At 39.3% G+C, this 144,179-nt stretch overlaps 3 protein-coding genes across 6 annotated transcripts; 1 reads left to right on the plus strand and 2 right to left on the minus strand.

Moving 5' to 3' along the window:
* The first annotated feature begins 9,025 nt into the window (after positions 1 to 9,025).
* On the plus strand, positions 9,026 to 47,841 carry ITGA4 (integrin subunit alpha 4). The gene is made up of 28 exons (XM_042783905.1): positions 9,026 to 9,255; positions 9,347 to 9,468; positions 16,151 to 16,257; positions 16,349 to 16,478; positions 17,823 to 17,890; positions 18,452 to 18,581; positions 21,645 to 21,730; positions 22,049 to 22,108; positions 22,202 to 22,339; positions 23,357 to 23,468; positions 26,454 to 26,548; positions 26,909 to 26,999; positions 28,354 to 28,399; positions 28,776 to 28,930; positions 30,919 to 31,073; positions 34,286 to 34,435; positions 35,692 to 35,768; positions 38,459 to 38,609; positions 39,328 to 39,426; positions 39,852 to 39,931; positions 40,277 to 40,363; positions 40,936 to 41,026; positions 41,718 to 41,825; positions 42,096 to 42,215; positions 43,670 to 43,789; positions 44,291 to 44,389; positions 44,597 to 44,716; positions 45,579 to 47,841. Exons 1-28 carry the CDS (start codon positions 9,071 to 9,073, stop codon positions 45,669 to 45,671), a joined length of 3,075 nt encoding a protein of 1,024 aa, XP_042639839.1. The 5' UTR covers positions 9,026 to 9,070; the 3' UTR covers positions 45,672 to 47,841.
* Positions 47,842 to 48,662: 821 nt separating this feature from the next.
* Positions 48,663 to 104,531, minus strand: CERKL (ceramide kinase like). 4 transcript variants are annotated; one of them, XM_042783906.1, is made up of 13 exons: positions 104,156 to 104,530; positions 79,544 to 79,786; positions 73,653 to 73,784; positions 67,770 to 67,833; positions 63,362 to 63,504; positions 57,589 to 57,663; positions 55,960 to 56,137; positions 55,620 to 55,688; positions 55,266 to 55,294; positions 55,076 to 55,184; positions 51,959 to 52,055; positions 50,542 to 50,717; positions 48,663 to 49,743 (listed from the first exon to the last, which is right to left on the minus strand). In XM_042783906.1, the coding sequence occupies exons 1-13, from the start codon at positions 104,466 to 104,468 to the stop codon at positions 49,662 to 49,664; spliced, it is 1,710 nt and encodes a 569-aa protein (XP_042639840.1). In that variant the 5' UTR covers positions 104,469 to 104,530; the 3' UTR covers positions 48,663 to 49,661. The 4 variants fall into 4 exon arrangements, with proteins under 4 accessions (XP_042639840.1, XP_032866673.2, XP_042639841.1 ...); XM_033010782.2 differs by having other exon boundaries at positions 104,159 to 104,529; XM_042783907.1 differs by lacking the exon at positions 55,620 to 55,688 and having other exon boundaries at positions 104,156 to 104,531.
* Positions 104,532 to 113,479: 8,948 nt separating this feature from the next.
* Positions 113,480 to 117,535, minus strand: NEUROD1 (neuronal differentiation 1). The gene is made up of 2 exons (XM_042784398.1): positions 117,256 to 117,535; positions 113,480 to 116,057 (listed from the first exon to the last, which is right to left on the minus strand). Exon 2 carries the CDS (start codon positions 116,046 to 116,048, stop codon positions 114,942 to 114,944), a length of 1,107 nt encoding a protein of 368 aa, XP_042640332.1. The 5' UTR covers positions 116,049 to 116,057; positions 117,256 to 117,535; the 3' UTR covers positions 113,480 to 114,941.
* Between the last annotated feature and the right edge of the window lie 26,644 nt (positions 117,536 to 144,179).

Raw genomic sequence — 144,179 nt, forward strand, 5'->3', positions numbered from 1 at the left:
TAGTGCTGTTTCTCACTCTTTTTCCCCTCACTCCTCATTGCCTGTGCAGCATTTTGCCCTTTGTCAGATATTTTCAGAGGCACCACCAGCTCTGCTGACTGGCCCAGTCTGCAGGGAGCCTACTGAGGAGCTGGTTGGAACGGGCTGTGTCCAGCACTGGGCAGCCCCTGGCCTCCTCCCACAGAGGCCGCCCTACAGCTGCCCCGCTGCCAGCACCTTGCCACCAACACCCAAAACGACCTTTCAGTAAGTGTTCACTAACAGCATAACAGCTTCCGTGCAAGGAGTTAGGAATTAGGCCAAGCCTCTCCAGCCTGGGGAAGAGATGGGGGAGCAGAGCGGGAGGAACATGCAAAGGACCGCGCTACCCCCCTGAGCCTTCTGGTACAAGAGTTGGGGAAAACAAATACAGCTGGGGGAGGCAGCTTCAAAACAAAAGCTAGCAGCTGGTACAGATTCCATCACTGAGTCTCTAATTAGGATATTCATGTATGAACTGAACTTTAAATTCACTAAAATTTAAGGCTGTGCTACAGCTGAACACATACTTGCATGGTCCATGAGCGATTTTCTGAATCGTTTGTGCTATTGGAGTTATTAAATAATCGGGTTCAGTGTACATTTTGCTCCTATATAAACATTTATGCATTTGGAATAAAATAACTGATACATGTGTCTTTATGGTTTTCCTCCACAAAGAAAAAGATTAGCATGCTTACTTGGAGGCAAACCACAGCTATGTGGAAGACAGACATATGGCCTTTCCTTGACTTTTGGAAGTACTGTCTCATTAAAAGGAAAAAACATGGTAAATCTTACTCCTTCCTTAGGAAATCACTGATGTCTTCGAATGATATAATAATGTTTTTATAAGAAGGCTCTTGCTGAAGCTTTTGTTTGTTAAAGCATCTTGCTTATTGTGTTGCTGTAACACACAATTGTTTTGGGAGTGATGTATTTTAGCAACAAGGAGCTGAATATCAGTATTCTTTGATAACAGGAGGAGCAATGCTGTCAGGGTATTCTCTTCTCAGTACAGACTATACTGTAGAGCATCTGCTTAGGTATGATAAGTACTCACTAAAAAAGGATAATAACTTTTTCCAGACCTGATCCCTACGTATATAGGATGTGTAAATTTTTAGAATAAGTTAACAAAGGAGATTAAGAGTATATTATAAATGCTCCAGGTCCATTTTGCAACTGAAGACATACTCATGGGAATATGAGGTTAAAATACATATGTACATAGCTCATACATGTATATTGGGTGTTGAGTTTGTAGAGTTTGCAAGTGCACAAAAGGCTACATACATTTCAAATACATCCAGCTATGATTACATTTCAGAAAGAAATTGAGAATTAGGATGTGTCAAAATCAAAACCTAAAAAAAGAAAATATTAAACCTACTACATGTAGTACTCTAAAACCGAGCCAAGACAACTCAGAGAAACTTCTCTAAGTAGGACAGCAACTCATTGTTTCATTTCATGACATTTATAGCAACAACTAGTAACACTGTTTATGGTGCCTATTAGGTAGATCACTATACAGAAAAAAAAAAAAAAAAAAAAAAAACGAACAAAAAAACCAACAAAACAAAACAAACAGGTAAATAGAAACAGCCTACTTCAGCAAAAAGCAGGAACCATAAGCGGATGAACTCTTAGTACTATATTCTCTACAGACTTCATTTTCTACCTAGTCTCAATACTCCTACGTTTTCCTTAAATATGAGACTGTAACTTTATAAAAAACTATCTTGCAGACTACACGACAATGATACTTAGATTGGTCTTGCTCCTGCAAGCCAACAGAAATTGTTTACATTTAAAATGTAAGGGTCTAAACTTTAATTGGACCTGATAAATATGAAATCATAGATGCACAGCTAGCAAATAACTACTTATGAAGGTAATGACAGTACCAAGGACATTTTAAGTCAACATTTTAACAACTAGAGCTCTGATAGCTTGCCAGAAAGTTTTTGGTTTTCCTTATTTTTAAAGAGATTAATAAATCCATGAAGATGCATTATGGAGAATGTATGGTTTTGTAATCATACTAACAATATCCATGGAAGGAGTGCTAGAACAATATTAATATATGTACATAACAAGCTAGAACAATCTCTTTTTTTTTCATCTCCTCTGAAAAATTCCAGAAGTATCACATTGCATATGGCTATGCAAAATTACTGAATTTTCACTGCCTTCTACCGTAATTCCTTCTTATCGTAATTTTGTCCTGATATAGCTGTGACTTGTCTTAGGATTTTTTCTGCAACTGTTGACATCTCAGGGCTGGCTCCTGGTTAGAGATGCCTGCTTCCATCCTCACATAGATTTGGAGTTTGTGAAATAATCATTTTGGTGTATATCTAGCATTCCATGCTAGCACCAAATAAATTACCAGTGGTAGGAAATATTTGTAATATGCTCTCTCAGGAAGCAGAATCAGACATAATGATTATCATGCTTCATAAAGGTGGCCTGGAGTCCATATTCAGAGGTATGATCTCATTGTGATGTTGTCTGATGAAGCACAGTATCACATCCTGGAAAAATGTAAGTTATGGTATCCTGAAGACAAGATTGAAATTGGACTGGCATTTCCTCCAGATGTTTCCTTTCAATGGTTTTTTTCCAACAACTGTTTTGGTTTGGGGTTTTGCTTTTTGGCTTGGTTTTGGTTTTGTTTTTTCTTTTTTTTTTTCCCAAGAAGTAAGGGGGTCTTCTGAATTTGTCTCCTATCCAAAGCATAGCCATTGTCACTGCTGAAAGAACATGCTCCACACACAACCAAAACCTTCATAATTTGGGAGCTGTTTTCAAAGTGCTCACTCTTCCTATAAAGCCAAAGGCTTTCAGCCTCAGCATCATTTGACTCACAGATTCTAAACTAATTGTCCAACTTTCACCAGTCATTTAGCATGCTTTTTTTTTCCTACAAATTATTAAAAAAAAAAAAAAAAAAAGAAACCAAACATTAAAAAGAAAAAAGAGAGCAAAGAACACCCTCACTCCTCTCAAAATATTCAGTAATTCAAGTATCCCTGAATGGACACCTTTGGAAAATAACAACTATTAAGCCAGTCCTGTGTAATATTAACAGTCTTATTGTATTGACATATGCACATATTCAAAGGCTGATACAAATTGAAACTATTGTATGCCCAAGTGATTTTGGTCTAGTGATGAGAAGTGCTGTATAAAGTCATACCTGAGTACAAAACCAGTGCTTCTTGTCAGCAAAATTAATATCTACATTGGTCTACATTGGTTAAAAAACCAAAGCTTGTGCTTTTAGCTTGTTCTCTCGTTTGCCTTGCCTAGCAGAAGCAACAGACCAATGTTTAATGTAAAGCTGCTTTGCAGCTAAGAAATAAATCTAGGCAATGTTCTTATAGATTCTGTTCCATTCCCATGACACTCAATATCTTCAGCAGACATGTGGAACCTATGTAAGAATAGAAATATGGAAAAACTAGAAACTCTCAAAATTAAGAGATGGTCAGGAATTTTTCTGTGGAGAGATGAGTATGTTGTAATGGAAATTAATTGCAGGAAATGGTCATTTTAAATAAATTATTCATTTTAAAGAAAATTAAATAATTTCTAATGTTGAAATTCTCTGAATGCACGTATTTGCTTTTCATTTTTAAATAATTGTATCAAACCTAAAATATTTGTTTTAAAAGGTGAAAATAATGAAAAATGCTACAGCTGTGGTGATCCAGACTTTTCCAATGGAAGACACAGAGATGGCACATGAAAACACTCTTTGTTTGAATTTGAGATGGGAAAGTTTCAAAAGCTCAGCAATTCCTTTGGGATCGGAAAAGAGGTTACTGCTCAGCTCCACTCAAAGCTAATTATTTATGGTCGGATCTGATCCTGCGACTCGAAAATCTTAGACAAAATTGTAAGGAAAAAAAAAAAGGATATGCAATGCATTAACCACACACACACATATAATGATTTATTTCCAGTCTTACCTATCTGTAAATCAGAATGCAGTCATTAGTTAAGCTGTTGTTAACTATAATGATCTATTGTTTGCTTCTCATAGTCAGGTTGCCATAGCCATTGTCTGTATGACACCATTATAAGCTTAAATATCAGAAAGCTCTTTTGCGAAGCCTGTCTTTACTTCATCAGCACAAGTGTTTAAAGGAAGAAAAAACTTTAAAGTACCTCCTAAAAAAACATCATGTGAGCATGAAGACATTATTTGTTGATTAAATTAAAAGCTTCTTCCTCTTATACTGATTCTAAATGAAATTCAGATCTCTTAAGAGAACATAAGCAAAATAATAAAAATTAAGACCCTTGCTATTATTAGCTGCTTTTTGGTGCCTCAGACATCTGTGCTTAATTATACTTGTCAGTGGACCACATATCCTCTTTGTGCAAGCTCACATGTATCTTACAGCAGAGGGAAGATGAAGTTTCTTGAAGAGAATCTTTGCGGTAAGTGTAACAGTATATTTGCCTTCTGCAGTTTCTCAAATGACAGCACATGAATAACAGACAGGCCACTGCCATTGTTGAAGGGCGAGCGGGGGACCAACTTACAGAAAAACAAGACGTAGTTCTCATCTGACCAAAACCCCAGATTTCCCATGTTTCAGTGAATTAGAATGGTTTAGAAAATTTCAACTTGAAATACCAGTATTTAAGTACTTAGACAATTTCAAAATGAAACTCAACTTTTCTAATTAGGAGCAGGAATCAACCACTGATCATTTTTATTTCGAATTGAGAGTAGATTTGGAGACACTATTCCATAAGCAGTGGTAGGCTTACATGACACAAAGGAGACCAAGGACAGACACAGCTGAAAGCAGGCATATGCATGAAGAGTTTTAGGAACATGTGCTTTCCCTGGTATTTGCAAAACAGTGAAAGCACTCATGTGATCAGTTACCCAATGTCAGCCCATTCACAGGACTTAATTTAATACAAATGCCTTCCAAGTTAGGGAATCAAAAAGGGAGTAGTACAGGTCGCACAGAAGAAAGCTAAAGACAGACATTCAGAATGAGTTCTTCCTACAGTGATTTTCTTCTCACCAGCAGTGGGATATATTACAGGTAACCAGTGTTGACAGAGTGATTAGAGACCCACACCATTGCTTTTCCCAAACTGAACAGCTATGGGGAAGGCAAGTGTTCTGTTTTTTGTTTTGTTTTGTTTTGTTTTTTTTTCCCAGTGACTTCCTTTCATATCACTTCCAAATGCAAAAACTAACATAAGAAAATTTCAGCAGTAGTTACTATCTCGTAATTGCATTTGAAATACTAAATCGTGAAGGACCGTACATGATCCTATATAAAGCTGTGTCGTCACCTTGTTCACATAATGTTGTGTGTTGACAATTATGGCACCAATAAATCTGGTTTACTTTAATACAGTTTTTTTTAAGATGGACCCCTCAGGACTTAAGCAGAAGAGTATTTGGATCGAGATCCCTGAACTCCAGCAGGCAATCAGTGCTGAGGAAATGGATTTCTGCTTCCATTTTAAGGTAGATGTATAGGATTTATCTTTGCAGACTCTTGCCACTTCTAGAAAGTTAAGGCTATCGCCTGAGATAGCTCCTAAAGCTGCAGCAGCAGCTTAAACCACCCTACTATTACAACCGATAGAAATAGCCAGCCACACAACCTATGCGCTGCAAATCTGATCTAGGTTTCGGGGGTTTGCTGGGTTATTTTTAACCCAGATCACTTCTCTGACCTGGTTCACTGCTCAGACACAGAACAGTACCAGTGTAACAGAGGCAGCAGTATGATTCAAGAATGAGCAGCAAGAGATGAGGACAGTCAGATGAAGTGCGTGCACGCATCTGCTATAAAAAGATGCTTGCCAAACTGTAGACTAATACACTTTCTCACTTAACAAACCATCACAACAGCTCCTCTGAAATTGCCTTAGATGGTCAACCATTGTCAAGTAGAAGAGCAAATCACTGTGATATTTTGCTTCTAGTGTTAATAATTCACAGAGGACTATGAGAGATGTGCTGTCCAGATTGCATAATGGCAAGATATTTGGGGAAGAATTTCTTTTCATTATTTCAGGATAGCTTTACATATATAAATAGATATTTTATTTGTAAATACAGATATTGGGCTTCCAGAGTTGGTTCCACCTTTTCTGCAAGTTCTCCTAATTCCTAATAAAACACAAGTTTTCTCTGTGTTACACCATTTTGTCAGTTTTGCATTGATTTTGCTCTCTGCCTAGGCCTGTACCCGATCAGTACTAAAAACCTCAGGTATTTCTCAAAATACGGTTTTCTCACACTCCAGTAGATTTGTGCTCCACTGATTTCATTGATGTCTGGTGGATGATGATCACACCTACTCTAGCACAATCTAGGAGACAACAGGCACGCTTCCTCCTGACAGGTGAGGTACGATACATTTCTCGTCTGCATCACATAAGCACCTATTTATGTGCCAGTAACTGAATCCCACAGCTTTATGATCTACCTTTTCCTGTCAGCTAGGATCCCTGCCACCAGCTTGATGCCCTCTTTAACAATCCAGGGACCGCTACACTGGAGGTTCTACAAAGTCCCTGTAACTTTCAGCAACGTCTCTCTTTCCCCAGACTCTCCCAGCAATACTGGTATCACGAGACTGTAACTTGTCTCTGAGTACCATAAGCAGCTTGCACACGTTTACCCCTTGCCTATATGATGCTCATTGATAAGCTCCATGGCCAAGTCTGAGGAATAAGTCATCTAATCAAGGGCTAGGGCGGGGTTCCCCAAATGGTTAGAAATACAGCTGCCAAGAGGTTGCTCAGATGCAGTTGTATGCTTCCTCCATGAGATATTTGCAAAATGATAGACTCAAGGATGGTCTTGAGAGCAAGCAGAGAGAACAAAGATGTTTAGGACATAAACTTGCAAGGGAAAAGGAGCCTGCGAAACTGTTCCCTTCTCCATCATTCAAGGGCTAGAGCTTTGTGTCGATTTTTGTGAATAAGAAATGAACCCAGGAATTACAATGATCTCTTGGAGAAAAGCCTGAAAGTCCCCCAAAACTGGCAAATTGGTCAGGGTAGTGGTGAAACAATGCTATGATTTCCCACCAACTAAACCACAATTTAGCATTTCAGTTTTGAATCATGCTTGTTTTGCTGCTTTCAGAATGACAGTGAAAATTTCTTGACTGGTAGAAATGCAGATTCACAGCTGCTGTTGATTGCTCTAACTCCTTTGATGTCAGTAGTTAGAAGGAAGATGAATAGCAGCTGAGGAGCTGTTTAACTCCTTTACACAAACCAGTCACTGCTCCACATCAGTGTGATCCAGGGAAGCCCTCTGATGGTTCTAGAGATGAGTACTTTAAAAAAGATACACTGCTGGCTGACTGACAAACTGTCAGAACTTGCAGCATGCTGATCTCATTCCAGGAGCTATACATCTGCATCTGCTTAGGATGACAAGATGTACCACTCCTGCGTTGCCTTAGTGTCCTGCTCTGGTCATTGATGAGCATTTTGCAGAAGTGTTAAACTTTCCACATTTCCACAAACTGAATGGTAATGAAAGGGGGTTTTATTCCAAGCTTAAAATGATGTGTTCTAAAATTCCATTGGGGATGGTACTCTACCATCTCACAGTTATTTCTAATGTGTATAATATTTAATAGTTGAAATGATACTGGATTTGTCTTCCAGATACAGTAAGTAATCTTTGTAACTAAACTTTTCATTGTAAGAAGTGCTTATATTCTTGTTCCTCTGGCTCAAAATACCGCTATGTATGTGTTATCTGTATACACAGATTATTATAGCAGCAGGAAAGTCCTGGTATTTAAGGGACCCTAGCAAGGCTAGGTTTATAGGTAGAAGCTACAGCCTTGATTTCAATATGCACACAGTTGAGCTAAATCAAGAATCAGTGACTGACTCCTGAAAACACACACAGTAAAGCCCCTTGGTAAGATCAAGGGAGCCTTTTCAAGGCCTGCTAAATAGCAGATCTCTTGTGTGATGCTCAGGTTTTTATTCCTCTGCTGTCTGGAGGAATGGCTCTGGTAACTTTGTCAGCAGCTGAAGAACTGAACAGAAAAAAGTTACTCTAAAATATAAAGAGTGATGGTGTGTGTGTTCTGATTTCATCCCATGCAGAAGGAAGAAGTTGATCAACAGTGAGCAGTCCTGCGCAGCATGGCTAAGCCGGACTCAGGACTGTTCTCTGCTGCTAGGGCACTAGCTTCAGGACTCAAGTACTCCCCTGCCAGGGTGGGCAAGGAACACCCCCTCAGTGCAGTGGCTGTGGGATGGGTTACAGCACAGGGCTACGGGGATTTTTACTGCATATCTGAAACAAAAAGGCAAGCCTCGCCACACAGCTTCCCTCCCAGAAGACGGGCCTGCAACTGGGCTGGAGCTCCCCAGTGGGTGCTCTGGGGAGATGGACTCCGGGAGCAGGAAACCGGACTGGGCCCGGGCGCTTCAAGGGCAGCTGGGGACGGGGAGCGGTCGGGGAGTTTTTTGGAAGAAGCTGCTGGCTCTCCATTCCCCCTCTGCCGCCAAAACCCGCTCCACGTCCTCCAAGCCGCCCGCCGGCCTGGCCCACGGGCAGCGCTCCCCTGCCGCCCTCCGGGCAGGTGTCCCGGGGCCGAGGCGGGGGGGCGGTACAGCAACCCCCGCCGTCCCGGGGTCCTACCCTCCTGCCCCACGGCTTGTGGGCCGAGTCCCCCTGCCGCAGCACACCCGTGGGCGCGGACGGGGCGGGGAGAAACCCGACCCCCGCCGGCGGGGCAGGGAGAGGGGCTGCCGCTGCGCGGGAGGAGGCGGCGCGGCCGAGCGACTCCCCCATCCGGAGTGGACACCCCCACCCCGGGCTGTGGCGAGACCGCCCGGCCCGGCCCGGCGGTGGCAGAGGCTGAGGCAGAGACAGTGCAGGGCGCAGGCTGCCGCCCGCCCGGGACGGGACTGGGCGGGGCGGGGCGGGGGCGCGTCGCTGCCCTCTCGCCGGGCGGGGCGGGGGAGCGAGGCGGGAAAGCGGCGCCGGGCGCCCGTCTGCCTCCGGCCGGCCGGAGCCATGCGGAGCGGCGGGAGGGCGAGGGGGGCCGCGGGCTGGGCCGCCCCGCTGCTCCTGCTGTGGCAGTGCCTGCCGACGGTGCGGCCCTACAACCTGGACACCCAGCACCCGCTGCTCTTCCGGGGGGGCAACGGGACCTTCTTCGGGTACTCGGTCCTCCTGCACCGCCACGGCGGGGAGAGATGGTGAGTCCCCGGCCGGGCCGCCCCCCGCGGGCACCCGTTCCGCCCGTCGCGCCTTCTCCCGGCCCCTCACGCTGCCGTCTCTGCCCCGCAGGCTCCTGGCGGGCGCCCCTCGGGCCAGCTGGCCCGCCAACACCTCGGTGGCCAACCCTGGGGCCATTTTCCGGTGCCGGATCGGGAGCAACCCCCGCGGGGAGTGCGAGCAGCTCCAGCTGGGTGAGTCGGCGGCGGGGGGCGGGCGGGGGGAGCCCGGCGCTGGGCGGCGGCGGGGCCGGGCCGGGCCGGTTCGGTCCGTGCCTGCGCGCCCCGCGGCTCCTCTGCCGCCGCCTTCGAGGCGACCGGCTGCGGGCGGTTCCCCCGGGGTCCTTCCCGGATCGAACCGGCGTTTAAATCGCGCTGACGGGCAACACGGGCCTAAGAGCAGCGACGGTGGCACCTTTTTTTTTTTTTTTTTTTTTTTTTTTCTTCTCTCTCCTGTAGACGGAAAGAAACGCACCGAAACTTCATTTAGAGAAGTCGTGTGTGACAGCTCCCCTTCCCGCAGCTTTCGTTCGCACCTCTCAGCACCCAGTTCAAAAGCTTCGTGAGAGTTTCGGTCCGTCTCGTAATTCTCAGCAGAAAGCTAACTCAGCTCTCAGAGCAGAGAGCGAGTGTAATCAGCTCGGAGATGGGGGAGTGGAAATACATGACTAAGCCGGCTTTTTCTCTCTAAAGCCTTCTCTTCGTAGAAGCCACCCTAAAGTAACACAGAACCCCAGACATCATGCAGCCAGGTTCTCTCTGCTTGCAGATTTGTTGAAAAATTGAGTTTTAGGGGAACAAAGCTATTTTTTACCCAACCAATTTTTCCAGCTCCTGCATTTAACCTAACGCCTCCCTATCTCCCCAGTTCCTATGCTTGGCCGATGTAACTGAATGCACTTATCCAACTTCCAAGTGTTAAAAAGGAGAACACTTTGCAGTGGGTTATTGTGTGAATTGCTTTGGGCTCTGTTCTTGCCCCCCTTGCATACTGTGCCGTACATTCTATCCCTACGCAATGCATAGGAAGCTTCCTGAACTTTCCATCCTGCTGTGACCGAGACCATCCGATCCGTTAAAACTATGAACTTGCCGCCCAGTAAGGATAAGAAGCGCGGGAAAATGTTTTCAAAATATTTGAAACCAATGAAAGTGATAGCGCACCATGAACTGGTGGGCTTTCAGGACAGAACACAGCATTCTGTGACAAAACTGTTAATTATTTCTCTACACATCTATGCATAACACTTAGAACTGTCAGATTCTATCTATTTTTTTCCTACAGATAAAGAGTTACTGTTTGTAACTAAGCTACAAAAAGCTAGGATACTTCAGTGGTGCTTTACTTGTAGCCACGTAAGGAAAAGGCAAAAGAAAAAGCAGTTGCTTATAGAAAGAACTGCAATTAAACTTCCAGCCCCGGTAGTTTGGTTTGTTTGTTTGTTTGTTTTTTTTTTCTTTTAGTAGTTTCATTCCAATATTAGACATATTGAAAAATGGGATATAACATAGAGCTTATTTCTCCAACTGCTCGTTTGTAAGAGGAGGCTTGCAAAAGTTAAAGTAGTTAACTAAAGTGGTGAAATAACATATGCTAAGAGTCAATAAACCCCTACTCCTGGATTGGAGGCAAAAATAGTCCTTCACTGCGTGGGGGAAGGAAAGGAGGAGAAGGGTAGAAAGTTTCAGGTTCTTTGAAAAATACATAGCTCTGCAGTACTTCTTGACTTACTCATTTAGCCAGTGAGAAACAAAAGCTCTAATGAAGTAACTTGATGGGCTTTCCCTCAGTAGCTTAGGGGATTCTAAACAAAATGATGCGACATGTGAATGAAAATGTTTATGTGGTTCCAAACACTTAATTTAACACAGCTTCTATTCCTGTGTTTAGAGGCCACAGGTTACACAGTGGTTTACTATCCTGTCCTGCACTTTTATAAACAGAGATAGCACAAGAGATTTTTGCAAAATATTGGTTTCCCTTAGTGCTAGATGTCATCTTTATGTCACGAAGGTATCTCTACAGTATTTCTGAAGTTAAATAGATACAGAAAAGAAGTGCTCTGTTGTAAAACAGGTCAATGAGGTCAGTGAAGAAGCCAAAGGCGGTTGTGTTGCATGGGATGTAAATGAAGAAGGATAGTATCTGAGGTTTGTTAAGCCTCTGCCATCCTGCTGAGCGGTCACGGAAATACACAAGGGAACTTGCAATTGCAAAGCTGAACTTAATTATCTCTTGTCTAACTCATTCAGGCTGTCAGCAACTTTTGGACATAATGGTTTTATCAATGCTGCGTCTTTCAGTCAATGACCTCCTCGTTCTTCTGCTTGGATACTTGCCAGTGACAAGTTTGGGTTCTGATTTCATAGAATAGGGTAATTTCCTTTGAAAAATGTGCCCGGATATATTACAGTGCTGGGGCAGGCAACTTGAAAAATAGCTATTTCTATCTTCCTCTTAAATACTTCAATTTACTCTTCTTTCTGTAAAAAAGTCTTTGAGGTAGTAAGTTTCTAATTATGAGTCATAGAAATGTAGAGGTGACAACAGGCAATAGAAGTGAATTTTTCCAAAGGTTGGGCCTCTGTAATAAATGGATATGATTTACTTAGAAATATAAATATGTTAAAACACTTTGTTGCTGTTTTTCACTAAAGTAGCCTTGCAACTAGCATAACTAATTAATGAAGGATTCATGCACAATTAGGAAGCATTTGATCACAGAGAAATGCTGTTGTATTTTTTATGTCACATGTTCCTATCTGCTTCCTCAGTAGAGAAAGAGTTTCTGGGAAGAGTCGTGTGCTGCAGTCATCCCAGCATCTGGAAATAACTCATCCAGGCATACTTTAGAGAATGTTAATGTTGTTCAAGGTGTTGCAGGGACCTGGGCTGGTTTAAGAGCCAAGAGGAGCCATGAGATACACTAGCAAATCTTTGTCTTCCCAGCCCCTCACCGGCACTTGTGTATCTCTCTCTGATTGCTGAATAGAGGAGTAATGCTTTGGGAGTTTCTTTTCTAGTTCTAGTAATTCTGCCAATGATGTCAATATTTTAGACTGCTGATTTATTTGTATTTGGAGTATTTTTGAACAATGACTTCTGTTAGATGCAGAGGCTTGTAATCAAGCTTTAGACACAAATACAAAATATATGTTTGTTATTTGGAGCACTAAGTGTCCATCTTCTAGTCTTCCAGTCTTTTGAATTTCAGAATTTTGCCTATGTCAATTTGAGGTAGTCATATATTGTTGCAGAGGAACTTGCATAAAGTTCTTTAGACCTGTTGTTTGGACTTGCAAAACATTACAGAAATTCTTCAGCAAAATTGTTCTCAGGTTTGAAATAATGATTCATTGTCAAAAAATACAGGAAACAATTTACAAAAGTTGCCATCCAGTCTAAAAAAAAAAGAAGTTTTAGCTGTGAATTTACACAGTAAATTCAGTGCATATTGTTTAACATAAAGCCAGAAAGCCCTCCACCCTTGAAGTCCCTGCTACAATTAACCTATGAACAAATTGCCCTCTAGCTCCCCCAGCTGAATCATTACAATGGAAGAGTGAGCAGTTAATGGTTTTCCCCAAAAGGCTGACCTGTGTTTCTTCAACTTTGTTTTCAGTAAGTTTTGCCTTTCGTAGTTTGACTTTTTGATCTCACTTGCATTGCTCGTACAATGCCATTGATCTCCTTTGAAATAGCCATACTATTCCAAGGAAGACAGGATCTTTCTGGACCTGGGTTGGTTACAGAGTTACAGAAACAGCTGGCACTTAGCTAAAACGTTTTGGGTAGAAGTCATTTGAGGGATAAGAACTATCAAATTGTGAAAAGATAAAAGATTGCCCTGGATTAATGAAAAGAGTCTGATGAGGCCCTGACATCTAGGAGCAGGGTATCAGAAGGCTGCTTGTCTTTGTGGTAGACTTCATGGTTTTAATCAATTAGCAATAGGACCGGAGGAGTTCTGGGAAGATAGAAAGGATCATGGGGGGCTGCTGGGCATGGAAAGCACTGGAGCAAGTTGTACAAAACTGGTTTCTCAGATGACATTGCAAACATCTGTATTAGAGTCTTCAAGGCCAAAGCTAGAGGTGGCTTTATAAGTTGTGACCTTATTTATATGCGATTGTGCTGTTTCTGTAGATGCGTGCAGCGGGGATTATAGCAAAAGTGTATCTTCCAGCTGTGTAATGTACACAGGCTGGGCAATTACTTATCTCTCAGTGACTTTATGACAGCGTGTGCTCCTTTTCCCTGAGGCAACCAAGCTGCCGTGTCCTCTTGAGTTTATGCAGTGCTGCTCTGTTGCTTGTGCAGAATGTAGCATTTTCTCTTCTCATTTGATAAAGCTTTTATAATGTCATACCCTGAGCAGGGGCTTATCGTGGTGTCTGGGTTGTTAAGCTCACCTTTCTTTCGCCCACAAAGGCCTATCATTTTTGAGGTGGTTGAATACTTGCCAGTCAGAGAAAGAGAGGAGACATAAGACAGCAGGTCAGCAGGGGGCCAGAGAGAGCCTGCATCAAGAACATAGGCTGGAGCCAAGGAAAAGGGGAATACAGTCCAATGAGCATAAAGGAATGGCAGTGTTTTTTCTTGTTATAGACCTCTGAAATAGTCACAGGAATGAAGCACTGAGACGAGTGAAACTTCCTCTTAACTCTCATGTCATCATTATCTGGTCTTGTTTGTCTTACTGATATAAAGTCTCAGAAAGCCTCTTGAGATCTAAATTTATGACACTGGTCTTTTTCCATTTCCTTCAAAAATCCACATACGCTATAAAGCAAGTCCCAGGTAAGTCATCGTCATAAGAGGACAGAAAGCATCACTAGACAGGAGTTACCAAAAGTGTCTTTTGTGATTTAAAGGAGGAATAATTCTTATATGCGGGAGTGTAATGGAATTTTGCTTTCTGAGGAGATTTCAATCAGATTAATACTCTCTGTAATTCATGCAAACTATGGAAATGTCTCCCTTAGGAAGTAAGGAGTTCTGTGTGACATAACTGCAAAAGTAAATTCCAAAACTAGATTCCAAACTCGTCTCTGAAAAATATTCAGTACGTGGAAGTTCATGTTGCTGACATTAGCCAAGTAGGAGAATTTGGAAGCTTATTCGTTCAATCTCAGTAACTGACACCCTGCAGAAAAATTAACTTATTTTTAGTAGATTTTTAAAGTAACACATTTTACTTTGTGCTTGTCTTGTAATAAGAGCCCACATTGCTAATTATTGTTCCTCAGGTGACTCATAGGAGTTATTAAATTACAGTAACATGAAATCTCTTGGCAAAGAGAATTGAATGTGATATTACTGTGAGTGCTAAGGTCAGTTTCTGTTTATTTGGATTTTGCATACTATTTCCTTGATGTTTGAGGGAAAGGCACATAGGGAAGGAAGTGGTAAAGAAGAGATGAAGGAGGGTCAGATGCCTATTGACCCTGTGAAGGGTGTTATTTTTGGAAGAAGGTAGAGGACAGTTGTGGTGCGCAGGGTGTGATGACTACTCTGCAGTATGGTGAGGGGTTCCAGACTGCACTACTCTGATCTCTACGTTGGAGCAGGGAGAAAGCATGATATTTGGAAAAAGAAATGGAGAGGTAGTACAAAAGTAGAAGAAATCAAGGCTAGGCCTGTCACAAACAGTAGGGAACAAGCTCTGAAGTAAGGATGGTGGTTGGGTTTTATTCCTACAAATGCCTCTTCATACTTAATCAATATTGTACAGTTGTATGTCTTGTAAAAGGAATTCAACAAGTTCACTAAATTAGGAGTGTATTTACTTAAACTCGCTAATGCCTTGGATAGTAATAAATTTCAGCTCTGGTGTGAGTGCGGTTTGGGGTGGGGGGTTCATTTTTTTTTTTCCCCTGTCAGACAGTGTCCCCATCAGCACTGGTATTCTGCCATCCCCATTGGCGCCCTCTCCTGGGTAACTAAACCCCTTAAACCTCCAAAGTTTTGGGTTCACCAGTAACTGCATTGAATCTGGGAAAGTCTTAAAAATTATGCGGAAGAGCTTGTTCAAATTACATGATGTGTTTCCTTATTTGATAAGAAGTTTTTTCATAAACTGTGTCATGTCGATGCATATAAAATACTGGTTCAGTAATTTGGCTAATGCTTATTCATACAAACATCTTACAAAGCTTGCTTTATATAACTTGGAATACTTCTAAATGTGTAGCTTCTCCTTACCATGGTACCACTACTACTTTCTAGAAGGAAGCAAATATTTGCTAACTTTTCTCCTTTGGGGGGAGGGGTTAGAATAAATTTCACTGTTCTCTAAGGTTTTAAAAATTAACTCTCCTGAAGAACAAAACCCAAAGAGCTAGTGCTAAATAATTGCAACAATGCAAGGAGTACACAGGACATGCATACACAGTGATCTGACATCCCCGGTAGAGATTGCCGTTACACACCCTTTGTTTAATAACCATTTGCAGTAGAAACCATTTTAAGGTTTGCTACCAATAGACACGTAGTGGGAGACATGCTTGCTAAAGTTTTGGTAGCACTCACGGGTATTACTTTACGAAGTTTTAGGCTGAAGAACGCTTGCAAAGACAGCCCTTCATCAGATTGAGTGTAATGTCACTTTCTATCTTAATAACGATGGCAAAGCCAGTCCTCACTGCCAACCTATCCTGTTCAGAACCAGTATGCTCCCTTGGGCTACGTGCAATCGTACCTTTGTTCGGGAAGAAAGCGAGAAGTCTACGCAGCCTGTGTGAGACAGAGACGGAGGTCAGAGCCACCAAACCTGAGTTACTGCAGTCTCCCTGCAGCGTTCTTGGGTGCGCCTGTTACCCACCACGGAGCCCTTCAGCTTTTCCCCTGCTCAGAGTGTTGGTCTTTGTGTCCTAGGCAACCCCAGAGGAGAGCCCTGTGGGAAGACTTGTTTGGAAGAGCGTGATAATCAGTGGCTGGGTGTCAGCTTATCGAGGCAGCCAAAAGAAAACGGATCTATCGTTGTATGTATTAACCACTGGAGCTGCGTGTCTGTTTGTCAGACTCCTTTCTTACGCTTCTGTGTCAAACATCATGTTTGTCTTTTATCTGTAGGCCTGTGGACATAGATGGAAAAATATCTTTTACATGAAAAATGAACACAAACTCCCATATGGTATTTGTTTTGCCATCTCTTCTGATTTACGAACTGAACTGAGCAGGAGAATATGCCCATGCTATATAGGTAAGCAGAATGCTTGGGTCCCTTGTAGGGAAGGGTAAGATGTGTAATTGCATGGTGCAGAGTTTGTGAAGAGCCTGTGTTGCTCTGAGCAGGCCTTCTCAGCCAAAGGTTTGAAGATTGAGTGCTGATGATAAGAGCCTAACTTACGATGTAAATTAGTTAACAAGGTGCTCATCGCTACAAAGAAAAGCTGGTTTCAACAGGCAGAAAAAAAATAGTTTAAAAAGGGCATCGGAATACCTGCTCCTTGGACTGGACCGGAAGGATGTGTGGTTCTCAGAAATAAGCTAGTAGAGGACATCCTCCCTTCCTTCTTTTACACTGTCATTTGCTTGCTCTGCTCAGGAGAGTGCCGAGCAGCAGTAATACCTGCAAGTGATTGTTGCCACCTGCTCCTTTGCCTCTGATACAGATCTGCTGTGGTTCCCTGACACAGTGTGTGTCCCTGTTCTTTACTTGCCTCCTGCAAGGCCGCTGCTCTGGCGTGAGACCTTCAGTGGTCCTTCCTCAGAGGACTTCAGGAACAGAGTAAGAGTCAAGACCTGAAGCTGTCAGACAAGTCCATCCCTGCCTTCCCTTCCATACCTACCTCCCATCCAGGAGAACAGTCTCGTGACCCTGCCCCTTGCCAGTGCAAGGAGGAGCTGACAATCTGGCCTTTCTGTGCAGGCCGATAGAGTAGTGCCATCAAATATCCCAGTGCTGGCTTCTAAGACTGTCACAAGCATTTGGTGAAGTTAAGCTTTTCTCTTCAGTGACTTTTTAAGTGAACAAATCTATGATTGGATGAGATGAAGGGAACCTTGATGGGAGCAATTAGCAAAGGAAAGCAGAAAAACAGAGCTGAGGCAGTTGGATGTAAAGACAACTGCTAAGGATGATAGATACCAGTATGTCTAAGATAGCTTAACATAAGCCCTTCAGAGCATCAGTGGAGCATCAGGGCAACTCCTATCAAGATACATAAGCCTGTCAATCAGATTATGCCTCAGTTATACAGAGTGGAAGAGAAGAGCGAAGCTTATGTAGCTCTGCTGCTCAAACTATTTGTGTTATTTCATTCATGGAACAATTTAAAAATGCAAGTATGAGCTTTAACGTCACAAGATTTTGAAGGCAGCTCTGATCAAGTCATACATGCTGCTTTGAGTCTGTTACAATACTATATTGAAGCTAAAGGCTATATGGTGGAAACCGGTGGTTTTAGTTTTATTACAGAACTGAAAACTAACGTTGTTTTAGGTGTTTTTTTTTTAACTTGTCTCAACTTCAGTTGAAAACCCAGTAACGAATTCTTAAACTACATGCTGCTTATCCTTTTTAATATTTCTTGCCCATTCCCAGATCACGTGCGAAAGTTTGGAGAAAACCATGGCTCATGCCAGGCTGGAATGTCTAGTTTTTACATTGGGGTGTGTATCCTCTCTCTCTCTCTCTGTACACACTTAGTTATATGTATACATACGTAAAAGTATATATATAAATGCAAACATTAACAGTGTCTTTTATTGTGGGAGGGAAAAAACAGACTTTTCTCATTTCTTTTTAATTGAATCTTGATAAGACTTGCATGATAATTCCCAACTAATACTTTTACTTTTTATTCCCAAGAATACTTTTACGCCTTACTAAATCCAAACAGTTTGTGTTATTTAATCTCCATTTCACCCTAAGATTATGATTTCTAAAAAACTCTTTTGAGAAGAGACTATACTGTTCATTGCTCTCTTAAGTTGTTCACAGCTCAGTTTTTAATAACCGTATTTTTAGAAAGTCTGAAAATGTTGTCTGTGATGTAGTAGTAATCCCCCAGTACTGAGCCGGATGCTTCTCCAGTAGCATTTCATTGAATTCACAGGAGATCTAAAGAAAAGCATTTCACTTGTTTCGCTTATTTTCATGAATATCATAATATGAATACTGTATACATATCATAATATGAATAACATGGCTTTGTTTTATTTTTCTTCTAGGACTTAATTATAATGGGAGCCCCTGGATCATTTTATTGGACTGGTTCTGTTTTTGTATACAATACAACTGCAAATACAATCCATGCTTATACCGATTCAAATAACCAAGTGAAATTTGGCAGTTATCTAGGTACTTAAAAATATTTAATACTTCACAAAAATGTAAACCAAAGAATTAGCTAAGCAGGTGTTCTTGAAGTGAGTGCACAGTGTTTTTCAGTGCTTCCTTTGTTAATCCCAGAAGTGATGGTTCTAACGATGTGTTCTGATTTTGTTAAATACTATTTAATTATAAGGTTTCCTCTCTTTTCTTTTTACATGGAAACTTCTCGAACATTGGATTTCTGTTTCTAGCATCTCTCCACTGAGTTTCTATCATTCCTTGATTTAGAAGGTAGAGATATGCTTCTGATTAGCAATGGTTTGCACTTCACTGTTAAGTCTGAAATGGTGCCAAGGGCTTTCATAGCAAAAGACATAATGGTTTCACATATAACAGAAATATGAAAGTTTGTTACAGTGAAAGCTGCAAGGAAACAAGTCTTAACTCCATTGTCAATAAGGGGAAGTATGCTGTGACCTTAAGAGACAGACTTCACTCCAATCATGATTTTTTTTATTCCAACCATATCTTGGTCTGGATACATGGGAAGGCAAACCTTGTCTACAAATGTCAGATATCCAGATCACTGTGGTAAGCCAGTAACATTTCTGACCTTTCATATGACAAATTAAAAACTTCAGGGAATATTTGCTCCAGCTTTCCAGTTACAATCAGCAGAAATAATACTGCACCTGCTTGAGGAAAAAAAGCTCATTCCAGATTTCTGCTCCCACAAGTATAAGCATGAGAATTTCTGTAACAAATGAGTCAAATCATTGATAGTCAAAAACTAGATACAGAGAAACGGGTAAAAGCTTGCATGGGGAGGGTGCAGGGAAGGCCTTCTCACACATGTGTGGTCTCTCCTAGTTCCCTTGGCCACCCAGGACCTGAAATCAGCTGGAGTTTGCTTCACAAATACATCTCCAGTGACCTGGTACAACTGTCACAGCCAGCATGCTGGCTTGGCAGAGCCATGTGTCCTCTAAACTTGCCCTTTCTACAGGAAAGTGAAGAGAGGGACCATTACCTCATCTGTGTGTCTCTACAGTAGTGGCTGTGACAAACCTTGTATTTTGCATTGTTCCATGCTACTTAAGCCTCCACTTCGTTCCCTCATAATAGCACATAATGTGGTTGAAAGAGTGTAGAGGTACCTTCCTTCCCTCTGCCTCTGTTCTGTCACTTCTTTAAATCTTTTAAGGTTAATTCTGCTACCAAAGATTTATTTTTTTAAGTCTGAGTTTGCTTCTCCCTTAAATAATAAACAAAAATATCCTTACTAAGTGGTAGAAGTATATTGTGACCAGAGTGTAATTCAAGCACGTGACTGGACATAACTATCTACTTATACTATCTCCTTCTGGCAGGGACTGAGAAGTTGGCTTCTTTCTTTACATTCTTCATTAAACTGTCAAAGAGTAACAATTAACAAATTAGAGATTGCAGGAAGAGTGTGTAAAAGTATTGTAATATTTTCAGTAAGTTAGAATTAAAAAAGCTGTTTAAGTACCAGACAATTAAAAGAAAGAAGGAAGTAAGAATCTGGTAATTAATAACTTTTGGTAGTATTTCCTTGACTACTTCAGAATATCTTGGAGATTAATAACTGACATCTTTAAAAAGAATAAGATAAGTCAGTGTTTCAAATCAGCTGGGCCTAAAGAAAGAATAACCTTAGACACTTAAGCTGCCTTAAAGAAATCACAAAGTAATAGTTTCTTTTAGGAATCTGAGAATGGCAAATGACATTTCAGAAAACTGAAAAACTGTAGTAATGGTAAAAAGCAGAGGATTCTGGGATTAGAAAGAAAATTTCATTTGACTGTGCCTTTTAATTTGAAGGGTCAATTATGTGGTGTGTTCTGTCCCATCCCCCCCAACCATTGTATTACCACAATAAAAATGGGGACTGATTACTGTACTACCTTTGGGTGTGTTTGGCTTTTGGGGTTTTTTGTTGTTTTGTGTTTGCTTGGGGGTTTTTGTGTTTGTTTTGGTTTGTTTTTTTTTTTTTAAATTCATTAGAATTACCAATGTTTACACTTCAGCAAAACCAAAATAACTAGAAAATAAAGGTCAGAGGAGGTAAATGAAGGTTCATCCACTTAAGCTTAATTTTTTGTTGAATAAGTAAAAACTAGGTGTTGACCTTTAAATGATAAATTGCCTTGTTCACCTCTTGGCTTAAAATAAGAAAAGAAAAAGCTGGCTTAATGAGAATTTGAATTCTAGGCAGTTATCTTCACACATGAAGGACTTAAGGCTTCTCATCTGATCCAAGATGATTTTTCCATTTTTTCTGCATGCTGTGAAAATCAGCAGTCATCCAGTAAATGCAAGAGTAGAAGAATATGTTAACTGTCTTCCCTGTTTTAATTTAGCCATAAAGTATTCTGGAAGGAGTACGAATGACACGTGTAGTTACAGATTAAGGTGTTAGCCTTCAGTTTGCAATTCTGTAGCTGGATGTCTGCACCAAAATGTGGTCCTATTTGTTAAAATCTGTCTCCACATAAAGCAGTGCTTTGTTACATAGATTCATTTGCAAAAGCTGATGCAATGTTTTCTTGTTACCTAATCAAGCTTTTGCTCCAGTTTGTTCCCGGTATTTTCATACATGTATATCCACAGTGCTCTATCTGTGTGTATGTATATGTGCACATGCATGTAATTAGCACTACATTTAATTTTTCTGCAGTCCAGTTACAATAGTGAAAGAGTAACAACTGAATCAAGTGTTTCCACATTGCACTGCATGGACTCACTGAACAATTGCAGAGTGTGCTTTAACAGAAGGTGTTTGCAATTTATTTTATTGGCTTTTAAAGTGTGGCAGATAATTGAGTTCCTGGGAAGAAATTAGTGTTTCTGACACTTCTTTCTGCTCGCTGGAACTTACTGTTTGTATTGACCTTTTGCTTACATTTCAAAAACTTTCTTTTCTGTTTTCATTGCTGACTTGCATGAAGTCTGAATGTCAGACTCACAATAATTTGTGGTGTTGACAGCTTTTATACGTCATGCTCCCATTTTTCTTTTTCTTTATATAGCATTTCCATAATTGAGTAGTGTGTTTCTAATTTACAGGATACTCTGTTGGAGCTGGACATTTTCTGACATCAGCCAGTACAGAAGTAATTGGAGGGGCACCCCAACAGGAGCAGACTGGTAAAGTAAGAGATTGTCTGTACTATTGGTCTGAAGAATATACCCCCACATACCCACCCATAATTTTCCATTAAAGACAAGTATCAGATACGATTTCTCATGGGGAGAAAAGACAAAGAAGGAATGAGGGAAGATAGTCTAGATAACATTGTTGTGCACTATGGTGTTAAAGAAAGGTACAGCTAGGAAATAGTAAATAACTGTACCTTTTAATAGTGTATGTTGCTTTGCTGATTCTCTAGCATGTGCTGTAGAGAAAGCACAGGGGAAGTATTTCAGATTGCTGTTTCCTGAACTCCACTTATATTTTCTTTTCGTTTTAGGCATACATTTTTAGCATTGAGCAGCAACTAAATATTCTATTTGAACTAAGGGGTAAAAAGGTAAATCCTTCATACTACTTTTCTGCACCTTGTAACTTCTAGCATGTCTTCATCAGAATTAAAAAATAATGTGATTTTTTTGTTTGCACACAGCTTGGTTCTTACTTTGGAGCTGCAGTTTGTGCTGTGGACCTGAATTCAGATGGCCTCTCAGACTTGCTAGTTGGTGCTCCAATGCAAAGTACCATCAGAGAAGAAGGAAGAGTTTATGTCTATATCAATTCAGGTTCTGTAAGTATTTTCTCTTAAAAACACATGGTAACACAGTTGTTCTAGTATAACAAGCTAAGAACAGGAGACTGCCTCTCTCTTATCATACAATATTCCAGGATATAAGAAAAACAACTCTAGAACCGTGAGGACAATCCCAGCAGGACTGTACAGCACACCTGCAAAGGCTGTATGAACTGTAACATGTTGTTACTTACACTGGTGTTAGAACTGAGGATGGACTGGTGGTGTTTCCTGGTAACTTCAGGTGGTGACAGCCTGCCACTGACAGCCTCTTTGCAAGCTCTGCTTCATTACTGTGCTTACTGCTGAGCTGGCACGTGAAGAGCAACTTACTTAGCACTTCAGAAACAGACAATGACTGAAAAATTTGTGTGGAGTTAGTGGTACCAGTTGGGAAAGAGACTGGTAGTCCTCAGTTTGACAAATAAAGTAACTGTATAGATCATGCATTAGAATTAGCTTCCTTTTATTCTATTAAAGATCAGGAGTGAAAGTATAATCACTGTTTTTTGTGTGCTTTTGAATTTGTCTGGCTTTGTAAATTTTATCTTTGTATCTTATTTCCCTTTCTTCCTCTCCACACTAATACATATTTATTCTCTTATGCTTGCAATTAACATTTTCTTAACGTGTTTTCCTCACAGAACTGTCACTCCAGGATACCTACAACTAAGGCACACACAGTAGCTCTGAAGCAGCTACTGTTTACTACTTTTTTAGCAAACACAGTTTTCTCAGAGCAGTAAGCCCCTGTATTCTGATATAAGCTTGCTGCTGTTTACAGGTGTCTTCTATGGGAACACATTGCTGTTTTCTTTCTTAAAGAATAACTTTCTTGTTCTTTATTATTCTTACACTAAATACTGTTAAATATCTTTTATAATGCTTACTTCTGCACCAAGGAGATTGTAGGATTATATATTGGCTTCCAAGGCAGTTTTAACATTTTGAATAATATTCCAGGCCACCTGGAAGATTCTCTGTTAATGTGCCATTGACTCTCTTTTCCTTCAGGAGGCCAAGATGGTAGAACTGAACATAGAGCTCAGCGGGAGTGACTCATATGCAGCCAGGTTTGGAGAGTCCATAGCCAATCTAGGAGACATAGATAATGATGGTTTTGAAGGTAAGTATATAAAGAAAAACCCTTGGATTTAATTCTCTCTGAGCAGAGGACTGTCATAATAAACAGGAGGATTGTGGAAGTCTGGGAAGACTTTCAGTTGGCGACTTGCCCTTTCTCTTCTAGGCCACTGATTTGAAATATAGCCGTTTCACAGTCATTGATGTGTAATACCAAGAAATTAGGTTCTGTTGCTTTAATAAAGCATGAGGTGATAACATAGTCTGTAACTTTGGGTGATGGATCTCAAGTGAAATCCCTAATCCTGTTTTAGACATCTGAGAAAACAGTTGGGGAACAATTTGGCGATTTTGTAACATCATAAATAAAAATTAGACATTGAGTAAAGATCTGCTTCTGTGTCACCAATAGGAAGTACTAAACATGGTGATATTGAGAACAACCCTTTTGATAAGAGGTGGGAGCAAGATGGGAGACTGTTGTGGGACTACTTCCCAGTCAGGCTCTAAGGTGAGTCATGAATTGCCTAGCATGGCTCCCAGTGGACAGAGAACACAAGGAAGGACTTTGATGGCCACGCCCCAGTAGTGAATTCAAAATGTGAATGGGTCTTGGAGGGAGCTTTTTCTTCCTGGTGGCTGTACAGGAGCTTCTGTTTCAGGAACATAAAGTTAGATGCCTAAACAGAAACTGAAAATACCCTCCCTTTCTTCCCTACCACCCAGCCTGAAACACCATCTCTAAATATATGTGCTGAAATTTCCATTGATGTTCAGGTTGAACTTGCTCAGAGGGAAGAGGCATTCAGTCTACAGACTTGTGTCTAACTTCTGTAATAATCATAAAAGTAATAGACCTTGAAAAGAGAATGCCATGTGAAAATTACAGATAAAAGGTATTTTAGTTATAGAAAACAGGTGAAATGATGTAAGATGTGTTGTAACATCTAGACCGACTCTCATGGCCTTCTACTTCCCTTCTGTGTCCAGTCTGGTGGCTTAAAATGTACTTGCTATGGAAGGCCCCACAGCCTGCTGCTCTCAGCTTCCTCCCTCCAAGACCATTCACTAGCTGATTAGGTAGCCTGCGAAAAACACAGCTGACTGAGAAGCCTCCAGTGAGACCGAAGACAAGCAGAGAGGACCTGGCCCACTGGTTTCATTCACCTTGTCATGGTTTCAAACAGCGAAGGGGACAGGCACAAGAGGCTGCATAGGGACAGGATAAAAATACAACAGGTGTTTTCTGCTGTTGAAAAATTAATAAACGATTTCAGTTTTTCCATCATCAAAACTTGGACTGTATGCAGGGAGCTAATTTCCTATTTGAAAAAACCATCAGCTTTTTCTGCACTGTATCTTTACCACATCTTTCCTTCATGCTTCTGAGTTACCCTTTTTGTTTGCAGCTACGTTCCAGGGTTCTCCTTTCATTGTTTCTTTTGTCTTGTATTCTTGGTCCTGTTCTGTAACCTGCAAAGCTTGGAACAGTCATTCTCTTCTTATCTGGTCTCCTTTTCCCTAAAGTAGTCTTAAGTAGTCTTTTTTTTTTTTAACTCCTTTGGTATCTGTTCCTTGAACTCTTGCTTAATTTATTTTCTCTTGTTTGCATTACCTTCACAATTCTATACACAACTTTCAGGTTTTGCCCCAAAACATTTGCAAACTGCAGTGGAAAACTGTATCTAAATGTAGTGCTGGGGAACAGAGAAGTAAAATCAAATTAATAGCAGCATATCAAAGTAGATGTATGACACAGAATTTAATGTAAAATGGGCTTCCTAGAACTGCAGGTGGATTAGCTTTTGAAGTGAGCAAAAACAGTGAAAAGAAAAAGTGGGGGCGATATTGAGAGCGACAATAGGAAGAGCAACTTTGTAAGAAAAACAGCTGGAAACAAAATATAAAGAGAAATTGGGTGTTAGAAACCATTTGTTTGTAGTAAGTAATAAGAAAAGCACAGCAGAGCCAACTTCTTCAATGATCTAAACCATCAGTATCAGCCCTGTGAAGATAATGGCATGGGTGTTGGTATAGAATCTGACCTCCTCAAGAACATATGTGTAATTTTAATTAGCACAGCTTGGCTGTCCTATTTTCATATCACCAGTAGAGACACATAACACATTTTGGGTGTTTTAGTCACCAAAGTATGGATTGTTAATATAGATTCAATCAGAGAATTGTTCAGTAAAACCAAATTATCAGAGCTTTGCTTTTCTTGTGATTTTGGTTAGGTGCAGCATACAGTATTTCTGATTTGCAGATAATTCAGTTTGTGAACTAAAGGTCACAGTTATTAATTTATGTTACTGACTTTCAAAATGATGTAATTCATCTCCCCCTCTATCCCGCTGCTTTTTGTTTAACAACCTCTGGCTATTTGAACCATGAGGCTTTTTGGTAAAGGCTGTTGAGGGTGAGTGGGTTGGTTGCTTTGTTATGTGTCACCAGACCCCTCTGGGATTAAATCATTGGGGCATAAATCACACGCTTTGTACAAACCAGCTACCTTCATTTCCTTGTTAAATGCCTGTTCAAGCCTGTTACCAGCTGTTAAGGACATTTCGTAAAAGAAGAAATGGTTCGTTTCAGGTGGTGTAATAAGAGTACTTCTTGTGTCTTAGTGATTTAATCCATGTGGGAATAGTGAAGTGCAGGAAGATCATTGTGGTTCCATGAATATAAGGCTTTTTTAAAAAGACTGATAATTTTGGCTATTCTCCATGATAACCTCTTAACTTCTGCAGGGTAAAATTCAGTATTGGTAGGAACAGACTTTGTCTCGAATGAAATGGCTGTATTTGGCCCTTGTTTTCCAGAAACATAGTACTTAAGGCAAAGTCAGATTACTGAGCTGGTCTGTATTGTTTCCATTTGCTTTATATCTATCTCCATCACTTCTTTTGAATTCAGTCAGACAAATTTGGTCTGGCATTGCATGCGTGCATCATTATTTGGATTTCTTTAATTCTTTCTTGGTCATGTTTCCTGGTGAATTGATTATTGTTAAATTGTTTTTCCACAGATGTAGCAATTGGGGCTCCACAAGAAAATAATCTAAAAGGGGTTATTTATATATACAATGGCAGGGAAGATGGAATAACACCATCATTTTCACAGGTATGCTCTTTCAGTGAAAAATAATCAATCCAGAAAAACCCTAGGTTTAAATTTGAGAGGGTTTTTCCTTCATTTAACACTCAGACCATCTGAGGTACTTTAAAAGACTTCAGAAATTTTTGCATAGTCTGTGTTCCAGTCATAACATAACCTGTAACAGAAAAATAGTTTCAGACAGCGTTTACGGGATATAACATATGCAGCAATTGAGGAATGATACTTTCAGAGGTGTACTTTCACCTGTAAGCATATAACTGCTTTGAGCAGCAGGATGGGTTTGCTAACATTTTTCATTGGAAATTGTAACTCAAAGATTATTTTTCCAAGAATAATTTTCTCTTCTGATTTTTTCCTCCTCAGAGAATACAAGGACATCAAGTCAGTAATTCTTTAAGCATGTTTGGACAATCCATAGCAAGTGGCATTGATGCAGATAACAATGGTTATCAAGGTGAATTAAACAATTTTGTTTATTTTTCATTTTTAAAAGAGATTCATAGGGAACAACCCTACTGTGCTACTTGTTAATTTTAACAGAAGCAAAATCTGTTATTAAGATGACATGTCACATCTTGTATTTTGGGAAGAAAAAAAAAAAGAGGTGACGCTAAGGCCAAGCCATCAATTTTCACAGTCATCTAACTATTATTTAAGGACTGAGAACAATATAATAATAAGATCATAGTTTGTAAGAGGAAGAACAATGGAATTTTTATTTTTATGGCAGCCATCTCATCTGCTGATGTCACAAAGAGCTAGTTTGGGCACTGGAATCACGTTTGCTGTCCAGGCTAGCGTGCTAACCTAAAAATCTACTGCTCTTCACATAGTCTGGATTTTGCCAGAGTCACAGAGCTGCTTGACTCTCAGTCTGTGTGAGCAATACATTAACCTGACTCAAGGCTCACGGCATTGAATTAGGGCTGTTGCAGAGTTCTTGGGGGCATGACACAGAAGTGCTAATTTGGTGTAAAACAACCTAGCTGGTTCCAATTATATCTCATTGTTTTATACATGTTGTCAAAATATTTTGACATTTTGCAGATAAGCATTGTCAGGTATTGCCTGTCCTGCCCCTGGGTGTGAAAGCATACAGTTGTCATGAACTACATGTTGTATGACCTTCTATGCCAACAGAAAAGTCATCCAGGTTAATTTGTAATGCTGGGCTGAGGGGTAGTGTACAAGTAGTGTGTTGTCAGGTCACCTGTTGTTTAATGATTTGGGAGTCACATCCTCAGACCCTTAATATCATTTAGACTTGTCTGAAAATTCACTTTTGCTAGCTCATTTGAGAGGTATATACACTGTGTATATTTCTTTCCTTATTGTATGAATAGTTTTCAGTTAGTTTGGAATAAATCATGTAATTTTTTTCTAACTCCAAATATGTGTAATTTCATATATATAATATATATAGTAATATATATAGAACTGAATTGTTTGTGTATATGTGTATATAGTAATATTGAATATTTGAGTTAAAAAGGAGGCAAGTACCTCCTATTTAGCTGACTTGTCCTTCAGTATCAGCCTCTTAAACATGGAATAGAAATCAAATCATCACATAACCAATATTTGCAAGCCCAGGAAATTAGCACGCAGCGTTAATGGACAGTGGACAAGTATTTGAAGAATCATCTTCTAGACAGAGAAGACCACCTTTGAATATTAGTTTATGCCTTCTAATAAATACAGGGCAAATGGTGGTTTAATGCTGACCAGAAGTTGAATATGCTACAAAATGCGTGTACGTAGTATTTCCTTTTGACAAATTATGCTTACTGATCTATTTTTTTGTACAGATGTAGCAGTTGGTGCATTTCTCTCCAATTCTGCTGTGGTGCTGAGGTGAGATTGCTACATTTCAGTGCTTTTTAATACCATACAATTCAACTGCATTTTTTAATGCAATGTAATAAAACTCAGGAGTATATTTTAATCTCGTGATATTCTTCTTGGTGTCTTGAACTTCAGTTACTAGGCTCTAGAATGCTCTAAGACTGAAACATTTAAGTAAACACCTTGAAGAAAAAGAAAATATCATTCTGAAAATTCTTGAGGCCACAGATAATACGCATACAACTATTTGGATTCTGAAAAATGCAGATAGCTTAAAAAATTGTACTTATAAAAATAGATACTGTCAGAGATTGTTAGATTCTGCAATGATTCCATAAACTATTTCTGAAGTGTTTTGTGAACAATAAGTCTCTCCTATTCTTAGAACAAAACCAGTGATAATTGTTGAAGCTTCTTTAAAGCATCTTAATTCAATAAATCGAACTAATTTCAACTGCCTGGAAAATGACCAGCCTGCCATTTGTATGAATTTGAAGATATGCTTTACCTACACAGGACGGGAAGTACCTGGTTATATTGGTAAGCTACCTGAAAAAATTCCAGTATATGTATTCATTTTAAATGCACCTATTTACAGAATAATGCTATTGGTATTTAGTGGATCCTTAATCTGAGTTCAGATGGCTTTTTTAACTCATAATTACCCCATAACATCAAGCCATTACACTTTTATTCAGTTTAGAATAACAGCACATCCTTACAAGGACTACCAGAGTTACATGGCCTACGAATGATAGTGATGTTAAAAAGGTGAGATATTGTGAGGATGAACATAGAACTCCAAGTTGTCTGTTGCATCAACGATATAATCTAAAGTTTTGACGGCAACCGGTTTAGACAAGTAGAGACTAATTTTTAGCTAGCTAGCAGGGTTGTGATGCTAAAGAGTTCAGCTGGAGCCGTGCACAACTGTTTACTAATATTTTCACATTTCACAGTCCTAAAACAGTACCATCATGGGTATGCTGTTTCTGGTACCTGGATTACCTAACAGTGGTACGATTAAATTCACACGCGTATTTTTGAACTACATCGTAATTATGCCATTAGAGATGGTCCCTTTCATAATGAATCTTAATAACTAGATTCATCATTTTGATAGGTTTTTGAATGAAATATTATGCCATTTGGGTTTACAAAGAAATAGAGCCAAACGTATTCTGTGAACACTTTCTTTTACATAGTTGCCCAGGGACCATATTCTGTTTTGTACAGGGCCCAACAGGAATGTCTGTCAAGTTTGTCTGAACCTTCCACATGCAAATGTCTGGGCTGTTGCTTTGCAGTTAAGTAGGGAATTAATGGTGGGTGAATGACTTTCCTTAATGCAGAATAGAATGGATTATTCAGCATGATATTAAGATGTCCTCTAAAAGCAGTCCTCCCAGGCATGGACCAGACCTCATGGGACTGCTGTAGGATGCAGTCTTCTACTTAGCAAGAGAGAAAAGGCATTTCCTCCATAAAGCAGCTCAAGTGCCTGATCGTAGCATTATGGAATAATGTGTGAAAGAGAGGGAGTCCTATCAGAATTACTGAAAATATATCATGTACTTTATTTCATATAATGCATATTTTGCTTTTGGCAAAAACTGGTATTGCTTGAAGCAATATCTATTGGAGGGAATATTCATGGTGAACTTATTTAAAATAATTTACTGTCTAAATTTGACTGTATTGCCTGGATGCTTTTAACCTACTTGTCATGTGCTATTTGTAAACTGCAAACAGCCCTGCAGATACATGGTGTATAAAACTAAATTCCTTAAATCTTTTGTATGAGAATATACAGTATCCTTCAGGAACACATGACAGATGACGTGATTAGGAACACATCCCGCGATGAACTATAAAGTTTCAAGTTCAGATCTTTTGAAATTTATATTTGTTGTGAAAGATGAGCAGTCAGACTGAATTACCCTTGCTGGGTTTGGACGTAAAACTTCTCAACTTAAATAGAAAGGTCTAGAGGAAAGTCTAGATAACCTAACTCAACTTTTGGCAAAGATTTGGAAGTAATAGATCAGTAATGCTATGAAACTTATTTGCAAGTTGTTATCATAGCAATTCATGCTAACCTAAATAGAAAAAACTGTGAAGTTAAGCAATATTTGTCAGTGTCTGTTGACTTACCCGTTTGTTGAAATTTACTGTCAGCCCTGTAACTAACGGAAGCACGTTTTCTTTAAATAGATTCTGATAGGAAACTTAAATATAACTTAACAAAACTTTCCCTGATGTAAAAGCGTGTATCAGGGATCAGTCATCATGCAATCAATTTTCATAGGGCTAGAAGTTTTTGTTAGGTATGGATTTATGTCAGAGAATTTTAAGCAGAGCATTTTGAAATGGATATTATGGAACATGCTTAAGGAATTGAGTCAGAAGATCTAATTCTATCATAAATTCATTAGAATTGTAACCCTTTTTTATAAAAGTGGGTTTTAAATATTTTTTTATAAAAGTGGTTTTTATAACTTTTCTTTTCCCTGGGTTTTATTTTGCAGTACTCCTTTATAATCTGAGTGTTGATGTGAACAGAAGAGTGGATACACAAGCAAGGTTTTATTTTTCCTCCAATGGAACATCTGATGCAATCTCAGGAAACATAAAGATTTACAGCAGGAATACTGCCTGCAAAGATCATCCAGCATTTATGAGGGTAATGTAATTTTCAGTATGTATTAATCCTTTGTTCTCCTTTGAAAAGCACACCTGTTCCAAAATAACCTATTTTGCTTACAGTTGCATCACATCATTTTGGAAGTAAAATATTTGCATTCATAACTTCCACAGCTAATGTATTTTAATCCTGATGCTTTCTCAGCTTTCCGTGGGGAAGTCAGTGGGTCTGCCATCTCTTTTGTCAGTGAGAATGTGCATAAGAATAATAATCACAGTGATGAAGTAGGACATGAGCGTTCTTGACATTTTTTCACCCTTTTTTATGGATGACAGATCACAGAGTGAGGCCAGTTTGGGGCAATGAAGAAGTTACAGTATAACACAGATCTTCTGCTGAACGTTTCTGATGGAACTTCCCTATGTACTCCACAATGCAAAATCTCCAAACTTGTAACTGCACAGAGAAAATGTTTATTACGTTTTGTCATTTGTAGCAATTTAAAGAACACTTGTATGGTCTTGCTCCCCTCTTTTTACTGGGAGTAGGTGAGGTAGACTCATCTGATAAGAAATGAACCTGTTCCCGATCCATAGGAAGAGAAATGAAGATGATTTCTAGAAGAGAGTAGAGTCTGCAGTTCGAGATTTATAGTGTGGTCTGGTTTGTGTATAGCCAAAGGCTGTCAGGGTGTGAAAAAGAACACTTGGTTGGAATTGTTTGATTTTTTTCCTGCAAGGGATGCAGCACTTGCCAGGGAAAATACTCAGAAAATCAAGAGGTGGAAACAGGGTAGGAAGAACACTCATGAGAGTTTAATGAATGGATTTAGAGCTGAACAGTATGAAGAATGTGCACTGTGCTGAAAAAGTGATCTCTCTACTCCCCTGCTCACAAAAGTGAAGCCTGTACAGATAAATCTTTCTCCTGGGTGTATCAGCCTGAATCCTGGACTAGATTAGTAGTGAACATCGTTACAGTTCTGCCTGTGAAAGCGTAGAGACAGCTTTGTTGTAGAAGGAATCTGCTGGTAGAAGTGCTTCAGAGGAGAAGCCACAGAGGTAGAAGTGCTGCCAGGGCAAGTGGGCGCTCAGCAGGAGGCTGTTGGAGACCTGCAGGGTGTCAGCTGGCCGGGGAGGTCTGTACCGACACCAGAAATAGAGACGGTACCAGCGACTCAGCAGGAGGAAGTTGGCTGTTGGTTCCTCCAGATGTAGAGTTTGATTCAGTATCAACCATCCTTTGAAACTGAGGATAGGACTGACTTGCAAATAAGTTGGTAAGAATTTAGTCAGGAAGATCCTAACTGCAATAGCAGTCTCAAAGTCACTGCTGCCCTGGAGGAAATGAACTGTCATATTCATGCTTGATGTATCCCTCTGAAGGATAAATGAGGGACCTGTCTTGAAAGTAAAAACAACTGTAATCAGGACTAGGATATAATATTTTTAAGGGCATTCACTGTACAAGAAATTATAAAAGTGATTCAGTCTATCAAAAATCTTAGAATCTTGCCTATTCCAGTAAAAATTTTGGAGAATGAATGGGAAGAACTTGAAATCCTAAACCACAATCAAACAATAAAAACTAGCAGACATGGAGGAACCATGTTTTATTAAACTCAAAAAAAATCAACGTATCTCCTGAAAGACCTTATCTAAGGGAAAAAAAGAATTCTTTAAAGAAATACTAAGGACAGGGAATATTTAGATGTAAGGGGAAACAGTGTAATAAAATAATGGACTAATTTGCCTGGTCTTTTCTTTAAAATTCTCAAGGTAGCAATTCTGGGACCTTTTGAAACAAATGTCTGCTAGGATGTCCAGTGCAGTTGGTCCTGCACAGAGGCTGGGAAATAGACTTCGTTTTCTACAGCTACAAGAAAACATACAGAGGAAAAAGTCTTCCATGTATTTTTCTTCTTCCTTCCTGTTACTTACTTTCTGGTTTTGACAACATTAGAAGCCAGTTCTTCATGATAAAGCTTTGGGGTAGAAAGGAAAGCTTATGTTATCTAGTGGAAAATTGCCCAGATGCATCTCAACTGGTAGTTGCACCCAAGTGAATGTTACTTACAGGAGCAATGGCAAATTGCCACTTACTTATAAGAGTTTTGTAAGCTAAGAGGGATCTGACTGACAGCTGACCTTGTACAGATTGCTGTACCAGTATCCACAGGTATTTGTGTAGGAGGAAGGATATGAATTGGCTCATCATTTCCTATAGATTATCATTAGTATTTTTCCCTCCATATAACTCAATTTTCTTTTAAATTCTTAATTAATAGCATTATAAGCATCTCCTTCCACCCACTGAGGTTTCTGTACTTGTGTGAAGCTCCTAAAGTTAAGTAAGTGTGAATGTCTGTCAAGTACAGTCCTTGCAAGAGACAATGTAAGTTTTATGTATTTTGAGTAAAGACTAATTAATAGCTAATTAGTATAATGGAAGTAATATAAAGCAGATGCGGAGAAGACCTTGTGGAAAATTATTATGAATTAGGTAATATGTGATTTGGCCAAAGCAAGCTTGCAGATAAGAATTAAAGTAGTAGCCATGTGGAGGGACAATCAGTGTCTGTCTATCTCCTACACTTAGGGAATAATTTAATCAGGTTTGCTATTGTTAGTACTCAGTGCTTCAAGCTGTTCAGTTTTCACAAGTAGGTAGTTTGGGCTCTGATCTGCAACATTTCTACTTAGTCAAGGGTTCATGTACAAAATGGTCATTTATTGAGGAGTTTAATCTTTTTAATACAGAATAGGAAATAAAGAGGCAAAAAAATAAAATGCAGTCGTGACCTGATTTAGTGGTACTGTGGGAGAACTCCCTTTGATTTCATACAGAAATATCCATGGGTTTTGTCTGGCATTATCCCACTGGTTAATTTTCTCCATTTTAGCCAATTTTTGCCTGTTTTTCTGTTTGGGCAATACAGCATTTCATATGTATGCAAGGCAGTATTATTAACAGAAAATCGTTCCCTATTCAATAAGACTTACTTTAATAAAAGAATCTTCCATTCTGAAACACCTGACACTGTCACTGAACGTGTTATGCTTATCTGTGTTTCTGATCACCTCTCAGCAACAAGTATGTCTCTATGAGCTCTATGGCATATGAAGTTATTTTACATGTAAAAAATAAGTGTTCCTGTTTAAATTAGTTCTAGGGAACCTTATAATCTTTAAAACATAAGCATACATGTCTTGTCTTATATGATTAACTCATTAGGTTTCCAATTTTCATAGAAAGATGTAAGGGATATCTTGACTCCTGTACATGTTGAAGCAAGTTACCATCTGGGGCATCATATTCTACAAAAAAGAAATGCTCAAGAATTTTCACCACTTCAACCCGTTCTTCAACAGAGGAAAGAAAAAAATGTTATAAAAAGCAAGGTTAGTGTATGTGTTCCCTTTTTTCAAACACAGTAAGTAAATATTCGCGTTTAAATCTTCAGTTAAAAAAGGATCACACATCCATAGCATGTGAAGGAATGCATTTTCCAGACCAGCACCTAGTGCCTTGATCTTAGTTAATAAACCAGCATGCTAAAAATTGCTTAATTTTTCACTAAAAACTTATCTTTGCAGAAGATATATACAATTTGTATTATTATTAAAAAAAAAAAGTATGTGCAAAGAATTTGCAAGAATATATAATAATATATACAGATATGAAATTCACTCTGAAATATTCATTCTTTTTCAACTGTGCAGCCTAAGTCACTTTCCAGTATAAAATTTTTCTTTATGATTATTTCTGTGTTAAATTGTTAAATACACAATACTGTGTTGGTATGAATCTTGAAGTGTGTCAACGATGTTGCTGAAATACTAGTTCTGTGAAGGTATTGCAGATTTTCAGACACAAAGACTGTGGGAGGAAAAAGTGTATTCTGTATCCTTAAATGAGTATGAAATTTCTTTTTGGAAAAAAAAAGCTACTTATTAAGAGTTAATAGACTGACTTAAAAATTCAGAGCATCCTGACTTTTGCTTAACTACCAAATGGTCATAAACATACGACTTTTCACAAACAGTAAGCTTCATGTAATTCAGATACAGTTGACTACCAGAACTCTGAGATATATAAAAGCTCCTTTTAAATGGCATGCTTGTCCTTTTCATCTTCATTCAAAATTTTGTTTTAGAAACCACCAAGTTAGAGAAAGAGGATAATGTTGAATATAGTAACATACATGTGCTCTTTAGCATACTGATAACCAAGGCATGGACACACGCCACTTATGGTGTCTCTAGTCTCATCAAGCCCTACTAACAGTATGATAAGTAAAGTTTGTGTAATGAAACTCTCTTGCAAAAGTTAATGTGCTGTATGATCAGTTCTGGATCCTTTAAAACACTCTGCCCTTTTTATGTACTACTTTTGAAAAATCAGCTGAACATACACCCAGTGGTTTAACTGTGAGAGAGACTGAGTCAGGAATGCCTCTCTGGTGGTGTTCCGGGTGTGCAGAATGTGTTTGGGTAATAGCAAATTATAGCCTGATTGACTTGGTTTTAGGAGAAAGAGCTATTGGCCCATTCCAGGTACTTGGTAACAACGTGATAGGTTTCTTTCTCTGGAAATAGTTTTACTCGCTATAATGCGTAATACCCTAAAGTGCTTTTTTTTAATATCTCTTTTATAGTTTGTTTTTGCAAGATTTTGCTCCCAAGAAAATTGTTCTGCTGACTTGAGGGTTTCTGGAAAAGTTGCTTTTCCAAAGTAAGTATAATGTGGCTTTCATTTTTTTGAAAGAGGTTCAATAAGATTTTATCTAAATTATTCCTTAATCTTTTTTACGTAAAGAACATTAAATTGCAAAAGTAGACTATGGACTCCCTGAGAAAACATGAGGAGTGAAGCTGTGTTTAGTTGAAGAATATTTTAAAATCATAAATCTTCCAGGAAATGTAACAGAAATGTATATAATTGAAGAACTGTTCTTGCATAACTTGAAGACTTTACAGCTCATAAAATATGTCTTCTTCACAGAAAGGTAAACTTGTGTTCTACACTTCATATATAACTGGGCTAAGATACAGTGCACAATGCATACTTAATACGTAGACATCATAACTACTGTTAAATTGACAAGCTATTGATTATTTCTGCTGCTTTTATGAAGAAACTGTACTTGCACTGTACAAAGAAGATACTTTGGTTTTGTACTGAGACATTGTTATATTTCAATTACAGATTAATTAGGTGGTTCTTTTTCCTCATTTGCTTAAGAATATTACATCTTCAGTTTTATACTGCTGATTGAGACACCAGATGGTTGAGTATTATGTGAGGTTTAGACTTCTTTACATGGAATTGGCTTGCATTTTCCAAAATTAATTTTGTTTTGTGATTTTTTTTCAGTTATGTCCCTAATTTTTTTTTATATATCCTTTAATATGTTTCAGTTTTTTCCATTCCTTCCAGTTATGTGTCAAGTTTACATCCTGTTATTATGCAAGATAATTAATGCACTTTCAAAGTATTTAAATACAATTATTATTGTCTTGCAGAATCTGTATTACACCAAGCAATACTTTGTGAGATATACTTCTATTTAGCATCATCTTTGGAAAGTTTTAAGCCATGTACCATTGTTTTTATTCAGAATGGATTTTAATTATTTGATTTTAAGTTTTATTTTATCATGACAACCTTTTTTTTTTAGTGAATATTATACTTCAAAGGAAGAAATATGAGTTGTTGTATTCAAAAGGAGAAATTGCAACTCCTGTGAATCTCAGCTAGTTTAGGTCTCTTGCGTGTAACCTGGATTTTCTTGTGTAATTTATCACTTTACAGTTGATTCTACTTTAATTGAGATACTAGGTTGAACAACCGAAAGTGACACTGAAAGACAATGACAATCACATAATGGTGATAAATCCCACCTGTGTGATTCTGAGTTTTTTCATATTCATAGATTTCAGAATAAGACTGGTATCCTTCTGACTACTTCAACATGTGGCCTGTAGTGTGAGTCTTAAGCCCTTTCATTTGCTTAGGCTTGAAGGTTATTTTATTTGAACAATCATAAACTTTTCAGAAAGAAAGACTGTGCAGCATTTCCATTCATGCCATTAGCAATGAAGTTTTTTAAGTATTTCAAAGCTCTAAGAAAGGAAAACAGATTACAACATACCTGCTTGGCATTAGGTACCAGTAGCAGATTTTCAGTGTAAATAAACAGGCTAAATATCTTGATAAAGTGTGAAGTATCACCTTAAATTACATTCTGCCCCTAGAATCTCGATTTAAAAACTAGTTAGCTGTGAAGCATTAATTTATTTTGTCTAGGTAGAGTGCATTCATTATCCTTGAACAGCAAAGCAAACACTTTTAGTCTTAAAAGAATGAAATCAAATAGGGGTGTCAATGTAATGCTTTACTTACTGAGTTATGAGTCTTCATGTATACACTATCATGTTTTGTTTAAATTGCTTAGATTTTGGCCTGCTCTGTAAATTTCTAGTCCGCATCATGCATTTTTTAATGAAGAATGAAATATGATTACCAGGGAAAAGCTCTAGTTCAGCTTTGTTGTCGTCCCAGATGTGCACCTGGTGCTTTTGTGTACTTGTGTGTTAAGCTGGGAGGCATCTCTGTGACAGTGTCTTGTTAATGAGCTTGGCTTTAATGCATATTAGAGGACTGAACAGTAAGCACATAACTAGTAAAACAACTTTAAAATTTAACTTAAACTTAATCAAGCTACCGAAACGTTGTGTTTTTCTTTAATTTGGTTTTGTCTGGAGCCTGTCTGCTTATGCAGTGCTTTTACCTTCTGTTGCTTTTCTAAGTGCCAGCTTCTTTCCCCAAGGTGTTCTGTGACTAATGCTTTGGTTTCGAGCCAGAATATCTGATAAATGTCTATTTCTAGGCAGCCTTTCTACAAGTCTTAATTAAACTTTAATGTCAAGCCGAAGTTTACTTTTAGCCCCCTCACAGATTGTCTGTACTTGTAACATGATTATAGAACATTATATAGATCATAAGATAGGCGTGTTCACTTGCCCTCTTTGAGACCTGTTTCATATTTACTCCTGTACTTTGAGTACAAGGTGTGAATTTTGAAATAATGTCTGAAAAGACTGTAGCAGTAGCGCATTGCCGTTCTCATCTGTAAAGGAAAGGACCGATCTGGTAAAAAAGCCAGAAGCATGACTGGCCTGATAACCATTCTCTTGCGCTCACACTAGCAACCCCAGGCCTTAGAAAGCACAAGACTGGAGCTGACCATCGTGTAACTGGTGTAGTACCTGCACTTACAGAACTGAGAAAAAACCTTCCTAATGATCTCCAGCTGGGCTGGTCAGAACCAAAGAAAGCAACTAAAAGAGCAGTGGAGGAAAACTGCATATCTATCGCCTGTATATAGAATTAATTTTCACTTATGATAATTATTTTTATAGGCCTCATGATAAGAAAACATATCTTGCTGTTGGAAGTATGAAGACTTTATTGTTGAACATTTCTCTGCTGAATGTTGGAGATGATGCATATGAAACAGTCCTCCACATTCAGATCCCTAGAGGTCTTTATTTCATCCGAATTTTAGAATTGGTAAGAACAAAAAAGTCCGTTAAACACTAATCCTTTGGTATTTTTCTTTTTCAGCCAGATATTTTTCAAATTCTGTTAAGGGGTTGTTGAGCTTCTTTAGATACTGACAACCTATACACACATACCCCCAAAAAAGCTGACAAAACTCCAGTTTAAGTTCTCAGACTTCTAGCTATATAAGCTGTGTGCAAGTTAATCCATACATGTGACTTAAATCATTTTAATAACAGGATGTGATGGTAATAACTAAAACTAAAAAAAAAAAAAAATAGTTCCTAAACATATTTGACAATGTTGCTGCTACTTTTTGTCTGATGATCAGTGATCACAGAGATCTCATTGAATCAGCTCTTTTTCACGGATACAGTCTTATAAAGAAGTCACAAATCTAATTGTCCTCTCTTTCTGCCTTGTTAAAATAACTGTTTTCTGTGTAGAATCCCCCTGACACCTCTCAGAGGTTGGCTTTAAACTGGAGTGGGTCTGGGTCTGATGCATACACCTTAGCTCCACTGTTGGCAAGCAGAAGATGAAGTAACAGGATACAGTAAGAGATGTAAGGATACGTTAAAGTGGTCAGGAATAATACGAATGTTCTACAGACACCCAGTTCACGGAAATACAAACCACCCAGTTTTGGTGTGTGCAAGTATATTGAAATGTCTGAAAACAAGTGGTTTTATTTTAATCATTATTAATAATCTGTCCTTTATTTTAGGAAGAAAAACAGATACATTGTGAAGTATTAGATAAAGAAATTCATGTAGTGAAACTTGAGTGCAGCGTTGGTTATTTATATGTAGATCAAAAATCAAAGGTAAGCTATGTATGAAGTTCTAGCTTTAAAAACACCCTAAATACGTTATGAGGATTTCCAGGGGGGAAAAAACCCTTGGTTTTCATAATCTGTACTTCATTCCCAACTGATGTCTTTTATCGTGTTGGTATCTGAATATCTCTGCTACTTTTACAATTAGTTGCTTGAACACTCTCTGGAATAATTCATTAAGGGACAGTGTTGTTTGTGTTGTGCATCAACTGATTGTGCTTGGCTTCCTAGACAAGTGAGCTGACTAAGGCTATGAATGTATTAGGTCAATAGAAAGGGAGTAGAAGACACAAAAAGTTCTGAATTTTTTTTTAGAGCAGGAAATTCTAAAAGACTTTAATACAATACGTTTATTTAAACTATGTTAAGACACACTATCACTTGATATAAAGAAAATTTTATTTGTTCTACAGCTGGATTTTAGTTTCCTCATGGATGCAAGCTTGTTTACCAGAGCAGAAGATGACCTCAGCATCATCATTAATGCTACCTGGTAAAGTCTAATAAAAATTGCTCAATGAAAAATATTACTAGCTTCGTAAAACAGAATATGGAACAGTGGAAAGACTTAGCAAAGCACAATTGCAAGAAAGCACATCAGTTGCAAATCTGTAGAGGAAGGGAAATTAGAAAAAAAACCCAGATAATAGATATTTAAATAATGAGCAGGTTTCTGACTGTATAAAATGTTCTTATTTTTACTGCCTGACATGTTGTTACCACTAAAATATTTTTGTTTTAATAAGCCGAAAGGTCTGTTTAATACTTGTTTATAGAAATATGCATAGCATATGATGATGTATGCAGTACTCATTTTTCTCTCATTGTGTTTTTATAGTAAAAATGAAGATGGGAACAGGTTGCTGGATAACACACTAACTTTAGCTGTACCTCTGAAATATGAGACTGAGTTAAATGCTCATGGGTAAGTCAGCTATTGCTATACCTGCTCATCCATAGAACTGTTGTCTTGTTACTATGCTAAATTCCCAAAGCTTTTAAGCAGAAGTGTGATGTAGCTGACAAATCCTGGGAATGAGATGGCACAGCTATCCTGGGCCTGACCCATACACTTCTGAGATTGTTCCCACTACTTTGGGATGAGACCAGCAATACCTGTGGTGCTTTGAACTTGTCTCTTAACAGACTAGTATTTTTTAAGAACTGTAATATTTTTTAGAGAGAGAGAGAGGTATTTAATGGGAGCACAGCAGATCCTTAGATTCCTTGCCTAACATGGACCATATTCTGGGTTTGTTGTGGGGCATTCATGGAGCATAGTTTGAGGCGAGGATTTATAACTTTTTCAGATTCATCTGCCTTTTTAAGAGGAAAGAATACAAAGGTAGAGGACTTCTACTCAGTGTTCCTAGATTTACTTAAATGCAAACTCAGGTATTTTCTTAGAACCAATCTTACTGGAGATAGCATGGAGCAGAAAGTTAAGCTAATGATATATAGCAATTCTATTAATTAACTTCTTCTAAACCATTGTAGATTTGTATCACCAGCTTCGTTTGTTTATGGAACAAATGAGAGAGATTCACCAGTTACGTGTATGAAGGAGAATATCAACTTCACTTTCCATGTAAGAGTTTTTCTTTGTAAACCCTATTATCCTTGTTTTGAAGGTTAATGCTTAGATTTCCAGTGTATGTGATGACAGCCTGCACAGTTAATGAGGGAACTTTTTAAGAGTACAAGGGCATGGTGAGCAACTTTTGTGCATTAGTGATGGGAAGTGGCTGTTAATCCTCCCTGAACACTTTATTTGGCCTGGACACTCTTCTTCTGAATGGTCAGAGAAAAAACACTTAGCCCAGGCAGGATTGAAAGTGGTAGAGCAGATCTGAATTGCCAGTTCTTCCATTAGGAAACACTTCAAAAGGAATTATCTTACGGTCAGCAGAAGGACCTACGAGCTCCATATAAAAGGATCAGTAGGTATCAGATTTGTCTCCAATGGATTAAAAGCAGGAGTTAAATCTTTCCTAGTTCCTTTTGTATATTCTCTCAGAAGGCAATCCGTATGACCTCAGGGTAGTCATTGCAGATTAGCACTACTTACTTACTCACTGGGTTCAGAGAAGTGAAGGGTTCAGCCTACAGAATGAATCAAGCAAAATGTTACAGCTCCTTGCAGAATCCACTTCCCTGACAGTGTAACAATGCAAGGTGCTACCCCATTCTGTGAAGTTGTATGTATTTATACTTTATATATATATTTGAATAGCTACCACAAATTAAAGCTTTAAATATACAACATTTTTTCCCACCAGGTAATCAGCGTAGGACCAAGCATGGCTCCAGATACAAACTTAGAGATAATGATACCTAATGCTTTTCCACCTGATGAATTCAAATTATTCAACACATTGGATATCAAGGTAACCACAGGTTACTTAATATATTTTTATTAGCTATGTGAATTCTATGAAAAAGAGAAGCAGAGCATAGCAGAACTAGGTACTGAGTACGTGTTCAGTTCGTTGGCTATTGTGAAGCAGAGTGAACAAGAGGAGGATGATCTTCAGCCCCATGTGTTTTAGAATTCTAAAAGTAAAACATTCTTTTTGAGCTTCTTGCCTTTCAGAAATCTGTATTCTGATTATTAGCTGATGTTCAAATTCTAACGGTGATGATATTTTTATTTTCAGACAACAGTTGGACAGTGCTTCTATAATAAATATCCCAGAAGCTGTAATGCAGCAGAAAAAAAGGAAAACATATTACAGGATGTTGTCACTTTCTTTTCAAGACCTGCTAAGAGACAAATGGTAAGGTCTGTCTTTTGGCATCAGTGGGAAATAAATGACTGTATTTATGAGCCTTAAGACAACGGTGTATCTTATATAATGATGTCACTAGAGCAGTCTTCCAAGGATTTGTGGTGGGACCTGTGATAAGTTCAGTGTAGTCATAAGTGACTTTAGTGAAAGAGGTGAGAACTGAGATGAGAAAGTTGATTAATGACACATCACTGAAGTCAGTGTGGATGACAGTCACCTATGACGAACTGCCAGAGGGTTAAGTAACTGAATGAGTGGGCAAACAAAATGGCAGATGAAATGTAGTAGCAAATTGAAAGTGATGCATGTGGGAAAAAGAGTCTTGATTTTAATTACCTGAAGTATGCAGATCAAATAGACATTGCCTTTTCCACATCAAAAAAAGTGCCATCAAATATAACTAATAGGAACCAGGTTAAAAAAAAAAACAAAAACAAACAAAAAGAAAAAACAAAACAAAACAAACAAAAAAAAAACCCACAAACAAAGCAATACTCATGGTGGAACTTCTTACTGAAGGGTGTTACAAATGCTAAAAATAAGTGAATTCCAAGGGATACTATACAAGGTAATGAGACTGATAGTCATTAAGAATTTAAAAATATATGGAAATCAGTTTTGGCTCAGGAAGTTCTTACTAAAAATATTTGGGAGGCTGGGAGAATATCATACATGCCTGGCCTGTTCAGGCTCATCCCTCTGTAGATCAGACCCTGCTGGAGATCAGATACTTGCCTACTTAGTTGAAACCAGAATTGCTATTCTAGTGCTACGTTTTTGAGGGTTTGTTCCTGTAGAAATCTGTCCCCTGCAACTTGTGTCTGATAAAGTACAACCTTTTTTAATACTATCATCTTAAAAGATGGTGGACATTTACATTAATTTGGGACTTTAAGTAAGCCCATTACAAGGAACATCAGCCAATGATTGAGAGACAGCCTGCACCAGAATATCAAATCAAAACTTTGGCAGTGCAGTCTTGGACAAAGAATATAATCATGTACGGGCTTGCCTTTTTGTCTTCTCCAGAACTGAGTGAAATGGTGCTAGCTGTCAGTGTGCAAGTGTAAGAATCAATCAATTATGCTGTTTATACTGATTATCATATAGTCATTTATAGTTCTTGATAAAAGCTAATTTGAAATAATGGTGTTAAAAAAAAAAAAAAAAAGATAAGCAAATTATGACAATTGTCATTTTTCAGTCTAAAAAAAGTTGAATTAAGAAAAATGACCTGTTATGTTTCAGAACAATTAGGTTGGCTGCTTGTACTCTTCTTTTAGCACCTAGGGATTGACACTGATGGATGACAACCTGGAGTTATACCCTGACTTTTCAAAAACAAACATGGATCTCTTTTGTTTTATTGTTTCTGAGTGTCTTTAATACAAAGATGATAAAGTTGATGAACTCAAGTTTTAATCTTTTCCTCCCTTCTACAGTACTGCATGAAAAATGACAGCCTTTGCTTACAAATATATTGCAAGCTTGGAAACATGGAAAGTGGAAAAGAAGCAACTGTTCAATTGCAACTGGAGGCTACTCCTTCCCTTTTAGAAATGGTAACATATGAATTTTTCATACTTAAGGGGAATATTTCAAAGCATATATGCAGTATTCTCCACATACAAATGCTAGGTAGTAATATATTTTTGCAAACAGTATGATTAATCCAAATCTTTTAGGTGTTAAGCTATTTTGTTTTCATTGCTGTTTTAAGGTGATAAAATAAAAACCACTAAAAAATACGTATTTTTGTTGTTACTTTATTTTATAGTATATATTGCTTTGCCTATTCTGGCTGGGTTATGTAGGATTGGGATTTAATTTCAACTCATAATTGTACTTTACTAAGAAAAGCAGCATGGATGGGGACTCAAGTAAAATCCAACTGGGCTTCATTCCAGCTTCTGGTACTAATTTGTTTTGTGATCAGAGAAAGGCACCAGTGTGTGTTTGTGTGAGATTCTGTTTCTGTAAGCAGCTGTGTTACCATTTTTGCTGGGTTCATGTGTTGAAGCTATTTTTTTTAAAGATAGAACTTTTTTTTTTTTTTTAATTAGGATGATGTATCAGCATTGAAGTTTGAAGTAAGAGCAACAGCCTCACCGGAAAAAAATGCAAAAGTTATTGAACTACATAAGGACAAGCAAGTTGCATATGTAAGAATTCTCTTAATGAATTTGTGATAAACTTGTTAGAGCAGAAAAACCAACAGAATTAAAATTGTGGAATTCTATACGTATCAATGGCAATGAATATAGTGTTAATTACTTAAATATGTAAATAATTTTCTTAATTTGTTTTATTAGTATATTGGGGGGGGGAGTGGAATCAACTGACACTTAAACTTATTTTCTGCTTTCCAGGTCTATTTGGAAGGAGTGCACCACCAAAAGCCAAAATACCGTGTTACTGTGCTAATTATTGGAATAGGCTTAATAGTTGGTGTTACCTTGTTTTTGCTTCTTTCATTTGTATTATGGAAGGTAGGTTTTCAGTATTTATCAGTTGTTCTCAAGTCAGGAATTCACACTGTTGTGGATCTTTGCATCTGTTTATGAAGGTTAAAGGATAAATAATATTTTACTGTGATCTGTCTTTTCTAAAGAAACAATTCCTCCTGTAACTTGTGTTTTTTCCAAATAGTTTGCAATTTTCCTTCATTTTATCTTCTGCATATTTAAAATCTTCTTTATTCAATGCCACAAACCCCTTCCCGTGTTTCATATGGCATCTCACATTTGCAAATGATTTCTATAATTTAGTGATACCAAATGGATCGTTTTTGTGGGATGGTGCTCCACATTGAATGTCACTTGACACATGATGACTAATAGTCTACAACAGAGTTTCATGCCAGAATAATTTGTTTAAGATTTTAAATGGCAACATAAATGCTAAAAAAATCCTGTGCAAAAATGAAAAAAGAAAACTGTGAAGGATGCAGCTTCTCTGACAAGTGATTAAGAGATTGTTAACTTTACCTACATGCAGACTTTCTCCATCCATCGTTCTTCCCAGGGAAGTGTAGAAATCAAAGACATTTAACAGGGACGTTTTATTACCATTTCATATCTGCAAAACTACGGGCTTCTCTGGACTGTTACAGTTTAGAAGCCCACATGTCCTTACTCCTTTCAGGAGAGTATTAGCCTCCCAAAAAGTAAAAGAAAAAGCAAATGCACTTTTTTGATTGATAACTAACACTTGCTTATTTGGTATGACAAAGCAATGGCATGTACCATCATTCATAAACACCATGCATATGTATTGTAATTTAGTTCATGTTTTATGATTTAGATTTGATAAAGATTTGCTGACCACAGATTCCAAAATTATGTATTTCAGATTGGCTTTTTCAAAAGGCCATACAAATCCGTCCCTCAAGACAAGAACGGAGAAGGCAGCTGGAGTTTCACACGTGGGAACAAAGATGACTAAGATGGCAAATAAACGTTTGATTTTAAAATGAAGAATTTAAGATTCAGGTTAATTCACAGGAGAAACGTCACTGACAAGGAAACTGTTCTTGAGCTCACTCGCTCTTACAAAGTACACTTTATTCCCTTGAACTGTATATGGAGGACTACACCTTAGAGTACTGTCATTTTTCTAATATAAAAATGGTAAAACAGGTTTTGTGAAGTCTCATAGCAATATTTGAAACACCAAATATCTGTATCTGGTTTTAAACAGACAGAAGAACACTAAAGAGAAGAAGAATTACTTACTGGAAAGAAGAACTTCTGGAAAGTAGTAACATTTGGCCAATCCTGGAAAATAAGATCTCAAACACATTAGTGTGAGTTATTCTATTCATTTTCAAGTTTCAATAATCTTTTGATTAGACATTTAAGAAGAAACCCTCCCTCCTCGTGCTTTGGCAGTTTTACAAGGGTAAATTAGCTTAAACCAAAAGCGGGGACCGTAAGTAGAGCGCACGGATGTAGAAAACAGAAGCTCTTTTGGGCTTCTGAAGGTAACCTTGTCAGCTTTGGCTTCACAAGCACAGCCGCAACACTGCAGAGGCTTAGTCACTCAGGCAAGCCAGAACCAGAAAGGTCAAGGTGGATTCAGAGCAGGGAGTTCTGTGGGGTAGCCTGGAGATGCAGCACAGAATCCTCTCTCAGCTGTAGAAAGAGCAGTGTATTTGAGATCATCATTTGTAGCCATCTTTAACATAGTACTTGCAAGCATGACAGAATGAGCTGTTTCATCCATTCCTCAGGTATTGCTGCCATGATGTTTTGGACTTCTCCAACAAAATATTTCTGTGGGGGGGTTTTTTAAAGCAAGTATTTATTTTTATTTATTTGAAGACTTTTCTACAGTACTTAGCATAGTAGTATTTAGTACTGGCATTCTTCCAGGACCTAAAAAAAAAACCCAAAGACTTCACATGATGACAAAATAGAGAAACCACATACCCAAGAGACTCAATGCCAACCTTAGTGGGCCAAATTTTATCTTTAGATGTACCACACTTTACCTGAAAGTACTTAATAAGAAAGTTGGAGAGCTGGCTTGGGTTCTTGTGAAGTTTTCAGATAAATACCATCCAAACCGGCATCCTCAGAAGCCACTCAGCAACAAGGCAAATGACTGAATAGTAACATGGTTCAACCCACTGCTCTGCTACTACAGGAACTTTCTTCAGCTAGATAAGTTTGCACTGCCACCTAGCTTTGGTGAAATAGTAAAATCCAAGGAAAAAAAAAAAGTTCCTTTGCTTCCCAGTACAACAGGAGAATGTACAACTTCTTCAATAACTGTATTTATTGCATCAGCATTATGCAATATGGCCTTTCTTGCTGTGCCTTTGATGTCTTTCTGAACTGCAAGGAGAAATGAATGTAATGCGTACATACAGGCTGAAGCTGCACCATTCTCTGGGAATTAAACCTGAGACTCAAAAGCAATACAGAGTGACTTCAACCAGCACCTTTGCTAATAGAGTGTTTGGTGCCATAAAAGCCACACTGTCCACAGATTCTTAAAGGTATTGGGGACCATTTTATAATTTCCTTTCACTTCATTCAGTGCCAAAGATGTGGATCGCTCTAAAGTAAATTTTCTCTCTAAAATCTGAGCATAAGGACAAATGAATGTGCATATATTTTTTTTTTAATCAAAAAGTATGTGAAAAATTAAATATTTTCTTGCATGTCTCTGAAAATATACACAAAATGCTTCTCTTCCAAGTAGCTTTAGTGAATTTTTGCACTTTAACCAAAACATCTTTGAACAGAAATTAGTTTGATATTACAGCATAGTGTGAAAAATATACCTCAAATACCGGAAGAAGCATTAATATCCATTAATACAAACAATGCAAAGAAAGTGAAACTAAAGCATTTTATTTATCTTTGCAGTAGTTTATGTAAGTCAGTAAATGTGATAATGTTGCCTTGGAAATTGTGTACTTCCTATTCAGATTTTATTATTAACATGTACATGTTGGCTGCCTGTTCTTAGGATACGAAGCAAAATTCACTTTGCTTTTGTAAACCTGGTTGACAAAAAGTGAGTGTGCAATGTCCTGAGGGTGGCAAGGTTACAAAGTATCACTTGGTTTCATTTTATTAAAAAAAACCCAAGTTAAGCACCTAAATGCTGTTTCTTCTGTAAGTTCAACTATTTTTTTTTAATTTTCAGCTATGTAGTAGAAACAGTTAAATCTACTAACTGTAGCTAGAATCTCCTTCTTAGACAACTTTCAGAAGTTCAGTTTGAATTAACACATTAAAAATACTCGATGTGGTATAGTGTCAGTTAAAGTAGTTTAACCGGAGACTGCTCACTGCGACTAAGGCAATGGGTATAAACTGAAATGAGCGATTCCAACTGGAAATGAGGGAAAACATTTTCCTTATGAGGACAGCCAGGCACTGGAACAGGGGCACAGAGAGGTTGTGTTGTCTCCATCCTTGGAGGTTTCAGGGCTGGACTGGATGAAGCCCTGAGCAACTGGACCTGCTCGAGCAGGAGATTGGGCTAGAGCCCTGCCAGGGCCCTGCCAGCCCCAAGGCTGCTGTGGCCTCAGGCCTGCTCTGCAGCCACTAACTCCGGTGCAAAGAGCAGAACTAGCTGTAAGATTCCCATGACAATGAGGTGCCTACGAAGCAGACATTTGCTTGTCTATGGATTTGGCCTTTACCACTGGCCAGGTTTGTCTGCAGAAACCGCATGAGGTTTCCAACAAGTAGCAGCTTGTTCTTAGGAAACAAATCATCAGCTGCAGTACTTCAGGTACAGTACTTTGTCTTGCGTACTTTTCACATGTAAGAACTTCTCACTGGGATTTAAAGTCTAATACAATACAGTAGCTATAGATCCTTGTAAAGGCTTGATTTAACAAATCCTTGAAGGACGGGATTTCACATTATACTCGACTGCTTACTGAAGAACAAACTTAACTCATTCTGGCCACTAGATAATGCAGCTTTCACACTATTATTTGCCAGCCACATTCTGAACAATTCATAGACAAGTGCCCAGGAAAACGTTCATTATCCCCATGGTCCTGCAGAGGGACAAACTTACTGGTCTGCTACTCTTCATCATCTCAGAGAAAGCAAGTTCCCAGAAAGAATATAGTCTTAATTTGCTGTCATCTCAAATAATTGTATTAACTATTTAATCAGTTACAAAAAAAAACTCAAAAACTGTTCATGCCCTATAAGAAAGTTATAAAAATTTAAATCAACTTTCAGTAATTTATCATAAATTTATTCTCAACAAAAGCTACGCTAAATATAATTTCAGTTCTAGGATAGATAAAATATTTTAAAATATTTATTTTGTACAAAGAGTAGTCCTTAAAATACATTTCAACAAAGAAAAGCCATATAGGATATCAGCATATTCTTTTGTATTACTGTTTGACTAGAAACTATTTAAAAGCAAATATATTAAGGCAACATTAAAAATTATAACTAGAAATGGAAGTACTTTATTTTAAAAAAAAAATTATTTTGCCACCATTCTTCAGCATGAGGTGGTACCTACCTCCACTCACCAGCTCTATTTGAACTGATTTACCCGACAACATGGATAAGCAGCAGCAAACTTAAAAGTATCTCAAACTATATTTATTGCAAAAGCTAGAATAATTTTAAAGGAAAAAAATATTCTATTCTTACGGATACTTCTTGAACCCAAGTTTATAAGAGACCAATATAATCAGTTTTCATTTTTTCTTGTTAAGCCTAACAATTTATTTATAGTTAAATATGACCTGATAAAAATATACAGCTTGATAAAAATTTAAAACCAGGAATCTTACAAACAAGTATTATTGTTACAATAACAATACAAGTTAAGGTTCTGCTACAACAACTGGATTCAGTGAGTGAAAGACTGGGACCTTGGAAAGCTGTGCATAGAGGTGAGAAAAGGATTCTTTAATACAGAACTTGCAGTGTGTCCCTTCTATATGCAATTGCACGTTGCTTGGGAACTCTCCAGGTCATCAGTGTTCACGCCATAGAGGTTAATCAGTTGAGGATGCACCCTGTGAAGTGAGGAAGTCAAACTTCTATCAATTTCATTAACTCTTGCGATGGGTGTGCCACTTTTGGGGGGGGGGGGCAGGAGAACAAATATATATGAACTGCTATATGGAATAAAATCTGGTGAATTGCATTTTGACAATTCCTATAGGGTCACCTTTGGAAGTATATATTATATATCCTGTAACATTATCTGCCTTTTATTTTACATTCCAGACCGGTTCTGAGCTCTGTGCTTAGAACTAATCTCGTGTGCATTGCAGAACAACAAGCCACTGCCCATTTAATTCCACTGATAACCCTCCTTTTTCCTTATGTATTCATAGACTCTTTCTTACATCCTAGATACGGAGACTATTCTCAAGCAGCACTAAGTTTCCCACAGTTGAACAACTATGTGTTCTTATTAACCTTACACACACTGCTTTCCAAGCAGGAATCCTTGTCCCAAAAATAGCTCTTCCAGGAGTCACAGACCTTTATAGGCATCTGTTCACCTCTAAGAAACAGAAGGGTAAAAGTAACAGGCAGAAGAGAAGTGGGGCTGGAAGCTGATGAAGCACCAGAAAGGAGAGGCCGTGTCGGTCATAAGAAACATTTCCAAAGATGGGCACAAGGCAACCAGGCAGAGGCCCAAACAATGACACAAGGGCCAGACTGCAATGCACAGCTGTGCTGTTAGAGCATTTATAACACCCAATTTTGGTGTCATCTGTGTTATATACAGATGTAATACATTTAAGATTGCAGTACTAATCTGTTACAGGTACACAGTCTGTAAACATAATACTTAGCCTTACCGAACATGAACTTCTGATGCTTCTTTCATTAAGTCTCCATCTATATTCCAAGGATAATTTCCTTCTGCAGAAGCAGCATTCAAATACATATTTTCTTTGGCATCAAGCCCACTGTTAAGCCTTGGTTGTACTCTTACTTCTTGAACTGTGTAGGTCTCAACAAAGGGAAAATTGAACTAAACCAAACACAGATATATATTAAAAGAAGATGAAAGATATAGGTGGTAGCCTAGCAACAAACAGGATTACTTGAAATAAAAAAAGCAGCAAGCTTTTTAAGTAAATGGGAACACTTAACTCAAGCTTTGACCACATGAGGCATTATATATTTCAGCTAGCATTTATAGATTAATGTGCTGTTTTTATCCTAAATAGTGCTTCAGAAAAACTGGTAGTGTTCTATTTGCATTCCCATATCAGACTTGCTCAATCTACAGGTGAGGCGAATATATTTTGCACGCACCAAAACAGCACATGCTTTCAGAATATGTGAAAGTCCAAGCAGATTTTTTCCTGTGCTCTGTTCATCATTACCAATAATCCTGTCGTGAACATGGCTAGTTAGAATTCTAATAAATGGTCATCTTAAATTGAGGGTTTAGAGGGTCCACATCTCCTTGTCTAATTTCTAACTCCAAAGGCAGAGAGAAAAGCAGAGCCTTCCTCCACAAGCATAACTGGAAAGCATACACTGTTTCCTAAATGCAGCTGTTAGTGCTGTCACATGGAACTGTCATCTACCTCTCCCCAAAACTCTGACTGTTGACCAATTCAAACCGAAACCGTCTTGTAAAAGTGATTTCACATAATCCTTAAACATCTGAATGAGTACCAGTGTGCTTAGGCTATGCGTTAGGTATTTAGGACAGCAACAAGGCACTGTGCTTGGATGCTTCATTTTTCTCTTCAAGGACAAAATAACGACCATAATTTTGAAATGTAATTCTGCAAACATTCATAACGAGGTGAAATCCACACCTGCTAAAAATCAGTGGTTATAATCCATTGCTACCAGCATAGCATGCAGTGATCCGCTCAAATTATGGACTTTACCTGTTTCTGACAGAGAGCTGAATGATGCCCCCCAGTCTGCGTTCCTGATCTCTGTACCACACAAAATTTACACACAGCATACATTTCCTTTATTATGGGGAAAGGGCTTTACACCCATAAAATTATGGTATGACAAAAATACAATTTAAACCACAACAGATGGGATGAAATAGGCTAATCGGTATTAGTCTAGTGATTTAAAAAAAAAAAAAAAAAAAAAAAAAGAATCAGATGAAAAAGGGGCTAATGTATTCTGACAGAAAGCTAAGTCTCCTTATGAGGATGCTAACATTAACTCTTGCAGCATGTCTATCTTCACAATTAACTGTTCTTTTAATAATCACCAGAAAGAAATTAACAGTACCTGATTTTTCACGCCGGCATATCTTTTCAGATGTTTTATAAACTCTGTTCGAGAAGTATTTTGTACAACAATAAGAGCCATGCTTCCATTATTCAACCTGAAAAGCAGACCAGTTTAGTTCCCAAAAGAAAATTAATTAATTTGGAAGTTTAACAGGCTCTTTGATAGTCTAGATTAAAAGAAAAACAAAAAACCAAAAGCTAGCAAATTAATAGAAATGACTCAATGTTTTTTTTTAATCTTTTTGCCTCCCCCCTCCCATAGATCAAATATAAACTATGCAATTGAGGTTAATTTGCATCAATATAACATACACTGTAATAATAGAATTGTACTCCCTTATCAATAGCCATAATTTATTAAATGCAGTACCTATAATTTAAAAATACCTGGTTTTCTATTTAACAGATGGTTTTTAAACACTGGGGATCACAAATTTATCTTTCTGCTTTTCTCTTCAGCAAAGTATAATGATTACCATAAATTCTGTGAGGCAGAGGTTTACCAAGAAACCACTCCCATGCATGGAAGCACATCCCCATCATAAAACCCAGTGCAGATGGGTTCATTCACCTCCTCCATTAACACTCATGCTGCCCTAACAAAGATCCTGATCTTCAACTCTGCTGCTATTAGAACTCAACAGTTCCCAGTACAGTTCTACTTATGCATTTCACAAAGCACATAAAAGTTAAAAACTAATGGAATTTTGCACAAGACAAGAGTCATATACTAGAGATTAATCAAGAGACCCTACAGTGCAGACATTCAATGGCCCTTGGTATCCAGTCACCATTGATATTTTAGCATCTTTGAGAATTTGTGTCTGACAATGAGCTAGCATCAATTTGCAGATTCCTTAATGTAACGGTACCTTGTCGCAGAAGCTAACAACCTGAGTGTCAATGCAATCATGCCCAAGTCCTGTTTATGTTGTAGAGACAAATCAATATTCACCAGGAGTATTTGACAAACCTGACAATCACTGCTGAGACTGTGTTCTATATAGAGATGAGGTATTTCACATCTTCTGAATATATATATGCATGCATACCTATATTTATTTATTCAGCATGTATACTTGGAAAATATGTTAAGAATGTTTTAAAAAAATACTTCCAGCCTGCCACCATGGATCTCACCCCACTCATAGTTCTCTGGCTACTGAACAACTGCATCAGGAATGTTCTCAGACTACGATACAGCACAATCTAGGAAGGTAATTTTTATATAACCATTAAGCAAGGCACCTGGTATAGCATTACTTTGCTGACTTAGAAAACAGTGATGGTAAAATCGAAAAAAGTTGCCTCCTTATCATATTTGCTGCAACAAAAGGGCACAGCAGGCTATTGGGCAATGCATTTGGCACCGTGGTCTTTTATCTTCAGAGATGACTAAGAATTCTCATTAATTCTCTTGAAAGTCCAATCTGCAGCAAAGCACACCACCTATGCTGCGAGAACCAAATGTTCCACATGGCTCACATAGCGTAGAAAGTTAAATGTGTCTTGACATGTTTCTGCAAATTTAGACTAGTATAACTAGAGCTACAGGAAGCAGTCAAAGCTTTCATTCCACTTCAAATGCCTTTACATGGCAAAAATGTCTTGGGGAAAATAGGACAGAGTAAAGAAACCTAGCTGAGTTTAGCTGATGCTTCCATAACAGGTCTCAAGTCTCTAACAGTCAGTGCAACATTTATGTTCGCTGTACTGAAAAACCTTATAGTCAAGATACTATTCACTATGAGAAATGAAGCACCTGTTTGAAGAGTCTACTCTTCTGACCCAACTAGCTGACTGCACTCCTAAGATTATTTTTAAAAAGAGATGAAAAAAATGATGCCCTTCTATGAAAGGACAGGGGAATCCACTGAGCAACTACACTGTGGGAGAAACAGGCTCAGACCTCCAATAATTGCATGGGGTTGTCATAAAATTCCCTATCACTGAGAAACAGGTGCCAGAACAGATGGAAAGAGAAAGCAAAGCTAAAAAAGAATTATTTCGTCAATTCGTGTCAGAGTTTTTCTACTGACTGGTACAACAACACACCAAATGCTGAGCAGAGTAAGTTCCTAACCCCAGAGAGCATCAGGGCACTCTTTTGAGGTACCTAAGGCTTAGCACAACCCCTGTAGCAAAGAAAACTTCTCAATAACAGTTTAATCAAAAACACTTGTTTCTACATTCCTTCCAAGAAGTCAAATTTTACCAGATGAGCCAGTAATTTTGAAGAAAAATATTTGATTAATTCTAAGGCACATCTATTTTTACCTAATGATAATCAAATGTAACAAAACAGCCTCATTCCATAAACCTTCCTGAGTGTTGGGGGTTTTTTTTTCAATAGTTATGCATAAACACACACACACACATATATGAGTTTCTGCATTCTTTTTTGAGGTAGTGTGTTGTATTTCATGTACAACTACAAAGTTTGTACTTGCTATTCTGCTTAATTGTCAACTGGATACATCAAGTACAAATATTTATCACATGACAGCTGTTTTAATCACCACAAAGCATGCTCTTCACAATGAGCTAAAGGCAAAACGAGTCAACACCCAAATTACATACACATTTGTTTCCCAAAACCTTACATGTAGAAGCTGCACTTCCAAAGTTCAGGAGAGGAGAAAAAAAAACAAAAAAACAAAAAAACAAAAAAAAACAGAACACAAACGATGTATTTCAGTTGTTCTTAACAGAAGAAAGATCTATACTTCATTTTTACTGTAAGTAAAGCAGATGATGAGGGGCATCTTTATATTTGAAAAAAATAAAATAAAATCCAAGAACAAAGTTTCTACATATAGCCAAATCCTATAACAGATGATTCCTTGATGACTACTACTTAAATCAGACTTGCTAACTAATTTAATCACAGCAATTATCCACTCATTATTCTAGTTACACTGCTTGACCTTATTTGCCTGATCCAAAAACTGATTACAATTCCTGAGATTATCAAGTCTGCTGCAGCCCGTGCTCCCTCCCCCATTCCAGAGAGTCTAGACTACCTAAACACAGGCTGTATTCTTGGAAAAGCCAAGGTCTTAAGGTAAGATGTCAGAATTTATAGACATGACTAATTCTCTAAACCCCTACTGACCTCGTATTAGGTGCCAAGCCTCTTGGTGCCATTGAACACAGACAAGGGATTGCCATAATGCTCACATTCAGGAAGTGACCCTGAATTTTGTGCCATTGATCCTTGCTACCTAAATATAACAGAGTAATTCTATATTACTCCAGCTTAACCAGCCACAGTTCACTTGTAAATAATCAAAAAAAGCACTCACCCTTTTTTTTTAATTTCTCTTTCTTCTTTCTAAAAGAGTGGAAACATGTAGGGAAAATAATTTTTAATCATTTTAGCACATTTAAACAACATCTTCCTCAGGAAAAAAGTAAGATATTTATGGAACTGAACAAGCCAATAACATTGAGCAGAAGACAGCTTTGTAACAAATCCTCTATAGTCTATAGGGTACGTTTTACAAAGTGGACAAGTTTGCAGTTGTCAAAATATTTTTTTTTTTAATTACTGTTTTACCTGATGATCAAATTTGAACAAAATTAAGATTTTATACAATTTTATCTTTAAAGACACATATTTTTGTAGCTTGGGAATTGCTTGACTCCATTTTACTTACTTGACATTCTCATGAAAGTCTTCCTGTGGAATTTGTACGGGTAGAAATGATAATTCGCATTCCTCTGGCCTAGAAAAGTATTGATATTTACTATCATGTAAACCAATATTCTGACTGCTAGACAGACTTTTATCCAAGTTAAGATGATTTTAAGGAGGTGCTGAATATACAGAATTTATCTCCTCTAAGAGGGATATGCATCACATCTGAGTTAAATCTGTCTGCAATTAAGAAGTCAAGACAGATGAAGTACTGTTGTCTCTATTTTTATCACATGAATTATTGCATTTTCCTCAAGAAAATGAGAAATACTGGAAAAATATAACAGCTCATGGCATACTTGAGATCTGCCAGGGTTTTGATAAAAGCAAAATCCTTCCGCTGATTGGAGGGCATCCAACGGTGTTTTTCAGCCAAAGCTAGAGTCCTTGCACCAAAACCAAACATAGCTGAGAATCCAAACCGCAACAGCTTGCTTGGAGTACTGAAAGTACAGACATCTACTGGTTGAATATGCCCTAAAATTTCAAAGTTAAAGACCAGAAATTACAAACAACATCTGTATTTCAAATAGAGTACAACTTACTGTTTCTTTTTCGCCTAACTTAGCTGTGAGGAAAAAACTCCAGACTCTTCCCTCTTTAGGAAGTCAAGTTTTGCTAATGGGAACCAGAATCAATTTAGATTTAATGAAGACTATAAAAGTAGTCATTTTGGAGAACCAAGTTCAGATGCATCAAAATATTTAAAAACTTATGGCAAAAATTCAGCTACTTCATCAGGCTGCAAAGGGTCTGACAATTCTATTCAACTTTCCAACAATTAGTATTAAAGAAAATGTAATACTGCTACACAAATATTGGCTACCATTTCACGAAATATTTGTAATGACTGAACATTGTATTGGAGGAGATATCAGAATGCTTAAATATAGGTTTTTAATGTATTTATGTTTACAGTTATAGAATTTAGACATATAATTGTGTTCAAGAGGGGGTATACAATTTTCTTCTGTAATAGAACCTGGGTGATTTCCACTAGATTGAGTTTCTCTGATTAAAAAATAAAGTTTTAGTAATACACAAACCTTTACAGGCAAAATCTATCTAAGAAATAGAGCAAAGGCTCTTCCACTGATGACTGCAAGGTCTAGAAAATAGATACTCAAGATAGACTTTCCCCATTATTCTTTTTTTTTTTCTTCAGGAAAAAAAAATAGCTTCCTAAGGAAAAATTGCTTTGAGAGGAATATTAATATTGCTCAACTAAGTATTTGGTATTTCCTAAAACCTGAAAATAAGGTTTGCACTAGCAACCTAGTTTTTCCTTTTAGCATAATTACATTTTCACATTCAAAAACCTATTTATTTTGCAGATCAAACTGCAAGTGATACAGTTTTTTCTACTAATAAAGCTTTCTTAAACATTAACAATTCTCTAAGAGAAATGCACACGGAGCTAAAAAGATGAATGATACTTTCTCAGAAATATGACAATACTTTCCTGGAAAGTCTAATCCTGACCACTTCCTCAAACTGAAGTATTGTATATTTTCCTATTGTCTTCAGCAGGCACATTAAATTGAAATAGTCAAGTGATTATGCAACCAATCATTGCATAATAACACACACATAGTAACACTATTCACACAAGTCTGGAAAAGGTTACTTTTTGCATTAAAAGAACATCAGTAATAGGGAATGAATAACAAAATCAGACATTATTCCATAGCAGATTTTAGATACCAGAAGACGAGATCCACAACCTTTGCTACTGAATTATATTCAAAGAATCATAACCTTTCCAGTATGCTATAAATCAGGATAGAATCATTTGGGTTTAAAAGTCTTACAATATGGTTTACATTAATATGGTATAATGCTATGTCTTTGTTAAACAAGTAGTTATGGCAAACTTCTAAATATTGCTTTATTATTTAAAGTCTGATAATGTATGTAAAAATATTTACCCATTACAATGTGCAATGCTGCAGTCACTGCATGCTTAATACCATACAGAGTATGGGCCAAAATATTTGTAGAACCTGTAAAGGTGAACACAAACTGTTGTAAAAATGAGAGAGATGCAGAATAACACCAGAAAAAAATATATAACATTTTTGAATGAAGAAACCAAGACATTTACAGCATTTTCAATAAAACAAACCCTCTTCACAAATTAGTGTTGGTAACAGTAGAAATGCTGAATAGTACAAACTAAAACCATTAAAACTTCCAGAGATCTATAAAGTCTTCTCTTCAAATTCATTCATAAGTGCCATAAAAAACAAGGGGCGGGGTGGGGAAGGGAGGAGGAAAACTTTGCAAAAAGTGCCCCCCCCTCCTTTTTTTTTTTTTTTTTTTTTTTCAAATTATCTCCTTAAAAACCGCTTCCATACCTAACTACTGTACTGAGGAACTGTACTAGAAGGCAGATTATCTAGTAAGATATATTTGGGGAATATTTTTAAATTGGAGAAATAATATAAAACCCAGCCAGTGTAAAACTGTACATTTCCCAGACAAAATTCTACTAGATCTAGTGTAAGATAACTGCTGTGCTCCTTACAGGCTACATTTTAGATTCTTAGAAGTAGTAGCAATTAAAACTAATTATTGCACGTCAGCTTTACATATAAGAACACATTAATAACTGAAAAACAGAGAGAATGTAGAATTTGACGTGTGTCTGAAAAAGTGTTGACTGGCATTCAGTGCATTAAAATTGGACTCATTTAACTTGTCTTTGTCATTGCCTGGACATCGGCAGATAAATTGTACTACTAGCCACTGGATAGAAGATATTAATTTATTTTGAAACTAGGGAATGAGTAATAAATCAGCAGGTAAATAGGAAAAAAAAAAAAGTCAAGAACTAGCAACTTCAGTGTGAAATTGGAAGAGAGAATGGCAAACTAGCTATCAGTTTGCAAAAGAAAGAAGCATGGTCCTGGAGGCCCAATGTTTGGTGGTGATTGATATGTCAAGTCGCTTTACCTGTGTAAGAAACATGGATATAAATGTAAATTTTGCCCTTCTGCTTCAATGTATAGGACATAAAATACTGTGTATCAGCTGACTTAAACATCAAGTTATTTTTTAAATCCTGAACAAGGAATGGTTGTGTCTTTCCTAAATGGGTATTGTTTTAACAGAATTTCAAGTTGACTTTTCTCATTGATCACATCTTTGATGTTTCTTAGCCAAGCAGCAAAGCCATAGGATTTACTTCTGCAAAAATAAAGAACCAGAGCCCGACACCCATCAGGCAGAATATTGACCTTCTTCATATCATTGATTAAGGGATGAATAATTCAATAACAGATTAATTAAAATAACAAGAATTACAGAAGAACAATTTAGAACCTAACTTTCCATAAAGGAATGAGTTCACTTAGATTTTCAAGTAATTTTCTTGTTGCTTGCATTAATATGTTAACAGCAGCAATAGACAATTCTGCATGCCAAATTTGCCCTAAATTATGTGGATACATTTAAACTTGTCTTTCAAAAGTGAGGGAGAGAAGACAGGAAAGGGAAAGACTATCACATTTCAAACACGAGGCACTCAATATTTAAATAAGCACTTTAAAAGCATCATGTACTGGACTGAAAAATCATGTTCATCCCAAAACTCTGCAATCTCTGATGTTACATTAGTGGTAGAAAAAAATACTAAATTTGGAAAGACTAATGTACATAATTACAAAGTTCTAATGGCATCTTGTCATTCTTATTCAGGAGTATATGCTTAGATTTTTTTCAGTAATTTCTCTGAATAAGGATAAACTGACATCAAAAGCTAAATGCAAGTCTTTGCTTTTTGCTCCCAAAAGAAAATCTCTCTAGAGACACTAAGGGGAAGTCCAGTTTATTTTTAAAAAATTACAATTTCAATCATTTATATCCAATAATTCATATCCAACAATTCAAAGTGATTTGAACTTTCCTTCTGGTGCAACACTCATAAAAGGTAAAATTGTAGCTCTAGAAAAATGTCACTCTCTTGCATAGTAAATGGTATCAATTCGGTGAACATAAAATACAGTTCTATAAGGAAAATTTGGGGACAAAAAAATTTAGGTTTGACCTAAAAAGCAATTCTTCACAAAATAATAGATGTATATGCCCAATACCATTTCATGTTTGAATGATTTAGGAGATTTAACCTCTAGATCCAACTAATTCTGCTTAACCAGTGAAGCTAGCTAAAGAAATAGCTCAAAAATACTCAAATACTTCCTTCAATCAAATCTTTACAACACTTAACTTTTATGGGTACCTCTCCAAAACAAAGGAAATCACACACACAAGCAGCAGATCATTACAAATCATGCAAAATATGTTTATTTCCTGTAAATTGACAACAGGGAAGTTGTTATTCTGAAAAAAAATCTTTCCTTGTCATTGAAGATCAAGCTATTAAAACAGCACAAAGTGAAATATACTTCTGAAGATCAGGCTTGGTATGTCTTAAAACTGGGATTCCTCATTTAAGTAAGAGTAATTTGTCAATACAGATGGCAGCAAGATAACAAATGACCGCAGCTGAAGTCAATACCAATCTTCATACCGACTTTAATGAGAGTTAAATCTTATTCCTACTAAACAGGATAGGCACAAATAATTGCATCTTTCTCTTAAATCTGTGGAGCTCATTAACATTTGCAGAAGTAAACAAGGCAAAACTCCACCCTTTCAGGACTCTTGGGAAAATAAAACAAGTTCTGCCTGTGTTTGAAAACAAACGTACTGCATAAAGACTTTCACAAGTTGAAGACCTAGAACAAGCACAGTTTTGTAGTAGCAAGTACCATCACCTTCTCTAAAAAAAACTTTTAATACATGCCTAACAGCACTGTGATCTCAATGATGACTGAATCATGTGTCTCATTACCTACGTCCTATACAAGCAGGATGCCACCAAAAAAAAAAAAAAGCTTATAAACAGTGAAAACAGTGAAAGTTATCATACAAAAAGTGTCATAATACAAGCTTTGCTGATTTAAGTGGTGATTCTATAACAATGCCATTATTTATCTTCTCAAGTCATCTTTTTTCCCCCTTTGTAAACTTGGAATATTATCTACCAATAACAAAATGGTTCCCCTAAACACTACCGTATTACTTCAGAGACTAATAACCTTCTTTGATGCTCATATATGGGCTTGCACCCCTCAGGTTACTAACAGTCACACTTTCAGATTTCACTCCAACTACTCAATTTAATGTAAAAAAGGTTTCATCCATATGACACCAGCATCTCTATCACCAGCATTTCTTTAAACAGAAACAGAGAGGATTTTATTATTCCAAAAAATATAACTCTGTTCAAAATACTAACCTATTTTCCTGACATTACAACCAACTTCCTACAAACTCCTTCCTATGAAATATGCAAAGGCATCACAGTAAGGACAAAGTATCTGCAGGTCATGTAAAGCATGACTGATGAAGGTACCAAACAGAAATTGTAGAGAAAAAAATTGTCCTTGGAAGTGCAAGCACTTCTGCAGTACAATTAACTTAATTAACCAGACAACATGAATATTCATAAGGCTGTTAATGTCTCCCCCATCCAAACAGATAAATGTGATGTAATGACTTCCTAGTCAAGCATAGCTAAAATTCTGATGAAAACTGCACCAATATTTTGGTTCTTTGCCTGAAATATCACAGAAATTAACAGTCCCTCAGTAGTATTTTATTTTCAGAATTAATTGGAAATTATGAATTTATTTAAATGAACCATTGAAGACCAAAAGGTTCACAGCCATCAGATATAGATTGTCTCTTGTTCTGTAACAACTGGATAGATTTTTTAATGTCCTTCCAGTTCCCCCTCCCCTTTCTCCCATTCCCCCTCCGTACAGTTTCTTAGCAGTAGTTCCCATAGCAACAAACACTCTTGCTAATGGCCAGCAGTACAACTGCAGGCTTCCCACATCTCATCCATTTGATCTGGACCAGAATAAGGCAGCTCAGTAGAGTATTTTAGTGAAAACACACTCCCCTCTGGACCTTTCTCTTCAGGAGGTAAACTGTTTCAAGAGCAGCTCCTTCCCATCAAGTTGAAACTTCAAAACACTATCTTAACTACTTAAAATAAAGGCTAAAACAAGGTTTTTTTAAGCCACTCAAATAATGCTATCCTGTAATACAGTTTCTATTTTTACTTGGCTGGAGAATCCTAATTTGGTACAATGGGTTTTTGGGGCAGGCGGGGCAGTATGTGGAGAAATACATTGACCATTGAGTTCCACCTCCTTCACATAAACAAGTATCATACTTATTTTCTAACTATTTGTTGGAATATCATTCATATGGAAATAAAATAAGCTGAAGATTATTTATAAGAACCAATTAAGGAGTTTCTCACACTATCATTCTATAAAATGCTGTCAATCTCTTTTAACAAAGTCTGTGGCATTCTACGTAACAAGCCATACAGCATTCCCTTGGGCTTAAAAATCCTTTCTGATCCTGACGTATTTGCCTTAAACTAAAGGGAGCCAGCACTGATGGTGAGGCACAGTGACCTAAGCATGCCCAAACAGCATGGAGTCAAGAGCTGCAGTGATTCCATTTCAACATCGCCAAGATATTCACAGCAACTAAACTGATAAGTGATGGTCCAACTGCTGTACTAAAATTCATCTGCTTCATCTCTTTGAGATTACTGTATCTTTTACCAATACATTTCCATTTTTCTTAATTTAAAAAAAGCTAGTGTCATCTTGTGTTTTCATAATCAACTAGTCCCTGTCTTAATGCTGCTTTTAGAAGTGCAAAGCAAGTCAGAACACCTAAAACCTGCTTGCTCAGTTCAGCAGCGACTTGCTCCTTTCTTACAGAAAACTGAAAGCAATGATTTGCCGTTCACCTGGCTGCAGGAATTTTTTCCTTACTAATTAAAAACATCTGAGAAATTACATCAAGTAGTTACATCAACATCCACACCAGAGGGTAGTGTCAATGCAAAAATACCCCTCCTCCTTTAAAAAGTAGTGATTCATATACCAGTGCAGAATCATCCCTGCCTGTACTCATTCTAGCTAAGCCTCCCTGTCTGGCCAAATTTATACTCCAAGAAGGGCAAATACAAAAACTGGGAGGAGGATGACACATACAACCCCCAAAGCAAACAAACAAAACACACCAAAAGATGCAAGTACAAGTTGATAAGGGAGCAAGAAGTTTTTTCAAGACAGACACATATTTTCAGGTCTGTAAAAGTAAAGGAGTTTCATGTGCACAATATTTTATCTTTTTTGATATAATCCACAAAATATATTCCTGGGACACCATTTAAAAATAGATCCTAAGTATGAATGCAACTGAGAATCCTGCCAAGAAAACTAGAGAGAGAAGCAAAAGGACATGGCTTATACTAAGGAAATTCTAGAAAACAAAGTTTTCATTTGGTATCATTTGTGGCAGCAATTAAGTACAAAACTTATTTTTGCATGCATTAGCTGAAAATTATTTTAGTTTTCTTCTTCCTGAGCATCTTCCTTTAGGCAAAGAGCTCATCTGTGCCATTACTATAAATTATCATAATTATTTAAAATCTACTCATTTGTAATCAATCTAAATCACTACTTTAGGACATTTATTCAATAGCTCCCTTAAGTAACTGAAGCTTTAGCACCAAGAACTGTTTTTAGTAGCCAAAACTGTAAAACATGCCAGGGGGACTTAAAACAGATGACTTAAAAATTTAACAGTACCTTTTAGTCTCACCTGCTGGTATTACTCCAAGAGGAACCGGTGCTCTGACAGGCTTTGGTATATAGTCTGTGTTTTTTCCAGCATCTATCTGGGCTTTAAGTAGCAGACCATGAGCAACTTCGCTGACAGATCCATCTCCACCAATACAAACTACCCTATTACAAAACAAAAATGCTCAACAGTTCAAAATAAACTCTTCCATAGCTGAGCAAACAGGTGGAAGTCAGCTATCACACACCATATACATAATGATATTTCAAATAGCTAAAAAATATTCTCTCTTTAAGAACAAACTAGCACTTCACTGTCAGATCAGTGAATGTTAACTAACAAGATATAAACATCATTATTTCTGCTTTCTTCTGAGTAGGAGTAAATATATTTAACAACTTACAAAGTACTTCTTACCTTATCACACATTATGCACATGAACTGACCAGATGGAAGACTTAAGCACATGCTCAAGTGCTTCAGTGGAAAAGTTCTTTAAATCTTTCAATGCTGACCCAACTCAAGCATTCCAATGCTTTTTAATTGCCCTTATAACAACAACTCATCAAATATTACAATAAAATTAAAACCACTTGAAAACAGCTAATTCCACACACTATGCAGGCAGTTGAGGGATTTAGCAAGGTATAAAACCCTAGTGCCAGCAATCCTTTGCATGAAGGTACTTAATCACTGCTTCTGGAGCATGTAATTAAAATCCCACCTGCTGTGGCTATAGAGAGCATTTGTTTGTAAAAGCTCTGTTACAGCAACCATTTTTTTTTTCTCTCTCTGGTTTTGTTTACTTAAGTAACTATTAAAGTGATTCTCTAAATTACTAATGTTTGAAAGTTAAATGTTTTTAAGGTAAACACACTTTAATGATAAGAATTGTAATAGTGCACTCCAAGCATTTACAATATACATGTCAGATTTACTTTAGGAGGCATGCACTTAAAATATTTTTTTTTCATATATCTATCTGAATGCAGTTGTGAAACTATGTTCAGTAATTCAACTAGATAAAACTGTTAAGATCTTTGTAAGAAAATACTCATTATGTTATTAAATGTTTAAATTATCTCAGCTCCTTTAACAGTTTTGCTCAGTTCCTATTATTATTTCCTAGCTACTTTTATTTTCTACATTTTTAGGAATGTTTCCTCTATCTAGCTAAATACTGCCCACATTAAAAAAAAAAAAAAAGTATATAGCAAAACTTTGGAGCACATTTTCTTTGTGCTCCTAATCAGGAGTCATCTCCTGTCTTCTATCTCATTTTTGGTTTAGACTGATTTATTCCTAGGCTTAAAAGTTTCTGCCACAGCAGCAAGAACAGTTAATCTTTGTAGTCTGATAAATTGTACACCTGGAAGGACTTAGGTGGATTGTCTTCTGGCTATGAAAACTTTTGAAAACAGATATATTCTGATTTTGGGGGACTGTGTTTGTTGTTATTGGAAATCGATGAAGAATCCAAGGAATAACATAAAAATGCTGTTAACTTCAATTTTTATTAATTTAGCATTAACCATCAAGAGTTGCCTTTTTGGCTGGAAATAGAGATACTGTCAGGGACCAGGGATTCCAAAGCTAATCAGCAAGAACCTGCTGCACATAAGGAGCAGAAAGTCTTGAGCAAACAGATTTGAGTAAGACCTTGAAGAAGGTTTTGTAGAGGAAGAAACATCTGTCTAACCATCAGACACAAGTTTCTTCATCAACTGTTCACTAAAGTCTGACTGACCTGGGCTAAACAATATCCATAATACCTTAGGCTTCTGATTAGGGAAGAAATACATGCATGTATACTGTGTACTTCTGTCACTGTACAAACAAGAAAATGCAGCTGAGATTGCAGCATCACAAAAGCTTTCTATTTGTCACCAATGCTTGGCCCCAGGGCAGGGGAAAAAAAACCACACTGCCAAGATGGCAAAGTACCTAAAGTTCCAGTGTCGGTAAGGAAAAAAAAAAAAAAAGTGGACAGCAAAAAAGGTGGAGTATATGAGACACAGGACATATGCCTATGATCCTGCAAAACAGAGTGGGAACTGGAGAAATTAGTGAAAATACATGATATATAGAAACAAACAGCTTTGACAAAGAATTAAAACATAGCAGTATTGCTTACAGCAAGCACTGAGATACAAACTTCCAATTTACTATTGCAAATCATAAGCTTCAATTTACTTCACATTCTGTTTAACATGTAAGGAAGCATAACTCTCTTAGAAAGAAATTCAAGATCAGAAATTGTATGTTGCTATACTGCTAACCTAGTGTAAATAATAAAAAAATACTATTGTGTCTTGCCCTTTATACATTTTCACTGGGATCAGCTATCAGTCAATCTGAACGAGGCAACACTTGAAAAGCAGGAGCTGAGTTAGAGTAGCAGAGTAACACATGCAGGCATGGCCTTCAGTCCACACCCAACCTGCCTCCAGTTACTTCCGAGCTTGGGCAAGGCAGATCACGTCTACACGAACTCTGCCACATAGAAATAGCACAAAAACTACCTCACCCCTCACCATCATATTTAGTGCCTTCCACATCTAAAAGGAGGTACAGAAGTACTATTCCATTTTCTAAACAGGGAGCTAAGTGACAGATACAGTTTCTGAATTGAACAAAACTGGACAGGAAGCCAGGGCAAAACAGGAAAGAACTGAAGCCTGCCAAGTCACAAGCAATGCTGCTCAATAAAGAAGTAAAATTTCTCAAGACTTAATGGAAATAGTGAAAAGACATTATGTCAGGTGGCTTCTAGAATTGCTAAAAGCATGATTTTTCATCAGTAGGACAATTTCACTGCTGTGGAGTTAATTTTAAACTCAAACCAGATCCCATACATTTTCTAGTTTAATTTTCAATACACAAAAATTGTCATTAAAATTTTATTTGGGAAACACTGCGGTGGTTTTGGTGGCCTGTAAGATATCTACATCTATGGCAAAAATTATGAGGCTAAACAGCAATGGGGAAGTCACAAAGGACCTCACAGGAACTTAATTGAAAGTACACCATAAGCCTTTACAAAATTTGAAAAAGAAAATACCAACTTCAAATATTCTTTTCCTGTTCTTAGGAACAACTCTAAAGAGTTGAAGAGATGAGAGAGACTAGTGACGTTTTGTAGCTTTCTTTTTCAAAGAATCAGTCCTTTAGCATAATATGAATGCTGACCTCATCCTATCAGTCTCTTTAGATTTTACCTGAAAATAGCAATTAAGATACCTCTAGATACATAAGTGTAGAGAGTTACCCTTGCAACTCATCTTCCCTATGATCTTGTATTAAAAAGCATCCTAAGTTAGCTCTTTAATAGGATGTTTCCTGTATTGTGCTTTATTGAATGAGTACATAGATGGAGGCCAGGCTATTTGAAAAGTTACAAAACTCATTTTTTCAAACACTTCAGAAATTTCATTTTTGCTCATAACCTCTGATAATAAAAGCTACTTAATTTCCCCATGAGAAAAAATTAAAAAACATTTAAACAGCTAACTTAGAAAGGACACAGATCTTTTCACCTCAGAAATCCTAGCATCATATTGATTTAAGGGTTATTTTTTTCCAGCTTCTTCTCTTCTTATTTGCACTTAGTTCTGGCTACTGGAGAGAAGTCTTACAGGCAAAGTACTCCAGTGACTCTACCCAATGATCAAAGTAAAACAACTCAAATATGACTCAGAGTAGAAGGGGTTTGGGCAAGAAGATACAACCCAGGCTTTTTCTTCTCTGTCTTCTTATCTACTTCTCAGGACAAACTGGTTCCCTAGCTAGCACCCCAAAAGACATGTCTTATCAGAAAGAAATTATCCTCAGAATCTGGAATATGTACCTTTTCAGATGAATATTCTCACCTAACTCTGTGACTTCCTAGAACTATTAGGAATTGATTAGACTATAAAACACTATTTAAAACTTCTTGTATGGCTCACTGCATAGCCCGATAAGAGCTGTAAGACTTCCACAGTATGCAAAACTATTCTTATATATTATTGAATGATTAATGTAAAAATACCAAGGACTGCAAGATTAATCCACATAGCAATGTCTTTAAAAATGACTGAATAAGCTTTTTCACTCTTGATGTCAAGTAAGTTTGAATTTTTTTTTTTAAATGGAAAAAAACATTCAAGTTACTTTTAGATAAAACATTCGCCTTTAGAACCATTTGAATGGACAGAGTGAAATACAAAGCACTTGTGCCATTCTTGAAAATGCAGAGACTGAAGATTTCATAAAGCATATAGGTCAATAAGTAATAAAAAACATCTAATGAGAACTGATTTTCTCAGGCTTAATATCTGTGTGAAACAGAGTAAATCATGAAATACCTACTAGCATAGTTTTGGATAGAATACAAATAAAAACTAATGTGATGAGTTTTACTAACATTCATCGTCACTAACCAACTTACCCATCAAATGCCTGGAGTTCACATTCTTTAAGTACTGAGAGAGCATGTCCTTCATATTCAGTTACTGTGGAAAATATTATCAGAAGATTAGGTAATTTAAAAGGTTTTTTTCAATTTTTCACCCTTCTAAAATAAGGAACATACAGTAATCCAGATTATTTTTTAAAAATCATTAAATGCATTGGAAGTATGATAAAGTACGTTTTACAGTTACACTAGCTAAAAAGGCAAGACATTAAAATTCAGCTGCCAGACACATGGCTATTGACTGCATTAAATTCAGAGAAATAGAGAAGATGTTTATTGCATCAAAATGCAAGTTTCAGCATTGACACAGTTGGTAAACTTCAGGAAAATGTAAGCATATCCTCAGTTAAGACTGAATTATTTCAGTATCAATCAAATTTAATTGCCTTTGTGTTAGGATATGCAAATTGCTAAATCAAAAATATGAGGAGTTAAACACAGAAGTATGAAATCAAGCCAAATACCAGTGACAACAGAATATAACACACAGAGGAAGGTGGCATAAGTATACACCAGAGTTCATAGCCTCTGGAGGAAATGAATCTGTCACTCTACATTGATGTCTCTGTGTTTGCTGATACCCTATATAGTACTGTAAATGCCAGTGAAGACAGGATAAACTGGCATACTACAGATGGCACAAAGCATCATAACTACATTTAGCATTTTCTAGGCCAGCTTTGCCAGAAGAGACAGCCCAGCTGCAGCCACCCATCAAAGATTTTTGCTGACTGACATGACACTTGCAGATGGATTTTTTGTGTAAGAATGTGCATCATTATATGCAAAATTACATTAATCTTTCATGCTTGTCTGTCCCTGGTGCTAGCATAGTTCATGGCTTTTCTCCAGTGTTTCTAAACACTGTTAAAATTATTAGTCTTGGTGTCTAAAACAATCATTCCGTATCTGTACCTGTTATAACAGTATTTCTACAGACTATTCAATTGATGCTTACAAGAATTAAAAACACCTCTCTCTCCCCCTATATATATGTATATATCCACACACAAGAATGTGTGTATATATAGTGAGTGTATATATAATTTTTTTTAAAAATAAATCAAAATAAAAATGATAACATTTTTACACTTCATATTAAACAATTTTATATCAGCATATAACTTCAAAATCTCCCAACGAGGATTAGCAAAATTCAAGTGCTTGGTGTTTTAGAAATTCTTAATTAAAAACTAGAGTTATTTTGATTATATCAAAGGCAGAGAATTATATTTTTGCTGCAGAAATACTTATCACTATAATATCTTTCAGGAATTATTTACAGGATTTACTTTCATGCAAGACCTCTCTGGAAGATCAAAGCACAATATTTAAGCTATCATACTCAGTTTCACTTTTGCTGATAGGAACTATCCTTTAATCATTATTTGTAGATTGTAGGAAGTGACCAATAAAATTGTGCATCATGCAAAAATGCAGAAAAGTTCAAAATATCTTACCATTGCTTAACTGTGAAAGAAACTCTTCCCATGACAACATACAGTTCATTACCAGGTTACATGCCTTTTAAATTAACACAACATTTAAAAAGTTATGAGTACAGTCTAATTAAAATGGTACAGTAAAGATTTTATTTTGTAAAAGAAAACATGCTCAGTGGCTTCCTGATGTGATGTATGCAAGTTATGTTTACTATTACAAAATTAAATCACTCAAAGAACAAAGACATGAAAATAAGAGGACTCACGTCTACAGAGAAATCAATAAAGGCAGTAAAAATTACTAGTGTCATCCAGATGGATGGGGACTCCACCTTCTTTGCATCTAATAGCTTAAGTTTGGAAATTATATAGGAGGACTACTGCAAGACTTAACACTGGGGATGATTCGAAGAAATTTTAAATTTGATGAAAGAATGACAGAGGTAAATAGCATCTATTTTGAAACATTGTGACAAACAGGTAATGAAAAAAATAAGTTTCCAGGGAAAACTTCATGAGAACATACAGCAAATGGATCAAGTGTAAAAACTTCACAGACATAAAAAGATCATGTCTAAAGTTTTCTTCAGGCTTGACAACATCCAGAGAGACACACAAAAGTCACTCTGATAGCTGAAAAAAAGCTAGATGTTTGAATATTTGGTCCCATTCCAATTCGGGGGGGGGAAGGAAACAAAAAAAACAAACAAAAAACCTACAACATCAAAAAAAACACAAAGCCAGATTAAAAAAAAAATAATTAAAAAAAAATTTGTTGAGGAAGAAAGAGCTTCTTTCACTGTTTGAGAAGGATTCAGATCGCATATTTGACAAAAGTACTATCACAAAAATATTATTTAATGCTTTTTTCAACTATTGCTAATGCATCACTGAAAAGGTTTTCCTTTTTCAAGGACATTTTCTTCCCAACTTGTGAATTCCTGTACACATTACAAGTAACAGCATTCTGAAAGAAGGGCACTGACAGTGTACCTCATTTGAACAGAATCACAAACTCTAAAACATTGTAACACTATCTCATATAACCAACAAAAAACTAAGGGTTCAGCCCCTACATCTAGGAAAAGCAACAAACATGGGACGCCTCAGTATAACACGTATAAATACTGGCACTAGTGTCACAGACTAATGTCAGTAGGATTAAAACTGCTAATGATAACAACAGATTAACTAGTGTTGACACTGGATGAAAAAAAAAAAAAAAGTTATTTACTGTATAGTAAGCTTAAGCCAATGTTATTTGTCCAATTATCAATCGGTCTCTTTTCCAATGGGGGCGTAGGGACGGCCGTTATTTTTGCCTAAACATCAGGCTCGTAATTATGCATAAACAGAAGCAGAAGAGTCAAAACTAGAAAGAAAAGTAAGACAAGCTAGGAGTCTGTTGGGGTTACACCTATTAAAGAAAAATAAATAAAGGTAAGATTTTGCAAGATACTAACATATTTCTAAAATAGTAGCTCAAATTATCGCTACATTTGCCAGTACTTTAAGTATCCCAGATGTGGAGCAAGCTTTTGTTGAACTGGATTTTTGGAAGAGTCACTGTTGTTCTCCTAACAGCCTTATCCCAGCTGCAGCACTCAAGATTGCCAAACTCTTAAAAGACTGGATAAAGACCAGTTTTTAAGTACTGCTGTAGCATACAAAGTAATTTGGCAAAAGATAATTGAAGAAAGTAAATGCTGTTTCAGAATTCATTTACATACATGCCTTCTGACTGCTGTATATCCATGAGTAGGAGAGAATACCTTCAATGCAAACTTCTCAATAAAAAAAAAGTTTATTCCAAAAGAAGAATAAGATCTGTCAAGCTTGATCACATAGGAAGCAACAGCCAGCTACCAAATATAAGATTGGATAAGAAGAGCTCTGTCTTTCAGCACTCCACTGTCAAAGTTTGTTGGGTTGGGTTGTTTAAGTAACCTGCAAGTCTTGTATTGTGTATGCACTGGAAGTCATTTCAGAGCTTCAAATTTGCTTTAAGATTTTTGTGTACTGAATTTAAATCTTCAAACATATATGTGAAAAGACTACAAGTAAACTATCTTCACTGTAAAAACTGTACAAAAGCCTTCAACTTTTACTACCTAATACACCTTTGTACAATACTCTGTATGTAAATATTGGTCATGTTTCAAAAAAGCAGTAACAGCAAGATGCACACACCAACTTCACAAAATCCAGAACAATTATGGGAAGGAAAAAACCTGTTCAATTTACCTGAAACAAGGCACCTAGTTTTACTAATATATGGTACCAGTAGACAGGACTTTCACTCAGCACCAACTAACATGCCCATCCCAAACCCCCTTTTTTTTAAAAATCCATGTTCTTAATTCCGTTCTCTACTAGAATTTAAAACTGTAATGTAGTTTTCTTATTTTGCCTGTAGGAGGAGTGTCAGGCAGCTAATAAGCACAATAGTATTTGGACACTGCCAAAATAACTGTACTTTAAGGATAAGCCATTAAACGTTTATCTGAATAAAACCAGAAGTTTCTTTTCAAAATTTAAAAGAAAAATAATAATTAAAAAAAACTTTAAACTGATTTTATTCAATTAGGAAAAATATTTTTTAAACTGCTACAAATTATAGTCATAGTTTATATTAAATTCTATTAATTAATCTAAAAATTATTGATACAGATTTGACCTATTAGTTCAGCTTTAGGATACCTGGTGACATTACATAGCTAAAAATGTAATCTTACACAGGTTAATGGTAATGCTGCCTTTAACAGATTCTAGCAAATAAGGTTATGTTCACAGAAAGATAAAAGAAACACTAATGAGTAGTAAGGAATCAAATTTTAAAAAGGTAATTTTCTTTAAATAATTACTTAAAGTAATAACTAGTTTAACAATATGACAGTCAGTTATCTCTAACTAAGGTTTGCATGACAAAAAAACAACTTTTTTTTTTAATTGTGACCAAACAAGGCAAATTTCAGTTTTAAAGACAGCATTATTATTAATCTGTTCACACTACTGTCTGCGACTTGAAGGTGAAAAGTATGCCTGTGAGAATCAAAACTTAAAGCCGCTGGCATTCCCTTATCAATTAAGGGAAGTTGAGAAATTATCACTACAGAATTCTAACACAGACAATCTTTTCCACACTTATTCTTGCGCATCTTTAATCTTCAATTGATTTTACTTTAAATTGTGGGCTAAATAATAATAAAAAAAATACACAGATATAGGTAATAAAATTAGCATGATAAATGTCATATACAAACACTTACTGCATTATTATATCCTCATGCCTAAATCAGATTTGCTCAGAATGATTTTTGGCCTGCAACCTGAACTAGTCATGATTTCACAAGAAGTTTAAGGGACAACTGTAGGATGAGCCTTCTGTTTTGTAATTTGTTTAAGCTGGAACTGATTGTTTTGCACGTAAATTGCAAAAGATATAGGAAAAATACTTTTTGGTGTTAAAATGTCTTGCACCAGAGTTTACACTTAGATATGAAATGCATAATCAAAATTAGCAGCGTATTAAAGGGAATTGTAACACTATCGATAAACAATTACTTGGAATGGGAAATACTAATACCATTTATCTGTAAACTTGGGTGTTTTGGGGGACCAAATTTGATGCAGCATAACTTTTGATCTCTTTCCTGAAGGGGACAGAAGTAATGATCAGATCATTAATATTTTACTGCTGTAAGAAAACTCATTGTTTCCCTGTTCAATTTCTTATAAAAAGTCAGTCAAATCAAACAGCCAAAGGGTAAATTCAGGACATAAAGCAGAACTCTGGCAGAAATTGGAGCTTTTAAATACAACCCTGCTACCAGGAACACACTGTTGAGCAGAAGGCAGCATCACTACAACACTGAAGTTGTACCTTCACATTCTCCAGACACCAAGTCGTGCCCATGTGCCTTGTGAGAACTGCCCTTGTCATCACAGACCTTAATCACTTAGGCTTCCAGGTCATCCCTGAAACTGAGTCAGAATCCAGAAATAATGTGTCCTTCAGATAAGCCACTCTTACCATGTCAGGCCAATAAATGTTCTCAGAAGAGAAGTAATATTTAAGGACGCGTGTTTGTCAGAATGCAGGAACAACTCTTAGCAAGCGTATACAAGACTGTCATACATTAAATGTTTACTTCTTTTTATAGAATGTTTGCTTTAAAAAATACCCAAAATATATTACTAGTATTGACAGCTACAAGGGAAAAACAGTCAATGAATAACAGAATTACTAAAACATTTTTTGATTAAATAAAAATATATTGTATTGTATTAACTACAGTTCCAAATTCACTGCTTGAAGCCAAAGCCAATAAGGATTACCAGTAAATCCAAATTGTCTTGCATGCTTAAGTACTAGTTTCACAAAGGATTAAGCTATGTTTTTGAAGCAACTCACCTGTGACATCAGTTTTGATGTCAGCAAGCTTAAAAAGAGGTTCAACTTGTTCATAATAAACATGAGTGGCTTCTTTTTTGTGGCTGCTTGGATTAACAAACACTTTTAAGGATTTTGGTCTATTCTGAAAGCCTAAAAAGAAAACACAAAACATTTAAGGTTACACAGAGCCCAACTCTTTTTTCAGCTTAAATGAATTTTTAATGTTAGAACCATTACAGTATGTTTACCATTACAGGATAAGTAAATTATAGTCTAAAGGAAGTCTCAATTTCTTCTTGGATGTATGCCATTTATCTTAAAATTACAGTACTGATTACTTCTGTGTGTACAGCTAATAAACAGTAGAAATTAATCACACGCTAACCAAAACATTGTAGGAACCAGAAAAATAAAGTATATGTCATAACCTAGATAAAACTTGACACAGGAGCAGGGTGAATATCTGGAACAGATATTTCCAGAGGTCCATTCCAAACTAAGTTATTCTTGATTCTCTCGAAACAGAAACAAGCATTGCAGGTATGTACTGTAGTATAATTCCTAACCATAGGAATTACAACATAAGCAAGGAAGGCTACACAAAAGTTCACAGAAACTATTAAAACACATAAAACATCATCATAAAAATATTATAATAGTCGTTATTCAAGACACTCAATGGAAATCTGCCATCTGGTATTGCTGTACTCTTTTAGAAGTCGTAAAAATATTAAGACAAAAAAATAATTTCTGTGACTTGGTATTTTGCCTAAAGTGTCAATAGAAATTAAATTGAAAACTACAAGAATCGGGAGTCGTGATTTAAAAGAGCAAAGATTTAGCCACAATCATAAATGTGCTGTCATGTTTCTTATCTTCTCTAAAGGAACTCCTACCTCTGATCAGCTGGCTCTAAATGCTCAACCCTCACCAATGCCCAGAGCCACAAAACTGTAAAAGCTGACTACAGAGTCTTTGATTTATAAGTAAGGAATACCTTTAATCTTAAATATATACACATATATTAATACACAAAGCAGAGAGAAAGCATAGGAAAGTACAGAGTTTGTAGAAGTAGAGACAGGTGATGAAGGGCCATAAATTGTTACCCAGACAGTGCAAGTTACAATACTGCTAAACCACCATTAGGAGAAAACTGAAGGGAAAAAAGCGAACACTGATATGTCACTTAACTGTTTTTGAGTTTTAGGTGTAAAAATTTAAGCCCTATGTGTCAATATAAAGTTTTAAAAGAAATCAGAAGCAGGCAAAAGAATACAACTTTTCAATTGATGGGAAAAAAATTGCAAGATTTTAAGGAAACAGTTGAATGTTTGGTTTGGGCTTGTTTATCTTTTTAAACTAAAAATTCATTCATTAAATGATTCTAAACCAGGAACAGTATTTACAGTGACATATATTAGGCTATTGTTGAAAAGTAGATCAGAGTTAATACATAAATCCTAGTGAGATTTTCAAGAACCAAAGGAATTCACAGGATAAAAGTGTTAGAGTATTCTCTTTATGACTACTTGAATATCAATTCACTTTTTTAGAGATGTAAACTATTTTGTTTGTAGAAATATATATTACAAACAAGGCATTTATAGAGAGATAATGGCACATTACTGATGTGGTTCTGTTTGTTCTGCTAACTGACATGAAAGGATGATCACAACAAAAAATACTATTTATTATTCCCAGCACACACTGGACATGTTATAACACACCAAACAACTTCATTTAGTGAAAGAATATCCAATAACATTCAAAAATTAAAACTTTCACACAATTATATAGTGAAGCTTCTTTGAAATTATTTTTAAATAATTATAAAATTTTCTTTAAACAACAACTATATGAATGAATCAATGTCATTTACTACAGTCTGCAACTGATTTCAGTCTGTCAGCCTTTTGGTGTTCTCCTAACTGGTATTCCGTTATTGTTTTCTGTGGCTGCTCCATTTGAAATGAACCAGCAGCCTAAAGCAGGAAGGCCAACTGTTCCTCTAGTACTAACAAATGTGCTAATATGCACTAGTTTAAACTTGATCTATCAAGTGAATCAGTGAACCATGAAGGGTGGTGGGTCAATCAGGGTGTTCTGAAAACAAAGGCTCATAGGGCAGCAGAGACGCTATGCTCAGACATACATCTGTGCTGCTTTCAGTTCTTAGCTTTATAAAAATGGGTTTATGTTACAAAAGTTAAGAGCCTGGAATCATGTCATTACTGCATACACTTATAATTACTTTATACAACAGTAAGAATACTATACATGAGAAAAACTAATAATATGAGATAGATTTGTTAATGTAACTATGGAGACACCACTGTTAATATTAACTAACCAAAGTTAATGTTTAACATTAATGGTTTAATTAAAACTTCATGCATGAAGTTTCAGACATTCATATCAAATCCCAGTGTGGGAGATACTACAGAATAGTAGAGAAAAATAAAATGCACTTCATCCATTTTTTGCTACTTTATCAGTTATTCTTAACCATATTTACTGTCTTCTGTTAGTTTACAGAGTTTTTAAGTAAGACTTTTTCAAATCAACTGTAAATAAAAACAAGTCTTATCTTGCTAAAAAAAAATTTTTAAAAACAAATAAGAATTGATAATTACACATCCTCTTATTTCTGGGCCTGTCCTAACCCTTTAAGAAACACTGGATATTTGCATGCACAGATGATTTTAAATTAAACAGTAAATTCCACTGACACATTATGTCCCCACTGTACATGCCCATAAGTCCAGTACAAAAAGATGTGATGTATAAATGGAAATCACGGAGTCAGGTGCGCAACAGGTCTGAAGTGAGACCAACAACATACTAGAATCAGCTTAGGCTGCCATTTGGGTCTTTGCAGGAGCCAGTCCACAACCAAGGCTCCATAGGTACATGCCTTAAGATGGCAGTGGTTATTTTACATCAGTTTAACAAATACACAAAAGATCAGTTTTCCTGAATATCGTATCACTGAGCAAGCTCTTCATGTCTAGCTGGCATGAATCTGAACAGCAGCAACGTTTTGAGGAAGAGTAGAATTTATTTAAAAGTGGGAAGATGGTAGTACATGTGTTTTGTTACCCTGTCTCACACACACAAAAACCCGTAACAGCAGCCACTGTAACTAAATTCTAAGCAACCATATTATATCTGAGTGCTCACTTATATGATGACAGGCTTCATAAAAAATTATAGCATAGTTAGACTTTGAATTTAAGTACTCTGAACGCAGATTCAAAAGCAACAGAGGATACTCAAGAGAGTAAGAATGAACAGGAAAAAACATGGAAGAAACATTTGTGTCAGACACAAAACAGAGTAAATGGGAAACTGTGTACATGATATTTCAGAAAAAAAAAAAATCTGAATTAGAACAAAACTCCAGATAAAACATTAGCTTGTATCATTGTTGATAAACTTGCTGTTGTTGTTCCTTAGTTAAATGTATGTGCATAAAAATCTAAAAAGTTGTCAGAGAAAGGTAAATAAATAGAAACTGCATTTATTTTCAAAAGAGACACACCTTTTAGTAATATTTAGCCATTCTGACAAATGAAAGTACATATTTACTGACAGCTATACCCAAATATACATACGCTCTACTTTGGTAAACCACTTGCTTTTAATTTGCTCCAGCCTAGAAGTAATAAAAAAAACCCTTCAAGTAAATAATGCAGCAATTAATGAAAATTTACTTTGTAATCAGATAGATTAGTAAAAAAAAAAAAAAAAAAGCCAAAATTTTTACAAGGATGAAATTTTAACTTTATCCTGCAGTTCCTAAGGAAACCAAAAAGGAGCAGTTTTGAGTTCATTAACAAAAGATGTCACCAGCACTATTATGAAAACAAGCTGTGGCAAAACTATGAAAATTCATCACCATTTCAAGAAGAGCTATAACAATGTGCCTTCTGAGATTTCAGTTACTGAGGAATCAACAGAAATTATCTACATTTTATACTTTTAATCCAGACTTGAATCTCACTGGGAACTTCCTACCAATGTCTGGTACATTTTAAATCAGAAGACTTTTTTCTGAATTATACCATTACTATACCAACACTGTTTGAATTACTGATAATGTGTGTCTGCCACACTGAACGCAGAAATGCTGCTGCTTTTTTGGTGATTTTCTGGATAAAAAGGCAGCTTGAATGTCTACTCATACTTCAAAATGTAACAGTGTGAAAACTACTTTTATTGTAACTACAGAACTTAAAGCAATATACACATTAGTAAATGGCATTTTGGGGATTGTCTTTAGTTATTTTTCCCCTCTGAGTGCTGATTATTCCTGAAGTAGAAGGAAATGAGGAAAATGTACTAATAGAGACCAAGAAAAATCTGCACAAGGTTTGAGCTTCTGGAGAAAGACTGAAACTGAGGGAAGAACTAGAAACAGCAACATTGCACAGAATGCTTTTTTTCAGGTTCAGGTGGCTTCCCATTACAAAGCTATAAAACAGAGGCTGTACCTCGAAGTCAAGGCAACCTGAGCAAGAGATACTGCAGCTTTTTTTCTGTGAACATATGGTATCACTGTTCCTGATGGATGGAGGGTAATCTGGGAACAAAACAGACATTTGCTCCTTATGCAAATGTCCTCGCCTTTATGGGTAGCTGGAGATCTGCAAGAATCTTGGCACTTCTGCAGATTAAGATATTTTGTGATAAAGTCTTTCAAAAAGGGACAGGGGAAGGCACTTTTTAATGCACATTTTTATTTTCAAAATCCAAAGCATATTGTAAAGCAAATAATGTAAGAATGCACTGTTAATAACTCATGTTATTTTACTTTTTCTAATATTTGCTTCTGACAAAGTCACTTTACTAGAAGTACGCTATAAATCACTACTGAAAGTGTTCTTACAAACACTACTGATGTGTAAGATTTGAATTCTGTAATCTGGTTTAGTATTAACAATTCAGCTGGAGTTTTAATGGTCTATTATAAAGATGGATTGTTTTTCTTCCATGATAAACAAACTCATTTGCTATAGTCTGTAAACAGAGACACATTTTGGAGCTAAATCAGAGTTTGGTTTGTGGGGCGCTTTTTGTTGCTTTGCTTTTTTAAATCAGAAGTGTGCTATATTCTGTGTCTTTCCAATATTGATGGTATTAAGTTACAGTGAAAGGCTTTGATTTCTGGAAGGGTTTTTTCCCTAAATGGTGCATACTTCTTTTCTTAAATTTGATACAGCTTCCATGAAGAAAAAGCAGCTATCATGGGTTAAGCAAAGCATTCTGAAACTGGCATTAGCCCAGGAAACACAAAAAGATACTTTTAAAATAAAGAATTCCCTCTCATCACTAGCTACTGTCAATGAATTTTGTATCAAATTATACAGTAAGAGTCCTACAGAACCTTAAGAGCACTTCCACCTGTGAATTTATGAAGAGGAGGAAAACCTCTCCCATTAGGCTCTTAAAGAATCTGCAGCTCTCAAGTGGGAGCTCCTAAACAGTCAGCAGGAAGTCCCTGAAGAGTTCCCAGGACTGCAACAACTGTAGCACCATCAGATGTGCTGCAATTCCAAGTGAAAACATCAACAAAATATTTTACTTCTTTAAGAAACAGATTTCCCAGGAGACTCTCCAGTCAGAATACAGTAAGCTGCTTATTTTCAGTAGCTTCCAAAACACTTTCAAAAAACAGCATCAACTTGCTTAACTTTTACAGATGCATTCATCAATTATTGTCACCTTCCTGAATTTTATACTTCGCCATGTAGAACTTCAGTAGTAAACATTTTCCAGCAATAACATTCATATCTGTGTGTCTTAATTTCCACAGGCAAAATATTTTTCTAAGCTTCACTCAACCTTATGTACTGCCAATAGAAACAATCCTGAAATAATATCATCAACCCCAATTAAATCCTTACCATTCAAAATTTCCTTTAGATGTCTAAACCATGAATGACAATGATCTTCACTTAAGTTATTTAAATGGATAGCACAGTCTGTTAGTTTATTATCTTCTTTATTCAAGCATTTAAAAATTGTGATACCCAACAAAGTACCACCTTTTTTCTGCCCTACAAAACGACGACGTTTCAGTTTTACTGAAAATACATCTTTCATTTCAATCATCTCCTCTTGAGCCTGTAAATCCACACTGGAACCACCTGTAGGGGAAAAAAAAAAAAATAAATATTATCAATACGATTAGGACTAATATCTAAAAAAAAAAAAATATTGTTATGGCTTCATTTCTAGCTTCACTTGTTGCATCTGCTTATGCCTATTGAAACTTACTGCATATTACTTGCCTCAATCACTGGTCTGGTATTTTACCAACTTTCTGTTATTTCGGTTAGGTATTCATCTACACAAATAACAGGAGTTCAAGGAGGTTATTTAATCTCTTTTCTGGTATTCAAAAAAAATGAATAAAATTGCAGACACTAAGAAGAGTGAGCCACTTTTTTTTTGTATTTGTGTACAAAAAGCAAATTCTTCATTGTATTCTCCTAAATCACAGCAACCATAGCATTTGTATTCTCCTAAATCATGGATCAGAAAGTGTGCTATGACCCAAGCTGACTATATGCTCTATTCATTTGATACAACTGCTGCCTTTTCAGTTTAGACTAAAGACACATCAGAAAACAGTTAAGCAAAAATAGAAAAATAAACTAAAAGCATGCCACCCATCTTATCTTTAAGTTATGAATTTACTTTAGAAGACAGGTAAAAGAAAAACTGTTCTTGAACTTCACTCATGACAGTTCAAGACTCTCACCCCAGTGGAGATTTGTGTTCATCTGGAACACTAAGTGAATGTTTTCTTCCTTTAGGGCTGTTTTGCACATGGACCCTGTGGCTACTGACACTATCACTTCAGTGACACTAGTTCCAAAAGCCTGCTGGAGGTTTATCAACCAAACCATTCTGGTACACACTTCTCTTTTTCTGCTCTCTTGAGCTGTAAAATATCCGATTCCTCAAAAACAAAGTCAAATATACAGACTGAAGGAAAAATGTCACCATTCCTGCAGGTGTCAGATACTCTGGACACAAGTTTCCCTGCTTTCTTTGTAATTACAGCAGATCTGATACACTATACGAATAAAGGTCACTTTGCAGCCCAAGGCAAGAAAAGGTAGAAACCAGAAATCTTTCCCATATCTAGCAACCGCTCAGTCAAGTGGTTTCTCAATAGTAAAAGCCATAACAGATTCTGTTTGATGAATATTTGCTGCACTCTGTACTGAAGTGCCAGGGAGAAGATGCAAAAGTCTGTTTTAACTGTCTTCCTGGGAAAGATGGACAGCACTGCAGGTGAGACTGCAAATCAAGGATCACCCTACTTCATTACACCACATGAAGCTGAGGGCTTCAGAAAGTCATACTTCCTCTGAGCAGGAAAAAGAAGCCTGCATCAATTCTTGTAACAGTCTGACACTGGCATTTCTCAACATCATTTCTTGAACCAGACTATGCAGTGATCATCCTTCTATCCATATAATCCTGGAAGTCTGCACCTCCGCAGTGCTAACACAGCTAAAGCTGAAGTCAGTATCACCCCTCCTGCCAATTTTCAACCAACCCTTTTTTTCCTGTTCCCTACCAAGTAACCTACTGCAGATAGAAGCATGACCTTATTATACTTCCCACATTTTTCCAATTTGTTATATTTTACCATCTTCATTTCTCCATATGTCAGCTACTAAGGTGTAAAATCGGACTAAGATCATTGCATTCTTAGCAGGAATACTGAGACAAGTAAAGTTTGTTTGAAGTGACATAGCACACAGGAAACTGCAGTGCAGATTTTCAGAAGTACACAGCAAATAAAACAGGAGGAAACTCACCAAACAACAGAAAACAAAATGAAGCTTGAAGTACTGTAGCGACTGATGTAAAAGTCTTATCTATAAAATACATTGAATGACACCAGGGGACTGCTCTTCTAAAACATCTGTATTGATCTTCTAAAACATTTGGGGGTAGATAGTCTTTACACACCTTAAATGAAACACTTCTGATATCCTGAATCACTTATCTGGAACTACATAGTTTAATACCCTTATTTAAGACGTGTTTTAATTTTAAAACCAGTATTTTCAAGGGGTCTGCTTATCTTTTTCCAGCAAGTCTTGCTGTCAGACAAACAGAACACTGAAGATTCCAGCATGCTAACTCAATGTTTCAGGGAAATGGATAAAGACATGTAACAACTGTTCTGCAGAAACAACCAAGCTGCACCATTTATTCCTCCAGACCAAATATGCTAAATGGTTTTGGTTTAAAATTTTTTTAAAAAGAAATAACATTTTGGATTAAACTATTAGTTTTGCTGAGAATACCACAAATTCTGTTATGCTAATATTATGCTTATGCATCACAGATAAGTTACAAACATCAACCTATTTGTCCTGCACAAGCCAAGTAACATGAAGGCCCGTTAAAACACTTTTTATTCCCCCACTAGCTTTCACAGAACAACAATTAGTCATAAACCAGGTAAGGCTTGTCTTGTCTTTTCATGCTACTACTTCAGACAGATTTCTATTTGCTTTTACATCTTCCTCTACTCTGTATTTATCAAATTCTTGTGTTGATCAGATGCACATTAAAAATTTTGAAAGTTAAATTAACATATTCTTACTAGGCAACACTACACTTTCAAAAATAGTATTTAACCGTAATCAATCTACTGGAATGCATTTACAGATAGACCTTGAAGAAGTATGAATACTGATTTGTTCAAAAGCATCATCCTCAAGTTCAAAATTGTAGAAGAAATATTGAACTAGCTAGTAGGATTAGCACAGCCAATTTTTATTAAAGTTGAAAAGAAATGTGCATGGAAGTCCCTAGGCACATTCTATAATTTCATCTTCTATTTTTACTGAAAATAAGATCATTGCAAATGCAGTAAAATGTTATAAAACAATTCAGATAAAGAAAATGTAAGTCATGAGCTACTTTTATAAAATATTTCTAGTATGTGACAACAAGCAAGTTTACTTTAAAAATAAAGTATGTATTGGATTAGATACTTTTTTAAACTTCAAAAAAAGCTACTGGTTCGTTAGTATCATATTGGTTATTGCTAGCTGTTTCAGGACATTAACTATCCTCTCATATTACTTAGAAAGATATTGGGTACCATCTGTTCTTGCAAGAGATTTAAGTATACATCTATTAGATATCATGCTATTTATTTAATTCAGTACCAACTTCCCATTGTTGTATCTTCTGAAAAAAAAGTCAATTTAATTACAAGGAATAAAGATAATCTCTTCTACCAGGCTGCCCTGTCATTATGAGAACAGAGAGGGAACCTGTATAAAGTAGGTTACAGGCGTTAGGAAAGAGTGAAACTAACAGCACTTAACATTTAACAAAGATCTAACAAAAACAGAATATATGGCACTTAAAAAAAAAATGCTATAAGCCAAGGGCTTGTCTAAATCAATCTTAGCACATCTGTCTGATGTAGAGCGTAAACAGGATTAGAGTTGGATTTATCTGCTTGACGCTAATTGTACTCACAGTTTCTGCACATGTCCACTTTTTTTTTTTTTTCTCCAAATACAGCATGAAAAAAAGCCTTCCTGGATATATGAATTCCTAGGAAGTTTTATGCCTCTGTTTATCCTCTCACTGATTTCAAGCAATTACGTTATCCTGCATTTTTCCTATTTACGGTAGTCTAATCTCTTATTTAATAAAAAATTACATCTAAATATACCACACTGAGCTAAATCAAAGGGTGATGGATTAATACACTCAAATACAGTTTAACTGTAAAGAGCAAACCAAATTTTAATTGGTTAAGAGTGTTAAAATAGACTTCAAACAAATAGATTATCTCATGTTTACAGCAAAATTGGTGAAAACAAACACAAAGAAGAAAACAGTACTACTGAAAAATAGAACAGTTTGTAAAGAGAAGTGTGTTATTAAAATATAAACACTAACACTTCAACAACAAAACACTTACTAGACTGTTTTCCTACCACAGAGGCCCAACATCTAGAACCACATTTGAGGACTTAGTTACCATAACACATATCTGGAGTATGTGGAAAACAGTAGAAAATACACATGAAATGTGACTGTATAATTCAAGGATGAGAATGGGACACAAAGGAAAATGTGTTACACTCCCTTGCTCATAAATTCTTCCTATGACCTTTGGCAAGATACCTATCCCCACTTATCTCCATTTAATAGATAAATCTTTTACACATTTTAGGTGGCCCCATTACGCTCTCAAAGTTTACTTCATTAATAATTGATTGCTATAGCTGAGGGCAGTGTTACGTAACAGAAATAATCAAAAATAAAAATCAAGACAATACCAAAGAAAATACAGTGATCAACAGTAGTTATTACATAACTGATTACAGATCATCCTATGCTGTATGAACACTGTTTTCAAAATAACCATTCAGGATATGCAAGGAAATAGCTGTATTAATATAAAACCAAAAAGGAAACAGATTAAAAAATGAAATCAGTTTTGACAACATGTCTACAAATTCAGGCTTAGGAATATTTAAAGTTAATATGATCATGTCTAATGCATATAGAAGAGCAACTATCAACTCATTAAGCCCATTAGCCCATTTTTCCCTTACTGCAGTCTGCAAAAAACAATAAGTAGCATGCAACTGTTTCATAAAACCTCTACAGTTTTCAGCTACAACTTTGATTAAGAAAGACTGGCAATGAGAAAATATAAAGGAGCAAGTATGACCATTCTTGCCAGAACTACTGACAATCACTGTATAGGTCATCAGGCTGTTTATCATTAATTTAAAGACTCTAAACATGAGACAGAAAAGCTGTTTTCAGAACATCTTAATTTTCAAGGGTTTTTTATTTCAAAAAGACAATGTAACACCTTTGGTAAAATTTGATGCTATGCCTCTTACTCTCTTTGGCAAGCAGAGAAAGCAAAATTGCACTTTCTGCTTGCCACGAGTATCAAACAGTAAGCTGAGGGGAAGAAAGTACAGCAAGGGCCAGGTTGGGGAGGGGCTGGTTTGCCTTTGAAGATTACCTTTATGCTACCCTAGTCCTTTTAAATGGTGTTGTAAGAGAAGCCTAACACAACCAAAGCCCTAGTCTAGAAAAAAATGTTTCTCGCACTGTGTGTAATAACCTCCTTGGGAACAGTAAGGAGTTCAGAAAGTACTACAAAGTACTGAAGAGATGCATCTCAGTTTCTCCAGAGCTGGAGATTAAAAGCAAGGTGTAACTACTAACTTCCTCTTTTAATGGCAGCTATTCACTTGCAGCAACAGCTGTATTCCTTCAGGGCAGAAAACTGAGCTTAAAAACATCTGACAGGAATACAACCAATTTTCATCCTCCTTCTCCAGAGAATGTGAGGATGAAGTGATGTATTTTGCCAAGCCAATGCAATATCTTGCCACTAATTCTTCTTCCAATACAGGCACCTACCCTCACTCACCTTCCACAGCTGTGTAGTCCAGGCCTTTTCCTTATCTCTGACACTTGGCAAAACCAAGTTGAGGCAATTCAACTCACTAAAGTAAGATAGATTGTCTACTTTTTTTTTTTTTTTTGCTGGCTTAGTCTTCTGACCGTTTGTTAAATATAGTCAGATCAACACAAGTCCTACAACACTACAGATTCTTCAAAGTGATAAGAAAATACACTGCAGGGAAGAAGGAAGGACTAGGATTGTCTCCTTTCATCAGCAGGAAGTCAACACTGTTTGAGCCAATCTGCTGTGCATTTTCACTTCCAATTGCTAATTCCCCAAAGATCACACCAACACAGATCAACAAGAGTCAGAAAGAACTGGGAAAGATACACAATGGTTTCTCTTAATTTTTTAGAACTCTATTTACATCTTATCAATTAAAAAAAAATAGTAAGTCTCAGAATAGCACTCCACTTTACAAACCTATAATGGCACATTAAGTTAGTTTTGCTGGATAGAAAGTTATACAGTATTTTAATACAGCAGTAGAAGGTATTATTCACTATTCCAACTTAGAGAAGTCATCTTATTTTAAACTACCGTCATGGATAGCTAACTCTAAAAATAAGATCATTATGAAGAATAATTGATATACTGAAAAAATAATATTCCTGAACAAACTTGTAATTCAAGCTCCAATTTTTCAACTCAATCCCAGCAAAAAAATCAAACAAACAAGCAAAAAACCAAACCCACCGAAACCTAAAAAAAAGCCCAGTAATTTTTCAATGCAAATCCCAGATTATGGGATAAGTGCTTATATTAGGTAGCAGAAATTACATTGTTTTATTTTTCTGCTTAGTATTTCTTACAAAAATTTTTAAGAGACAAAATGTGATAAATACAACAATATAAAACTGGCTTTAGTGATGTTATGCAAGTTTCAATACATTCTACAAAAAGTGAAGTTATTTCATTCTTTGCTCGAGGTATTTCTTGACAATTTTACTATATCCACACCATGGGTAAAGACATCTGAAACTTCAGTCTCCTACCTTTCATCCTCCCCTCTTGTCTCCATGCTTCAGACGGCTCTCCCCCAAGACCCACTGACCAGCTTATTCCAATGACTGTTCTCCACCATATCTTTTAAAAACAAATCCTCATTCTTCTGAACATCCTCATCAAACCAAAGGGACTGTTGCAGATACACACCCCTGTGCCCAGCACTGTATCATCACAGCAACTGCAGGAAAGGAAGCTTCAGGGGGGCATTTGGTGTAGTCCTTCAAGTCCTGAGTTGGACCATACTCAAGGACTTCAAATTTGGTTAAGTTTCACTGCACCTTTAAAAGATGGCAATAGGCACATTTCTGACAAAAAAAAAAAAAAAAAAAAAAAAAAAAAAAAACAACAAAAAAACAACCACTGCCAAACTGTCTAGTTCTGGCTGAACCAAAATGAAAATTATATTGGTAACTGGCAGAGAAAACACAGGAACTATTCCATTAATCCCATATGAAAAGGACAGAGTTTAGTACGGTTCAGAGATCATCTTTGTTGGACCTGACTCCCCCCATAGAGGAGCCAGACCTGAGGATCTCCACTCTGAGCATGACCTGATCTCAGGAGTGTTACTTGCACCCAACATCCTGGGTCTCCATGATGCTCAGCAGCAGGCCATGGACAAGGCCCTTCTTGTAATGAGGCTCATAAGATATCTATCCATCAAGCTTTCCTTTGTGTCTTGTTCCATCTCTGGTTTAGAGCAGTGAAGTACCTTGCTTATTAATTACAGGCTAACAGCAGAACTTTGTCAGAAAAACATACTGAAACTGGTAGTTTGAAAAGAAGACCAATAACTTCTTGAATAAATACCTCCATGGAAAAGTGTGATTAAAGCTTAGCACAAGGCCTACCACTGTTCCAGATAAGAAGCTTCACCTTAAGGAAGAGTCTCCCTATATTTCTCCAACAAAGAATTTGAGGGAAATTAAATAAAAAATAACCCCCTTAACAAGAAGATCTACTGGAAATAATGCTATACATAACAATGCCAACTGAAAGGAAGCAAAGTAGACAGCGAGTGATGCTGAACCTGAAACATTTCAGAGGATGAATGCAGCAAAGATTTTGTTTTTTAATAGTTACATTTTCTTATTAACACCACACCAAGAAAGAGGTCACTGGAAATAAATTTACTATAGAAAGCTCTACATTTTATGTTAGGAGTATGGCCCACATACTGCTTAATTTCATAACATGATTGGAAAAGTAGCAGAAAGCCTTTTATTAAGTGCCTGAAACTTTGGGACTTTTCATGTAATAAGTGAAAGGAGTTATGTAACAAACCAGAGTAACAACAGGGTAACAAGCACCAATGATTTCCATCATTTTGTAAAACCTCTGCAAATACAAGCATCAGATTAAATGACTAGTCTTACACAGATCAACAATATAACCATCATATAATGGAATTCATTTAAAGAGAGATTTCTGAAATAAAACAGAAGACTGGGATCTAATGGCTTACATGATTTAATACTATGGGCTGGCAGAGCTGAAAAATACTAAAGAATCCCCAAAGAAGAAACACGAGCTTAATTTTACACTTCTTCGAAAAAAATCTCACATGTACACACTGTTTTGTACTTACTAATTTATGTCATAATCATGGCAATTCCTTCTGTCATTTCAGAAAATAAAGGGAAGTGGGGAACCAAATAGCCAATTATGGCCACATGACATGTCTGAGTTTGATTAACAACAAGTTAATAATTAGTTCTACTTTGACTTTTACTGGTCCAAGATTTGCTTCAGCCCCCAATACAGATTTACAAACCATCCATACAACTAAATATCAGGGAATTCAACATGCCTCAAATATCTGAATTTTGGTCTTTTCTGGAAAAGATTTTCAAGCAAACATTTTCTTCAGGAAAAAAAGGACACATCCCATTCTAAGCACAGGACAATTTCCTTCCATAAGCTATTGGTAATTAATGTATATTGGCAATTCATGCTTTTATCTAGCAGCTGATAGCTATGCTAAGGATCATCCATGAACTTGTCATTGATTAACAGCTACGTGTTTGGCTTTATCCTCATTGATCTTTGGACTATGTTTTTTAGGAGCTTTCTTCATAAACTCAGTCATCCTTTATAACATTCTATCTGTACCTTCTACAGTAGCCCAAGGGTAAGAGATGGCAACAGCACCACCAGAATCCTCTCACAAGCATAAAACCCTTCCCTCACCCCAATGCTCTTCAGCTCCGTTGCCACATAGGAATAGGAAGAATGTAAACTGCACCACTTTGCCTGCAGAGATGAATGAATACTGTTTTGCTCATGTACACCACACTTGTAACAGACTTAAAAGAAAAGCAACAAAAAATCCCACAGAATTTTGTTAGATTATCTTTATAACATACATTTTTTTTCCCCTTCCTTTTAAGGGAACTGTTCATATTTCTCTAACTTTGTAAAATACTTCAGCATATTAAAACCATACTTTATACTACATGGTATATGTATAGTACTAAAATTACTTAGAACACTATGCAAAATTTAAGGTATATTAGTCAGTTGTGCAGTATACAAATTAGCCCTTCAAATAAAGACAAAGCTTACAAAATGCAATGCTCCAGAAGCTTTCTGGTATTACAGTTATTGCTATTATATGTAATTGACTACATTTGCAGTGATGCATAATCCTGTGGCTGAGGAAATTACATTCTCTGACTTTCATCAATTTTAAAATTTTGTTTGTATCTTAACACTATGACAAAGCTCTCACAAAAGATTTGATACCAATATGATGTGACACAACTGAACCAAACCTTAATTTCACTCACAGTAAGAAATCACAGGATTAAGTAACACTGTGCAGTCTTTTAGAAAAGTTTATTGCTTCCAGATGGATGCAAGTTTCCTTTCAGCGCTGATTGTATCTTCTGTACACAGGGTGCCAATGTTACTATAAATATAGACAAAAGCAGTTATAAAGATAAATTACTACAATATTGACATAAACAGGCTCATACAATACCGCTTCTCTCCACAAAGTAAGGACAACTACATGAGTGATGTGTGTATCACAAAAGTTCAATATAAAAACATGTACACCCTTTTTAGAAATTACAGCCCATACAGGAACAAGCACAAATGTACAAGGTATCCATAAAATGACTTCTAATTCAAACTGCGTGCTCTTTGCCCCATGTTGTGTAGTGCCATGTGTTTCACTGCATGGTGCATGCTACCAAGATGTCCACCTGTGCCCATGTATCTGCGCAGCAAGCTAAATATATGCTTACTTCATTTAGCAGCAGAACTGTTGAATACACACTGCAATACATTTACATTGAAATAAAACTAAAATTGTAAATAATAAATGTCTTCAAGCTAATTTAAACTTCAAACCATGTACATAAGACACTGTTAAAGTGTATCAACAGCTCTACAAAATGTTTTCAGGAAAAAAAAATAACTCTGAGAAATATCTGATTAGATAATAAGAAAATTACATATAACACTATTTTGGAAATCAAAATACACTCAAAAATTATCATGTAAAGCCAGCTCTTTGAGTTGTTTTAATATTTTACATTGTTATACAGTTCAGAAATTTTAAGAATAAAAGATAATGAGTCATTTAAGACACATTATTTGAAATTTTCATGAGAGTCTTAAAAAACAAAAGATCTCCATCTTGGTTTTGAGTGTATAATAACCAGTGCATAAAGTAGAATAAGTTAACGCATTTTAAAGAACATGCAGAATCCATAAAATGATTTGTGAATAGAATTTCAGCACTATGTACCATGAAATTCAAAATTAACTATCAGCATAGAAGTAACTTTCACATCAAACTACATTATTATACTAAGTTACCTACAGAAACGTACTTATTTTCTGACAGGCATATCAACTGCTTCAAAACAGAGCCACTAGTCAAAAAAACACCACCAAAAAAAAACACCTTACAATTTTCCATGATGTATGCTTTGCATCCTTGTGTGCACCAATAGCCTCAAATAAGCAGTCTCCTATCTGTTTTAAGCAAATTCCTTGACATCTCTCGTCTACTTCTCTTAACTCCAGTATGGTAACTGGAGCTACACACCACATTTATGTATCTATTCCTAATACTAAGAAGCACCAAAATCAAACAGAAAGACTACTGATTGACATATCAAAAAACACAATTGCAAATGAGTTTTCACTGTTGGAGAAACACATGTCAGATGACAAAAATACAATTCAAACCTCTCATAACACATAAGAGTTTTTACTTCCCCAAACTTCTAAATGCCAGAATTACACCAGACACATATGTACAGGGATTACCACTATAAGGTTGAAGTAAATATCTTAACTTGAAGATCGTAAGACTTTTACTCATAGCATATAGATCCTGCATATGGTTGTACGATCAAAGAGCGATTCCTATTCAAAGCACCCATACAGCAACTAACAGAGATGTATCTTCACATTCTACAACAGGCACATGCACAATATGTGCATTATTGTTACTATTCTACCTGAATTTTCCTCTATCACAACATTAAATTTACCTTGCTCATTTAGAAGTGAATGTAACAAATTTGAGTTTCTATACATGTCCAGCCACACATTACAAATCAGACAATAATCTTTGATTTAGCCTTAAAATGTACCAGTGGAAGAAAGTTATCATCACCTGTGTTCAAGAATTAATTACCATAGATACCTTGGCACACATCTTTAAGCTGTTGACATAACGAATGGATGTTTTACATCAGCAGTTGTCTTCTACCCTGTGAATATCAGAAACCTTCTGAAAGAGATTTATGGAAAAATACCAGCTAACCATATTGAAGCTGCACTTTTTCCTAATCTTGATGTTGATGAAACTAATTACTCTTCTCGAATGGTCTGTAATGGTTTCAGACTCATTGGAATTTAACCTCCCTTCTCCACAATACAAATAAAAATCCCCAAGACTATAGTAATTGTAAACATATGTATAAACAATATTTTCAAGGCACTTATGGCTAAGACATACAGGTTTCCTATACAGTCTGCTACTGCATTGTAAATCATATGCAGTGTACTAGTATTGTCATTCTTAACAATGTTTAATAAAATTGACTTCTTGATATTTTGCCAGACAAAGAAGACACATTCTTTAAACTGTATCAACCTACCAGTAACAATAAGTACCTTGCAAATGGAAGACTAGGCAAACTGAAGTTCAAATTCTACCAAGAAAGCTTGCTTAGTAATGCAAATACAGATGGGGTTACAGACTACTGATGTGGGTACTTTTACATAGAATATAATTTAAATATAATTTAACCAGCTTCTGGTATGTAAGACCAGCAATACCAGGTCAGAGCAAAAGTCCATCTGTCCCAGTATCTTATGTCAAAGCACAGCCATAAGCAGATGCTAAGAGAGGAGAAGGAATAAAGCAAGCATTTATTCTCTTTTCCACTAATACTTTTCCACTCCCCACCTGTTTTCATTTGGGACATCCTGAACTGACTGTAGTTTCTACACACTTAACAGCACTCAAATGAGGCCCTCCATCTCCAGTTGAATCCACTAAAATCGCTGCTGGCATTCAAATAAGAAACTGATACATTACACTAAATTATATCAACTCTTGGACTTGCTGTCCCATTGCCTCATCAAAGCTGTAAAGTGGCCATGTCTCTGAAGCTGTGCTGTAGGACATAACTGAATCTCAAAATGTTCTTCCACTTTAACAGTCCCCAAACAAAGTCAGTGTTTCTCCTTTTCTGTGTTTATCCCATGCTATTTTTTTTTCTTCCATACTCCTTCCAAACCACATAGTTAATATACCAAAGGCACTATGAACTTTTCAGGCAGCCCTCACTCCATGAATTAGACAAACAAAACAAACATTAGAAAGATAAGACAAAGAGAAACATACTTAAGAACAGCTTTCTTTCTACTGTAAATTCATTTTATTAGTTTGCTCCTGCATACAAACTAATATTGCTAAACTGTTAAACTTGCAAATGTAAAAAGCAATAGCTGCTTTAAGCAAGATAAAGAAGCATATATGTATAAATTACAACGTAAGTCCAATACTGAATTTCTGGTTATACATTCCACAAATGGTTTCCATAAAACAAGTGAAACCTAGGGACGAAATTTCAAAAACACCACCTGCTTGTTTCCATCATATTTTAAATAATTAACTCCTCAACAAATGTAAGTGGAAAAAAAAAAAAAGCCATTTAATTTTTGTTTGTACTACATTAAAGGAAAAAAAAATAAAACTATAAGCATTTATTAGGTACTCTTTTCTTCTGCTAAGCGTTGTTTTATAAAGCAACCATAGTTATTACTATTCCTCCATCACAAAAGATCTATGGAACACAAAAGGATCTGGAAGATATTCTTTCTTTAATCACAGCCTTGTTTAATGAGTGTGTTGTACTTCCTGCAATCAAGTGACCAAGAAACATTATAGTTCACATGAAATACTCAGAAGCATTCTTTCTCCTTTAATAAAAATAATACCAAGTCAAAAATAGACATCTATATACATTCTTCTCCAGATTATTGTAACCTATCAATATATTTAGGTTTACCTGGAGTGTGTCAGCTGCAGAATTTACTAAATGAAACCACAAATCTGTTCAAAGTTTGACATTGACATGAGTTACCACCTATAGCCACCTAATTGCTAGTGGTATTATGCTATGATAATTTTGATCCCTAACTATTTACCTCACCCCAAGCTACACTATGTAGGTGTGACAGAGCAGGCCTTCGGGAAGCCCCAAACCATCCAGCTATGAAATCATTCAGTACCTGTCTTGACAGAGCTGTTTGACAAGTCTCCAAAAGGCCCTGCAACAGCGTACCAGGGAGAGGACTTGGACGGGAGCAATCTCACTTTGAACCATCTTCAGAACAGTCAATGGACCAGCCAGGCAGAGACATACTGTTTTCACACAGAAACCCAGCAAGTTATCTTGAAATTTTTCCTATTTACTTTTAGCAATTTATTTACAAGAATTTTCACTTAAGTTACAGTAACATAGGCTATTTTTTAAAATCCATTTTCCTACATCATTCTTTGTAAGTGAGAATACTTATTCTATTTCTACTATACTGTACTAAAACAATACAGAAAAATATAATTTTTAAACATCTGTCAAACAGGGGGTTTTAATAAAATGATGAGTATTTAATTACCAAAAGTCAGAACAGTATCTGCAAAACAGCATTCCATTTAGTCATAAGTATTTATTGTTGTTACCCTTAACTTGCTCATTTGTATGTCAAATTTTGTTTTTCCAAGACTGTCTGTACTGTGTAAAGATCTGTTTCCAGGATACGTATAATTGTGCAGCACATAACATCTGTTGCTTTGCATTTTCTGAGCTTCGGAAAGCATACTTTCCTATATTCACTTGAGTGTATGGACTGACAGAAGAGATATATTGTCACAGTTCAAATAAACTACAACTACTTCATACTGAAAAGCATCTACCATCTTACACAGCCTAAACAGACAAAGCCAGGAAATTCAGAGTCTAGCATTGAATTCTGTTCATGAACTGACCATTTGTTTAAAATTGCAACACACAGGCAAGAAACAGTCACATGCTAGATTAGAGAACTGTGAGGTAAACCAAGTTACTGTATATTTTTTTTTGTCAGATATTTAATATATTCCTACATCTACTACTAAGTAAGAAGCCAAGGAGGAATGAAGTTGCACACATCTTAAACATAAGAAGTAGAATATTCTTTCATCAAATCCTCAACAGAAAGGCTCTCATACATTAAGGCTCACATGAAAATTCAGAACTACAATTTCTATTTCATTTAAAAGGACTTTTATATATATATGTATATATATATATATTTTTTTAAGCAAACATATTTATCTGTGTCTGTTACTACTGACAGACCATGAGAGAAAACAGCAGCTTCCATACTAGCAGTACAGAAAAATAATCATTCCTTTCAAAATAAAGCCAATGGTGGGTCTGGAAAATAATTTTTAAATCTTATACAAGTTATCCTGGGATCATCTGAATAATTTGTGACCTACTCTGGTTTCTGAACTCCAATTTTACAAAAATCAAGCGCTGTGGCTTACAATCATTCTACATGCTCTAGCTTACAACCGTATTACAGAAATTCCAAATTAAGCATGGCTTGAAGAATTTTCTTGGTTTTGCATCTTAGGGGCTTATGTATTTATTGCACCAATCTCCAAGCTACTAAGAGCTATGTTGTCATTGATAGATATACATAAAGAGCTCAACCTGAGTTCTGTGCTGTGTTTGTTTTCTTTAATCTCTAACATTCATAAAGTAACATTCAATATTTGTCATCTACAAGACACTATGCTGAAATATTTTATAATATTCAGCCAGGATGACAACAGTAAATCACACCAAAAAGAAATTCTTTCAAGCAAATACCCACCCATCAAAAAATAACCTGAGGATTTTCTTCAATCTTAAAAAGAAACAAACTAGGAAAATTTTGGGAAGAAATAAAATCAGAAATACCCTCTTAATCACTACATAAGCATTTTTGAACACTTCCACTTACAAGCATGATAAAGAAACAAATACAGCTCAAGGCTTCAAACAAATGCACTCATCTCGGCACCAAACTCATTCCCAAAAGACAAACGCAGTTAATACTGTTCTACACCATAAACAAGCCACTTCCGATAGCTGTTCCTAAATAATGGGGATTGGGATGTTGTGTAAAACAACATATTGATTCTTCTCCAAAGAAGAGCTGCTAATATTGGTAATTCTAGTATCACAAAACTTCCAGGTTTGTGGGACATTTCTTGTTGCTCCACTGAACTTATGTTGGGGGCGGGGGGCAGGGTTATGACACCACGAGGAAATGCAATAGGAAACAGTTACCTTGAGACCTTACAGGAAGCAAAAGGTTCTCATTCAATACTGCACTTTTAATCTGCATACTTTGATAATAACAAAATACATGTTGAGAAGGAAATTTAGGTTCAACCAAGAAAGTCACAAACGCATTTTAAACGAATTAACTGTGTTTTTCCTTTAGCAGCACTGTCACTAAAAAATATGAAATCAATTACTTTTAACTTCAAAATCACCTCTGAAATTAATACAGTTTGGAGTCAAAAAGGTATAACTGGTTGAGAACACATATCAATAAATGAAGCTGAAGAAATAACAGAAGCATAATTATTTTCCAAAATATTAAGTCTCATGCATGCTTAAATGCACTTTTAAAACCACAAACAGTATTATGTGAAAGTAACTACTATTTCTATACAAGCATATGTCATATAGTTGGAAACAAAATAATGAGACACATTTCCAAATTACAAAAAAATCATCACACCATTTTTTCCTGCAGAAGGTCACAGCAAAACAGTTTGATAGTAACATCTGAAGTCCTACAAAAAGGATTTTTATGCTCAGCCTGAGAGCAGAAATAGGAAATAGCGATGTCTTTGACTCTTCATTGTAACTACATAAAATCCAGTTACCCAGACAACATTTACATGTGAGACACCATAACACATCTTGGTAATTCAACCAAGAGGAAGAGTTTCCAATATGTTGAGAACCCATTTTTGGTTGCATTTACAGGGTCATGGCTTCCCTGCCAGTTGTAGTCCCACATGCACAGCTGAATTTCAGTTGTGCTAGCATTTTCACTTATTCAGCAACACTTGAAGATGTGATTCTAAACTGGTATCACTGTTCAAAGGATATTATCTGCACTTCAACTAAAGGGGGAAGGGTTCCTAAACAGCAAGAAGGGAATTCCAAAACTTCTTCCCTAATGAAATAGTTTGAGAAATACCATCCTTCCACTTAGTCTGCAGATGCAAGTATTTTTAAAAAATGTATTTTTAAAGGTTAATTTATTAACTTTACAGTTGCACTCAACTCTGCAGTATGTCAGAGAATGGTGAAACACAAGTAACTCAAAAAAATGACAAGTAATGTCTGAGAGACAGGAATCAACTTAGAAAAGGATCTTAGTATAATGCAATTCTATATCAGTCCCAGTAGTAAATGACAAAAAGGTCAAATTTTGAAAGGAAACAGCAGATACCACCACAAAACTAGCAGATGTTCCTAAAGGATCATCTGTACAAAAACATAAGCATATGTGAGAGAAATTCAATACTATCATGAAATCAGTTGGTGTCTAACATAATAGCAGTTCCTTATGGCAATATGGTAATACATGTATCAGATACTCAACACATTATGGTTTTTTGTCTGCACATACTGTCACAACATAAGTCATAAAAACCAGGACCACTGATTTCCTTTAAAGGAAAACATTAGTTTCATGACCCACTAATGGTCACCAAGACTACTCAATTCTTCAGGTTTATGTTCTCAGGTTTTCAGCCATTTAGGCTTTTTCATAAATTGTCTAAAAAGGATAAAAATATTTTTAGAGTACTATGTATATTGAAGTAAATACTTCCTTCTAAAGGCAGTGCATAATATAGTTAGATATACCTAAATGAAAAAGCAAACAAAAAGGGATTCCTTCTATCCAATACTTATTTGTTTGGGTTTTGCATAATTGCAACATCTATTATTTACTGTCTGCTTTTATAACATACATAGTTAACAAATAAGATATCTACAATGAATGGAGAATTGTTTATCTAAATTTTGTTTATTTTGACTCCAACAAGAACAGATGACAGACTTTCCTGCTTTATTTTTACTTCTATTTTGTATCTGTAAAATAAAGATAGAAATGCCTTAATCTGAGTACGTCTTTTGCCAAGATACAAAATAGCAGAATGCAAAAGAACATCATATTCCAAATTCTAACCCATTTATTACCATAAACAGTTACAACTATGGAAGCAAGCTTATATGGATTTACCATACCAGAAGACCCCATTAGGCACCATGATTCCCACACACACCTATCCCACACAAAATGCTACAGAACCACATTGTACACAAAGTCCAGGAGAGAAACAGCCACAAAGAAAGTAGGCAGCAGTCTCAGACTAAGTGGCCAACCTATTCATCAGATTTTATATTTGTTTCCTGTAGATATTACCAACAAAACAAAAAAAAAAAAGAAAAAAAAAAAAGGGGGGAAAGGACTGATTTCAAGAATTACGTAGTTTCTTAGACTTCTAAACATAAGTGATTGCTTGAAAGAAACCATGTGTTTCTCAATAAACTACACTCGAAAGTTGAGACAAGTTGGCAACACTTGATGCAACAGAAAAGATGTAAAGGTGCATAGTAGAGGGATACAAATTCAGGGATGATAAAGTAAAATGACAACCACGAGAAGATTACAACAGCATCAAGAATATGAAAGAGGGGTAAAAAAAAAAAGTGTTTCTCAGAGGCTGAACATGACAATTCAGAAACTGAGATACAAGATTTATGCTTAGATAAGGGATTTGACCACGTACTGTTTTTAATGATTTAAGAACAACATTAATTTACACTGAGTGTCACAAACATGAAAATAGCACTAGCAGGAACATCAAAGATTGGTTAGTATATCAACTTTTTTTTAATAGTCACTTTTTGATTCTTTCCATCACGCTATAAGCATGATATGTAAGCATGGTATATAAGCAAGACCATCAATTCATTCTTGCACACTTTTGCACAGAAAGCAGAGCCACAAAAGTTGGCAATTATTCTACGAACAGGAAAATTATGTCATTTCAATAACTTTAACGAACTTGCATCCTACCTCTCTTTACCTCACCACCTTATTAGGCCTCCTCTGATTTTCCAGTGATTTCCCTACCCTGTGTCACACATACCTCACATGCTATAGCACCACCCTGCATGTCTTTATCTGCCCAGCAACAGCTTCAGCTGCCCCTCCGTTCACTAGTATCCCTCTCCCCAGTACCCACAAATCCCTCCCACACCCATATGGCACATCACCAAAACCCTTACACTCCCGTAATAGATCAGCTCACCCCTACCACAGTATTCTTGATTGCTCCTTGATTCCAACTTATCTTTCTTCAATTGGCCTGCTCAGCAGCCAAAAAACAGCACCAGCTACGTCTGGCTTGTTAGTGGTGTGCCAACTGCCTGATGATGCATAATACGCCAAGCACCCAGCCAGCTACCGTCCCTCACTCGCCAGGCAGGTGGAGGAGATGAATAAAGTAGAACATTGCCTTATCTACAATAATAGTAGAAGGCCTGATTATTACATAGTGCAACAGGAGAAACAAAGGAAAAAAAAAAAAAAAAAACAAAAAAAAACACCACCACAAAAAACAAAACCGAAGCCCTTTAGGCAAGTCTAAAACTTGCTGGTTTACGCCCACAACAGCTTTGAGATAACACAAACCACAACATCAATAGAAATAGTTTAGCATTAAAAAGAAAAGGCCATGAAGAAGAGTTATTACTTTGTGTGAGAGCTAAATAAATCCTGTTATTTCAAATTCATGTAGCATCAGAATCCAATTCATTAACACACATGCGGCTTAACGAGTATGTAAACCCAAACACACACAAGTACAATTTGCAAGACCTAGCATAGAAACTTATTTTCTGAAACAAGGATTTAAATATCCGATCTCTCTCTTTGGGGATAGAGAAATATATACAAATATAGAGAAAGTACATACAAAAGCCACTACTACACACCCAGGGTATGTTAATTTCTTTCAACAAAAACAGAGAGGTGCATGAACATGTGAAACACAAGAAAAACACCAGAAAGCATGAAACAACATAAATTGTTCCACAAACACGTGGCCATAAACTGAGCTGCTGATAAAGGATAAAAGACACCCAGAGAATCAAGATATTATGTCTAAAAGTTCCCCGAAATAAAGAGCAAATTTAAGAGACCTTTATTTAGTATATCCCATTTCCTTAAATATTTTTCACAAAAAGTTGTAAATTAATAAATTCTTTCACAGTTTCATGCAGCATTTATCTAAAAGACATTCATTTTATGGACTTCCTTGGAAAAGATTTAAGAGTCTTACAAGTTCAGATACCATGGGATTGTTTAAAACTGCATGCTTTCTTCCTTTGATTTACATCTTAAAGCCATATATTCATGTGATAAAAGTACATCTCACTCTCAGGTACACTTCATATTATCTATTTTTATGTCTCTTCCTTAAAATAGTTTTCCTATTTGGACAGTAGATAAACCACATAAAGAAATTATGGTCTATACACGTCAGAAGTAGAATCAAAAGCTTTGAATTTGACCAACATGGATCTTCAGTAATTCGTATTTTGTAACAGCCAGTTCCCATTTCCATTATTCCTGACTGACTGATAGACTGACAGATGTCTTACTTTAGAGATCCCAAACAGACTATTGGTATCTATTTCAGCCACATCTGCTCCTAAATAGCCTTGGCAGCAGGCCACTATGCACTCGGAATTAATTTTAAGTCCTTTATTGCTAACTCTTTCACTGTTGAAATACATCGGTGATTTTTTTCCTTATGGCTGCACCTACATAGAATATTTATTAACTATATTTCAGATTAATATCAACGGGAACTACGGTATACTATGTATAAAAATAGTATACTTATAGAACACATTGATCTTTTTTACTTCATTATAAAAAAATCTATATTCAATAATACATTAACGTCTGGATTGCTCCAGAGATATTACTTTCTTATTGGTCAATTAACTTAGAATATTATGTTCAATTATGTATATTTAAAAAGCGAGTTTTAGCCAAATTATTATTATTACTATCCAAATACCAAGTCCAGCCTACATGCTGTCAGTCTGAGAGAACTTCATATATCCTTCAGTCAAGTACACTACATACACAAGAAACTATGCTTACAAAGTTTTTCTTTTCTAAGATTTGTACCAGTAAAACACTAAACGAGTGTCAGTCTTTTTCCATTTTCTATCTGACAGAAATCTGCTGAAAAACTGCAATTATTGTAAACTGGAAAATTCTGTGGTGATCTTTAAAAATATGCTGAAGGCTTTAAAGAAATATCAGGATTAAAGTTCTCATTCAACAGCAAAAAACAAGCCTTATTAGAAGAACAGCATAAAGAAGACTGAATTGACACTATTTGTACTGAAATTGATCTAAAATACAAGTGATTCCCACAGCCACTGCTACTAATCCCCTACATTTCATTAGTTTTTAAACTTTAGCTACACCAAAACAACAAAAAAATCCACTCTGAGCATTTGTACATAAATGTAAATATTTTTTTTTCCATCATTCAGTCATTCTTATTATCTTCTGGGAACTTCTAAAAATCACATACAATATTAAAATCTGTACTTAAGATAGCTTTCTCTAATATGGTTTTGAACTGCCATCCAAAATGAGAAGCTCTACAGTTTGGGGCTGGATTATTAATAGAGAGAAAGAAATATCATTTTTTTCTTAATTTCCATGGTTACATTTATAGCATAGGAAAGCCACATAGAAAAAAGCTAGAGAAAAAACTAATAACTACTGACTGTGAGCTCTACTTCTCATTGCAACGCCCACTGCATTGTTAAAAGCAAGCAACCAGCTATGGGTCAGAGGGTATCTGGCTCCGGTGAGAAGAAAAGGCTCAGTGAAGCTGCACACCCAGGCTGTAAATGCACCATTTTGGAGGGGGCAGCTGATCCAGGCCTCACACTGCCCGTGTTGCCACTTGACACATTTACTCCCTCAGGCTCCATATCCAGTTGCCTGCCCAGAGCTTTGTTATAATAGAAACCACACAAAATTCATAATGGGTCATGCTTATTTGAGAGGGAAGAGGTTGCTGGGGAGCTTACTATAAGGTCTGGAGAGTAAACAACAAAGGAAGCCATCAAAAATCTTCTGTGAGCACAGGTAGCCAAAAACCTCTAGGGGACAGAAGTTGCACAAATCAGAGAGTAAAGAAGGAAGTCTGCCTCAGTCACACTGCCAAAAGCTCCACAGAAACAGTGCAATGGGACAGAACCACGTATACGTGAGCATGACATGAGCAGGCACAGCAGATGTTACCTGCTTGGGAACTTGAAGCTGGAGCTTGGAGTTCTATTTAGAAGATGAAGGAGCCAAGGCTGCACAAGCTACCACATATAATAACGTATGATGGGAACTGCAGAACTGCGTATGACAAATGGCAACTTCAGCAAGACAGGAATACTTTGGGGGAACTACTGGGGATGGGAGGTTTGGAGAAAAGGGGAGAAAGTGACCACCTGGTTGTTCTCTGAATTGACAGATGGGAGTGACTGCCATAGAAGAAAGGTCTTTTCCTGAAACGGGAAGGTTTATTACATCCGAGTCCAAGCAGGAGACATTTAGCATCACTGGCAAAGCACGAAGACCTGATCTGACCTCTTAGCGCCTAAGGCAAACTACATTATGAAGCTTTTGGTTTGAAGATAGTATGCTTAAGCCAAATCCCAATGGAAAAGGCTTGTCCAGACATCCATTTACCATCTCCTGTACCTACTGACAGCTCAGCCCAAGCACTGCACTGCTGTACTTCTGTTACACTGAATGAGACTGTGCAACACCCCAGTGTAATTGCTACTGGGATCCAAGAATGAGGGAGAGAAAAAAAACATTCAAGCTCCAAAATCCGTATTTGACCTCTGCAACTGCAGAGGTAAAACCATCCTGACCTACTGTATCCAATATGGAAGAAAAACAGACAAGAGTTTTATTGGCTTCATCCCTGAGAGGGCAACAAGCCCTACACAGTGAAATTTTCAGCTCTTAATCAGCTCATCTACAATCACAGGAAGGCACACGTAGAGCCACTCTGGACTGAAGGAAGGAGTCACAAGTACTCTTGTGAATGCTGCTCAGGTAGACCATTGTGTTCCCATCACAGCATAGCCAGAAGGATAGAATAGTCTCAGAAACAACCTGTGAGTTTTCCTTTTAAGATTAATTTCATTCTCAAAAGGAGCCTGGAACAGATGACATAGCGATGGCATCTATACCAACAGAGTAATTGAAAATCCCTTTATCTTCAATGTCAGTACTCAACATTTAAGAATTTGGAAATCCTATAGCAAAAACTCATAGCCTACCACAGACTTCAGGAAAAACCCATCATTTGGAAGACACCATTGCCCTTTCCACTGAAGTTAGTAAAGAAGTAAGACGTTAAGAGCTGCTTCTGAAACCAAAATATTCAGGAGCTCAGTGCTACATAGTACAAAAATTAATTGTCAGAGACAAAGAAGTATCAGTATATATTTAACACACATGCAGTAAAAGCCCAAATCCTGATATAATTGATGCCAACTTGTCAGTGCTGCTTTCCACAAGACTCCTGAAGTTCTGTCATCTGCAATATGACTGACTTTAAGCACTACATTCCTTATTACCTCACAGAAACTAAGACAGAAAAGCTCCTGATATTTGTATGAGTAATCTAAGGATGGAAAGATCTTACACAAAGTAGCGTGGATTTTAGGGGGTGGATTTTACCTAGGGGGAAAACCCAACCAACCAAACAACAACAAAAAACAGAATATATTCCCGTTCCTGGAAGCATGGAGCAATGCATACTGAAATTCATTCTTCCTGTCTGTACCTTAAAATCTTTCATTGGTGACATTTAAAAGACAGTCATGGCCACCAGTTCCTGGTATAGGGCAATTAAAGCTACATTAAAGTAGCCAGAACAAAGTGGCAATCAGATCAGAGCACTGCACACAGGACTAAATAATTAATGAATCACACTTCAGGTCACACACACAGAGACCTGTAGTTAATCCCAAAAGGGAAGAGAGGTTACAGCATTGTGTAACAGCATTACTAAGGCACCCAGACTGGCTCCACAGGAGGAAGGACTGTACACACATCAGTGTGGCCATCATCAGAACTCAACCATCCTGCTGAAAAGCAGGTATTGAAGTCCAAGCACCACACTTCTTAACACGGTTACACTATTTGGAGGGTAAGAGTTAACAGATGTGTGTGGCACCATATCCATTTGATTTCAGTAGCTCTGGTATCCCAACATGGTTACATGAAATGAAGCAGAACAACTTCAGCTGTGAGCATCTGAGTATTCTCTGCAGCAGCAGCACTGGAATCACAGGCTTCCCCACCACTCTCAAGCCTCTGCAGCATACAGACTACCTTGAAGAGGAACAGATGATCAAAACATAGAAAAAATGGTATGTGGAAGAAACTTTGTTTCTCTGTATGCTGGGTTTATGGCTATTGGATCTTACCCATGCAAAGTTTTAAGTTTTAGGCCTGGGCAAGGTACCATACCAGAAGGCAACTATGTCATCTGGAAACTGCGTTCCTGAATGCAACTTTGATTTCTCCTTCACATAATCATGGGAAAGTCACTGCAGTACACAAACACTTTTAAGAGTATGTATATAGTTTTGAAAGTATATGTTTTCACAGTTTCTAGGAGAAAAAAGACTATTTAGATAAGTCTAAGGAGCATTCCTTTTCTTCTAGAACTTTTGTGTATGATTTGTTTAGCTTGATCAAATCCTTTATAACAGCACTTTCTCACAGCACGTTACTTTATCAGAAAAGCATGGAGCAAGGACAACCTGCCACAGAAGCCTCATCCCAAAACTCAGGCACATCTCACAAAACCATACTCACCCATACACACTCTGGTTTATGTACCTGTCAAAGAGAGTAAGCTGAGACAACCTGATGCAGCAGAAACAAAATCAAATCCTCTTACTGTTCTGCCTAGGGCTATGAAGCCATAAAAACACCATCTCTTACATTTCGTCCATTTCATATCACTCGCCATGTAAAGGCTCTTGCCAGGGGAGAGTTGGTTCAGATACAAGATGCTCACTGCCCTTATGAACAATTTCTTTTACTTTTTTTTAATCGCCACTGCAACCTTGAAGGGACGAGACGCGCCGACAGCACTGACTAAGTAGTTTACTGCAATCCCGTTTCAAGGCGACTCTCCAACGTCCCGCCCAGAGAGGCCCCAGCCGCAGCTAGCCCTTCCCCGGCAGCGCGGCGGGGACGCCAGCTCGCCCCGGGCGGTCCCGCCGCCCGCTCCCGGAGGCGGCCCGGGCCCGAGCCCGGCCCCCGCACCCCGGCCGCCCCCCGCCGCCCCGCCCCGTCCCACCTGCGGGGCTCTCGGGCAGGATGGGGCTCCAGCGGAGCCGCCGGGCGCTCAGCACCACGTCGCAGCTCCTCTTGCTGATCTCGAAGATGCCCCTGAGAAGCGGCTCCTCGCCCGCCTCGGCCGGCGGGGCCGCTGCCAGCGGGGCCACCCGCCGCCGCCGCTCCTCGGGCAGCGCCGCTGAGGCGCGGGCGCGAGCGGCGCCAACGGCCGCCGCCGGCGCGCGCTGCCGCGGCGGGGGGCGGCCGTCGGCCGGGCGCTCGGGCCAGGCCCGTCTCTGCGGGCGGAGCGAGGGGCCCGCGGCGCCCAGCATGGCGGCACCGCCGCCGCCCCGCGCCACCGGCCGCTCACGGCGTCCCGGCTGCTGCCAAGGCAGCGCCCGCCCCGCCCCGCGGGCGGGGCCGCTGCCGCCCGAGGGCCGGCGGGAGCGCGGCCGGGCCGGGCCGAGCCGAGCGTAGCGGCCTCGCTGGGGCTGTGGGGGCTGTGCTGAGCCGAGCCGAGCCGAGCCGAGCCGAGCCGCTCCGGAGGGAAACGTCTCTCCCGCCGCCGTCGGGTCGCCTGAAACCGGGCCGAGCGCAGGCTGGCACCACGGCGCTGCCGCTCGGCCTGCGTCGGCACCGGCACAAACCCGGGGCCCTCAGTTAGGTACGGTGCTTCATGGAGTGACAGCAAGAACGGTCAGAAGGCACTCGGGTTTGTTCTCCTGAGTTACTCTTCCTTCCCCAGGGGGAGCGATGAAGGAATGATCTAGCTAAAGAAATTAATTTTCTTTGTTAGAGTCTGCTATGTCTTCAGCTTTTCTATTATAAATAATATTGCTGTTAGTTAGCTTTAGAAGACTGTAACACGAAGTTATAAAGAGCCCTTTCATACTAAAAAGGTCAAGTCTTTCACAGGTTGTATCTGTGGCTTAGCCTTAAGATAAATACCATGTTGAAATTCATGCTGCAAATCAGAGTACTATCACAAACCTAGGTGGAGGTACCACAGTTACACACTTCATAACAATTGAGGAACACAGTGGCTCGGAATCTGATACAAACTCATACGTTAGATTCTGTATCAAGTGGGCCAGTGCAGAAGGTGTACCCATAAGGCTGCAGAGTCATCTCTCAACCTCAAAGCTTAAATGCAGAGGAGGGAGACTGCCTCTCTACTCCTGTCAATGATAGATTTTACTGATTGGAGCTATGACAGCTTTACTCACAGGTGCTGTAAGATTCACTGATGATAATCACATTAGAGCTCCAGCATCAACTCCAATTCAAAAGGTGCTCCTGAACCTGTAAGGGCTTAACTTGAAGGAGAACAGCAAGGGGTTTTTTTTAAGTTCCAAGTTGTATAATGTCATGGTGGCTTATTAGTACATATAAAGGACATTTCTAAACAAGCAGTTTAGTAATTTTATTATTGGTAATAAGGCAAATATTCAACATTCCTCTGAGAAATAATAAATTAAAAATACTGTCTTTTACAGAGTGATACAAATTACAGTTCAAGCCACATGTCAAAATATCCAAGGCTCTTCCTGTGATGTTTGTCTCTCTATAAGAGAAATACTGTTACAGGTACGGAAATCTGATTGTCTGCAAACAAACCAGCTGAGAGTCCATGAGCTGATACATGATTTCACAACTGTGAAGCTGCCTTCCTTAATAATTCCATAACCTATATCAAGCTGCTAATTTTATAGCTGAGAAGACAGTTTTAAAACACATTTTACAAGTCACTATGGTATAGCTTTTTGATACTTATTTCCGCCTATTACTCTGCCACATTTAAAGAATGCTCTGAATATTTGTTAAATACACAACCTATAAGTGCTTTTCAATTTGCATAGAGCCATTGATACAGCTTTTACTGAAATTTAGCCCTCAACAATTTACCTTTCTGAATCATAACATGACCATATAAAGCTTCTGCTTGCTTAAAGCTGTTAGTGTCAATAGTCTTATTCTGACTTGAATTGTGTCAATATTTTTTGCCCCTTTGCTATTCTTTGTTGGGATATAAGTATCTTGACTGCAGAGTAATCAGGTAAAATAAGGTGTAAATAAATAAAATTATGTGTAAACTGTAGACATTTTGTGCAAAATACATCTTTTTGCCTAAAGATAACTGAGTGACAAGGCAGGAAAAACTGCAAGCCAAACAAACTTGCCTTACCAGTTTATCATTCTGGTACAACTGTAGATGAACCAATTAAACTTGTGTCTGTTATTTGGCATTGGTGATCTTTACTGTGTTTGCATTGATGTCATTGAAAAGGAAAGATAAATCATTAACTAGAATATAAAGCACAACATGAAACTGGATATAGTTGAATCCATTTTGAGGCTGTATGCCCTTTATAATACCCTGCAGTCATTTGTATTTGTTTCTGGGACCATTTATTAGCCTATCCCATCTATTTATATTATATATTGTCACTAGATAATTTCTTATAAGGTACAGGAAAGGATAAGCTGATAACTGTCTTAGTACCATAAAATAATACTAGTTTCACTGCCATCACTGGAATACTATTACAGTTCCTAAGAGATTTGTAATACCCTTCACCTGATATAATTAAAACTTCTAACACCCTTTTATTAATGTTACTGGAAAGGTGTACTAAATCAGTAATTGTTAAGATACTAAAATGTAGTAGATAAAAACATAAAATAGTAAGAAACTGTATAAAAATAACAAACAAAAAAAAAAGCAGAAACATACAAGTCTGTTCACTCTTGCTCTGCTACTGTTCATAAATCCTCAATCCCCACCATCCTTTATAAGTCTGAGACAGACACTTTTTCCTGTGGGGGGAAAAAAAATATTCTCAGGAAGTTACTAATAGACCTTTTTTTTTTATATAAATATCACATTTTTCTGATTTGCACATTGAATTTGGAAAAACATGGAATAGTCCAGCAATATAAGTTTAGCCATTTTCTAGACTATCTTTGGAACTCTCACACATAGAACTTCCTTGTCCTTTTTTGTAAGAAGGGTTGCATGTATTGATGATCTCATGTACTATTCTGTGTGATGTCTCCATATTTGAGAAAAAAAGAGACAAGGCAAACATTAAATGTGTAGCAGAAATTGTATAGTAGGCAGCCAAACAGTATAGAGCACTGAACCTACGTGTGACAGCCTTGATTTCTGCTACATCTTTGATCATAGCCAAAATTTGAAAGTGGAACATATAGGTACTTGTGATAACAGAAAGATCAAGGGACATCTAGAAATACAGTAAGCTTTATGAGGAATAGGGCTGATGTAGAAGGCATTTCAAGACACCCAAAGCAGCTACAATGTGTTTTACTTCCCTGTTCTCTCATGTGCATTTTGATTCAATGGCAATAGACACATGAACATAGAGAAGCCCTATCCACCTCTTTAAGGAGTAAGTTGAAGAACATTTGTAATAAAAATCTTTCAAATTAAATTTTGCAGCTCTTCAGATAGTATCCAGAAATATCCTTCAAATATTTATAAATGTTTGGTGTTTTCCATGCATAAAGTAACTCTTTGTCTTTGAATTTAATATACCTCCTTCAATTTAGGGTTGACTAAATACGCAGTGCACAAGGACATCTAGTTCATCAGTAGTTCTTTACAAGACATAGCTATACTCTTATGCTGGTGATAAGTATGGAAACTATACTTTTTTTACCATATAATGGGAATAAAAAAATTGATAGAACTGAGTCCACAGAACAGTTTTGTGGTTTATAGTCTGAATCACATGTTACGCTGTTACTCCATTTCACTTAGCCTGTGGAGTTGCCTTAACAGTTTTTCAGTTTGTTTTCGTTGTTGTTGGTTTGGGTTTTTTGGTCTTTTTGGGGGTTATTTTTCTGTTTGCTTTTAACAAATAGCTCAAGTAAAGTAGAAGGGGCAAAAAAAAAGAGTGCAGAGGACACACCAGGAAGGGAAGCAAAGCCATTGTCAAGGCACAGCAAGGGGCCAACTGCTCCCTGAGAGCCAGGGAGCCAGGGGGGATCCCAGGGCTAGCAAGGTAGGGGCTTTTCTGGCCAGGACCCACCTGGTGGTACCTGATCAAGGAAGCCCAGGGGAGGGTGCTAGGATCCTCCAAAAATCCAAATCAGCAGGTAAGCTCATGGTGATGAGGCAGGGCTGAAACCAGGACATCGGTTTACAGATCTGGATTATCAGGGTTCTAGCTGAACTGGAGACCAGCATCCTGCAGTATCTCCAAGAGAAAGACTAATGGCCCCAAGATGAGCTTAAATAGAGCTCCAGGCCCTTGGGCAGGGTTGGTGGGAGGGTTGCGGGTGGAGCTGGTCAGGGTTTTTAAGGCTGGGTAGTGGTCTCAGGGCCCTAATAGCCAGAAGTACAAGAGGAAGAATGTTAAGGAGTAGTAAGGGCAGGCCCCTTTTATAAAGGGAGCAGAGCTGAGAGTGACCGTAAGTCAGGTAGGGTCCCTGTCACCAAAAGTGAGCAGAGCTGTGTGTAGTCAAGTTCAGCCAAGAGTCTAGGTAGCTAGACAAACCCCTTGCAATGAGGTGGGTTCTGACGTTAAGATGAAAATCAGAGTCAGCAGGTCAGAGTGAGGTCTGGTGACAGTAAGCAGTGTCAGTGCTAGCCCAGCAGCCCCCAGGGAAGTCTATACTGTCAAGACAGGACCAAGATCAAGCAATATCATCGGTGGTTCAGGATCTGGATATGGCTAGGCACAGACATGGCTGTAATATCATGAAGGCAGATATCGGGGGCAAGAAGTTCTTAAATGCAGTTCTTGTGTGAGGGAGGGGAGGTCCTCTTGTGGTTTCTTAGGGCTTGTTCTCAGCAGTCTGGAGTTGAAGGAGATGTTGCTCCATGCCAGGCTGCTGGCCTTGAGCACAAGTAGATGAACTAGGAGAGGGGAGCATCCTCTGGGCCTGGACAAGAGGTGGTAGGAAACAAGGAGATGAGCTAGCTTCTCCTTAACTAACAGCGCTTCTCTCTGTGTGAAGGAAGCAATCTCTTGCTGTCTAGATGCTAAGAAGTAGTGGGAGTCTCAGAAGTCTTTTCCAGAAGAACCGTGTGGAGTGAAGAAAGAAGTAGGGCAACCTAGTGTTTACTGAAGGAGAACAAGCAGGTAAAGCATGCTATTGGAAAATAAATCCTCTCACCTCAAGAAAAACGCATAGAAAAAATGTAATGAGGTGAGTAGGGAAGAAATAGGAACGCTAGGTTTTGATTCATGGATAATGTGATGCTGAAGTTAAGAAATAGGAATTAAGAAGAGATGAGGGGATACTATAAGGAAAATACCTTATGCCTAATCTGGAGGATTCAACTGGACGTTTCTGGTAGCTGGCTTTTTTCAGTGGTTAATAGAGATTTGCATTTGAAGAAACCTGAATTTTGAAATTGGCAGCATACCCTTGGCTTGCATGTTTTCCTGGCTACAATGTCTGTTTATACAATGAAGGTTTAGTGTGTAGTCAGTTATATTTCAACTGTTCATTCCCAAAAATTAGCTCTTCTAAGTATGTTCCCTTCTCACATTGCTACTCTAGAAAATAATCTTTTTACAGTTCTCAATATTAATTCAGCTCTATTGTTTTGGTTTACCTTGACTTTGAAGAAGAGTCATTTAAGCAGAACACTAAACTTCTTACACAATAAGTGAAGTCATAAATTATTCTGAAGAAAAATGGCAACAATAGTCTGTAGAAGAGAGTGTTACTATACATATTTCTTATATGTCTGAAAAGAAGGGAAGCATAACAGAAAAGAGAGAAAGAAGAGCAGGTAAGGAAAAGAAAGTCTGAAGTTGAGGGAATGGACAAATCTCTGTGAAGAAGAGAAAAAAGTGAGTGATATTATTATGCAGGAATAAGAAGCCACAAGAATGGGGTCTGAAGTTGAAGTCATTCCTGAGACCACCACAAGCTGAAACCAATCTTAATAATAAGAATAATAGAGGAAAATGTGGTAGTGGGAAGGAATAGAAAATGAGAATTGTTGCTCAGAGAACATTTTATTTCTTTCTTTGCATTAAGGTTCATATGCTGTCTTCTTAAGGTAATAAAGTTTTACTATTGTTTTCTATTCTGTCACCAAAATGTTGGAAAAAAAATGTAAATCTTAGTTGCTTTTATTTTATTTCATATAAAATGCGGTTAACTCTGTGCTGCAAACTACTACAAGATAAGAAAATGAAAGCCAGGGCTGATATTCTATGTTTTGCATACCCTGTAGGCAACCTAAATACTTAAGAGAATGCTTTGAGAGCATTGTCAGTTTTAATTTTGTATTGCATAGCTTCTAACAGTTTGTTAAATACATATATGAATTATTTAAAAAACACTTATGTACATATTTAAATAAGTCTATTTGTAGATCTTCAGCTCACTGTTTAGACACATATTAATGTACTATGTTTTTCAAGGTTTTTCGTAACATGGGATTTTCAGCTAAGGAAAGTGGAGACTGTTTATAATATCTGAAATAATTACCATGCAACTCATCGTGGTCAATAAAAACAAAGACCAATTTCTGCATATATTCCCTGATACAACACCAGGCAGAACCCCAAGTTGCCTCTCTGAGTTCTTCTTCAATAGGAATGAGTGAGAACTGGGTGGGTTTTGTTTGTGTGGTGTTTTGGGGTATTTTTGTTGTTTTTTGTTTTTTGTTTTTTGTTTTTTTATCTTTAGATATTCTATATGCAAACGAGAATGGAATTTAACGCAAACTTCTAAAATTATTTGACAAGATGGTTCATTGTACAAAGCACTATGCTGCTTTAAAAGAAAAAAAGGAGACTAATTATATTTTTAATATGTCAAAAACAATTGTTAAGGTCATGGTGGATCCAGTTTTGATCACTTACAATACTGAAATAATTGCAAGAATTTTTCTTGTTACAGATGATAGAGAAGATTTGTTTTACTTGCTCTCAACACCTATTTTGGAGTTATTTCTCTTAATTCCTATTACTTCTGAAATTGTATGTTGCTTTTTTAATATTAGCTTATTAAAATTCTGGAACAGTATCTTCTGGAGAAAGCGATGCTCTGTTGTCTTCTGATGAATTCAGGAATTTTGGTTGTCCTTGAATCTACTTCCCTTTGGTTGGGGAGTCCTCGTGAAGGCACTGTGCCAAAGTCTGATGTTCACGCACACTCTTTCATTTGGTCTAGGTAAAACCTGAGGCTTCAGTCTCTCAGACATCTTGGGGATGTAACCTGGAATTCCACCCGTTCAGATCCCTCTGCCACAGCGGGGGCCTCAGCTGTATCGCAGACAACAATGGGTCCACCACCTTCAGACTTTCTTCTGTTGCTTCAGAAAACCGAGAGGGGAAAAGCTGCAAGTCGTGGCTGTTACTCAGGCGCTGCACCTGCAGAGACTTCACCGGGGTCTTCTCAGGCATCCTTGGGTGGCAGAACAATCTCTGCTCTCAAGTGTGGCATAAAGAAGGCGAAGGCCACTGGTCCCAACAAGCTATAAAAATAGAGTCCTAGGCTTGTGCTGGATGACCCAGTATGTGTGTGGGTATGACTCAACCCTGGAGTTTCTTCCACAGGCGGAAGTTAGATAATCTCACTACAGCCTTAGTTAATTAGCGATATGTTCATAGAGAGGAACAGTGTGAGTAATTCTTTCCTTTGAAAGAGACCTTGATAGACCTTCCTGTGGGAGTCATGAGCAGAGATTTCAACATTAGGCTTTATGTTAACAGTAAGAAAAAATAAATATCACGGAAGCATCAGAAGCAGTAGCAAAGGGGAGGAGGGGGGAAGATCTCCAATATTTTATAAGGGGGGGGGGGGGGGGGGGGAACCAACCACCACCCTAAACTAATTGAAATAACAAAACTCACAAGTGATTTGTAAAATGGAGCCTCTAGTTAGCAAAATGCCTAATGAATTTTCCTTAGTAGGTTTCTCATAACATTAAAATATTATTTTCTCTAAAGTATCACGATAGCAACATCAGATAGCCTAGGTAGATCTTTTAAGTAAATTGCATTGTCTAGAGAAGCTGAATTTTGTTATTAACTGCGGAAAAAGAAAAGGTAATTGAAAAGGTTTCTTGTGGTTTGGAAATGCCTTCCAAATATTCATTAAACATTTAAGCGACTAAATTTGCAGAATATGTTCCTGACATTGGCACTGGTTCTGTGGTATTTCTCTCATCAGATGGAAGTACTGTGTGTTATGCAGAGTGCATTCATGCATAAACAATATCATTTTCATAAATTAAAACCTCCCCTGCAGAAGGAACATCTGTGCCTGCCTTTGAATAAAAGATGGTGGCATGTGAGTTGCCCCTTGACTGACTAGAAGAATCCTTGTGTTTAAGGAGAAGGTGCATAACCAAAAGGCGAGTAAGCCTAGGTCAGCTTTTTCAATTTTATCTGGAAAACTGTCATTCATTTCCCCCCCCTTCGGGTTATCTAGGGTATATTTAGCTGTGTTGCCACTGACTGGAAAAGGTTAATCGGGTGCTTGAAAAGTTGCCTTTTGCTTTCTTCCTTTGCAGATGCAGCAACAGTTTTGGAGTGCGGAGCTGCGGGCTCGGGCAAAACGCAGCGAGATGCTGCAAAACCTATCAGCCGGCGTCGCGATTAATTTTCAGCGTGTTTTTATCACGCAGCACCGGCCGTGAGGGTGCGGCACTACTAAGACAGGTTTGCAACGTTTACGTGTTGGATTTCCGTAGCTACGAACACCTTCTAAAAGAGACGTCAGTAGCTTGATTTCTCGCGGAAAAAAAAAAAATGCCCTCATCCACAGGAGAGCCTGTTCGCTTTCTGCCGGACTTCAGTGAAATATTTAGAAAACGCCTCTGCTTTGTGACAGGCTCCTATGAGGGATTTCGGGGAACGTCTCCAATCAGTCTCTGAGGGTCGGAGGCAAAGACCTGTTGATAGTTATTCCCGGTCGTTAGGAGAACTGCCCTCCCGCAGGTTGCGTCTCCGGGTTTCCCAAACCCCGGAACCATCAGTGACGGTTAAAGAAACGCGTTTCGCGCCGGGGAAGGGGGAGCTCGGCGGGCCGATAGCGCCGGACCCAGGGCGGTGTTGCGGGGGAAGGAGGGCGGGCAGCCGCGCCGGGGCCGGAGCGGCAGCTCCGCGGCGGGCCGGGCCCGGGGGGCCCCGCGGGACGCCCCCTCCGTGGGCTGAGCCGGGGGAGCCGCGGGTGGGCGGCAGCGCGGGGTGCGGGGAGGCCGGCGCAGCAAGCGGGAGAGCCGCGGTTCTGCCCCCGTTCCCCAGTTCAACAAATCAGCATCGCCAAGGGCCGGGCCCGCTGGAAACAAACGAACAAAATGCTCCCCCCCTTCCCCCGGAACCCCTCCAGGTAAGTAAGGAATCCGTGGCCTTTTCTTAGTCCAATTTTATTCTACAAATAATACGTGTTGCACCTTTCATGAGCTATCCAAATAAAACAATAATCCCATAGGAATTACTTACACTAAGGAAAAAAAAAAAAAAAAGATCACATTTAAGGAGAAATGCAACATTCGACCAAATGTTCAATACTATGTTGTTGCCAAAGGATGGATGTTTTTTCTAAAATCCCAGTGTGCATTACACCATAATATACAGGATTACAAACAAAATTACAGTACAGATTGATTCCAGTTGAACCAGCGTTACATTTCAAACAGCACTTATTCTGGACTGCATTGTACATGCAATAGCTATTGTTCTAATTACGGATTAAATGGTTTGAATTTGTTTCAAGCTACCGTACTAATCGACTACAATAGGTATATAGCCCGACTTTAACAACCTGATTAGTTTTAGGTTCCGATTTATAAGATGAGCATATGACAACCACGGATTGTGTGAACATGTATAAAATCATGCATTTATATCGCCTGGAAACATTAACATCTTCAAGTTCTCTTCAAAAAAACCACGGAATGCCAAAGGGTTCAAAGACTAAAAAGAAACAGTGCAAATTGTATGTGATAGTCAAGCAGCTTTCGATTTAAAAAGGGTGTTGGCATTTGCTTATAATCTTTATATACAAGTTTGTGCAAGTAATGTGTTGAATTGATATGTTTTAATAGAAAATAAGTCTCTCGTTCTTCTATCTTCTCAAGACCTAGGGGATCTGGTTCTTGTTGGTGGGGGGAAAGGAAAAAAAAAAATTAGAAAAAATAAAAAGAAAAGAAAAGAAAGAAATAAAAGATACTTTTATGGGAAAGAAATTGTCCGGATTGTGCATTTTTTTTTTTCTTCAACTATTTGAAAGGAAAGAAGTGCTAAGGCAACATAACTTCTCTAAGCACTTTTCTGCTGGTTTAAATTAGTTAAATTATTTTGTATAAATTAGATATAATTCTACCTTTCCAATATGTATAAAAATTGATGAAGCTGCATGGTTTAAAATAGGAAATTCACGTTATAAAAAGTCATTAAAAATTCTGTACAAAATCACAACAAAATAATTCAGCATGGGAAAGGTAACAAGTAGTAAAACGTTGGTTGAAAAATATAGATTTCATATATATTTTGTAATTGGCCCATCGCTAGTTTAAAAATTGCATAGATCCTAATTATTGCTTGTGATTTTGTTATCCCGATCAGGTGAGTGACGCGCTCCCAGCGCCCCTACCCCAGATGTACGGCGTGGCTCCGGGCAGCGGGAGCGGGGCGGCGGGCGGGCGGGCGGGCGGGCGGCTGCCCGGGGCAGCGGCGGGGCCCGGCCGGGCCGCCCCCCGGCAGCGACGCGGCGGCGGGCGGCTGGGCTCGCCTCGCCTCGCCTCGCCTCGCCTCGGCCCATCCCTTCCCTTCCCTTCCCCTCGCTCCTCCGGCGGCGGCGGGGGAGGCTCAGTCGTGGAAGATGGCGTTGAGCTGGGCGCTGAGGACCCGCTCGTGGTGGGGGTGGCCCTCGTAGGGCGCCAGGCCGTCGACGGGGATCTCGCAGCGGGAGGCGGCGGCCGGGAAGATGGCGGCGTGGGCGGGCGCGGCGGCCAGCGCGGCGGCGGCGGCGGCGGCAGCGGCGGGGTAGTGCATGGTGAAGGCGTAGCTCTTGTCGAAGTCGGCGGCCGGCTCGTGCTTGAAGGAGAAGTTGCCGTTGACGCTGAGGGGCGGGCTGAGCGGCCCGTCGAAGGCGGGGCTGGCGCCCTCCGCCAGGCCGCTCTCGAAGAAGGGCTCGAGCGCGGCGCCGTAGGCGTGCGGCGGCTTGAGGTGGAAGAGGTGGGAGCTGTCCATGGTGCCGTAGGGCGGGCTGGGCAGACCCGGCGACTGGTAGGGGTACGGGTGGGCCGGGAAGGGCGCGCCCGCCGCCGCCGCCGCCGCCGCCGCCGCGTGGGGCGGCACCTCCTGGCTCTGCTCGGGCAGGAAAGTCCGCGGGTTGAGCTGCAGGCAGCCGGCCACCAGGTTGGTGGTGGGCTGCGACAGGCCCTTGCAGAGGGTCTGCACGAAGGAGACCAGGTCCGGGCTCTTGCCCGAGCGCAGGATCTCGGAGAGCGCCCAGATGTAGTTCTTGGCCAGGCGCAGGGTCTCGATCTTGGAGAGCTTCTGCGTCTTGGAGTAGCAGGGCACCACCTTCCGCAGGTTGTCCAGGGCCGCGTTCAGGCCGTGCATGCGGTTGCGCTCCCGCGCGTTGGCCTTCATGCGCCGCAGCTTGAAGCGCTCCATCCGCGCCTTGGTCATCTTCTTCTTCTTGGGGCCCCGCCTCTTGGGCTTCTGGTCGTCGTCCTCCTCCTCCTCCTCTTCTTCCTCCTCTTCGTCCAAGTCGTCCTCCTCGTCCTCCTCCTCGCCGTTCCGCAGCGAGTCCTCCTCGGCCTCGGCATGCAGACCCTCCAGGTCCTCCTCCTTCTTGTCCACCTCGTGCTCCTCGTCCTGGGAGCTGAGGCACTCGTCCGCCCAGCTCGGGGGCCCCTGGGGCTGGGGCTCGCCCATCAGCCCGCTCTCGCTGTACGACTTGGTCATGGTGAGCCCCTGCGCCGCGGGGGAGAGAGAAAAGAGCCGCATCAGCACCCGGAGACCGGCGGCCGCGGCCCCGCCGCTCCCCCCGTCCCCTCCCGAGGGAAGCCCCGGCCTCCCCACGGCTGCCGGCGCAAACTTTTAATTGTCTCCGCGGTCCTGCCTTGTCATCGAGTTGACATATGTTCAGGTGCCGTTATGTAACTCGCTGATGTTAGCGGGGATTATAAACAGATTATGTGCGCGGAAGGCAGCCCGAGCGGCGCGGCGCGGACAGCCCGAGAGGCCTTTAGTGTTGTTTTTTTTTAAAACAAACACATTTGCCGAAGCGGGGAGGGGGAAAGGCGAGGTAGGGAACGACACACAGGACACCCACGGGGACGGATGGCCGCCCGTGACGCCTGTCCCCGCCGCTCTCCGCGGCTCCCCCCTCCCCCCCCACCCCCGCCGCCGCCGCCGCCGCAGCCTTGCGCGGGGCTCCCGCACCGCCCCGACGGGCGCTGGGCTCCCGCTCCCCCGACCGGAGCTGCCCAGCCTCTCCTGGCGAGCATCTCCCGGTCCCACCTCCGTCCCCAGATCTCGGTGCCCGCGGCGGGGTGGCGAGCGGCGGTGCTGCGCGGCCCCTGCCCGCCCTAACAGGTGAGGGACCGGCCCCGGCTTCCCGTCTCCGCCATCCCCTCCGCCGCAGACGGGCATCGTTCCCCCGCCGCTTCCCGCGGGGACCTGTCGCGAGGGGGTTACGACCGTCCCTCCAGTCGCCCCGGGCACAGCGGGGAGGAACAATGCCGCCGGGGCGCAGCCCGCCGTGGGACCGTGGCGGCCGCCCTGCGCGGAGGAGAGGGAGCTGGAAGTTAGTCGCATCGGTGGAAGCACATCTACGTGTATCGTGTGTGTGTGAATAGATGGACGCACATATACGTGTCTACAGGCGCACATACACATTTACATCTGTCTAGCTGTGTGCACCTATAGGTGCCCGTACGTGCGTTTGGGTGGATACAGGTGTGCACGCACACAGCCGCCCGCTCACACCGGCAGGAGCGACCGCCGGTTCCCGCGACCGCAAGCGGCAATGGAAACCGAAGCCACCGGCGGCAGAGGCCGGTCCCGCCTGCCCCGACCCCGCACGCTTCTCTCCCACCCCGGTAGCCGCCGCCAAGCCTTTTCCCGCGGAGGGGGGGGGGGGGGGAAGGAAAACCCGATTTCCCGTTACCTCCGTTGCTCAGCCTCTCCTGTGCGGTGACGGTCTCATAACCCCGGCGCAGCTCTCCGTGCGAGGGCGCCGCGCGTGTTGGTGGGGGTTTTTTGCTGTTTGTGGTTTTTTTTTTTTTCTTTTTATTATTATTATTATTATTTCCCCGAGGTTGCGCAGCGCCGGGCTCCCCTGTTATATAGCGGGACCGAGGATGCGCGGCGGGAGGGGGGGGCCGGCACCGGGACCTTGGGTACCGCGGCGATCGCCACCGCCCAACGGCGCCTGCGCCCCGCCCCGCGCCCCGCCCCGCCCGGCGGCACGCGCCATATGGCCGCCCACGTCAGGCGGCCTCACACACTTCGCCCCCCCCCCCCCCCCCGTCCCCCCGTCTCCCCCCCTCCTCCACGTGACACCCCTTATTTGTATGCTGCCGCGCGCCCGCCCGTTGAGCCGCCACGCCCTTTGTGGCCCCACCGGGCGCCGCCATCTGTCACCGGGCGGCCCCCCCCCCCTCCTCCGGCGGCGGTGCGGGCGCGGTGCGGAGCTCGCTCCGCACCGCGCCCGCACCGCCGCCGGAGGAGGGGGGGGGGGGGACTGCCCCGACCCGCGGAGCCGCATTGTTTCCTTTGTTCCGGGGTGCAGCCTCCGCGGGTCCCCGCCACCCGCCTTGAGCAGCTCCTAACGGTCGCCTCTGACCCCCAGAGACTCCTTGTCCTCCTCCTCGCCGCTCCCTCGCCGCCACAGACACCTCACCCCCCGCGGCTTCGGCGATTTCGGGGGGGGGGGGGAAACGAACGGGGCTGCTGTGCCCCTCGGTCTGTCCTGCCGTCTGGAGCGAACGCTGCTTCGCTTTCCCCCGTTTTTTTTTTTTTTTGAGGGAAGTAACGGGCGGTTAACAGGGAGTTTGAAAGGCGCTGAGCGGTGGCTTTTAAAGTCTTTAAACGCCTCGGCGGAGTTCGCAAACACTGTCAAATTTTAGAGGCGCTCTTCAGCGAGGGAGATACCCCCCCGTCGCGTGGTAACGCGGGGGGCTTTGCTACCGGCACGTGTTATGCGGAGATTTAACCAATAAAAAGAAAAAAAAATAATATACTTTCGCCTTATGGGGCTTTAAACGCGAGACCTGTAATTCCGCCCTGCGGAGAGAAATTCGAAATGTATTTTTCCAGGTCGCGTTATTTTTAAAACGTTTCTCTCCTGGTCGTGACCTACATAGCCCTGGGGCCGGCGGGGTGTTTGCCTTCTCGGTAATCAAATACGACGGACAACCGGCTGCGTTTTGTTATTTCCCAGCCGGCCGGTTCTCCGTGTGAAGCGCGGCGGAGGACGTCCGTGGCCCGGGCGGCCCCTCGGGAGCGCGACGCCGTTAACGGGGCGCTGCCGGGGCGGCCGCGTTTTGGAAGCGGAGGGGTTGGAAACAGGTTTTGAGGGCGCGGGAGCGGCATGGGGCTGCGCCAGCCCTGCCTCCCCTGGGGGACAATGCCACCCCCGTTTGGACGGGACTGGCTGGGAATACACCCGGGAGCGTGGGACGGTGGGGGAAACACGGGGCAAAAGCACCAGGAGAGGGGCACGGGCAGAAAGCTGAATCCCGGGGAGCGGTGAGAACTTTGGGATGTTCGTGTGCCTCTGAGCGTGTTCACCACAGGCGGCTGCCCCGAGAACGAGATAAAGTCAACAAATTGTCGGCAGACAGATAAGTAGATACACAACTAAAGCGGCAGGCAGTCGGACAGAGGGGCTCGAAGCCCGCCGAGGGGGACAGATGCCGCCCCAGGCGGCGCTGGGCGAGGGGACACGCGTGGCCGTGGAGGCGCCGGGCCGGCGGGTACGAGGCGCTCCTCGGTGCAGCCCGTCGGGGCCGGGGCCGGGCGCTGCGCTCCCGGTGTGGCGGGGCTCTGCCGCGCCGGCTCCGTCCTGCCCGCTCCTCTCGGGGCTCCGACCCCCTTCCCCTCCCGATCCTCCCGGCAGCCGGCTCTGCCTTCCCCGCTCGGGCCGTCCCCTGCCTCAGAGGCTCCGGTTTCCCACCTACCCTGCCTCTCCTGTTCCCCCAGACCCTTGATTTTATCGCTCCGAGCGTCTCTTTCCCCACCCCTCCCCCGACCTACAGACTCCTCCTTCTCCATCTGGCTTCTAATTCGGCTTCTGCTTATTTTTCTTCCCGAATCTTTCTCTTTTTCTCTTTTTCTCTTTTTTTCTCTTTTTCTCTTTTTATATTTTTTTTTCCTTTTTATCTTTTTTTTTCTTTTTTTTTTTTTTTTTTTTTTTTTTTTTTCCCTGCCTCCCTCCCCTTCTTCCCTCCTCCCCGCCCCCCCGCGGCGCGGCACACGAGCCGCACGCGTCCCATCAAAGCTCCGGCCCGGCCCGGCCGCTCCCGCCCCGCCGGTTCCCGCCCCATCTGCTGCCTCCCGGCCCTGGCTGGGGGGGAAGCCCCGGGACCGGCCGGTGCCCGGGGCGGCGGGCGGTGGCGGGGAGCGCGGCCCCTCCGCGGGACTCCGCCGGGGCTGAGCCTGCGAAGGACCGGCCGGGAGGGAGCGGAGTTTTGTTGGGGGCCGGGGCAGGGAGGGAGGGGGGTGATGGAGGGAGCAGCGTTGTGGAAACGCCTTACAGTTGTCCAGAGCGCGAAATCCGCTCCCAAGGAAATCTCTTGGGTTTGCGGCATTATCTTAATTAAGATAATTGATTCATATTGCACCTGCGAGAGTGCGGGGAAAGGATGCTTCCCTAAATAGCTTAAAGCTATTGGAGAGAGGAAGCCGCGCTTATAATTTAGCGAGTGATTTACTGCCCAGGCTGTTCGGGCTCCCTCCTTTCGCCGTCACGTTTCCCGCTCCCTCCCTCTCCAGAGGGGCACCCACACAAAACCCGAGGGTTTTCCTGAAAAAAAAAAAAAAAAAAAGAGAAGGACAAGTGTCCCTACCCGCTCCCCCTGCCCCCCTCGGCCCCGCCCGGCACCCACCGCACCGCGGGGCCGGGAGCGGGGAGCAGGGCTCGGGAAGGGCCCGCTGGGTTTGCCGGCGGGGCTCCCCCGCTCGCCCCTCTGCCGGGGCGGCGGGGACCGGGGCCGGGGCCGGGGCGGCGGGGACCGGGGCCGGGGCCACTGAGCGCTGCGCTGCGCTGCCGCGGCCGGGGGAGCGGAACGCTTTGAAACACCGCTCTGGTACCGCTTTGGTGCCGGGGTGCGCCCGTACCGCACTTTCCAGCCTCTCTCTAGGATACGCGTACAGCTGGGCTCGAAATTGATACGAATGATTAAGGTGCCTTTTCTGCTCTTTTTTTTCCCTTAAGACTCGGTGTATTAATTTTATTGAGCCTTTCCCCGTCATATAAATGCTGGTGTTGTTTTAATTCTATAAATGTAAACTTCTATTTAGTTAATGGAAAATACATCACCACCAAGGTTTAATTATCAGCTTTTAAAATTGCTCTTTTAGTCAAGTGCACACAATTATTAAATCACAATAGATTTAAAATACAATTCAGATTGATTAAAAAAAAAAAAAAAAAACAAACACCAAAAAAAAAAACCCAAACACCCAAATCAGAGAAGTACGTACCATTAAAGCAAATGTCTAAATTGTATTAGTAGGCCAGCTACCGTCTGAGCTAGAGTTTAAATAACATCAGCAGTCTTTGCTATCGGTGTCAAACCACCTCTGTTACTAGGAAAAGGATTCTTATCAGACGGGATTTAGATGCTGCTATAACTGCAAAATCTAATTATTTTTGATCCAAGCATTTACCCCCAGAGTCCCACCTTGTTTAAATAAAGTGTTTTCTTTCCTCTTGAACAAATGCATTTCCATTTGAATTAAATATTGATAATTTGACCTTTTAGTTCCTTTAACTAATCAAAAGGAAAAAAAAAAATCCAAATGTAGATCCTAGTGCCTTGCCCTAGTGGGTCTTTCCGCTTGAATAGACACTGAGATTAAATGAGTCAAACTTCCTCTTTCATTGCACTCTCTTTGCACTAATTGCTTATGCAAAAATGCAGATTTGTATTAATTAGTAACTCCACTGATTAGTTTGGTGGTATTTTCACGTAATAAATCATGCTGCAGACACAATTTTTGGCACGTCCCCAGTAGTGGCGCAGGATGCAATAAGTTTTCCATATTAAATAAAATCTTAGCCTAAATCTACCTTTTCGTTGCAGGTACACTGTGTACCACCTGCTGTACGCACCTGCTACGGGAAATTACCTTCTGTCCCTGGCAAGCCTCTTTCCTTTCCTTGGTAATGCACTCCTCTTCACAGGGTGTAGACTTTAAAATGGGAAGCATGAATCACAGAATCAAAGAAGGAGAGAATTCTGATGTTATTTTTAACCCTTTCAAGTGAATAACACTCATTTTTAAGGGGATGAAACTTATGTAAGATACATCAGAGGTAGATTTTTTCTTTTCTTTCCTATGCCCAGCCACGCGATCTCCTTTTGCAGCACGATTCACCTCATGCCCAAATTATCATGCATAATTTTTTTTTTTTTTACATTTTTTTCTCTTTCCTTGAGCTGCAGAGGCTAACCTCTTACAAATGTGACACTTGTTAACTGGGGTTCATACCTCAGTCAGGTACAGAGGCCTCAACAGCAGCAGCGAGACTCCACAGTATCCGTAATAGTATCTACATAGTACTGAAAATGCCCCTGCTAGCTCATGTTGTGAAGCCACTATAAAAATCTCTCTAGAGCACACACAGGCTGATGTGTCCAGTAGCTCAGATCTATATCTGAAAAACCTTTCCCAATTCCTTCAAAAATCATCCCAGATAATACCTTTCTACCTGTTTCCTCCAGACAGAGTTGTCTTTACTTCACAACTCTTTCTCAAGCGAGTCAGAATAATTGGTATGACATATATCACAACAAATAATGTTGACTGGAGAGGTACTTGGAAAAAAGAATAAGAAGCTCCAGTGGAATATAAAAGACAACAACGCTGGTGTCATTTCCTCATAGGTGACACTTCTAGGCGCAGAAAAACCTTTGCCTCTCTCCTGCCAAGACTCCCACTCACGTCAGCAGGACCACTTACACAAACAAACTTGCAGAATATGGCCTTTGGCCCCCAGTCTAAGCAGTGCAGTGGGGTGGAAGAGCAGCAAACACAGGTGCCAGCAGATTATCCAAAGCTTTGCTGAGATTAAAATCTTGTCTCAATATGAGTTATTGCATATTCTCTAAATAGAAATCTCCTTAGTGGTGGCTTTAAAAGGTCTGCTTTTGTTTTCCTCTGAGAGAAAATAGTGGTTGAACCCCAGACTATGCACATAATAGTTTACGTGTTCCTTCCCTATGGCCATGCAATCTGAACATTTTGCAAACATTTCCCAGTTCCTAGCAAAAATGGTGGTTCTGTTAGTGTTCCTTTCTTGAAGAGAGAAAGCAGAAGTCAAAACGCTCTTATAGGGTTATAGAAAAAATGGTCCTGATTAATTTCAGAACATGGTTACTTATTTTAGCAATATCCTGAGAACAAAACAAGGAAGGTTAAATCAATGATCCACAGGGATGGAAAAAGAGATTCAAATAATCATTAAATCTTATTACATAATGCGGCTTTGTTTTTACCTCTCAGAATGAGTTCACACCTGGGTCTGTGCTTTAAGTGCTCCACAGTGAGCTGGGCATGATGGAGAATCATTTTCCCACCACAGTACAGTGTAACCTCTGCATCTGTAGAACAAAACTAGTCAGCTGAAACTCTTGCTAAGCATTTTAACTGTATATGGGAATATCCTTCATTATACAGCACCACATTTCAAGCAGTTGCCTTTCTCTGCCATTCCTGTCATCACCCCTAATTTACCCCCATGATTGCCACTGGTATTTCACAATAGAGGAGGGAATGTCCAAAAACGTGGGACTGCTTTTCAGAGATGCTATTGGGATGTTAACCATCAGAGCTGTGAGTGTACATTCCTCAACACTCCACTGACACATTATGTGCTCTTTTCTCCATGTCTCAAGTTCGTGTCTCAGCTTCTTATTTACAAAGGACAGGACAAGCATCAGAAAACACACCTTTTTTGCCTTCTTTCACTCCAGAGTTGCAGTGAAGAGGTGGCATCTTGCCACCCGAGAAGCATGTTTGTTCTACTCTCAGTTCTTGCAGAGAGCATGGTTTGATTGCCCTCCATTGGCTGGGGCAATCTTAACATTCACTTAAATGAGTTATAGACATACTAAGGCCCTAGGACTGAGACCAGGCACAACATAGACATAAATAGCCTGCAATCACACTCCAAGGACTCTCAAAAGCAAGTGTCCATTAAGATAAAAATGATAATTTAAATACAAAATATTTTATTGCAAGTTCTTGTGCAAAATCAACTCTCCGTGATCTTTCACTAGGGAACATGCAAGGGTCCAAACACCTGAGACTTGCAAGCCTTGCTCATGTACTCAGTGTAGGAGAACTGATGGCCACTGACTTTAAGTAATTGTGGGAGAAAGGTGGACAAGTTGGAAATAAACAGTAGATGAGGAACGATCGACACATGGTAGCCTGCCAGGTGCCCTTTGGAGGAAGGCTGGCCTCAGTGGAGCTATGGCATGAGCAGTGACACAATGGCTAAGGTTGTTTTGATGGGAGTCATCTTTCAGGGAGAGGTCCTGAATGCAGAGCTTTAGCCTAAGGCTCTAGGAGAGAAGATTTCTGATGATGGGGGATGAAGCATGTGTGCCATGATGCACATACACTTCTTTTGTGTGCCTAGGTAGATCTTTCGTATACCTTTCATCCGTGGTGACTCTTGCCCAGGAAAGCATTGCTCTTTGACAGTCATCTTATGAGCACAGAGAAAAGTATGTCCTGAAAGCCTGTAGTGCTCTCCTCTGGCTTAGTCCTTCTGTCAGAATTTTGTTCTCACTGCTGAACCTTTTCTTGGTTTACGTGGATTCCCAAGTGAGGAGGAACATGCTGGTAAATCACTGTTTCCTCCACAACTGAGCTACAGTTACATGCCACTATAATAATATAAATATTTACACATTTTGTCCCTCTTCACCCCAGTAAGAGCATAAGAGCATCTGGCCCTTTGTTAGTAGTCTATTGTCAGTTTGCTAGAGCAGCCACTTGTTTATGTTCACCTGTACAAGAACACATAAATAACCCTCCTCTCCACTGTTTTGCAGAGCACAGTCGCTGTTGAGAGTAGGTGTTAAACCTACTGCCTGATGGGAGCGGAGACTTCTCACCTGATCATCCTTCAGGTGGCTTGCAGAGCTATATTAGACAATATGAAATATAGAGTAGTGGAGAACAAATCCATTATTTTGCGTTTCTGGCACTTCATGCTGTGGTATTTGGCAGAATCTTGTTGGCAACACAGAAAACCTCACAACCAACAGCAGAGCAATGGAGAATGAGACCTAGCATCTTTTAAAATTGATTGGAAGTGTTAGTGGAAGCAGAAATATAGCGCATATCATTAAGATGTATTTTTAAAGGATCTATTTCAAACGATCATCTGTAGTTCTGTATTCATGTCTTCTTTAGGAGGACTGGTGCTCTGCAAAGCTATCAGTAAATAGAAGGACTACATATGCCTTCCAAAAGGAATTTAAAGCTCCAAGTTGTCCTTGTTGAAGTTGATTTAGAGGGAGAAATCTCATTTTAAAAAAAAAATCCGTTTAGAATTGAATAGCAACTGCTTTTTTTTTTTTTTTTTTTTTTTTTACTACAGGAATGTTAAGGTTCACAGTAGCAAGAATCTCTGAGAAATGTGTTTTTCTAAAATAAATTATGCTTGAAAAGGGTAAAATAAAGATATAATTATAGACCATTGACAATTTTAATTGATGTCAGGTTTATAATCAAGTTCATAGGTAATTTAAAGTCCATTTCCTCTACTATATATCCACAAGTAGGTATAAGTTTCTTGTATTGCCTTGATTGAAAATTATCTGTTGAAATTTTGGGGCAGGTCATTCAATAGCTGCTGTGAGCAAACGCATGTAAGAGCTGTGAACTGGAAATAGCAGTGCTGCAGAGTCTACAGAGCAGGAAGCGGGGCATTATCTCATCCGGCTTTTGAAATAGATAAACACTTTGGTTTTGCTGCCTTTTCATGTGCAGGCAGATAAATGTAACAGCTTGCTGCTGCTCAAGTTAGGAGGGCTCACTGCCTCTGCCTCCTTTTCTATTTCTCTCTTCTCTTTGCTCTTGTTGGTGTAATCTGCTCCATCTCCTGAACCAGACCTGGTGCCTGTGAGGCTCAGTTTGGAAAACTCCTCAGCACTGAACAAGTTACACTGGCTCACAGAAGACCTGACAAACACCTTCACAAGTGCAGGATAAGGGGCAGGAATGGTCAGCCAGCAACTGAATAAAAACAGGGGAGAGGGAAAAGGGGAGTGGGGGGAGACCTTCGCCATTTCTGCCGCAATGAAGTACTGCTCTGAGCCACCGTGTCTGGTGGAGCTGCACCATTTTCCCCACCTTGCTAAAGCATCCAGGACGGACCTGCTGAAAACATGATTTAGTAGGCCAGATGAACCTTTGATCTGGTCCTGTATGAGAACAGTGTGTTATTATGTTTACAGTATTCTGTCCTTCTTGTTTTTAGCTTTGTAGGAATTGGCCAACGGCAGAAAGGAATTCCTGTCTGTCCTAGCTTGAATCTCTGAACAACTGATCCCTGAGATGTCTTCAGCAGGGCTGAAGTCTCCCTGGGTGGCTTATGCCAATGTCATGCTACCCCCTGCACATCTGCAGTGTGCTTCCTTGTCACTCCAAGTTCACCCTCATGTGTCACCTGTGCTAGTTCAGTCTGAAGAACAGACGGCACAAGGCTTCTTAGACATACATTTTCAGTTTGAAGAGATGGTAGCTTTTATTCATCTGGGCAACAGCATTATTTTAGTCAGAAACCAAACTAACAAGCTCCATGGGGAAGATAATATCCAGCAAGATGGACTTTTACACCAGTTGGAGGGGATTCTGTAAAAGGATTCGGTAAGCAATATTTAGGAGGAAACCTGCCAGAGTCAGTATCAGACTCATGGAAGGTGGTGTTCAGGATCCCTCACTACTGACACAGGATTTCTTGCATCTCTGCAGCTAACTCCTCCTTCCAAAGTGCAGCCAGATGATCAATATACAATCGCTTTCAAGCATCAGAGGCTTGTTCCTAACAACCTTAATGTTAACATCTATTTGATTACAAAATTTAGAATTTTCTAGGAATCCTTTCTATAAGCAGAAGAAAACCTATTTTCTTTAAATGCCTGGAATTGTTAAATAAACTTTAAATTAAATACACTGAGCTTAAACAAGGATTTTTTTAGTTAGTTTCTAGTTAACTGCAAGAGAATACATTTTCATTTCTTTGCATTAAGGTGCAAACCAGAGCTAATGTTCTTGACCATGATGTGAGATTGTTTACCAGGGAGTGAAAAGAAGCCTTCAACGAAATATAGGTATAAGAATATGAAATGCAGTGAAAAAAAATAGATTTGATCAAATATTTTGCTTCACATGGACAATAGAAAAGAAATGGAGCACCTGTACAGAAGTTCAGTTAGGCATGTTACTGCTGTGGTGGAGAGATGAATGGCGATGAGGGCAGTGCTGTGCAGATGAGTGGGAGGAGTGGGGGAGGCAACAAAACAAGGTAACTTGAAGCCATTTCTGTGCTCATTTAACTACTGTATTCCCAATCAACTTTCCAAATAAATTAGAGAAGATGAAGAACGTCTTCAATTTATACCAGCTGCCTCTTGCCTTGCACAATTAAAGCGTGCAGAGTGGTAGCACTGTGCTCTCCAGGCTGCAGGGGCCATCGAGGCTCACAGCAGTAGCACCAGCATCTCCCACGTGGGCTCCTGTGTTTGTCATCCAGGACTGTGCTATCCATACACAGGGTCAGGATTCTGTCTAGGGATGCTTGGTTCTGTTCTGGGATGACAGGAATATCTGAGTGCAAGTTTCTCTTTCTCTCCATCTCTGTTCTCAGTTCATCTCAACACATCTATTCTTGAAGATGGCACAGAGAGAGATCGCTGTAAAGTCAGCAAATCGAGTGACGGTAAAGGCCCTCTTTTCCTTTGAATGTTTTCCCCGGCAGAGAAGATGGGAATGTCCTTTTATTGTGTACTAAATAGAGGAAATATTTATTAAATGGTGAAAACAAGCAAGCTAACTCCCCTTAAAAATCTATTTTCACATTTGCGTTTGTTTGAATTAAAAACTTTCTCACATATTCTGGATATGAAATAGCAATGCTCCATGTGCCCCATTTATTTGTTTATAAATAAAGTTGTATATGTACTTATATATGCGGATGTATTGAAGGATAACAATGTGTGGTACTAATGATACAAATCACACACAGAAAAAAAATTGCCACTAGATTGTGTCATTCTGTTTTATAATTTGCCATAAATAAATATCTATGTTGACATTTCATCTTCTCACCCCTATGTCAGCTTCAGTGCAATGGTTTGATCATGCCTACCAGAAGATGGCACTGAAAGAACCTGTCCTACAGATAGGCCCTAGAAAGAGGAAAATAGATACACAAACTGGCTTTGAGTTTGTGAATATAAAAGAATTCAAAAGGTAGCTCTCCTGGAAAACATTTGCTTTTAGGAAAGACTTTTCTTTATTTCCATTTTATTCTCAAGCATGATGATGAAGAGGCTAAAAGTCAACCAATCATTGTACCTACCGAATGGTGCCTTAGTTTGCCTATTTCTCAAGTCCTCTTATCAAACTACACTGCTGAGATTTCAAATACAAGGCCTTATAACCCGGGAATTATTATTTATACTTGCTGTTTTCTGACTGGACAATCAAGTTGCTTTGAATAAAGCTGTACTTCTGACTGGAAAAAAGGCGATTCTGCAACTTCACATGGAAACACATTTTTAAAATTTTAGTAGTGAATACAAAGGATTTTCTAGTGACATGAACATTTAAATCTTTTAAAGTCATATCTGGTTTAGAGATTTATTTGGCTTCAAGCTGAATTTCAGTAAAAGCAGATTCCTGTCTTAAAATGCTAAGCAGTTATTTCGGATACATTCCTACTATTGAATGACGGCTGAAGGGGTGTAAATCCTTCAGTCAATAGCAGTTAGAGACAAGAAGAAATTAACCACATATAATATTTTGGTGGGAAAGGGTAGTTATTACAGAGAATTTAGAGATTACAGGATGGAAAATTTCTCGTATCTCTTTCTCTCCGATAGCTGTAGCCTCTCATGAAGACTGATGAAAACGTCTTCAACAGGATTCAAACTGCACTTAAGCCTTAGGGTTCACTTCATGTCTTTTGAAGCATCCCTGATCAGGCTTTGTTTTGGGATGTGTGATGGCATAGGACCATTAACCGCTATCAGCAAGTGCTAATGTTAATTACATTAAGCACAGTCCTCCAGTTGGTCCATCTGTTACTCGTTTCTTATGCATTACCTATTCTTGTTTGGGGTTTTCTCTGTCCTCAAGGAAGACATCTTCAAGTTTTCTTCTGGCTTTAGTTAAATTATGTAAATTTACGTATGCCTCAATGAAGTACTTCTATACTTTTTAAAATTTATCTTTCGTGTTTCCAGTGATCTTTTAATATTATTTATGCATGTGATTGTAATGCTTGGTTATGGTGTTGCACCTGAACGTTTAGTTTGGTGAGCGACTTCAACATCTTGTATTTCATACAATGTGCCTCTTGACAAAGTAAATCTCAACGTATTTTTTGGATGAATTCGGGCTGTTTTCCTCACACTTGAACACCACGTTTTGCTTCTTTTCCGTCGCCCCGTGAGAGCGGTTTTGGTTTCCGTCCCCCTTACCAGCCTTCCCTTTCTTTTGCGGATCCTTGCCGGCTGAGAATGGTTCGTTCGGTGCTGCCCCGCGGCTGCCCCGCTTCTGCCGGGCGCTGAGCTCCGCGCCCCCCCCGCCCCCCGCCCGTACCGCTCCGCGCCCCGCCGCTCGGGGCGAGGGATCCCAAACCCGCCCGAAGGGGCCAGATGAGGGTTTCGGCGGCTGCAGCGCTTGGGGGGAGGTGGGGGGGGGGGAGCCCCGGGCCCGGCCGGGCGCGCAGCTCCATCTCCCGGGCGGCGGCGAAACCCACCGGCACCCCCGGCCGCCGCCGGGTTAGAAATGCCTCCCGGGCACTGCCGAGCCCCCTGCGCTCCGCTTCGGGAGCGGGACAGCCCCTCCCCGGCAGGGCAGCGCACGGCGGGGCAGCGAGTGCGGGTGGCCGGGCGGGGGGGCTGTTTGAAGCCGGGGAAGCTGGGCGCGAAGCCAGTTTGGGAAGGAAGGTCTGGAGGCGGGGGCGTGTGTCCCTCCTGTGTCTGGCAAGTTTCTCAGAGATAAGCAGTGAACCGGCCCTGAGAAAAGCTTTATCTGTAACATTTGAGGTGTCATAAATCCAGAGGAGTTGAGGTTAAGGTTAAGTTTAGGGTCTGGGGGAAAAAAGTGTTGCAGAAGCAGGTTTTCTGCTGTATCTTGCAAAGTCACGAGGTTGGTACAGTCATACGTGAATGCCTGGTTGTTAAACTGGGGGAGCCATAGATGTTTAAGCTCTTGTAGTCTGACAGTTACAATTCAGTTTAGGGTTTGGAAAACATACCTTGGAGCCATCCCTCCTGTTGGATGTGGTAAAGCTCCCTGAGTTAAAGGGAAAGTAGGTCGGAAGAAATTTAACGGTCTTGGTCAAACTACCAGAGCAACAGGGCAGTTCAGGTCAAGTTTAGGAAAATCAGACCCCAGCAGCAGTTTCCTATGGTGACTTGAGAAGTCCTTCAAGATGGTCACATAGGAAGATATTTTAATGCCTTTATTCTTCATTTCCATGCAAGTCTTGTGTTCCCTCTTATGGGGTTACAATTAAAGTTACATGGAGGATTAGGGGGACATGAAATACTGACAAGCACATTTCCCTCTCTGATTCACAGGCTACTCTGAGGCAAGCTGAAGGCTGAATTTTAATGTCTTATTCTTATTTTGCAGGAATTGTAGGTGATCTTGCGCTTTCTTGAAGACTAAGAGTAAGTGTAACACAAGGAGTTAAGAAAATAAGGTTTACAGGTGTCTTTCCTGCTGTGTTTGGCAAAGTCACGTGAGATCATTTCAGGACTGGTCTTATGAATCTGAATGCCTTAATTTTGGGGCAGGAATAGTGCTTCTATGCTTTTGTGAATGCTGTAAGAGATCATGAGAGAATAAGTACTGCAGGGCCAGGTTTACACTGTGTTCTTGCAAGGTCTTCTCAGGTTATTTCAGACTTTCAGCAGGTTATTTGATGAAGCCTGATGCAGTTAGCTTGGGGTTGGTAGTTATGGATTTAAGGAACTTAAGTTTTTTGGGCAGCAGGTGGTGCTTGTTCTACATGATCATTTTAGTAGCCATTTGCCATTGAATGGCTTGCTATGACATAGCATTTGGTAGTAGGTGCTACATGCTGCCCATTTTTCATTGAGGGCTTTCAGCGGGACAGGTGATGTGATTGTAGGGGTTTGCCATGGGACTGTTGTTTGTGCAAATCACCAGGAGAACCAGGGTTAATCAGAGGAGGGAGCGTGTATGTGGTTGAATTTTAAGCAAATCATGATCAAGATGATTACGATCAGAAATATCAGAAATAGAGAACTCTTCCCCCTGCTTCATGTAGTCATGAAGCCATCTGACACATCCATGCCTGAACCTGTCTCTGAAAACCAGGAAGGGGAATCCACATCCAGAAAACACATACACACGGACAGAGATCAGCAGGTGCTGGTGATTTCCAGGCTCCCGTGGACATCCATGGGGTGGAGGCCTCAAATAAAGTCCAGTGGTCTCCAGCTCATCTCGCCTGGCCACAGCATGATGAGGTGGAGCTTAGTCCTCAGCTTTTTCCTTTCCACAGCTGTGAGCTCTGCTTTCACACATGAGCTACGGTAATGTTTTCAGATTTTTCACAAGTGACTTGGGAACCTATATCCCATTTCCAAACACGAGATAATTAATTAGAAGGTCAAGGATGTGCTCCTGTGACAGCCTGCTGCAGGGGCGAGGCAGCCGGAGCAGTCCCGAGCCACGCGCGGGGCCAGGAGGCCATGGTAGCACAGCAGCCCTCTTCTCCCAGCCCTGCCAGGGCAGGGATGCTCATCAGGGGCATGCACAGCTACCAGTACTGGCACGAACAGCAGAATGTGACTGTAGCCAGACAAGACTGATTAGAATGTGACAATCACAAAAAAAATAGCTGGTGTTTTACTGTCAAAACGTGCCATGGAAATACACAGGTGATGAGGGTTTCTTTGTTTTACCTGGAAGTGCCATGTATCTCCATTCCTGCTGAGGATTTTGATCTCAGATCAATCAGCACAGCCAGCTCTGAGGAGCAGAAGGACACTTCCTTGACTTGTCTTGTGTAGCATGTAAAGGCACCTGTAGATAAATTCTAACAGTAAGGGACTGAGAACCTCACATTGCTTGGAAATCAAATAAGCCATCAATCATTGGTTTTGCTTACTATACCCTGAAGAAAAAATGTGGTGGTGTCGTAGATATGTAGCGATAGTTGTTGACAAGGCAAAAGCGTGTCCCTCGCTCCACTGGGGCCACAGGCAATGCCCCATCTCCTCTGATCCAGAGCCCTGAGGGGATGTCCAGACACGCCAGTGCGTGACCAGAGAACTTGACTCTTGAGACCCAGGTGCAATCAAGTCCCCTAATACAAGAACTGAGCTATGTCTACAAGGCTCTGGCACACCTACAGTAATATAACACACTTAAAAAAGAGAAAAGTTTTCTCGGAAATATCATCCGTCAGTGGTTGCCACGTGCTGCGCCCATCCCTGTTGGGGAAGCAAACCCCCACCCATGCTGAAAGCTGCGACTCTTGCAGAGATTGCAGTGTTGGGCAGCTGCTGACTAGCTGTGTGTATGCTTCTCTATATGTATTTAGCAAATATGAACCCGTTCAAAATGTTGAGAAGTTTTAAATCTAAATTCCTATTGAAAGCATTCCCTTATTAATTGGAAATATATTTCATTTTCTGAAAGCGCTAATATTACTGTGACACAACATGATGTATCTTGACACTTGGAAGAAGGCTTACAGGTTCCAGACATTAACACAGCTTTTCAAATCTTTTAAAATTAGACTGTTTTAATTTAGATGCCAGCAAGTTTTTTTAAATGTTCGTTCTCTCAGTTCCTGTAGAAATTTGGTATTTTCCCAATATGTGGTATTTTCAGTGCTGACACTTGGTGGTGCTGCAGTTAATAGGTTCATATTTTTCTGCAGCTATTTCTCTGCTGTGGCTGGTTTGTTCATCTCTTTCATTTGCAGATACTGCTTGGGCCATCAAAGCCAGTGAGAAAACATTCTTCACATTCCTGAGGAACCATGATCCATCTTTCAACAGTTCTTGAATTAATAATAATAATAACAGGCATAACATTATTATTATTGTTATTATTGTTATTATTATTGTTATTATTGTTATTATTGTTGTTGTTGTTGTTGTTGTTGTTGTTGTTGTTGTTGTTGTTGTTATTATTACAACTGCCTTTATGGTGTACACTTCCTTACAAAATGTATAAGCATCATTCTAGTGAAACAGTGCAAATGCAGGTATGGTCCAGTAATTATAAGCGTCAGCACAGCAGGGAAGGTCTGAAAGGGATTTTGAGAGGTCATGGAGTCCATCCTCTTCATGCAGGAGCAAGGATAGCTGGAGGTCTGCTCAACCTATTCTTGAATACCAGTGTAGGCTTTATGGGAATACCTCAAATGCTTTTATGCATTTTTTTCATACAAGTCTCCCACATGGGATATTTGCCTAAGTAAAGATGAGAGACAAGGCACGTGGGTTTTTTGTGTTCCAGACTCACAGGCAAGAAATGGTCATATTTGCCAGTGGGTAGTGCAACAGAGATGCTTGCTTGTCCCAGAGTTTCTGTGGGGCTCATCTGTAAGTTCACAGGTGCTGGAGGAACCGCAGGAGACAGGAGGACCTGCGTGGGTGTTCTGCTCCGCTGCTTTGCTCTGGAAGTCCCCAGGTTTTCCTCCTGCCGTCCCAGAAACTTGGCATGCCCACTGGCTTTCCCCCACCCCCACCCCCCAAGAGCCCTTGGAGATGCTCGTAGCACTAAAGCAGGCGTTGCAGGTGATCCTGGAGTGACCAGCAGCGAGGGTTTGCTGTTGCGAAGGCCGTGCTTTCCTGCGTGGGAGGCTGGCAATTCTGCGATGAGGAGCTGTGTCTCTGCTCCCACTCCCACCCGCGCAGCCCTCCACCTTCGCACAGCAACAGCCTCAATCTCAGACAGAAAATAACCTGTAGGGACAAATGATCTTAATTATTAGGACAAAGATTACTTGTTTAAGTGCAGATTCTTAGTACTAATACAAAATATAATCAAGATATGTCATTGTAATTAAATCAAATCTGTTCTTTCCTCCCCAAAGATTTTCCTTTAAATCTAATTTATTATTTGACTGGTTAATTACTATTAAAGACCCAAAGAAGTGGTGGTTCACACATGATGAGCATGAGCTACAGCATGACTACTATCACGGGCTTTCTGGGAAGCAGTCACGTTACAGGCTCTGAAAAACAACACTCTAGCCACCAAAATGTGGTGAAGATACACACATTGCAGAAATAGGGTTAAGAAGCACAACAAATGTTCACCTGCCGAAACAACGGAGGCACTAAGCTGATGTGGAAAAACTGCCTTCCTAGGCAGGAAAATATGTTCTTACTTGGTGGTACTGTGTGGTGAAAGCCTCAAAACATATGGTAGGATCAATTTTGGTTTTGGACACATGTTTTAATGCTTTTTAACATGCAAGCATCATATTTCATTGGTCTTGGTAGATAAAAGTGAGCTGCTTGTCACATCCTGCTGCTTCACAGAGGCTGATTTTATATGTGTGGACTTTGGAGTAGAGACAGACGGAGGGAATGGTGCGCCAACAGGAAAAAAAGAGATGCTCCTCATCAGATTGTGAATGGGAGAAATTAGAACATATACCACTTACTCAAGCTCTTTAAAAAATAAAAAAAAAAAAGGGGGGGGGGGGAAGTCTGGAAGTTCTCTTAATTATTTGAACAGAATACTACTTTTTTTTTTCCAGAAGAAAAATATGTGTATTTGTTTGTTTTTTCTTTAATTATTTTTATTATAGCTGTAATCCCCTCTTTCTGTTAATATCTGAAGATGGGATATGTTTTCTAACAGAAGAATTTTTGTTTAACCTTTGCCTGTGGAATAAAGTTTGGTTTCCTTTGCACCCTGAGGTCTGTCTTTTTTACCAAAGGATTATATTACATGTGATTTTCCTCTGGAAATTAGAGAGCAACCCTGCCTCTTCTGGGAAGTGAGAGTGTAAAATCTAGTCTGACATACTGAAAAGGTTTTGCTGAACTCTTCTTCAGAATTGCGCTCCAGTTTATTTTAAATCAGCTTTAAAGTCAATGTCAAACACTGCCTGAACTCTCTTATTTCAGTTTGCAATATACCTAGTAAGTTGTAAATCATTAATTTACAGATGTACTCATATATCCTGTTACTCCTGCTGAAAAGCTTACATGAAAAACTCCAGGAGGATTTTGCCACCATTCTCTAAGAATCTGTTTCCATAATTAATTCCAGTACTTTTTGTCAGGAAGAGATTTTTTTTTTTTTAAAAAAAGTACTTTCCACTTTCATTCACAGATGTATACCTGTTAAGCACAGGTGCATAAGTATTTCTTTCTTCTTTTCATGGGTTGCCCATTTAGTCTTGTCAGAAGATTTGATTTAGACAGTCCCTGTTTTCAGGATGATTTTCGTTTCCCAGGGTTGGATGCAGGCTGGACCCTGAAAAGCTAACTGAAGCCACAATCTCATGAAGAAAAATGAGCCATAGTTCTTTACACTACTTACTCCATACATACCTATTTTTATCCCAAACAAGAAACTCAGCAGGCAATCAAAGTGGGTGTTGTCATGATCTTGCTCAGCCAGAGCCCTGGGATGGCCAAGGTGCTTCTGCATCTTACTGGTGTTGGTACCCTCTGGCAGGGCCTCTGCCTCACTCAGGGATGCTCTGGAGAGATGTTGCACTTCCACCTGGGTTTGGGTGCAGGCAGATTGTGTGTTTATCTTGTTTTGTATACATTACTACTCATATCACTGAATTCATAATTAAAAACATTTGGGAAGAAAGTAAAGATTGAATGGATTTAGATTCAAGACAGTTAAAATGGTATTAAGAATAGAATTTTATTAGAAAAAGAGGTTTTTGATAGAAAAACCAAAGTGATTAATTCCCTTTTGAATGAGACTTTCATGACAGAAGGTATGATTCATCACAGATGAAGAAAAACTTGCCTTAACCTGCCACTTAGTATAAAACATTTGCACTCACATTTAAAAGAGAGTCTGAGAAGGACCTCAGACTGAACCTCACTGTAAGATTATATATACAAATGATGTTAGTATCATTATGGTGCAACTCTTTCTGCAAGATTACAAGAAAACTGGTGTTAGTACCCAGCTAATTCACAAAGCAGAAACTGACAGTGAAGAACTAAACCTTTCAATATTTAAAGGAGGCTTATAAGAAAGATGGGGACAAATTTTTTAGAGGGGCCTGTTGCAACAGGAATAGGGACAGTGGTTTTAAACTAAAAGAGGATGGATTTAGACTAGATATGAGAAGGAAATTTTTTATGGTGAGGGTGGTGAACAGGTTGTCCAGAGAGGTGGCAGATGCCCCATCCCTGGAAACATTCAAGGTCAGGTTTTATGGGCTCTGAGCAACCTGATCTGGTTGAAGATGTCCCTGCCCATTGCAGGGTGCTTGGAGTAGATGAGCTGGAAAGGTCCCTTCTGTCCCAAACCATTCTGTGATTCTGTGATTCTGTGATTCTATGATTCTTCCAGGGCAGACGATCTAATATATAGACTGTATATAGGAGACAGTGGGAAGTGGATAATGCCAATCACAGTCAAAACAAACAGGCCCCTAGGAAGCTTTGCTGGCTGGCAGATGATGGATACAGCAGCACGATCCTCTCGGGAAGAATAGCTATATCCAAACACTCCTCTCCAACTTCCTGCACAATTGGACACTGTGGCCCAAACCCAGCACTTACGTCTCTCTAGGCTGGGCTCCCCCTGTGAGAGCACAACCATCAGGATTCCACTTCATTCGAAGCTTTCCATGAAAGACGTAAAAAAACACTGTAGTAGCCACTGTTTTGCTGGATATGTAAGAAATACCTTGTCTTGCTGGAGCAGCTCTAGCAGCTGCTGGCTGCAGCGGGAGCTGCTGCCAGGCATTCCCACACCAGCCCTAGCTCTGACTGCAGGTCTAGCCTCTTTACTCCTGCAAAAAGAATAGCTGTGGGATGTAATGCCTTTTTTCCTTGTTATTGTTGTTTTTTATTGTTTTTTTTTAAAGGTGTAAGGTATTTTTAGTGTAATTTCTGGCCTCGCCCCATGATTCATACAAATGATTCTGAACAGCCTTGGTGCATACCGGTGATAGAATTGATTTTCATAAATTACTGCACATAAATACATGCAAATGACTTTTAAAAATGTCCTGGTCCTCAAGACTTGACTCTCATTGGTTCATACAGAATACAATGCTCCCAGCCAGGGCTGGAAATAAAGCGATTGACAGAAGCACGTGTGGCTCAGTTTACAATGTTTGTCTTCTCCAGACTGTGGCAAGGTATTGCCAAGGCAGATGGGTGGATCTCTGAAATAGATTAGTCTCTTAACTGCAGCGCCATTATTTTTCCCACTTTAACTTTTCTTTAAGACTTTCTGCTGTTGCCTTATCTACATACCTGTAACTGAAAAACTGACTTCCCAAGGAAGGTGATTTTACAGCTTCACTGACTGACAGCCTGAGAAACACAGAGTTTCCATTAAACTGCGTAAAAGTCCCAGGGATGTGAATATTTCTAGAGGGCATGGAAACTTTCCCCTCATGTATTTAAATGCAAAAAACTTATGTGATGAGCTGTCAAGGCCATGACAGAAGGGCTTATTTGTATATCTCCTTTTGCTTCATGTTCCCAGGAAGATCTTGGCTGACATCATGGGCATAAGGGGGTCTGAGTGACCAAGGACAGACAGATGCAGCTCATGCTAAGAGATTTCCAGTCTTTCAAAAAGGGTAACTTTTATTAAAGCATAGTCTGGGTGCTGCTGATGAGCAGCCAGGAGGTTTCAAAAGAAAACTTTCCTTCTGGAAGATGTTTTGTTTGATTATTTTTAGTTTAGACCTCATTTGCAGGCTGCTGAAATGCACAAAGGGTTTGTGGCCAGATGCTTTCTCTGTGCTTTCTGCTCTGGCTGAACCTTGTAAACAAGCTTGAAGTAAATTTTGGTTTGCTTATCCTGAGCCTCCTTTATTTTTTCCCCTCCAGCTGCTCAGGACTTCAGGCTGTTGCCTGTTGAAACAAAAATTTTTACTTTTTCCCCGTTGCCATATTTCTTTCACTTTTTAGGAGAAAAAACTTGCAATTACTTTCTAGTTGAAATTTTGTTCGCTTGTTTGTTTTTTAAAGTGTAGGTTGCAAAACCAATTCTGCGAATGCCCCAACTCTTTAAGGTGTATGCACCTTTTTCTACAGTAAAGCACCATGATGATTGGGCTGGTTCAGAGCCTGTTGCTCCCATTTAAGGGTACCTGATCCCTCATCTTGTACTGGCTGCCCAGTGCCCACTGGCGTGTCTTTGGGAAAGGTCAAACTCCAGGGAGAAGAGGGCCTAGAAAAAGCTTCCTCAGCTTTAAAACCATACACTGTGAGAGTAGATGTTACTTTGATGGGCTTTCTCCTCTAAAAGTTTTATTTATTAGATCTTAAAAATAACAGGTTCAACTCTGTACCTGTGCTATGCTTGAAGCATATATAATATTTATCCCAGGCAAAATGAGACAGCAGTGATCCATGGCCAAGAGAACAGCATATGAGAAGAAAATATATTTTGATCAAAACACCTTTACATAATTTTGGCTGTGAATTACAGCTGCTGGTGGGACATGCTCAGGAACAGCTGTGGCCGCCTTGCATCCTGTGAACGACCACATGGCGTAGGGACACCCAGGGTGTTTCCTGTAGGGGATTACTTGGGTCTCAGAAGCACTTTGTGCACCACCTTGAGTTCACCTTCCAGGTGACCGGCTCATCAGGTCAACGCCTGGGCCACCATGGGGGGACACTGCTGCTGGCGCTGGCCCGTGCACCTCTCCTCGCCGCAGCTGCCCCCTTCTCCCCCAGACAGCATGGCTGGGGGCTGGGTTAGCTTTCTCCTCCAAAAGAAACGTGTGTGTGTGTGCTCATTGCCCAGAAGCCGGGCTGGTGAAGCCGCCAGATCCCCTTCCCCTACAACAGCGGCAGGCTGCCAGGCACTGGGGGATGGCCATATCTTCCCCGTGCTGAATGGGAGGAAGAGGTGGTGTGCGGGGAACACCCTGTGCTGCCGGCACGGCGGGGCCGAGGCAGCAGGCCACCCGCAGCGCCTTTGCCCGCGCTGTTTCATGCAGCTCGGTGCTGGGCAGGCTGCTCCCAGAAATGCTGACCGAAGTGAATCGGCAGCCCTTGCTGTTGCTGATCCCTTTCGCGTGGCAAAGGCCGTTGTGCTGGGTGTTGGATGAACCACAGGTCTGGGATTGCTTTGGGGTGTATATGCTGCATGCCAGCTCTCAGCTCCTCTGGCTGTTAACTCATGATCTTACAGCCTGCCCTTTCCACTGCCTCATGCAGCTGTGGAAAACAGAAGCCTTTCTTCCTGACAGCTGTGGTTTTCTGTCATCCAAAAATACACATCTCATTGCGCATCACTTGTACCACTATTACTGCTGCCCATCCAGGCCCTTCTAGAGAGACTCTGCTTGCCCGATCCCTGCTTGATACTCTTAGCTGGGGAGAGCTGCTGGAAACAAGCAGTCCCGTGAGCAGTTTCCTATGGACTTGCTTGGATGCATTTGTGTCTCCTGAGCTGCAAGTTCCATTTAAAGCAATTTTCCATTCAGAGCATCCCTCTCCAGACAAGCCTCCCCAGTATCTCTAGCAAGGAGTGGGCTCTCACGACAGTCTGTCTTTCATCGGGGTCATTACTAGGCCTCTCCCCTTTCCCAGCTGTGTTCACGTGAAGTGTGTGGGAAATTAAGTTTCTGCCCTCTTGTCTAAATGGGGCAGAAATAGTCCAGTGGCTCACCAGCAGGTTGGGAAGGAGGATAACAAAGTGATCGTGAGCACAGACCCTGGTTTCCTCGGGAAACCAGCCCAGAAACAGGATGGATGTATATATAGAAATAGGCTTACAGTTTTATCTGCTTTATGATAAGGTAGTGCCACGGAAAGTATCTGGGTATAAGGAAAGAGGCTTTTCAGGACATTAAGTTTCCTGCAGTGTTCAAGCAGGGACAATGCATTTCTTAGCTGGGTAAAAGGTCTATTTCAAAAGGCCTTTTCTCCTGCCCAAAAACCTTGCAACCCCTCCCATGTTTCTGAGATTGCCTCTGGAGGGAAACAAAAGATGCAAACACCAGACCCAGTGTGTTAACTAAAGAAAGATATTTTTTCAGTCAAGCAGATGGCGAATAGAAACCTACCATAGAAACCAGCTTACGCAACTCTTTTCACAACCAGTGTGTGCCTGGTAAACACAAACCAGCAGATAGAACAGTGAGATAGAGCTAGGCAAAACAACTCATGTTATTAAAATAGTGAAGTAAGGAGTACACAGTAATTTATAATGAACTTGTGAAGGATCTCTAAAAATACAAAGGTGGTGATGTAATCCAAGTGTTGCTTCAAAGCCCTACAGTTAGGGTTTCTGCTTATTTGTATGGCCCACCAAACCCTACAAATAAACAACAGCAATAGGAATGAACCCTCAGTGGAAGCACAGGCCAGAGGTAAAGGCGCATGACGGGCGCTGTGCAGGCCGTGGCTCGGCCAGAGGCACAGGTCAGGGCAAGCCAGCCACAGCCCCGCTCCCTGCTGTTCTGAGACAGAGGGAAAAGCTGTAGGAGAAAAGAGGAGGCAAAGCTGCGAGGGAAGAAAAAGAAAGAGATGCTGCAGAGAGCACTGGGCTAAGGCTCGCTGCGCAGACGTGGCTGCTCTGAGCTGGGTGCCGCAGTGCTGTGCAGGGACCGATCCCCAGAGGGGATTCTGGAGCAGGCTGTGAGACCAGGTCCCAGGCAGACATCAGATGGCACCGAAGCCCAGCGCCATGGCACAGCCACCACAGCTTGTCTGGGCTCCTTCCAGCAGGATGGTCAGGAGGTAAGTGGGGATGAGAGCAGCTGAATGAGAAGAGGCAGCTGAGAGATTGTACATCTTGCATGTTATAACATCCTAGAAGTTAATTATGTGGATTAAATGTTTAGCATGAAGACCTGAGTTGTAAGACAGGATTTAATGTTTGATGGCAGACAAGTTCATCCAGGTTGTTCAATGCGGTACATTAGCCACCTTCTATATATTCAGGCTTCACCTAAAGCTTGTGGGTATTTCAGAGCATAAATGCTGTACGAACCACCTTGTTTTAGCTCACCTAGATCAGCATTCTCAGTTATTATGGATAGGAAAATATATATGAAGTTTGAATTTTCCTGAAGTGTTTAGAGAGAATTTTCTATTGCTAGGACAACAGGATCCAGTCTGGCAAAGACTGGCATTTGAGCTTTACGTACCATGGACAAATCTGCTGATTTTACTGCTGGCTTCCTAACTCTCACTTTTTTCCCCTAGATTTAAAAACTTATATTTAAAACAGCCACTTGAGTCTCTCACATGGGTTGCATATACTGACAGCAGCTCTCCTGTGTCCACGTTTTTCCTTATAGAATCATATTTTTGATTGACTTTCATACAGAAGAAGCTCCCAGAGGAGCTCGTTGAACCATATGGGTCCTATCTTTTGACATAACAATTATTGCCTGATAATAACACAGTAGCAATAGCAGCATGTTTGGGAATCAACAGTGAAATACTAATGAATGTTAATGCATTGTTCTAATTTACTACATTTGTTTTGTTGATGTACTTATTAACCTTCTGGTCTGTGGTTAATAAGGCATTCTATTTTAAGGTATTATTATCTGGGGGAAGAAGAGCAAAACAATATTGCTCAAGTTAGACAATAGGTTCTTCGTTTCATTCACATTTTGCTTGGTAATTGACAGCACATTTTAACCACTGTCCCATCAACTGGAGGGACATTGATGTTATTTTAGTAACACTGTGACAGAGGGATGCTTTTAAAAGGAGAATGCACAGCTTATTTTAGCTGTACAAAAGGACATTATGGCCAGGAAATGCCACACATTGCACAAGGCAGTCCAAGGGTCTATACTGGTCACACAAGCTCCAGGCTGTGCTGAGCACACGCCCAGCAAAGCCGGTGACCACGATGGCTCGACTTCAGGACGAAAGCCAATGACAAGTGGAGCACAAGGCTGTTTTGTAGTGCACAGATGATCACTTCCCATGGGGGAAGGTTTCCTCTTCCCTGCTTTAAATTACTCCCTCCCTATTCTTCTGCCCTTTCACTGTCATGCTTTCTGGGTCTTATGGCCATACTGACGTGCGTCCCACTGGTGTCCACTTGGCTTGGTTCAAGCCATTTAACTGCAGACTGTCATGGGATTTGGGGGTGCTGGGGAGAGGACAGAGGGATTTCACCAGGAAAAGGAATAACCTGAAGTGTCCTTCCTCTCATTCCCCTTTCCAGAAATCTTTTCCATGCTGGATGAGATTTATGGCTAAATCTAAGGGATATATTTAAGAGTACAACTTTCACTGACAGGTAGTGAGATTCATGTGTCTAAAACTTTCTGATCTATTTGAAAGTTTCCCTTTTAGTGACTTTTATTGCCATGGTACAGGAAGCAACATCCCTCATCTACATTAGCAAGAAAAATGCCCTAGGAAACTGGAAAGATGGAGCCTGGAAGTGTAATTTTCCAAGAGCAGACAGTGTGTAACTACTAGAGACCCTATTCCACTTTAACAACTTTGATCAGCCCCACTTGTGACACACACACCCACACACACACCCCCACCCCCAGCCCAGGGTCTTATTTAAGCAGAGCCAGAGGCCCTTGTTCTTTTCCTTAGAGACACTAGGGTGCTGCTCTGCAGCCCTGATGGTTTTCTGCTTTTGCACTGGCTGAGGTTCTTCCCTGGGAGAGAAGTTGTACCTCTCCTAAGGCTTTAGAAAGAAAAATGTGAGGTAGAGAATTGTTTTACAATTTTGTTTCCTAAATTAATCTACTTATTTTATGGGTATGAGGCTTGTGCTTCAGGCCTTAAATTGTATATGTCTGTTGAGGTTTTTTTGGAAGAACTAAAGCCTATGTGAATTGTATCATAACTTGGATGTCTGATACTCTTGAATTAATTTGGAGACCTCTCTTCTAAACTTTCATAGTAATTCCATCAACAAGACGCTTAATAAACATATTTGGTGGTTAGTTCTCAGGTGCAAGTAGTCTTGGTTGTTTGCAAAAGAATGTTATGTTTTTATTTTCAAATTAAGATCTGTTTTAAAAGTTTTCATATTAAAGTAAGGAAAAATTCCTTACATGTAGAGTGGGTGGCCTCAATTTTATATAACTGTTTATAAAAATATGGACGTATACAAAGCAGAACCTGCTATTTCCAGCCACTTCCTCTTGTACTTGAGCAGCTAAAGGAAGGGGAACAAAATATGCAGCAAAGGTAGGAGACCATTTCAGTTAATTCGATCTCTAAGGCTTTTCAGTCATGTTTTCAGGCACTAATTATTCTTTTGTCTGAATGTGGAAAAGTATATTCCTGATAAATCAGGTTGCTTTGAAAGAAGGTGTCCCTTTTTCTGGGGTCTGTATTTGGGTGTTTCTGCTTAGTGACTGTGACTGCACACCCCTTACTCAAGTAGCTGTCTGTACATGATCTGTGTCCCTCTGTTAAAATTGGGAATGCCCCTGAAAAGTCTGTGTTGGAGCAATATCCTCAGATTTTACATTGAGTCTGCAAAGTTCTGGGACAAGAATACGTATTCAATATTCATATTACATGAGCTAAATACATGTGCCTTGGAAATAATACAGCTCATCAGTGTTTTAGTGACTGGATGCATACTGAGGCTGTTATTTCTGTTACTTCCTTCTGTTCAGAAATGCCAGCAAAAGAACTAACAGGCTAAAACAGAACCACTTTATTCATTACACTGGATGCTCCTTTCATTATTATCCCTTCTCACTCCTTTTCCCTCTGAAGCAGCTGTTTATTATATATCCTGCTGGTGCAATTAATGAGAAAAACAAGGTCCACTTGTGCTAACTAATGCAGAAACCCCACAACTTTCCAACAAGCACTGTGGGAAGGAAAGATATCTGTGTATTTTGTCTCTTGGAACAGTGACAGCTGCAGTCTGAAACTGTTGGCATTTGGTCTGTGCTCAGGAAGTTTATCTCTAATCTACAGAGGTTGCCTAGAAAAAGTAGTTGTACTGTCAAGTTACTGCTCTTACTACAAATACAACCACTCTCCAAAAAACTCCAGGCCTAACATGTAATAAAACATAACTCTAAAATATTTAAGAACCTGTTTTGCACTGTAGAGAAATTTCTCTAAAAGAAAACATACAAATATTTGTTTTGAAGTTTTTTTCCTTTGAGCCTCTTAGGTATGTGTACTATATGGCTACTACCTGACTCTTTCAGAGGTATGCACACAGTATGTTGCTTTTTCTGCAAAACCTTTGATTTCTTGGAAACTGTATTGATCCATGGTAGAAAAATAAGTGCAGTTCAGTATGGTTCTCTTGTAATTCCTTATTCGTTTCTGCCTAGCTTCCAGTGCCTTTCTCCTACAAAGCAACCTTGGTACAGCACACTGAGGACAGGCTGATACAATGTTCTTTTATCACTGCTCAAAGTATTCTCCAGGTTTTTGAAGATCTGACCTGAATCAAGCAATTGCAGTGCAGTGATACTAT

Source organism: Tyto alba, unplaced genomic scaffold (assembly GCF_018691265.1).
Source record: "Tyto alba isolate M040663 unplaced genomic scaffold, T.alba_DEE_v4.0 Super-Scaffold_7, whole genome shotgun sequence".
Classification (NCBI taxonomy): Eukaryota; Metazoa; Chordata; class Aves; order Strigiformes; family Tytonidae; genus Tyto; species Tyto alba.

Coding starts and splice junctions, on each gene's coding strand:
- ITGA4 (XM_042783905.1), top strand. CDS start 9,071: ATGCGGAGCGGCGGGAGGGCGAGGGGGGCCGCGGGCTGGGCCGCCCCG. Junction 16,479..17,822: donor AATATGCCCATGCTATATAG/GTAAGCAGAATG, acceptor GCCCATTCCCAG/ATCACGTGCGAAAGTTTGGA. Junction 44,390..44,596: donor AGGACAAGCAAGTTGCATAT/GTAAGAATTCTC, acceptor TCTGCTTTCCAG/GTCTATTTGGAAGGAGTGCA.
- NEUROD1 (XM_042784398.1), bottom strand. CDS start 116,048: ATGACCAAGTCGTACAGCGAGAGCGGGCTGATGGGCGAGCCCCAGCCC.
- CERKL (XM_042783906.1), bottom strand. CDS start 104,468: ATGCTGGGCGCCGCGGGCCCCTCGCTCCGCCCGCAGAGACGGGCCTGG. Junction 57,664..63,361: donor TCTTGGAGTAATACCAGCAG/GTGAGACTAAAA, acceptor TCACCTTTACAG/GTTCTACAAATATTTTGGCC. Junction 56,138..57,588: donor AGCATTGCACATTGTAATGG/GTAAATATTTTT, acceptor TTGAAATTTTAG/GGCATATTCAACCAGTAGAT.